The sequence below is a fragment of the Paramormyrops kingsleyae genome, chromosome 9 (genome assembly GCF_048594095.1).
Source record: "Paramormyrops kingsleyae isolate MSU_618 chromosome 9, PKINGS_0.4, whole genome shotgun sequence".
In the NCBI taxonomy this organism is placed as follows: domain Eukaryota; kingdom Metazoa; phylum Chordata; class Actinopteri; order Osteoglossiformes; family Mormyridae; genus Paramormyrops; species Paramormyrops kingsleyae.
Genome location: NC_132805.1, coordinates 11,244,794 through 11,388,167, shown reverse-complemented (window position 1 = coordinate 11,388,167; position 143,374 = coordinate 11,244,794). Strand labels below are relative to the sequence as shown.

At 48.3% G+C, this 143,374-nt stretch overlaps 4 protein-coding genes, 1 long non-coding RNA gene and 5 other non-coding genes across 17 annotated transcripts; 7 read left to right on the top strand and 3 right to left on the bottom strand.

The window, feature by feature from the left end:
- Window positions 1–1,703: 1,703 nt before the first annotated feature.
- Window positions 1,704–5,388, bottom strand: LOC111841691 (ras-related protein Rab-39B-like). Its single transcript, XM_023807634.2, has 2 exons — window positions 5,036–5,388; window positions 1,704–4,113 (listed from the first exon to the last, which is right to left on the bottom strand). The coding sequence occupies exons 1-2, from the start codon at window positions 5,248–5,250 to the stop codon at window positions 3,687–3,689; spliced, it is 642 nt and encodes a 213-aa protein (XP_023663402.2). The 5' UTR covers window positions 5,251–5,388; the 3' UTR covers window positions 1,704–3,686.
- Window positions 5,389–7,325: 1,937 nt separating this feature from the next.
- On the top strand, window positions 7,326–10,344 carry LOC111841692 (uncharacterized). Of its 2 annotated transcripts, none has more exons than XR_002837728.2 (8): window positions 7,326–7,393; window positions 8,074–8,134; window positions 8,360–8,440; window positions 8,559–8,790; window positions 9,049–9,111; window positions 9,444–9,483; window positions 9,748–9,783; window positions 9,971–10,344. It is a non-coding gene; the product is annotated as an uncharacterized lncRNA (long non-coding RNA). The 2 variants fall into 2 exon arrangements; XR_002837727.2 differs by having other exon boundaries at window positions 8,554–8,790.
- Window positions 7,790–7,924, top strand: LOC111841721 (small nucleolar RNA SNORA16B/SNORA16A family). Its single transcript, XR_002837738.1, has one exon. It is a non-coding gene; the product is annotated as a small nucleolar RNA SNORA16B/SNORA16A family (small nucleolar RNA).
- On the top strand, window positions 8,160–8,289 carry LOC111841722 (small nucleolar RNA SNORA16B/SNORA16A family). Its single transcript, XR_002837739.1, has one exon. It is a non-coding gene; the product is annotated as a small nucleolar RNA SNORA16B/SNORA16A family (small nucleolar RNA).
- On the top strand, window positions 8,903–8,984 carry LOC111841720 (small nucleolar RNA SNORD103/SNORD85). The gene has a single exon (XR_002837737.2). It is a non-coding gene; the product is annotated as a small nucleolar RNA SNORD103/SNORD85 (small nucleolar RNA).
- LOC111841724 (small nucleolar RNA SNORD99) lies at window positions 9,525–9,598 on the top strand. The gene has a single exon (XR_002837741.2). It is a non-coding gene; the product is annotated as a small nucleolar RNA SNORD99 (small nucleolar RNA).
- Window positions 9,820–9,893, top strand: LOC111841723 (small nucleolar RNA SNORD99). Its single transcript, XR_002837740.1, has one exon. It is a non-coding gene; the product is annotated as a small nucleolar RNA SNORD99 (small nucleolar RNA).
- Window positions 10,337–19,045, bottom strand: LOC111841690 (CTP synthase 1). 3 transcript variants are annotated; one of them, XM_023807632.2, is made up of 18 exons: window positions 18,975–19,045; window positions 17,662–17,855; window positions 16,745–16,915; window positions 15,999–16,099; window positions 15,623–15,739; window positions 15,195–15,278; window positions 15,011–15,091; window positions 14,689–14,840; window positions 14,267–14,399; window positions 13,852–13,940; window positions 13,295–13,389; window positions 13,086–13,148; window positions 12,881–12,924; window positions 12,694–12,790; window positions 12,542–12,597; window positions 11,411–11,507; window positions 11,140–11,284; window positions 10,337–10,927 (listed from the first exon to the last, which is right to left on the bottom strand). In XM_023807632.2, exons 1-18 carry the CDS (start codon window positions 18,977–18,979, stop codon window positions 10,843–10,845), a joined length of 1,809 nt encoding a protein of 602 aa, XP_023663400.2. In that variant the 5' UTR covers window positions 18,980–19,045; the 3' UTR covers window positions 10,337–10,842. The 3 variants fall into 3 exon arrangements, with proteins under 3 accessions (XP_023663400.2, XP_023663401.2, XP_023663399.2); XM_023807633.2 differs by having other exon boundaries at window positions 18,833–19,004; XM_023807631.2 differs by lacking the exon at window positions 18,975–19,045 and adding an exon at window positions 18,058–18,188.
- Window positions 19,046–70,600: 51,555 nt separating this feature from the next.
- Window positions 70,601–74,941, top strand: cited4b (Cbp/p300-interacting transactivator, with Glu/Asp-rich carboxy-terminal domain, 4b). The gene is made up of 2 exons (XM_023807657.2): window positions 70,601–70,795; window positions 72,050–74,941. The coding sequence occupies exon 2, from the start codon at window positions 72,068–72,070 to the stop codon at window positions 72,773–72,775; it is 708 nt and encodes a 235-aa protein (XP_023663425.1). The 5' UTR covers window positions 70,601–70,795; window positions 72,050–72,067; the 3' UTR covers window positions 72,776–74,941.
- Window positions 74,942–83,624: 8,683 nt separating this feature from the next.
- On the bottom strand, window positions 83,625–104,917 carry scmh1 (Scm polycomb group protein homolog 1). Of its 5 annotated transcripts, none has more exons than XM_023807636.2 (17): window positions 104,514–104,917; window positions 103,824–103,958; window positions 102,151–102,279; window positions 101,947–102,024; window positions 101,617–101,687; window positions 100,816–101,050; window positions 93,419–93,507; window positions 93,080–93,326; window positions 90,958–91,172; window positions 90,582–90,758; window positions 90,254–90,380; window positions 87,539–87,739; window positions 87,295–87,453; window positions 87,099–87,206; window positions 86,109–86,264; window positions 85,649–85,791; window positions 83,625–84,652 (listed from the first exon to the last, which is right to left on the bottom strand). In XM_023807636.2, exons 3-17 carry the CDS (start codon window positions 102,173–102,175, stop codon window positions 84,527–84,529), a joined length of 2,157 nt encoding a protein of 718 aa, XP_023663404.1. In that variant the 5' UTR covers window positions 102,176–102,279; window positions 103,824–103,958; window positions 104,514–104,917; the 3' UTR covers window positions 83,625–84,526. The 5 variants fall into 5 exon arrangements, with proteins under 5 accessions (XP_023663404.1, XP_072572428.1, XP_023663406.1 ...); XM_072716327.1 differs by having other exon boundaries at window positions 102,151–102,221; XM_023807638.2 differs by lacking the exon at window positions 103,824–103,958.
- Between the last annotated feature and the right edge of the window lie 38,457 nt (window positions 104,918–143,374).

Here is a 143,374-nt window from a genome sequence, read left to right as displayed (position 1 = left end):
CAGACTGCGGCTGCAGTTATCATTAGGTAGTTCAAGTTTTAAAATGCTGCTGCGCATTTTAAAGCCAGTGCTGCTCATTCAGAGCAGAGAGAGAGACATACTGCGACAATAGGTGCGTCCTTTTTAAAAATTAGTTTCGAATAAAAGCAGCAACCATTTTTTTTAATTATTATTTTTCGTAATTAATATTCGTTCTTTTTTACGCTGATAAATCAAGATAACTGTCCGGCTAATTGTTTAATTTTTCCCTTCTAAAAGTGAGTTTTTGCACTACATAGTTATGTTTCCAGAATATAATGTATTATTTACGTAGTCATGCCGCAGGCGAATGTAGGGCAGCTACCTGCAAACACAGTGACGTAGCAAACGTTCAAGGAACATTTCTCTAACGTTTCCTCCGGCACTTCAGCGTCCTTGCGGACGATCCGTTTAGTTGCCCTCCATTAATGTTTCAGTTGACCAGCATCAGTCCTTTTCTGGCATAAATAATTCAGTAATTGAAAGATTGTAGGTTCGAATCCCCAACCAGCAAAGTTCCCCGCCCCCATGCACTGTTCTCCGGGTGCTAAATTAGCTGCCCTCTGCTATGTCATATATGGTTTAAATGCAGAGGACACATTTCATCGTTGTTGTGTGCTGTGCTGTGTCAACAATGACCATTGATCACTCAATTCTAATCTAGAGTTCATCGAACAGATGTGTAACATGTAAGTATTATACACATATACAGAAGTTGAAACAAGATGTCAATGTATTGGTGGATTACCATTTAACTGCAAGATTAATAGATGAAAACATTGCTTTCATCATAACAAGCTGTATTCAATAACCCCCAAGAGCACGAAACATTAATATTTTTGTATGCTACATGTCGTTTATTAAAGTTATTGAGTTATAACAACCAGATAAATTGTATGCAACACCGCTATGAAGCTATGTCATATTAGTGCTAAATGACACAGTGTGGCTTCACACATCCAAGGTTTTAGGTTTGTTTACCAGCTGTGTGTGTGTGTGGTGCAGGTGTACCTTACCTTGTGGGGACCTATGACCAGTTTCCTGGTCCCCATAATGGAATTTTCTGTTACTGCAATTAAAAAACTAAAAATGCCAGAACTCTAGTATTTTGTGTGGTTACATATGTTGTGTTTAGGGCTGGGTGGGGGTTAAGGTTAGCATAGCGTTAGCATTTTGCCCATATAAATGAATGAGCCGTCCCCACAAAGATATGATTACAGGTCTGTGTGTGTGTGTGTGTTTCCTTGGTTGCAGGTAATAGTGTGATGGACCTCTGATGGACTGGCATCCATGGATAAGATCCAGGATCCCTCTGCTAATTAACAATGATGCAAGATGTACAGGAGGACGCTCTCTTTAATTAAACCAAGACGAAATTACATATTTGGATTTGTCAGCCCTCAGTCTTGTGTGGGAAGTAATTTGTATCAGCATCTGTCAGTCTCCCTTAAAAGGAGGCCAGATCTGTCATCTTCATCTGAAATCTCTGTCAGGTACTGCCAGTCTCTGTGAGAGAGGGAGTGCAAGAGTCTCACCTAATTACTGTCAGTGTGTAATAATGAGTCTCTTTCAGTTTCAGTCTTTGTCAGACACAGCCAGGTCTGGTGATGGACACTTTGGGTGCAGAATTTCATGGATACATCCACTGACAGTGAGGAAACAGGTTGTGGAAAATAGACACCAAATTAAATATTCATTTGTGTTCTATATTTTTCTTGATCAGCTTTACCCAAAATTCTGCTGAAGGAAACTAATCAGAGATTAGAGACACACTGTAAATGAAAGAGCTACCGAGATCAGAAGTCGAAATTCGATACAGAAGTTCAAGTTCATGTCTGTCCTATGACTTGACCACTGACGCTCTCTGCATCCCACGCCCTTGATATGTTTTTTCCTGTTGTAATGGCTGTGTTGGGGAGGGGGGGGGGGGGGTATGGGGGGGTTGCCATGGTAACCAGGTCACGAGTGATTGAGCCAGATTACTGCCGAACTTTGAAGCACTGGAGTGTAATTCAGACTCTAGACCCAAACATATGGTATAAACTGAGGCATTAGTACATAAAAGTTGAAATATCACATCATGCCTATCAATGATCTGATGGCTGATGAACATGTTCTGGAACATTCTGGTATCTTAGTCTTTTTTATTTTCTAACGGTACTGTGCCATTTCACTGGCAGTGTACCTTCCTGTATTTCACCATTTCTGAAGCTATACATGCTCATTGCTGCACTATGGAATACATCTTGCCATACCATCGCACAGGGCAGAAGGATTAAGCAAAGCAAACGGGCTTTAAATAGATGACCTCTCCATCCAGGGAGATGTCTGTGAATCTGCAGCATGCTTCTCGCTTAAAGAAATAAAGCTGTTTTTATTTAGCTGTGGTTTCATTATGTACTCTCGGTCTGGCGGGAAGGCAGCTGCACCCTCTGCAGGAAGTCAGAATGAAAGCAAAGCCCCCCCACTGGTACTCTCTACCCACTACAGCGCCCACACCAAGTGACTTCAGTGACGGGGGGTAGGACAGACCCTCGCTTGTGAATAATATCTCACTAATTATGGCGCTGTGATGCCAAGCTGGGCCAGTGATGACACAATGACACAATGTGTGGGGTAATGTGTCTCCATTTATGGTACCGAGGCCCCCCCCCCCCCTCCAAGGTCAGCCTGCATGATTCCCTTCTTGTGAACAGAAGATGACAGATGGCATAAATTCAAAATATACAAACCTACAACTTATTACTAATCCTTACAGAAGGTGGATATACAGATTACAGCATCCTTTTTTTTGGCTTGTCACATATTTGAGTCGAGATTTTGATGTGAAGAACAGAGCAGCTCTCGGTTAACGTTTACGAAATCGGCACCGCGATCCTTTCCAACACTCGACAGTAACCGACAGATGGCAGCCTTGCTAAGTACCTGCAGGGCAGAGGAACTGGGCCGGAACTGAAGCCACTCAGCCATGTTCTGATCATGCAAAGTCAGCACAACAGAACGAGCTTTCATTTGCCAAGGGCAAGGAAGGGCACCATGTTCAGCGTACAGTGTTATCTGCCCCCCCATCCCACACAGTGTTAGGGGGTTGAGGTTATATGTGTGTGAGTTGGAGGGGTATTCCCATTTCTGGAGGGAGAGTCAGTTGTTAATGCTGAGTCATTCAATCTGTTCCTTGCACATGTATGACACAACACAGTGATGGGTTACATTCTCATTGACATAGTAAACCTATCCTGTTCTCTATGACCATCCCGACTGCAGGTCTGATCCATGGTCCTCAAAGCACACCTCTCAATTCAAAAGATCTTCTCTGAGTATAACGGCTCTCTGGTGTCTCATCCCGACAGTCCTGACCCAGTTCTTGCCCAGTCCCCCTGAACCCTGGGATAGGAAATCCCATCCCTAATCGCCTTATTATTCCAGGGTCCTCCCCCACCTCTGTCATGTGCTTCTGTTTTCTGCCCCCAACTGGTGTGATTTTCACACAGCGCTAGTGCAAACAGAAGCCTTATTTGGTGCTACAGACAGGCTGCCGGCCCACAATGATGACATCACAGCAGGAGCTGGCTTGTGCATACTATAAAGAGTTTACAAACAGACAAACTCCTCTGCGATGGATTCAGGCAATGGCAGGGGGATTCGGTGCCACTTCATGTAGGCTTTTGTTAACATTGACACTTTTTGTCCTGCTCAGTGTCTTCCTGGGGCAGGTAGAGAGCTCGGGCACTGAAACCACACTTGACACCATCCCAGCCCTCGTAAGCAGAGATTTCTCCGCGCTTCATCATCTCGTAGATGTCGCAGGTGAGCATCTCGAAGGCCCGGTCTACGTTGGTGTTGCACTTGGCCGACGTCTCCACGTATCGAATGCCCAGTGCCGCCGCCAGACGCTCCCCTTCCTCCCGGGACACTTTGCGTTCCTTCACCAGGTCGCTCTTGTGGCCAACCAGGATGTAGAGCATTTGGTGCGGGGTCACATGCTCGCTGACCTCCTGCTGCCAGTCTCGAATGTGCTCAAACGTCTTCCTGCTGGTCAGGTCGAACACCAGCAGCCCGCCAACCGAATTCCGGTAGTACGAGCTTGTTATCGACCTGGTGAGCATGGAACAGAGTTTATGATTGCAGGAGCATTCTAATTAATTATAAATTGACTTGAAACAGGGAAACGTGGCTGCTTATTATTTATAATACCACAAACTTTTTAGATGCCCGAGACTGAGTTTACTGAGAGCCCTGTGACTGCAGATCCACCATTTCCAGGGCTGCTGCAGCAAACACATTTGGTAAAACCTCAACAAAAATGGTCAGCTGGTCATGCTGTCCGTTGCCTGGCAATCGTGGCAACAGGACCATGAGCAGATGGGGGAAATAGTGAAGCCCTCCTCCCCTGTTTCGGCAATGTTTCTCAAAGCTTCAACCAGACTTACTATTAAAAAAAAAACAAGAGGTCTCCATAGGTCGTCTGTTTATAATTGAACGTGTTTTCTGATAGGCGATGCATATTGAGAAGGATAGTTTCGGGTATCTTAAATATAATCAACATAAAATGTAAATTTCCTCTGCGTATCGCCTTCAAACGCCGAAAAGCAAATTCGTTAGCTGCACTAATTTGTAAAAGCGTGCATGTCACTATGGCGAAACATGCGAAATTTGTGGTTTCCTTTTGCTCATTTGCCCCTGTGGTGGAGGCGTTTTCCGCGGATAAAATAGCCTCCTCGTTTGCTGCTGAAAACTACGTTTAGCATGATTTTCAGTTAGAAAGATTTTTTTCCAGTGCTTTGCTGAAGCAACGCTCCATGACATTTTATTTTATTATTGATATTGAAGTGATGATAAAGCGTGGCAACGTATTTACATCCGAAACGAAAGTGGAATTACTTGCGCAACAAATCATTCGCAATTTAAGCAAAACGATATGTAATCGCATGTCATTCCACGTTTTTCATTTAAAGGCATCTTTTCATGAATGGAGATCTACATCGGACATAATGTGCTAAACAATAACAGTGATCACCTGAAGCGCTCTTGACCGGCCGTGTCCCAAAGCTGCAGTTTGATTTTCACCCCAGGCTCGATCTCCAGTGACCGAGCGTAGAAATCCACCCCCACGGTCGGGTCCGCCACATCGCTGTATACCCCGTCCGTGAAGCGCTTCAGCAAAGACGACTTGCCCACTGTGGAGTCCCCCAGTAGTATGATCCTAAACTGGTACTGCCATAACATATCCATAACATATCTGAAACGGCGCGGCTCCGGCTTCTGCGCAAATGAAGCGGGATCCCCGACTGACAGCCGGTCTGTAGGACGCGCGCTGGCTCCGTGGGTCGCGACTGGGGCTGTGCGCCAGTCATGTGATCGCGTCTTAACTAGAGGGCAGGCTCCTGTATTTTAGGGAATGGATTATATAAGAGGCATCGCTTACGTACATTCGGATCTTAGAATGAATTCAGTAAATTGCCAAAGTCATATCAATATTTAATATTTATGAACAATAATATGGCAATATAAGTTGTCCAGCCCAAATGGTATTTTAGGTGATAATCGAAGCTGAGGATTAGGAACCATTCTCTGCAGCCTGTCTTGCGTTTAATTTATTGCACGCTAACTCCCAGATGCTAATTTTTTAATACATTTGGCAAACCTGTTTTTTTTTTTTTTTGAGAACTCACGTGACCCTTTTTATAAATTATGCATCGTCTCATTTTGCGTCTGCCCGCTTTTATTTCTGTGCTGTGTAAATCTTTCGTGCACCTGATTCGTTTTATTGCTAAAGCACTTGCTGTCATACGATTTGTCGATATTTAACCACACGCCAGTATTGCAATCGTGCTATTTTTAAATGTTTAAGTCGGCCTGCATCTTAACTTTCGTAAAACGTCTGTCACTCTGACATTTGCAGAGGGGTTTCTTTCACTTTATGAACTTTATATAGGCTGTGAAGTTTTAACCTTACTTATAAGGATTAATTGATGCTATGTTCTGAAAGACCACAATAAATCTGGTTTCAAAAGGACCGTTATAAAACTCTAAAGTCATGCAAGGTGAAGGACCCTTGGTGACGACTATCCATGGTACTGAAAGTAATAACCAACTTATGTCGCTTAAAACTGCGTAATTATAGGATTTAGCTTTCAGTTGTCTGTCGATACATGGGTCAAGTCGTGTTTTATTGTTATGTGTTATTTACATAACTTACTCTAATTGCCTAAAACAATTGCGTGCTAGGACACAATAAAACTCATCAATTTCTTCAATTTTCTGCAAAAAATAAAATGAAAATGATAAAAATAAAGAATATTTTTCTAAGGAGCTCCCCTATAAGGAAGCTGAAAGTAACTTAAGCCTCGAAATAAGACGCTACGAATAAAAAGCTTAATGAATCGGAAGCTGCAGATAAGTAGCTAACTTAAGCCGCGTGTGACTGCCATTAGTTTCGGCGACACGGGCGACCATGGGCAAGAAACACAAGAAAGTAATCGGCAAAGGCACTGAGAAGCGCAGCAGTGATCAGTAGCTCCGCGCACCGCCCCGCTCCGATTAACACATATTTGCATGCAGTGAACTTGAAAAGGAAAAGCCAAACTAGGAAATGAAAAGTCAAATTGGAAAATGAGACGACAAAAAGGGTTTTTAATTTTATTTTTCAATTTTTCACATCTGACTCATACATGAGTGGAAAAATTAAATGCAAATGGTGCTATTTAATTTTAATTTTTGCAGGATTTTTGCGCACAGACTTTGGAAAGTAAATGGCAAAGTGGAGATTGTATTTTATTTTTATCATTTTCATTTTATTTTTTGCAGAAAATGCCTCCCATACAGTAAACAGTTCGACCGTTGGTATATACTGGTTGGTATATTGTAGTATTTTCATAGAATAAGCATGAATTCCCCCAGGCAGTCCATGTCATGAACACTTAACAATGTCATGTACACTTAACAATACACGTGGTACACACAACACTAAAACAAATTATTTATTTAACACACACGCTTATTTATTTTTCATATTTTCACATATCAACATACCTATACAAACACATCATACTGGAATGTCTTCTTGCTATTTTGCACGCTACTTTGTATATCTTTGTATATCTGTATATAACTCTTTTTATTACCTGTGTCTTGTCTTGTCACTGTCTTTCTGTCTTTCTGTTGCACTGTAGAGTTCTGTCACTACAACAAATTCCTCGTATGTGTCAACATACCTGGCAATAAAGCTTATTCTGATTCTGATTAAAAGAACTTTGTTTCCCAGCATGCCTTGTTTTCTCAGGCGGTAGTGAGCCAATCAGCGACACGGATATCCCGTACATAAAGGAAATCCAGCCCGCATCTCTTTCTTTGGCTTCCCTTGTAGTGCAGTATGGTATGTACTTCTTGCTCTGTTTTGCAATCCTTAGTCATCCTGCCGTGGCTGTTGGTTAAAAAGGATGTACGATTAAAATTAAACATGTTACGGGGCTTACAGTATTCTGGACTCGAAATCGCCGTGATATTTGCACGAATAATGATGAAAAAGTGTCGTTGGTATGTTACAGAAACGTCGTGGTACACAAGGCGTAGAAGTCAACGTACTGATACTTATCTGGCTTTATGTCAGAACTCCTTCAAGCATAGTTTTCCTGTAATTTAGCGTTTGCAACTCGTGTGCATTTCTTTAGATTTACTGTAACGCATTGTTAATTCATTAATGCATTTTGGTTTTAAGCTATTCAGTGACCAATTTGCCACAAAAGCTATGCTTTGAGGGACATTTTGTCAGATTGGCCCTTATCGAAGTCGTTTCAGTGAACACCGTGACTGAAACGGTCATCAAGGTGCCTAAAGTATAACTTTTACCGACGGTCGCTGCTTAGTTTTTAATAACTAAGGGGCAACATTATGGAAAAGGATATTGGAACTAGGAGGAATGCTTTACTTTGCCCTGCAGCGTGATTCTGGCGGGTGCCTTTCAGGGAGACACGTGTGCTGTCGAACTGCAAACTGAGCATGTATACTTTGAGTAGTCGATTTAATTTGACGCAACTTTGCATGCATGTTTGATAGATGACTACTGGCCTGAGAAGACTATGGGCCACGCCGGAATTGAGGCCACACACCAGAGAAGGTGAGATCTCTTCCATCAGTTTTAAACCGGCCCTCGTTGGAGCCGACCCTGTTACCTGTAGCAGGCGTGGTCAAAGAAGGGCCAAGAATGACACCTTCCTACGGTCGCTGTTCAGTTCTCTAGCTGCATCAGCAACATACAGGATAGGAACATTAAATACTGTTACTGATATCTGTTATTTCAATGTGTTAATGTGGATTTTAACTTATGGTTTTTATTCTGCAGCTGTGGTCCATGCATTTGGCTCCTGGGCCTGCTTTACTGTCCACATCCAGTCGGTATGAGCTTCTCGTGGTCTTAGTGATGGTGAGTTGTGACTTTGATTGTTGGTCAGTGTCATACAGCAAACTGCTGTTTAACTTTGCATTATATGGCATTAGTGCAACACAAATCTACAGTAGAGTCTTATTTTCCATCAGGGCAGTTTGGTCCTTGGTCAGGTCCAGACAGATTCCAGTGACCCAGAGACCCTGCCTGGAATGGGGGCTCGTAGCCAAGCCCCCAGTGGTTGGGCCAGCCTTTCGTGAGCTCAGCACCTGGTGAAGAGCCATGAGGGTCCAGTGCATCATGGATCGTGTGGCAGTGGAAGGCAGAGGCGTTGGGTTGACCCCAAGTTACTGAAGCTGGCTTTAGGGACATGGACCATAACCTCCTTGGTGGGTGGATTGATTTTATTGCAAGTTTTTTTTTTTTTTTTGTCACTTAAGGAACTTGAGTCTTCTAAAGGCATTTGCTTATGAAGCCTCAATGTTGCTGCCGTTGGTTTGGCCTGGTGTTGATGACACACTTGCCCTCACTGAGAGCTTCGCTCGCTTATGAGAACTTCTTGTACTCAAAACTCTGAACTGGGCCTAACACAGATGGTATTGTGGTGTTTAGATTTTTGGGTGGATTGTAACGAGCTGATCTTTCAGGTTGGGGATTGCGGCGCCGCTGCCTTTCGGAGTCACCCCACATCGCCACAGCTGTGTGAACAAGTAAGATGCATGGGTTTGGTTCTGGTTAACTTGATTTACGGTGACCCATCTGAATGGATCACGTCTAGTTAACGTCTGCAGCGGGTGCTGGGGGGTACGGAACTGTTAGTTGCCCTCCCCTCGCCGCATGCTTTCCAAGGAGCAGGGCCCTTCCTGTGGACCCTGTTCACGATCAGCATGCCAGAACATTATGGGGAAAAGGTCTGAGGCTGTAGGCAACAGTGCCACCAGCCTTCAATTCTCCAACAGTCTCGCTGCAAGCAAAACCACAAATAGATGGTGTTTAGCTGTTCAGGAGCCGTACCTTCATGTTTTTTCCCTTTTTCTCTCAGGATGGGACTGATCTGCTGGGGCTGTGCTGGATTACTGCAGGTATACATTCATATCCTAATATAGTAGTCTTGTTTCCAATGACTGGTCATTGATGTGAGAATTATTCTAACTGGACTGTTGGATGACAGTTGCGGATATGGGACTGAGACCAGCACCAGTTGATTTATAACCTTAAGGGCATTGAGCAGGGGTAATAGCCCTGGTAGTCAGTGTTGAGCAGGCTTTCCCATTCCTGTCCTCCTGTGGGTGTAGGGATGGGCCATGTGATATTGAGACTTAGACTCGCTGCCTTCTCTCTTCCAGGTTTTGTGGTTGGTTTGCTGTGATCCAGATTCCAAGGTGTGTATGTTCACCTTCTGCTTTTGTTCTATGGCTTCTGGTCTGTGATGACAGCGTAACTAATGGCAGACTGCTGGATGAAGCTTGCGGATATGGGACTGAGGCCAGCATTCTTACCCAGGATAGTGGGTGTGGCTCCAGAAGTCTACTGCGTGTATTGACGTTTGTCTTTTCCGTTACTTCTCAGGTGTGGTGCGGAGGGCTGAGCTGACACTGAAGTGAGACCACCAGCAGCTATGGTGTGCTGCTCCCCAACCTCAGCCCCTTCTGTTACTTTTATTTCCCTGCAAGTTATAGTCTGACTGTATGCCATGCATGTGACAACCCTTATCTGCTCTATTTGTGGAAGCAGTTTCATTGTATGCTTACAATGACAAATGTGTCAATCTGATTATTGCGCTGTCTATAATCTAAAGGACGTTTGACCAGAGATGTAGCTCTAAGTCTGTTATAAGAATTAGCTGGAATACTTGACAAAATACCATGAACTTTAATACCCGTCTATCATACATGAAACAAGGCAAATGATCAATAAAGAATCTGGATGAGCCACTGAAGAAAGGAGCTGGACTTTATTACACCAGTGTTTCCCAATGTGGTCCTTGGACCAGGAGCCAGTCCATTTCTGCCCAGGAGAAAACAAAACCACATGCTGCCTGCAGGTCCGTAAGGACTAGGCCCAGGGGGGGGGGAGGAGATAGGAGCTGCATTGCATAATGCAGTTCCTATGTACCAAAGCAAAGGTCCTCGGGTATTAAATTCCACCATGACTTGCATATAGTGAAGACACAGCCACCTGAGAAGTTGCTTGTATTAATACAGTGACTAGGCTTCAGCATGCGAAGGTGCAAGGTATGTTAAAGGAGCAGCTCATGACAGCGAAACAGCCTTAAAAAAAAGCACTTATGTACACACAAACTCATTCCATAGGTGGTTATAATTTAAAACCCATCAGCACTTTTTCTCAGCCCCAGCTTCCGTTCCTGTGCCATGTGGAACCATTAGCTCAGCCCTGGCCTGTGCGCAATCAAATCTTGATCTCGCCGGAGAACAGGGGCATCAGTTCTGGGCCTCCGAGGGGAACTTAAGCTCTGCGATCTCAGAGTCAGGAGAGCTGCCACCACTGCGGTCGCTGTACGTGTCTCTGCAGGGAGAGGAACGGGCTCCAGTCAACGGCCCAATCTACCCCCAGCACTCGTGCTCTGATAACGGCATTGGCTCTTTTTCATCGGACTTTGACCATTAACCAGCCAGACTCTTCAATAGGAGAGATTATAGCATGATGTCAATCACCAGCTGCACAAGACCGCTCTGCCCACATTTTTCTGTGTCTCCTTCTGAAGAGGCGCCGGTTACCTTGGCGACAGACGGCATCCCTTGAGCAGGTAGCTGTGCAGTTTTCCAGCAGCGGCCAACAGGAGGCCAAGGTAGGGAGGGGAGGGTTTGATGGGTCGGGAGGTAAACTCTGGGTGGTACTGTACCCCCACGAAGTAGGGATGATCTAAAAGACAAGGCACCTGGTCAGAACCTTAGCACCAGGAGCCTTGGTATTTAACACTGCCCACAACTGTAGCTGGGAGGCTTCTTGGCTGGAACTGGTGGGACCAGAGAGGTGCAGGGGACTCACCATCCAGCTCAATGACCTCCATCCTCTCGCCCTCCACATCCTGCCCGACAAAACTGAAACCTTTGTCCTCAAAGTGCTGTTTCAGGTCTGGGTTCACCTGGGGGGGGAACAGATATAAGCTTAGTGACAGAGAGCCCAGCGATGGAAGGAGACCCAAATATCACAAAGTGTACATACTTCATTCAAGTTTCCTTCCAGAAAATGGTGAATTTATATTGATGTAAAACTATCTTGGTTTGTGAATCTCTTTCTCAAATCCTATGAACTCTGTGTTATGTGCATCCAACACAGTAAATGTCATCAGCCTCTATAGCAGGGGTGGGCAATCATGCAGAACGGGCCGCTGTGTATGTGGGCTTTCGCTGCAACTCCCATCATTAATTAGAGGACTGATTGGCTGAAGAGTCCTCACACCTGGGTTTGAACAGCTGACCTACAGGTTATCCCTAAAACCTGCACACACACTGTCTCTGTGCAGATAAGATTGCCCACCCCTGCTCTTCAGTAAGAAACCAACGTACAGTCTGACACTAAACAAAGAGCTTTGCAGAGTGTCGTGCTCATTAAACCGTTGGATTAAAAACAATTTTAACCACCAGGGTCACATTAGACCCAATTCAGTGAAACAGACCAACCTATATCAACACATTTAAAACAGAACAGAAAGGAAGCAAGGCAGCACCCCCACTTGAATGTTTTTCTTTTTTTGATTGGGGGGGGGGGGTGTTCTGCAGCTTTGAGCATGCAGGTCTTCACAGATTCTGAGACATGGTTTACAGTAGCTTCAGCTTAGTCAGACTGCCCTCCTCTGGTGCTGCCAAACAGGTCATTGTCTTTGCTCTGTTGCCCTTACAAGCCATTGTACTTTTCATCAGGGCAAGGGTGACAGTGGCACTATATTATGCTCATTATGCACTATAGTGCTCCCTCAACTGGAGAAACTAAGAATAGCATGGCTTTTAAAGTTGTGATGCAGGATTTTTTTAAATCATTACATCCAAAATCTTGCATGCCAGATTAGAAATTTTAGCAATATTTTCCCAAGCTGACAGGCTGCAATCAGCCCACGGCCCTCCAGTCCAATAGCCGTGCAACACATTCAGGTAGAAGTGAACGGCGAGCCGGTCTCACCTCAAACCGGTGCCGGTGTCTCTCGTCAACATGGTCGGCATCTCCATACAGCCTTCCTGTGAAAGAACAGAGCAGCAGCCATGAGTGTGTATCCCCTGGTAGCAGACTGGTCACATGACCCCCTGATTTAAGATGGCCGCCCCAGTGCTTACTCAGAACACTGTTACCACTCTTGAAGATTGTGCGCCTCTTTCCCAGCCTCATCGTACCGCCCATCTGTCCAGGGTTGTGCTCCGGCATGTCAATCACCTGGGGGAAACAATCAGATATCAGAATTATGGCCACCTGGGGGGGGAAAAACTGCAGGTGGGGGGAAGAATGGCATCATGGGATACGTACTACAGGATGCTTGGACTCTGGGTCAAACTCCGTCGAGTTCGCATCTGTTGGGACAAAATGATACGAGCTCAAGGGCTTGCTTTATTGGGAAATCTGATAAAACACTTAAGATTCAATTTTTGTCAGAGTCAGATTGTGGCCCAGAGCCAGAAAACGACCAGCCACAACCAGTAAAGACAGGCGAGGCAAATGGACGGAGACTCACCTTGCCAGCCCAGAACATTCCGGGCAAACTCACACACGGCCAGCTGCATGCCAAGGCACACACCTGCAAGGATGCACAGACATATAGTGATTCTCTCATGAGCCCCTTATCACAGCCAAACTGACTGACCGGTGGGGACAATGCAGACCAGTGTTAAACTGTGTGGCACTTACTGTTACCCCATCTGTAACGAGTTATTCCTTGCTCACCTAAAAATGGTTTCTTCTGCTTTCTTGCCCAGCTAATGGCCTGAATCTTGCCCTCTGTGCCTCGAACTCCAAACCCGCCGGGGACCAGGACACCACTGTGGGCACAGAAGAGCAGCTCGCAATCCTGCCCCACTGAATCTGACCAATGCCCTCCCAGTCACGTGAAAACACAAAGCACCCCCCCCCCCCCCCCCAACCAGCGGTTCTGGAATTCAGTTAATCAGACATCCACGGTTCAGTGGTGGTTTTCAAGCACCATCTGAGGTAAGATCACATGCTGGTACATGACAGGATAACAAGACAGAGGTACAGAGACAGTCACTGCAGACAAGTAGAGGGAGAGGAACTTCGAAACCCCCCCAAAAACACAGGCCTATATTCGACCACAACTGAAATAATTTTACACTCGTATGTCAGACTCGTATCTTTATGGACACACACACACTCCTATACGATACAAACACAGGCTTCTGAGACAGACGGGAAGCAACACTGTGGTTCCGGAGTAGTATGGGCATGTACTGCATACGCCTCCCACCAGGGCGGCGATCACGTACCCAGCACTGCAAAGCTTCTGCCATGCCTCATGGTACTTCACAGGCTCCTGCTGCAGCGTGGCTGGCTCCAGATCCGCTGAATCGATGTACTGCGGAGGGAGGAACAGGTCCGTTATCAACCAGCCATTTGGACCATAGTGACAGAGGATGTGCCTGCATTTGTATTATTATTTGTTTTTTTTTTATATTCAAATTAAAGAAGATTTAACATTGATCTTTAAATGAATCCCACTCATTTCCTAAGATATTCCAGATTTATTCTGTCAGACAGCATAACCCATAGTCAAACACAGGGGTTAGCTAACTGACCACAGCAGAATGCATGGATGCTTAAAAACACCAACATCGGCCAAGCGCACAGTCCAGCCAAGGAGTCTGAGGACAGGGCAGGGAGGACGAGCGATGCACACGTCACCTTGACCTCCAGCTTGTAGTTGATAGCCAGCGCCGAATGCTCAAGGGCCTTGATGACCGAGGCGTACGAGTCAGAGAATTTGGTGTACTTCCCCACCAGAGCGATGGAGCAGTGTTCCAGGAGACGGTCAGACCTGCGGCAAGGCAGGGTCAACAGGTTTAGTATTATTATTATTCTATTGCTGTATGTCAGGGCACACTCATCACTTAGCTCTGAAACGCACGCTGATGTCCCAGTGCGCAAAGGCCATTTGGGCCTGACATGCAGACAGACATGCAGCATCCCAGGGCTCTACAAATAAGCAGGTCAGCTCTCATGTTTCACAGAAACTCTCAAAAACTACTGGTGTATGATCATTGTGTGCGATTCTCCTGAAGGGGCACAGCATCCACAGCCCTCTGCAGCTCCGGAGACAAGCCCACCTGTCAGACATCTCCTTCCACTTGGTGAGCATCTTCCGGGGCCTCGTCTCAATGGGCAGGTCCAGCCTACGGCAGAAGTAGTCCACCACGCCCTGGTCCTCCAGCAGCAGTGGCACGCGGTAAATCGATGTGACATCATGGACGCAGATCACCTGGACAGGCAGAGGGGGCGCCGTCTGGCTTGACTGACTGACTTACGGTGTCTGATCGCACAACACAAGCCCTTTGCGTTCCAAGCGAAGTGCGACTTTCGCAAAGCCAGACCATCAGGCACTGGCGAAGGTGTGCTTCAGTGACAGGTGCATTGTGGGACAAGACTAACCTGTTCGGGCTCTACATGACAAAACATAGATATCTTCTCCTTGACGGCAGTGTCCAGCGGCATAGCACACCGACACACGACCTAAAAATCCAAACACACGTGCTCAGATCACGCGTGAGGGAGCATTTCTGCCAATATCCTTTAAGTGCGGCGGTTTGGAAGGATAAGACGACAGATGACCTACCAAGTCTGGAGACAGCCCTAACCCCCGGAGCTCGCGGACGCTGTTCTGTGTTGGTTTTGTCTTCTGTTCCCCTGTGGCGCTCGGCTGAGGAGGTGGGGTACCAGAGACATTATATGATGAGCATTACGTCAAAGAGACACCTTAAAGCCTGCTGTGTTAAACCACACCAGACTATTCAGTGTAAAAGTCAGAGTTTAAGAATGCCACCCATGATTTCACTCCCTTTAGGGAATTACCGACTCAGTGACAGACACAGGCTAACGCGGCACAGCATCGGCCTCTGGCCTGTGCGGCACAGCATCGGCCTCTGGGGCCCAGCGTCGGCCTCTGGCCTGTGCGGCACAGCGTCGGCCTCTGGCCTGTGCGGCACAGCGTCGGCCTCTGGCCTGTGCGGCACAGCGTGCCGACAGTGGGGACGCGTCCCTTACCTGCGGCACCAGGCTCACGTGGATGTTGCAGAAGTTCTCCCTCTTGACCTTGAACTGGAATTGCCGGAAGGCCTCGATGAAGGGCATGCTCTCGATGTCACCTACGGTGCCGCCCAGCTGGGGATGCAAATGGGACACGGCCTGAGTCCCCTCCCCATCACCCTGCCACTCCCTTCTCAACAGAAAACCATCATGCTGCACACGGCACTATGGCCTGTGCTGTTCGCTACGCCGACTGCACACTGCTGCACGTGCTGTTCATACTGTACATGCCGAACTGTCATCTCACTGATTGCTGCAATTCATGATGTACATTCAGAGCACGTCCCCGCCCTTTGCTCAGCCGGGCCGCATGCCGAAGGGGGGGGGGACATACCTCAATCACGCAGACCTGGGGCTCCAAGCCATCGTCATCCACAGGGATCCGGGCCTGACGCATCACCCACTCCTGGATGGCGTCGGTGATGTGGGGCACCACTGTGGGGTGAGGGGGGGGGACATTATGAGAGACACACAAACCCCAAGTTTGTGCCGTCCACTGAGGCATAAAAGCACCCAGCATTAAATAAGTGGGCAGGTCACATCTGGCAAGGGGAGAAGAAAATAAAAAGCAAGCACTAGTGGGGAGGGAGGGGGGGGGGGGGGGGGTAAAGACAAATGTCTATGACTGGAGAATATGAAAATGAATTAATTTGAGTATGACCACACTGGAGTAGTGCATCAGCCAACGCGAACTCCAGTCATGGCCTGAGACATGTTTAAATGACGCGGGGGGAGATGTGATAGGCGGGAGGGGGGGGGGGGGGACTCAATACCATAAAGCACCAGAAAGCAAGTCCTATGCGAAGGGACGAGGTGAGCAGCGAGGCCGCGATCAAGTTCATTTCTGTTCAGAATTACACCTAAACCTGGGGCCAATCCGCCTGCCACGGGATTTGAACCAGCAACCAACCGATCACAGAGGCTTAAATCAGCACAGCAGCACATTACATGACTCCATCTGCCAATCAAAACGCCAGCCACTTCTGTAACACAAACTAAAGGCATTCCCTATGCTTTCTGAGGTCCATTCCGCAAGGCCCATAAACACACAGCAACAAAGTGGGGCCCCGAGCCCCTTACCTTGCACAGTCTTGCCCAGGTAGTCGCCCCGACGCTCCTTGTTGATGACAGACTGGTAGATCTTGCCCGTTGTCAGGTTGTTGTCCTTGGTGAGCCGAATGTCGAGGAAACGCTCGTAGTTCCCCAGGTCGAGGTCCACCTCACCGCCGTCATCTAGGACAAACACCTCTCCTGCAGAGGGAAGCCAGCACAGAGAAGCTGCTCAGTACAGATGGGGGTCCAGCATATCAGCTGCTTCTCGGGGACTCAGATCCCTATGAATTTCCAGCAGCCTTCTAGGTGATCTGTTTGACCCTGGTTCCGGACAAACACTATGTTCAATAACAGAGAAACACAGTGTTCCTGGCTGTCCGTGTACGTCAATCCTGACGGCAGACATCTACCATTTCATTGAACTAATCAGAGCTGTTATCCACAGCAGAAGTACAATCACTTCTTGTGAAAAAGCTGAATGACTTTTCTATTCATCCATACTGAAGAGCACCCAGAGTCATGAAAATAATGTGCACATTTGCATAAATCCCCATCTTATCATTCAGCTGGAATTCAGCACGTGTCAATGAAAATGGGTGCTATTTGCGAGCACTACTCAGAGCAAAGCCTGTTCAGTCAAGATTACGCCGGCTTGTACAGCATTAGCGTTCATCACCAGTTTATGGTAAAACATGCTCACCCATGCTCTCAGAAACAGTTCATTAAGATTCTGGAATGTAAAAAACAACCGGCCACCTAGCAGAAGCCTTGTTTGAAATGTAAACAGCACTTTGGACCACCAACATCTTCTGGTTTGCACAACTCCAGACTTCACCAGAATACGAAAAAAACAGCACACATCAGATGACAGCCTGAGAATTAAAATGTCAAGAGACGACAGCCCCCGCCTCCCAATAAGAGCTCCCATCTGATCCTACACTTACCATGTTCATAAGGTGAGAAGGTGCCAGCATCAATGTTGATGTAGGGGTCTATTTTGATGGCAGTGACATGCAGACCACAGGACTTAAGAATGGTGCCCACACTGCTAGCGATGATTCCCTTGCCAATGCCAGAGATGACCCCACCGGTTACCAGTATGTACTTCATCGTGTCGTACTGGTTGTCAGCTGAAATTCTTTAAGTTAGACAAAGAAGAACATGATACTTTGAGACAATTGTTTTCACCTCATGTTTGAAACCGGCAAAATACATATGAACGCTATCATTTTCTTATTATAAATAAATATTGCATAAAAATACGCAGTACAAATAACCAGAGTTTGGTTATCATCAATTTACTAATAAAAAAAAATTCTAAAAACGAGATCCAATGTTACCGCTGCATAGATCTAGCTGAAAAGTGTAGTATTTGCGGGAACCAACGTAAAACAATTTTCCTATTGTTAAGAACTATGAGCACGAGACGCGGAGCTGATGGAGCGTTAAGAACATGAGAGCACATTTTAGGGGTCTTACGCAATGGAAATGCGACTCAGGTATTTAGCATCTCATTGGGTGAATCGAGAATTGGGGCGGGGCTTATGCCACATGACCAATGACACGCTAAGCAGAGAGTTACCAGCATTTCAATTTTTAACGAGTTCCATACACTTTCGCGATTTATACAATCGACATATTCCGAAAATGCACATACTGGCATATCAATGAACATCAAATTATGTAATAATAAGCATTATCTAACTACATACGACTAAAGACAGCTCGCGAAACTGTAATGTTAATGGCGGGAACAGACTTCAACAATAGCGCCAAAACTCATAAACAATTTACATCGCGTTTATTACCACGCTGCCGTAATACACACCATTTAAATTTGTAGAACGGCATCGCGAAACGAAGAACTATGCAGCTTAGAATCTGCAAACGCAATACGTGAAACCTGGCTCGCTGGTTATCAATGCGTAGTCAATGCTTCTGACTATGACTGATCGGAGAATTATCTACCCACAGAGCTGCATCGCCAGACCCACAGAATATCTAAAGATTATCACGAAGTAAATAAATGCTTAAGCGTTACAATGACGCACGTTTTTTAAACAGCTAGCACTAATTAAATACGTACGCCAAAGATTGAGGGCTTATTTTACCTACCGCTTCAGCAACGGACGGTTTCCCGAACACCTGTCTCACAGGAAGGAATATAAATGACGATTTTTTAATTAGTATTTTAAAACCCGTGAACAAATATTGTACGGGCCGCACCGGCATACACTGCTACAGTCAATGTGCTCACCCCATGTGCAAGACAATCTGATGGCGCCGTGACGTATCCCTGCGTCACTACGCACTGTCCGTACGATACACCTATAATTAACCCGTGCTCTTGTGTACTGGCCTAGTTATAGTTTAACATCTTTAAAATGTCACAGAGATGGAGCCGGGCCGTATAAGCGTTTGAAACTGCAATTTATTGTATGCTGGATTAAATTGTAGGAGCTTGCCTGTTTGAGTTACTTTTGTCTATATTGTGATTGGGTCTTAAATGGAAGATTTTGCCATTGAAGAGATTCATCTATTGATACAGCGTGATAGACTGATGGATAGATAGATCTTTTGTCAGTTTCGCATAGACTGGCAAAATAAATACAACTGTAAAATACATATTGGAATTATCAAATATTATTACAGTAATCTAAATATAACTTTAAACCTCCCCAAATAGTTCTGAACATATTGAAATTATAATTTGCACAATAACAGAAGTCATCTCTGTGTCTGCGCATTATTTGCCATGTGCATCTCTTAAACGTATTTAAAATATAATAATAAAAATGCATAGCATTAAATGTAATAAAAGATTATCTGTGTATTAAGGCATGACAAGGTTTTTCAAGAGAGCTCCATTATTTATAGAATAAAGATTAACTGACATGAAACAAATATAACAGTAATATCAATCCATTTTCCAATTTTGCTAGTAATTTTTAATGAAAATAAAACTGATAAGATAATTATATACATTGTCATTATCATTGCAATTTAAATACGCATTTAAATACGTAAAAATTCTGGCATGTTTTCTTTTTTCTCTACCACAAGAGGGCATTTATATAATGTTCTGTCATATTTGAAGAGGATATGAATTTGTGTAACTGATGCGTCCGTCCACCAGGGGCCGCTAAAGGTCATCGCCTTAGAATTGAATCTGTCGCTTCTGACTTCTGCTTTCTGTTGGCATGAGTCAGTGGGTGCTTATTGCAGAATTTCTGGTAATTCCGACATGTGAGAGCATCACAAGATGGAACATTGTACCTTCCCTGGGATGCTCCAAATTGATCGTCTATCTGATATCCGTGATTAAAACATTGTTTAGAATGAAATGTCCAAACTGAATGACACCACAGAAAACAGGCTATCTGTATATACCCTGCAAGCATGGGTCAGGCACCTGAGTTGGCACGACTGGCATCTCCCTCCCTCCCTCCCTGCCGGCTCATTTCCAGTGTTGCTTATTTTTACTAGAGCCATTATCAGTGGCCTGGGACGAGGCCATCGGTGACGTGCGTGGTGTACGTGCAGAGTGTGAGGGGGAGACACACGCTTACACGCCCTGTAGGTGTAAACACTGCTGGCCAGAGCTGGGAGTGGGGGGGGCGGGGAGGAGGGCCTTGTTTTCCTTCCTCCCTAACGGCCGAAGAATGTTGCAACACACTGACTGGAAATCCTTTACCGTTATTTTGCTGCACGTTACACACCAACACGAGCCTGGCGTGTATTCCAGCTTACATGTACGTCTGCTGGGGAAGTGTCCCGCCACGTCTAACCCTGTGCATGTCCCCAGGGGCACAGACACGCTGGCAGGCCAGACTGGGGCACCGGACACCCGGTTTCAGCCTATCGGATTGAACTGGGATCAGGGAGTCAGGTGCACGGTCAGGGGTTGCGGTCCTAATGCCCACCCGGTTAGTCGGGAGGTGAATAGAACAGCTACGCTGATGCCTTGCATGTACACCATGCAGTGCGTGTGCTTCGGTGTCTCATGTCTTTTTCCATATTTCTAATTCCGTTTCTGAGTGTTCCTGCTTCTGTGACCCTGTCTCTTTTCACATGTTCCTTATTTTGTGCCTGTGTGTTTATGTTTGTATGTATGTGTAGGGGGGGGGCATGTACAGATTACTCTGTGTGGACTAAATGTCCCCACAATGTGATAAAACCTGTTATTTTGACCTTGTTGGGGCGTGTTTCTGGTCCCCACGAAATAAAACTCAATTTTATAAAAATCTGTGAATGCAGTCAAAAAACTAAAAAAAGATTTGTGTTTTGGTTGGTTACTTATAGATGAAGTTTAAAGCTGGGGAAGGGGTTGATTTGTTGTAACATCTAAATGAATGGACAGTCCCCGCAAAGATATGAATATGAACATGTGTGTGTGTTTGTGTGCGTCTTTCCCTGTCTGTATCTCCACACGTGTGCATGTGCCGTAAGGAAACACAGTAGGTTTCCGGGCCCTGCTATGCAGCATGGCCCCTGGGATCGCTTAACCCAGAACAGGAGCCATTAGCCATGCCTGGACGTAACAGCAGCAGGGTTTTTAATTCAGCTCTGCTCATGGTCTTGATCTAATTAAAATCCCCCGTCATCGAAAGGCTGCCGCCCTTTTTTACGAGCAATTTGCTCTAATTACGTGCAAAGACAGAGAAGGTCCAAGGAGTCAAGCCGCAGTGCACCGCTTTATTTCCGCTGCTCCTTCGTTCCCCCCTGCCCCCCCCCCCCCCCCTGGCATCTCCCACAGAAAAAACACACAAAGCAAAACAACAATTCGTCAGTAACGAGGTACTTGGAAAAGCAGAATTTCCTTACAGGAAGATATTAAAAAGACAAACTATTAAATTAGGACAGAGAGTTATTATATTATGTGAGTTATGTCTCTCTCACTCAGTTTTCCATCTAATGGCAGTTATGTCATCCAGAGCAAAGCCAGAAGCTAAGATTTTTAAATATTAGTCTTGTATCTTTTTTCTGTCTTACTGTGGCTTTGTGTGTGTATTAGTCTAGGTTAAGTGCTTTGTGTTACGACACAACAACAGAGCCAGGCAGCCCCTCTGATGAAATGACTAGATTTTAAGGAAGAAGCCCATGTACCACCACACTGAGATTTGGGGGGATCAATGGGGAAGGTCAAATGAATACACTTGTTCCTTGTTTTTGCTGTCTCTTGAACCAAGATCATCAACCACACACTCATTTCGTTTTGCGTACGGACCCGATCCTGGTGCCAGGCGGCGCAGGGCTGGGAACACGCTGGACAGGATGCTGTCCATCACAGGGCACATGCATGCCTGCAACCAAGACATCTGATTGGCTGGCCCCCCTCCTCTATCTGATTGGACCCACCTCCTCTACAATCTGATTGGTTATCTCTGTGAACCAATCATTTTTCTTTCTGCCCTCAGATCACATTTGTGTAAATGAAACTCCCACGAGCGCATAAACTTCACAGACACACGCAGACGTGTAGCCCTGGGATTAAACACTGCAAAAAATGGCCTTTCAAATTTAAGATAAACTGTTTCTGTTTTGAGATAGAATGGCTTAAAACCACCAAAATTATCTGCCAGTGCAGTGAGAAAATTGATTTCCTAAAATAAGACAATATGCCTAAATGCAAGCAAATTAATCTTATTCACAAGATGTGTTGTTAGTCAGTTTATGGATGATATTAATAGAATTTTGTCTAAATGTAAGAGATATGTGCCATCTCACTCAGAGCAGCTCCTAAAATAAGAACAAGCATGGTTTGCAGAGACCTATATATATATATATAATGCCAAACAGACAAGGCGCAAAGACACACATAGTGCAAACAAAATTAACACGGTGCAAACAGATTTAAAAGAAAAAAAAAAAGAAATAAACGAAATATTTTCAAAAAATAGAATGTGATAAATATTTAAAGATAATAGTAATTATGTGCAAATATATTATGCGCAGTTAAAATAGAGTTAGAACATAATTGTCTTGCCTGGAAAACTGAAACTTATTGAAATCAGTGATATCAACAAGCATTGCACAATGACGACATGAGTATCTGCCATTGTGGGGGAAAAAAATTGGGTCTTGCAAACAGAACATGTTTGCCTAGAGAACACACTTGCCATATGGAATCGGGAGACATCCATTAGAAAACGGGGCTTGAAGGAGGGGGGTTTAAAAGGTCCAAGAGGCACATCCTCAATCCGTCACATTGCCAGGGATTACCTGGGAACCAAGTTAATGTGGCCTTACAGGGGCTCGGGCAGGGGAGAGAGGATTAAGGTCAACTGGCAGGAGCTAAGGGCACACACACACACACACACACACACACACACAGACCTGTACTCAGATCTTTGTGGGGACCGCCCATTCATTTCTATGGGCAAAACCCTAATCCCAACAATGACAACCTTCACCCCTACCCAGCCCTAACCTTAACTATAAGTAACCAAACAAAATACAATACTTTTAGCTTTTTGGCTGCAGTCACAGATTTTTATAAAATTGAATTTCCCCTTGTGGGGACCAAAACAATGGTCCCCACAACGTCAAAATAACAGGCTTTTATCAGATTCTGGGGGCATTTGGTCCTGACAATGTAATGTATATCTGACCCACTCACGCACATACACATGCACACACACACACATGCAGACACATACACATACACACATTCAACACACACACACACACACATAGGATAATCACACGGTGCATCTGAGGGGGTTGGATACCTTGACAGTTTCTAGGGACGCAGCAGTTGAGAGGGACTCTTGAAAATATAAAATTTTACGTAAGGTGACATTTGGTCAGTGTGCCTAGAATTTCTAGGTAACCCTCTGCACTCACATAGACAGAGGCTAATAGCATTAATAAACATTACAGTACTTAACAGCCATGACCTCTGGGTTAAGACCTGTTGAGGGAGAGCAACATTGTCTTGGAACTGTCCAATCTGGGGATGGATCGGGTCAGGAAATGTTTGGGGAGGGACTTGGGGTGCCATGGGGCCAATGGGAATGGGCGGAAGAGGGCGGCCTCACCTGCCACATTGATGTGCTAACAGTGACACTCCTGTTTGAGCAGCCAGACCATGGGAAGCGGTGAGCAGGAATGCAGGGAAGGAGCCCAAATGGCCGACACCGCAAGGAGAACAGACCAGAACGCAGCGTGTCGCCGCGTGAAAACCCAGAAGGTGACTCTACGTCCCAAAAAACTCCCAACATTGATGTGTCATACCAGCACTGATTGTGTTCGGGGGAGCCCTGGGTCTCCCCGGCGGGGGTGGGGAGCCGGGGGTTGAGTAATGGTGCTGGGAGGGGGCTGCTTGGAAGAAAAGGAACAGAAACTAACCATCTACTGAAGTGCATCCGGTGTGCCCTTTGACCCGAAACGCAGGGTGAAATCATTTGTAGACCGATCAAAAATCCCTCAGTCCTCAGAGAAATCAGTCAAAATCAGAACACGGACAACATTGTCATTTACTTATATAAGATTTGATACAATAAAGCAGTGTATTAGGATCCTGAATTAAACAGAATTTGTCCAAACAGCAGTCTGGCGTGATAATATTGAGATTTTACATTTTTTGGTTATGCTCATATATTAAGTTTTGCAGTAATAGTTATGGCAATACGTTAGGGAAGACGGAAAAAGAGTAATGTACATTAAAATGTCCACAGGGTATTTGTATGGGTCAACTAAGTGATAGCAAATGACATGTTTTACATTTTTACGATGTTCTGCAGAAGAGCTGAAGATTAGTATGTCGTCAGGCAGAGTGTTGAGTCGAAGGCAAAACTGGAACTCAGCATGCACCGGTAAGCAAATACGAGTTTGTGCTTCTTCAGTTTTTTTTTTGAGTGAAATTTGATCCTAGGAGTTGGATGAAGGCCCTGCAGACCCCAGAGGGGAAGCTTTCAGAGGTCTTTATGGGGCTGGGGGGGGCATGGGGAGCCTCCACAGATGGAATGTAACAATGACCACAGTGCCCAAATCCTGAATGCTATTCAACCCGCGCATTTCGTTCAGACCAAAGCAATCGCTGGTGCAGTGCAGTGCAGTGCAGTGAACGGCTGTCACCATTACGCTTATTGTGTTGCTATGGTGCCTCATTTAATGTGACTCAGGCAGCTTGCAGTTACAGCCATTTATGCAGCTGTGTAGATAAACATCTCCAAGGGTACAACAGCAGCCTCCTCTTCCCTTCACACTGCACCCAAAACCCCTCAGTGACGTTCAGTGCGGTTACTTGACTGCGACACCCACCCTTATGGTACTGCCGGGTTCCAGGCCGGATGATAAATAGCACCCCCTGGCTGTGAATTTGCCCCTCTGGGTAGAATGGCTCACTGGTCAGACTTACCAAGTTACAGCACAGATATAATATGCTTTATTGCAATAGTACTGCACAAATGACATGTAAATGAGACAAGTGATTAAGCAGGATTGGTATTACCAGTGTTACTCGTCAGCTGGATGGGATTGGATATTCCACATGCTTGTGCTTATATTCCCCCCTCCCCACCATCCCCGGACTGACATTTCTCCAATTCGATTAAGAGAGCGTGGCTGACATTTGCGAGGGGGGGGGGGGCCTTCTCAGAGCTAGTTCACTGCCCCACCAGAGACGGCACCATCGAGGGCCCAGACTCACCCATCTCCATGGTGCTCCTGCCTTCCCCCGCCTCCTCCCACCGGCGAGCTGGAAGAGAGGCCTCTCCTTGTCCTCCTGTGGGGGGGGGAGGGGGGCATTTTCGCTGACAAAGGCACCACTTTATTTGGTATAGGGTAGAAAATTAAGGGGAGTCTCTAATTAAGAACACACGCTAAACCCTGAGTCTCACACCGTCCCACACGTGGGATCCCAGTCCAGCCCTTAATGGGTATGTATGCTGCTATAGATTAGCTCCTTTGTGGGGGGGCTGTGTGCACTGCTGATGAGGACAGACACACCCAGGTCATCTCTGCTCGTCCACAGGGATCACTGGGGTCACCAGGGCTGCTCAACCGATCTGAAACATCGCCCTCAAACATCTTTCTTTATGTTTCATTGAAAATTGCAAATTTACTTCAAATGTGTGCTGAAATATGTGTATTAAAAGTTAACTGTAATAACTATATTTTATTGGACTTTACAGGTAAAATAAAAATGCACAGATGGATCTTTTTAGGTTTAGTGCCCTGTAGCTTGGAGCAGCAGCTTATGAGTTTGTGGCTGTAACCACCAGGCTGCCGAAATATGAGCCATATTGGTCTTTGATACTGAGATACTATAGTGGGGACATAGACGGGGACCCTAACGCTCTAGTGGGGACACAGACGGGGACCCTAACGCTCTAGTGGGGACACAGACGGGGACCCTAACGCTCTAGTGGGGACACAGACAGGGACCCTGACGCTCTAGTGGGGACACAGACGGGGACCCTAACGCTCTAGTGGGGACACAGACGGGGACCCTAACGCTCTAGTGGGGACACAGACAGGGACCCTGACGCTCTAGTGGGGACACAGACGGGGACCTTAACGCTCTAGTGGGGACACAGACAGGGACTCTAAAGCTCTAGTGGGGACACAGACGGGGACCCTAACGCTCTAGTGGGGACACAGACAGGGGCCCTAACGCTCTAGTGGGGACACAAATGGAGAAACACCGGTGTTAAACACTGGTGTTAAACGTCACGTCTTCGCCGTGGCCTCGAGGCTCTCCTAACACCTCCTGTCACTCTGCAGAGTGTTTCCTGCGGCTCTGTAATGTTACGCAGCTTGAGGCAAAACTAGCATCTTCTTATCTGACACGGTTTCTATGGCTTCAGTCGCGAAGCTCTTAATTAGGTCACAACACACTTGTCTGTACCCAGAATTGGCTGGTTTTCTGACTCCTGGGTTACAGTGGGGTTTCGGGCGGTTGGTAGCTGAGTGTGTCGTTTGCCAGTGAGCTGAGAGCAGTGTGACCGAGCCCATGGCTCTGCCTCACCCTCGGGTGGGGGGGTGCTTTCTGGGGGCGTCTTCATCTGGGAGGAGGGGGGGGGAGTGGCCTCTAACTGCACATGGCTGGACACCAATCAGAGCATCACGTACAGTAAAGAGAGAGGGTGGAGGGATCAGACAACGCCAAGCATCATTAATTAGCATCACAGGGAAGATGAAGATCAGTCAGCATGACATCTCTGTTCCGCTTTCCTTTTCATCTGTCTTCTCGGTGCCTCTAGCTCTCCCTACCTGTCTCCCCCTCGTCACTCGTCCCTCTTTCTTTATCTCTCAGACCACCACCACTCCCCCAGGCCCCCCCGCTGCATGAAGTGTCCTTGTGAGGACATGCTTGCGGCCGGCCGGCCTGCTGCCCGTTGCGTAATTGTTCGTTACGTAACCCGGCACACGGTAGTAGGCAAAAAACGGGGCCACTGACGGCGGGCTCAGAACATAAATACAAGTGTCTTTGTGTGAAGGTGGGAGTGGGGTGAGGGGGGGTAGCAGCTAAGTTAGGTATGGATTCCTGTCAGGACCTTGCGGGGAGGGGGCAGATGAACAGAGCAGGGTTTGGGGGCTGGAAGGTGTTTGGCCTGAGGCCTGAGCCACCCACTTCCTCTGAAGGGCCATGTTCGGGAGCGGCCTGCATTTCTAGGAAGTGCCATGAAAACATTTTGGAAAAACAAACCCATGGGAGCTTAGTAGTGTGTGTGTGTGTGTGTGGATTAGGTTTATATTACTTTGTGGGGACCAAATATTTTTATAGATTTCAGGTCTGTGAATGCAATAAAAAAAACTAGAAATGCCAAAAGTCTCGTATTTAGTTTGGTTACTTATAGTTAAGGTTACGGCTGTGTAGCGGTTAAGGTCGTCATTGTCGGGATCAGGGTTTTGCCCTTAGAAATGAATGGAAAGTCCCCACAAAGATACTGATACCTAATCTGTGTGGATGATGAAACCTGGGTTTTGGTGAGGATGATGTGCCCGTTTGTGTGTGTTTACGTCTCCTTCTTCGGGGGGGGGGGGGGGGTCCCCTTCTCTATCACGCTGATGACATGCTTTGTCCCCCTGCTTCCCAGCCACCGCAGTGTCACATGCTGACCTTCACCCTCTGGCTGCTGCTCTGCTGACACAGCTTCTTATTGAGCTGCTTCTCTGACGGCCTGCCCCCCCCCCCCCCACATGTCGCCATGAGAGTTCCCCATCTGATAGGTAAAACTGCAAGCCCCACCCCCTGCTCCCCTTCATCCTCAGATCGATCCCTTGACCCATATTCCTACAGTTGGGCTGAAAATATTTTTTCAAAGTGCAATAGCCAATGTATTCTCCCTTTCCTGTTAATAAAATGTAGCAGTTACTTGAAATTCCAGTAAACAAAAGCACCATATTCCAGATACCTGAGAAAAACCCCCAGCAAGTAAAGTGTCCTGTTTGCTATATTTAAACTGCCCAGCCAGCATGTTTATCTTTCAGGTAGCTCCTCCATTAGCTTTAACATTTTATCTCACTGTGACACCTCAGCTCAACGGGAAAAAGCGAGGAGACAAGAGCTGTGACGACAGTGAAGGGGAGCATTGGTGACCCCCCCCATCATGCAGCGGAGCGGCCCACTGGGCTGCAAGTCCTCATGGGTGGGTGGGGGGGGGGGTTGTTTTGGGAGGGTGCCCAACTACACGAGTGGGAAAAGCCTTAAACAACAGTAATACAAGCAGGGCGTAGCTCAGCAAATAAGCAGGGTAATGAGGAGGCACAAGTGGGCCCCCTCCTGCGAAACACGGCCAGATGGCGCCCCTGTTTGGGTACAGTGACGGCAGACTGCACCTCCTTTTGGAAGTGGAGCAAAAATGCTTGCTGGGATCCTGAGCTAAGGTGCCATGTAATGCAATTATGTGCCAGTAATCAGGCAGACACCTCTGTGACTGCAGTATGAGACCGAGGCTCACCGGGTGCTAGAGCCCCGGTCTGTGTCTGTGTCCCTGTCTGTGTTTGTGTCCGTACTGGGGTGCTAAGGCCCCTGTCTGTGTCCCCACTAGAGCGTTAGGGTCTCTTTCTATGTCCGCACTGGGCCGTTATGTCCGTTATGGCCCCTGTCTGACTCAATCCCGGGACAATAGGGCCCCCGTCTGTGTCCCCACTAGAGTGTTAGGGCCCCCGTCTGTGTCCCCACTAGAGTGTTAGGGCCCCTGTCTGTGTCCCCACTAGAGCATTAGGATCCCTGTCTGTGTCCCCACTAGAGCGTTAGGGTCCCTGTCTGTGTCCCCACTAGAGCGTTAAGGTCCCCGTCTGTGTCCCCACTAGAGTGTCAGGGTCCCTGTCTGTGTCCCCACTAGAGCGTCAGGGTCCCTGTCTGTGTCCCCACTAGAGCGTTAGGGTCCCTGTCTGTGTCCGCACTAGAGTGTTAGGGTCCCTGTCTGTGTCCCCACTAGAGTGTCAGGGTCCCTGTCTGTGTCCCCACTAGAGCGTCAGGGTCCCTGTCTGTGTCCCCACTAGAGCCTTAAGGTCCCCGTCTGTATCCCCACTAGAGCGTCAGGGTCCCTGTCTGTGTCCCCACTAGAGTGTTAGGGCCCCCGTCTGTGTCCCCACTAGAGCGTTAGGGTCCCTGTCTGTGTCCCCACTAGAGCGTTAGGGTCCCTGTCTGTGTCCGCACTAGAGCGTTAGGGTCCCTGTGTGTGTCCCCACTAGAACCTTAGGGTCCCCATCTGTGTCCCCACTAGAGCCTTAAGGTCCCCGTCTGTGTCCCCACTAGAGCGTCAGGGTCCCTGTCTGTGTCCCCACTAGAGCGTCAGGGTCCCTGTCTGTGTCCCCACTAGAGCGTCAGGGTCCCTGTCTGTGTCTGCACTGGGGCATAAGGGCCTTCACAACACATACACATGACATACGGTATTGGCAGTGTTGCCGATAATTTGGGTCATACTCGGCCCTGCATTTTTGGGCCTTGTTGTTGTTATGTTGTTTAAAAAAAGAAACAGGCCAAACTCCGCCTGCTCATGGTGGTGGGGGGGCGAGTGTCTCTATGCGACCCAGAGCCTGGGTGGGACAAGGGGAACAAACCGAAGTCGCCTCAGATGCTTAGGCAAGAAGAGGAAGCTGGGAGTCAGAAAGATAGGGGGTGGAGAGCAGGGACTGAGGGGGTGGGGGGGAGGTGTGGCCTTAATGCTAAAAACACACAGCCGGTTTAACATTGGGGGGGGGGGGGGTGCAAAAGGCCAGATAAGACAGCGCAGCCTCTTCCTGTAAGTAAACAAGAGGCTAAACATCAGCTTCTCCAGGCTCAGTATAGCCCCCCCACCTTCTGCACTCTCCTGTAATGGTAATGCCCCCCCAAGTTTTGGCAAATGAGCAGCACTGCAGTCTGGCATGCTTATGTAAGCTGTGACCTGAATCCTGTCACTGTCCCCATTCCCCGCCATCGCCTTTCAGACGGTGACGAGCAGGCCCACGTCACATCTCCCCCCCCCCCCCCCCGTGGTGTGGGACCTATCTCACAGGGCCGTCAGCATGCCGCTGTCCGGGAAAGGGGGGTCGGCGGTTTGTTATCTAAGCGCATGGCTCTAGATTAACTATCTGCCATGTGGAGCTCCGCCTTGCTGCAGTGCAGCGTGGGTACCTGGGGGGGGGGAGGGTGCCGGCCATCTGTCCACGTGTGATGGAGTGACAGTGGCACTCCACGACAAACATTAATCCCTCATCCACCTGGAGCCAGATGTCACTGGGACAAACAAGTGACAGATTGCACTGGGGGCTCCTGCCCAGTTCTAGGTGTCTTGGCCCCTCCCCCACCCCAGTTACCAAGTTGCTATTCGCCAGTGACCGACCAGCTGGCCCACCTGGCACGGCCAACCGAACAAGTCGGACGAGAGGCTTTCAGTGAACCTCAAATCCAATCAAGCACTAAGACGTTAGTACATTCATGCACAAGGATTCGCTCGTATGCAAATACCCAGAAAACAGCAGTTCAGGGAAACAATATAAGTAATATAAGATAATATCCTGAACTTAGTTGCGTTTCCGTACGTTTAAGGATGTGAGATTAAAAACAAGGAGTTTCAGGCAGGTGCTGAAAGAAAAAAAACAACAAATAACAGCGAGAGAAGAGAGTGACACTGTGTAAAGGAGAAAGCTGTGTTTACTGTGGGGAAATCAGCCAGTGTAAAGCCTAAGAAAAATGAACAATGCATGGAGATTCATTTTATCACTGTATAAGTCTTCTGAATGAACTCCGAAAGGGGAAAAATCAAATTATTCATGAATCATTGGGCACATGCTTCAAGAACACCATGCCAGTGAGGCAATTGCAACACAGTTAACAAGAGCGTTCGAGAATCAATTTCTCTTTAATTGGTTCGTTTTCACATGCATGCAAACGCATATAAACAAAGGTCACAGACACAGTATGTGATGAAAAACATTATTTGTCAGCTGTCCTTCAGGATCACCGTCCGCTTCAGGGTATCGGGGAGGTGTGACATTTTGCTCAGCTTTTTCAAGCCCCATTACTGAAAACAGCCAGAAGTTATTGTTCTAAACCAAATGTGCTTGGTTGGGCTGAGTTTTGAGCAACGTGGAGATAATATGGTCAAACCAAAACACCAGAATATTTTATAGCTCCACATATATTCCTGAAATAAGATGCCATACGATGATTTAATATTAAAGTACATAGTCTTCCAACAAACAATCCTAAACATAAATTAGCTAATACAGAAAAATTATCTTTGTATATAATATATATAAAACCTTTCAGATGATACTCATTCATGCCTCGCAACGCCACCGAAACATCCAGGGCAGTGTTACCATGGCCAGAGTGCTTGACTGTGTGCCTGCCGGCCTGCCTGTGCCGGCCTGCCTGTGCCGGCCTGCCTGTGCCGGCCTGCCTGTGCCGGCCTGCCTGTGCCGGCCTGCCTGTGCCGCTGCCTGTGCCGGCCTGCCTGTGCCGTTTTTTGCCATTGGCCGGGCGGATGGCGACTGCAGACGGCACACTGACTGATAATCAGCATTGCTGTCAGCCACTGTCCTGGTCGTCTGATAATCCCAGAATAATAAAGTGGCGCGTGGGTCTCCTTTGCGCGTGGCTCAAGGGCGGGGCGGGGCGGGGCAGGGCGGGGCGTCTGCCTGGCCAAGCCTCCCAGCATGCACCACCTTTCCAATAAAGTAAACAAAGATAAATGTAAACATGTCATTTGACATCAGTAAACAGGGCATTCGTTACACTCCTCTTTAATTTCTGTTCTTTTAATTGCTGTGCTTCTCAGAACGGGCTTTTGAAGTGCTCGCCACAAACTCTGGGGTGTACACTGAGGCCCTGAAGACAGCCAAAGTGGCCGCAGTCTGTGTTTCTCAGGCATTTTCCATAGTCTGTTTGATTTAGACTGTTTAGACAAAGATATCTATCACTTTTCTGTGATAGATAGCTCCATTGTTGGCTAATCTGTGTAGCGATCATCTCTACTAGAAACACGGGGGACTGGCAACGGACCCAGCACTCCTACCTGACAAAGTAAACATGCAGAGGTGATTTTGGGTTGAGGCACAATGGCAGGCTGCTCCACAGCTGTGGGTTAAAATCCCACTTCCACTCTGTGTGTCGCTTGCATGTGTACACAGTCCTAAAACGTGCAGTTTGGCCAAATGGTGTCTCTGGCTTACCTGTCTGTCTGTGTGTGTGTGTGTGTGTGTGTGTGTGTGACCTGTGAATGCAGTCAAAAAAGTAAAAATGCCAATTTTTGTTTGGTTACTTATGGTTAAGGTTATGGCTGGGTAGGGGTTAAGGTTGTCATGTCGGGATTAGGGTTTTCCCCATAGAAATAAATGGAGAGTCCCCACAAAGATATAATTACAAAGCTGTGCATGTGTGTGTGGCGTCATGTGACCCTGACCGGGAATAGTGGTCAGAAGCTGCCTGGCCTTTGTCTGCATGTATGATGTACAAAGCAGAGACACGCTGATGTCACAGCAACCTTTGACGCCTTTCAGCATCTCCCTCATTAGCTGCATTGTGAACATCTAGTGTTAACATTTCCAGTTCAGCAGCAGCCTTTGACATTGCACTTCATGCTGTCATACAAAAGAAGCGCAAGGAGTAACTTTTCTTACAGTCAAAGAGTTTTTCTAAACCGTCATGGATCAATGGATCAAAGGTGAGGAGATGAAGTTCTGGGGCTGTTGGCGCCTCGGTGGGGATTCCCCAGCTTCAGGCCCCTGCAGCCTGTCGCTGGCATGATAGATGGGCTTGGAGGCTGTGAATGGCTATGGGGTGTGGTGGGGGGGGGGGATGTCGTGGTGACAATAGCTGCCAGATTTACTGTCAAAATGGAGGAGGCCCATTTCATTAATCCAGAGGCTGCGTGGCACACTTCAGTCAGTCGTTCAAACCCCCTCCCCCGTCTGGCTCCCACCCCCACCAGGTTCAAGAGACTGAGACTCTGGGGAGATGTAAGTAAGGGAGCTTGGGGGGGAGGGGTCACAATTGAAACGTGAAGAGCAGTGCTTTCTGGGTAAAGGGGCCAGTGGCCATTGGAATGACAAAACCGTTGCTGCTCCCCTCTGTACCCCAGGCTACAAAAGGACGTTGTTTAACTGTTCATGGTCCTGCGAGCCAGCTGCCCCAGGGAGGGGCCCGCATCACAATGCGGCAGCGTGCCCCGCCCCCGGCCCTCTCCCCGGGTCCGCTGGCCCCTATACAGCTGCAGAGGGACACACACCAAAGCCTCTTCAGTTTGGCAGCTGCCATGGCAGCAAGGCATTGTGGATCTGAATTGGTTTTGCTCTCCATAATGAGGACAGTCATCCAGCTGCATCAGTCACACAACAGGGACGTCAGACACATTGCCATGGTATTGCCTGGCTGGTTTTTGTGTAAAGCATTTCTTATAAAACATTTTAGCGAAATATTATCAGTATGATAAAAACATGTAAAGAATAGAGAATAAAATAAAGTGCAATGGACACAGGAAATGCAGTAGGATGCAGTTCAAGGGCTGCACCCTGCATCTCCTTCTGGGATCTGCAGTTAGCGAGCAGCTTTCTCTTGGCTTCCCTGTGGGTCACATGACCTAGCAGAGAGCCAGCAGACGGCCTCAGATGCCAAGTCCAGGACTCAGAGCAGCAGGCAGTTGGTGTGTCCTGGGGCTCATGTGCAGAGGACAGAAACGGAGAGAAACAGGACATGAGATTGGGTACAGGTGGTATGTTCAGGTGTAGGTGGTGTACTTGGGCACAGGGGGTGCTCTCCAGTACAGCTGGTGTTCTCAGGTGCAGATGGCACACTCGGGTATGAATGGCGTGCTCAGGTACAGGTGGTGCTCTCAGGTGCGGGTGGCATGCTTGGGTACGGGTGGTGTGTGTTGAGCCTCTATCAGTGAGACAGTGGAGAGGGAGGGGCAGAGCCAGAGAGGTTTAAATAGCTATAACCCCCCCACCACTGACTGCCACCACGTCCCATTTCACCATCACATTCCATTCTACTCCTCTGCTACAAGGTTCTCGGAATACCAAAAAGGGGGGGGGGGGGGAGTTGCGGGTCAGATAAAGGCAAGATGAGAGACAGAAACAGGAAAGCAGAAGAGAAAAGGTGAAAGATCCCACTGGTGCATATCTTAGGCCCAGTGGGGGGGGGGGGGGATAATGGCAACTGTCAACATGCAGATTAAACCGTGGTCTCCCACCCACAAGAAAGGGCTGTGACTCTGGGTGTGAGGGGAAAACAGAATTAAATTATATAAAAAGGGTAAATGTAAACTTTATAAAAATGATATAACATGATCAGGCAAGGAAATATGTACTTTAATTCTAAACATGTGGCTTGGTGACTCTGGGGATGGATACCCTGCAGCACCCGGGGTATAGAGCTGTTCTGTGTCTCGGTGCTGCCAGCCTGCCATCTCCACACAGACACAGTCGGGGTAAAGAGCAGGCCTGCCATCTCCACACAGACACAGTCGGGGTAAAGAGCAGGCCTGCCATCTCCCCACAGACACAACCAGCATAAAGAGCAGGCCTGCCATCTCCCCACAGACACAACCAGCATAAAGAGCAGGCCTGCCATCTCCCCACAGACACAACCAGCATAAAGAGCAGGCCTGCCATCTCCACACAGAGACAGTCGGGGTAAAGAGCAAGCCTGCCATCTCCCCACAGATGCAACCAGGGTAAAGAGCAGGCATGCCATCTCCCCACAGACACAACCAGCATAAAGAGCAGGCCTGCCATCTCCCCACAGACACAACCAGCATAAAGAGCAGGCCTGCCATCTCCACACAGAGACAGTCGGGGTAAAGAGCAAGCCTGCCATCTCCCCACAGATGCAACCAGGGTAAAGAGCAGACCAGCCATCTCCACACAGACACAGCTGGGGTAAAAAGCAGGCCTGCCATCTCCCCATAGGCACAGCCGGGGTAAAGAGCAGGTCTGCCATTTCCACACAGACACAACTAGCATAAAGAACAGGCCTGCCATCTCCCCACAGACACAGCCGGGGTAAAGAGCAGGCATGCCATCTCCCCACAGACACAACCAGCATAAAGAGCAGGACTGCCATCTCCACACAGAGACAGTCGAGGTAAAGAGCAAGCCTGCCATCTCCCCACAGATGCAACCAGGGTAAAGAGCAGACCTGCCATCTCCACACAGACACAGCTGGTGTAAAGAGCAGGCCTGCCATCTCCCCATAGGCAAAGCCGGGGTAAAGAGCAGGTCTGCCATTTCCACACAGACACAACTAGCATAAAGAACAGGCCTGCCATCTCCCCACAGACACAGCCGGGGTAAAGAGCAGGCCTGCCAACTCCGCACAGACTCAGCTGGGGTAAAAAGCAAGGCTGCCATCTCCACATTGACACAGCCACATCTGATGAGCAAGGAGATGGCTGGACAATGGCTTTGATGGGGGTATGAAGGAATGGCGAAGTGCTCGGAAAATTCTCCGCAGGCAGCAGGGACAAACGTCCCACACTTGGGTGTGCAACAATTAACAGAAATCGGAGATGGAAGGATGGGGGGGTACCGTTTATGCATCATTCAGTGTTACATGGATCAGCAAATATCAGAGGTGGACATTTCAGGTCCTGAAAATAAAAATCCAGACCAAGATTTTGTTTGAACCAACCAGTTTTGTATAAAGAGTCACAGTCACAGAGTAATCAACTGGTTGGTTCAAACAAAATCTTTTCCTGGATTTTTACTTACTGGACCTGAAATGTCCATCTCTGGTAAACTTGGAAACCACTGGGATAATAATAAAAATATGCAATACCAGTACTCACATATTCCATTGGAGTAATACATTGGACATCCACAGACTAAGAACAGCTCCAAAGGAAAACACATACACTACTAACAAAATATAAATATCAGCACCCAAAATCTGCCGCTGAGAGCCTCACCCTCCCACTGGCAGAAGATGGAAAGGGCCTCACAGACACACTAAGCCTCCACAATACACAGATACACATACTGAGAAGCTTCTTCCACAGGAAACAGATCACATCAGCACTACACGGTGCTATAGTCCATGCAGACACCAACTACACACCACTTAACTTACACAGAACATATTACAACGCCACACATCAAAAACCTAGAATGGACGCAGAAGGAACTCCATGGCAGAGACTCCTATGAACTCAGCCAGCATCATGTCGATGAACATGCGTCAAACAGCTGGTTTACCTACAGGGATCTGTTCAGTGAAACTGAAGGATTCATGGGCAGAGATGGAGAGAAACAGGGCACGAGGTATTCAACACCAAGTCATTAACACCAGAAACTACAGAAAATACATACTGAAGGACAGAAGCATCAGAGACACCACCTGTAGCTACTGTCATAATTCACAAGAGACGACACAGCACATCACCTCTGGGTGCAAACTACTGGCACAGACAGACTATACACACAGACAGAGGCAGGTTACCATCACACACCAAGAACTAGCACTACAACATAAACTAATAGGCACACACATCGTATTATAAATACACACCTAACAGTGCTGGAGAACACATAACATAAACTGTACTACTAGGGAAGAATTGTAACAGAGAGAACCATCTACCACAACAGACCTGACATCACATACATTACAGACTACAGTATAGCAGACACACACAACATACATAAGAGACAAACAGATAAAATACACAAATACACATGAAATAATTGCCTCTGGCAAACAGATACAGTGGTCATTGTCTCCATTGTTCTTTCCTGCACAAGTGTCATCCCACATGTACTACAAAAAACAACATTAATACACACTGTAGCACATAGTCAGGAAATTCCTTTCACATCTATTAACCTGTCCTGATGTCTGTGCCTTTGCCACAGGGATATCCCACAATTATTATTATTATTATTCTCATTATTATTATTATTATTATTATTATTATTATACAGGAAGCATCATGAAGACACAGCATGAGGCAGTGTGAGATTCTCCCAGGTCAGGAGGGACATGCGAACATAAAGAGTCCTTATGCTGACTGCACTGGATGGTGTGCGGTTGCCTGCCCAGTGTTTTGGGTGGGGGGTTGGGGACTAGCGACTCTCAGGGGTATCACGGAAACCTAATCCCCAGGCATCAGGTGCCATTTGTCCCACATGCCCAACCCCCCCCCCCCCCCAGTGCCCCCGCCGTGCCGGCTGCAAAAGGGGAGCCCCAGCTGTCCATCACAATAGATGCCCCCCCACCGAACACACCCTCTACCCTCCACCCCAACTGACTTGGAACCTCTGAAAAGGGCCATTCAGCGAGCCCCTCCAGTGGGCCTTTGCAGGAAACTGCCGCATATCTGACGCCCCCCCTCCCCACCCCCCCACCAATCAGGGATGTGTCTGAGTGTGATGGCGAGCTCGTCGGCGATAACCAGGCTAGCCTGCTGTGCCAATTACAGAAATGCAGTCCTCCCCCAACAATGCCATTTCTTCTGTTTGCCTGTTTGCTTGTTTGGGGGGGTGGGGGCTGTGAACGGGAGCCATGGAGTGTGTTGCTCAAACCGCCTGGTAATTACACCCCAGTCGGCCGGTGGTATTTGTGGGGGGTACTCTGAGAACAGCTGTGGTTGCTCTCCGGCTGGGTGCCGTCGCCCGTCCAGAGCTCAGCTCCGCCTCCTCCCCTCCTCCTTTTCTCCTTTTCTTCTATCCTCCTCTCCTCCCCTCCTCCACTCCTCCTTGCTCCCTCCATCCCTCCTCCTGGTCTCCCTGCTGTGTCCCCGTGCCTCTCCACACTCTCCCAAGCACAGCAGTGTGAGGTATGTGTGTGTGTGTGTGTGTGTGTGTGTGTGTTTTTCTGTGTCTGTTTGTGTGCAGTTGCTGTCTTTCTCTGTGGAGGTACTGGATGAGCAGGCTTCTGGGAGACCTTGCCGTCCTCTGTGGGCCCGAAGTGTGGCAGCTGTACCCCCCACCCCCTTCCTCTCACATGCTGCTCCTCACAATGACTTCTCTCTGTCTATCCATCAAGGGCCTGCAACTGATCACATTATATCTCAATTACACCACCCCCACCCCCACCCACCGAAGGGAACAATGTTTTCCCTTCCTTTCCGCTTCCCTCCCTCTGAGACAGCAAGTTAGTGCTGCATTTAGGAGCTGCATCTCTGTGCTGCATCTCAGCACTGTGTCTCAACACTGCATCTAGCAGGTGCGTCTTGGCACTGTGTCTTGGCACTGCATCTAGCAGCTGTGTCTAGGCACTGCATTTAATGGCTGGATCTGGGCACTGTGTCTCGGCACTGCATCTAGTTGCTGCATCTCGGCGCTGTGTCTCAGTGCGGCATCTAGCGGCTGTGTCTCAGTGTTGTCTCGGCACTGCAGCTAGTGGGTGTTTCTCGGTGCTGTGTCTTGACACTGTGTCTTGGCACTGTGTTTCAGCACTGCATCTAACAGCCGCATCTCGGCGCTGTGTCTTAGTGCTGCATCTTGGCACTGCATCTCGGCTGTGTCTCAGTGCTGTGTCTTGGCACTGCATCTAGCAGCTGTGTCTAGGCAATGCATGTAATAGCTGCATTTCAGCGCTGTGGAAAATGGAAGATCGATCTGCTAGCCAGACTGAATAATGAATTATAAACATGTCATGGGTTGTACGAATAAAATATTTAAAAAATGCTGTGTCTACTTTTGAATGCAGAATGCTATTTGTCCTGTACTTTTTGGACTGTTAGATTGATCCCAGTAACAGCTACCAAATAAATAACAAAACAAGTTTTTCATTCTGATGTCACAGAAACCCTTGACATCCTTCAGTATCTCCCTGTGAAATTACATGTTAAGTTTAACCTACAAACGTTTGCATCTCCCATGATTATTTAGCACAAAGGTCCCAGTTCCTGTTGTGTAGTGTGACAGCGACACACAAAAGTGGTGAGAAGCTATAAAAGTGCTCAGTCGAGATGGCCCAGGAACCAGGAACTAGGTTCCTGAAATTTGGTTGGACAGCATTAATAAACCCCACCCAGCAGTTCCTATAGTTAACTGAAAAGTATTTTCTTACAAGAGTAAGAAAACTAAGGAACTACAACTGAGTTCCAGTGGTGGGAATGCAACAAAAGTTCCTGGTTCCTGAAAAAGGTCCCTGTGGTGGGAAATCACCATTTAAAGATCTGAGGCATGAAGTGTTGATTTTTCTGAAAGTTCAGGGTTACGATTTAGCAGTTTTGTGAGTGGAGTGTATGTTTGTTCAATTACGTCACCCATTTCTTAGCCCTAATGGCTGGTTACTTTCAGCTAACCTAGGAATGAATTACACCCCATGAAATGTATAAATTCACAGTGGGGGGTAGTTTTGTAAATGGATATGGTGAGTAAATATCTTCATAAATATCCACATTCTCATAAATATTCACATATATTCCATACCCGGAAGTGAACGTGCAAGATCTGACTCGACACAAAGATTTCCTTCATGATTCTTGTCAGTTCTTCTTCAGTCACTTCTAATTCTCTTATTATTTAAGCACAGTACAATTAAGAGGGAAAACACTGTACAGTAATGTCAGAAACACTGCGAGTGTATATGTAGTATGCAGTGTGCGGTGTGCCATCACTGTGCAGTGTATCACCAGGGAGAGGTTTGCCTTTGACCTTGGTCAGCTGGCTGGAGTGAGATTTTCAGTTCGAGACAAGTCAGTCTACACACACATTTACACGTATGTAACAGTTTTATTGCCTTGTAAATAGTCTGTAGAGTTTGCAAACTACCCCAGCGCTTTTGATGTAGCTAATTTTAGGTTCATAATACAATAATATAGATTTGCCATAAGATTTCATAGCATAAGAGTCTGAAAACGTGAGTATCACGCCAGATGCGTGAGAGTTGGCAACCCTGCAGTGTGCAGTGTGCCACCAGTGCGCAGTGTGCCACCAGTGCGCAGTGTGCCACCAGTGCGCAGTGTGCCACCAGTGCGCAGTGTGCCACCAGTGCGCAGTGTTCCACCAGTGAGCACCAATGTGTTGTGAGCAGTGTGCCACCACTGAACACCAGCTGTAGGATGAGGGCAAAGTGTGAAATGGAAGTCAGGTCACTTTGGGTGAAAGGCTACGGCAGATGCAGTGCTAAGAGCTGCAGTGAGAATGTAGGCGGGGCTGTGGGCTGGGCCCAGGTTCCGCCATGCAGCTCTTCCTTACAGGTCTCATGCCAGTCAAAGATGAACAAGGACCATGCCACATGGCCCCGCAACCGCCCCCCCCCCCCCCCGACCCCCACCAAAGCCAATTGAGTCTTTCGATGGTTTATGTGACTACACCCACCCAGTCACCCCCCCCCCCCCTCCACCCCGAGCAGCCCTGGTGCACCCCCTCACGGCTCCTCACAATCTGCCCAACAGCTGCTTCTATTACCCTTGCTGGGGCTTTTCTGTCCCCTAATCACAGACTTGGGGGGGGTTGTTCCCTCCCTGCTCATCCCCCCCTTCCTGTCTGTCGGCTGACGGCTTCACTCAGCTTGCCCACCCGCCTCCCTGTCTCTATCCCCCAACAGCACAGACTAAACGGGCCCTTTGTTTGGCCAGTGAGGGTGGGGGCACAATAAAAAAGGCAGACTTTGTCCCACACACACAAAACAGCCCCCCCCCTCTTCCTTTTAACTAGCAGATGGTTAATGATTAATGAAGAGAGCAGGTACTTGGAGAGTATGTTTGGGAGTGTGGCAGCGGCCTCTGTGGACGTGTCAGACCGGTGTGTGACGGCGTGTGACGGCGTGTGACAGCGTGTGACATGCCTGATAGCCATGGCGCGTTAAACCCGGAACAGCTCCCCAAAGGCCGCAGCGGCTGCTGTCGTCAGGGTGGAACAGTTTGCATCGTCATGGCAGCAATAGTGAAACGAAAAACCTCTCTGTGAGCTGACATGTAGGATAGGATAGGATAGGACTTTATTACGGGATAATGCATTACGATGCAGAATGAAACCGTACGTGCAGCAGTACACGGCAGTGCAAAGGTGTGTCGGGCTAAGCAATGTGAGAGGATGAATAATCACCACAGCACAGTGTTGGTGGTGGGACAGGCTGAGGATGTGCGTAGATTCAGGCTGGAGCGGCCAATAGGGAGACTCCGAATGCCCAGTGGGCTGCTTAGCTGCTGTGCCGGTCAACAGAATAATTTGACACATTTAAAATGTCGAGCAGGTGGGAAACAAAAATTAATCTCCGACTTAAAAACTCTATGATAACTGGCAGGTTTAAGACCATGAACAGAAAAACAGGCAGACATGCGGCAAGTGCGTCCGTGTGATCGCTTGTCATTTACAGCTGAGCAAGTGCAGTACGCAGTTGCGGAGGGGCCACAGCTAATCGCTCGTTGTCACTAATCACTGGAAGTTTCTCAAACGATGGATGTTGGAAAGGGACCAGGCAGGGCTGAAAAAGTCAGCCGGAACAGTTGAATATGCTATTAATGATTTATTTCCTTCTTGAAATGTCAGTAATAAATGTATTGGGATAAAAAGACTTGAACTGTGGTTCCATTTATCAAAGTTTCCCCATAATGAAGAGACGAAGGGCTGGTCTTGGGCGTTAAACTCCCGGCCTGAAAATAAATCCCACTCCGTGCCTGGATACAGGGATGCATGAATTTAGCATAGAGCAGCTGGACAGGACTTCCTGTTCCGATCTGAACTCTCATCACAGTCAGACAGGGGTTGATCTGTCAGGCCGAGGATTTAATTCAGTTTAATTAAATTTTTTTTCATACTGTATTAATTTATATGAGGCACTTTTACGGATAAAGTCAAACGTGAAATGAATGTGCTGGATTTTGTGTGAGGATATATGTATTGTACATATGGTGCGTGTGTGTATGTGTGTGTGTGTGTGTGTGTGTGTGTGGGGGGGGGGGGGCACTATCTTTTCTTTGTTTTTTCACTCCCCTCCCCCAGCCCTCCTTTTCTTTCATTATTTCTGTATGTTGCTGGATCAAATCCCTTCTCCCACCCTAACCTCCTCCCTTGATGCCCTCTCCTGAACTAGTATTCAACCATTAACCTGGTAGCACGGTTAAACCACCCTGAATACACTCAAAGCAGCCCCCCCCCGTCCCATCTCCATTCCCGAACCCAGCACCCAGGTACCCCCAAACAAAGCAGACAGTTCCCTACATTCCTCCTCTGCTTATCTTTTCTCCAACCTTCACTTTCTCCCTCCATTGCTCACTGCTCTAGCCACCACGTGCCAGCTGCACGTGGACCCGGCAGAGCCACGCAGATCCGGCATCAGCATTGCTACATGGATCTAGCAGAGCCACACGGACCTGGCTTCGCTACACGGATTTGGCAGAACCACATGGAGCCGGCAGAGCCACACAGATCCAGCATTACTACGTATATTTGGCAGAGCCACACGGATCCAGCAGAACCACATGGACCTGATCGAGAGCCACATGGACCTGGCACAGCCACACAGATCTGGCATTGCTATGCGGATCCGGTAGAGCCACGCAGACCCGGTGGCTAAGGCCCGCAAAGGTGGCTCATCCCAAGCGAAATAAACAAGCAGTGCCGGAAATGGCCCCCGTTCTGGTTCTGGTTCGCTTCCTGTAGCAGACAATGGGAGGAAGAGATTAAGGGGCCCACAGCTGCGGTGCTCTGAGACAGCGGTTTGGGAGAATAACAGCAAGCTGGCCAGGCGGGGGGGTGGGGGAGGCTGGCTGAGGCTAACCACGACCCCCCACACGTGTCCTCCGTGCCGGAAGCTTCATTCCAGGAAAGGCCCGGAAGAGACACCACACTCTGGAGCAAGAGGGAGAGGGAGGTGGACGGCGCCCGGCCACCGCTGCCCGTCCGCTAGGAAAAGGTCACATGACCACCCTTCCCATGCAGACCAAGGAGGAGCCCCAAATATCAAGTGTGCCTCCAGCAGCAATAAAATCCCACCAGTAGTTTAATGCGGCTCCTGGTTCTGCCCACAGCAGGGCCGGTGCTGTTGTATCTTTGAGCAGGTATCTAAAGTCATTCAGCGAAGCAGAGAGCAGGTCGGTCGCGATGCTCTGAGTGTGTGTGTGTTTGTGTGTGTGTGTGTGTGTGTGTGTATGGATTTGTATATATTATATTTTGGAGACCAAATGTCCCCACGAGGTGGTATTTTGATGTAGTGGGGACCATTTTTTCAGTCCCCTCAAGGGGAAACTCAATTTTATAAAAGCCTGTGACTGCAATCAAAAAACGAAAGATGCCAAAGGTCTTGTATTTGTATTGTTCTTGGTTACTTACGGTTAAGGTTAGGGCTGGGTGGGGCTTAAGGTTGTCATTGTTGGGATTAGGGTTTTGCCCATAGAAATAAATGGACGGTCCCCACAAAGATGTATAGGTCTGTCTGTGTGTGTGTGTGGGTTGTGTGCCAAACAGTGATGCGTGTGTTACTGAGTTCCTCGGCTGCTCTCCCCGGCTGCGCTCCTTGGTTGCTCTCCCCGGCTGCGCTCCTTGGCTGCTCTCCCCGGCTGCGCTCCTTGGTTGCTCTCCCCGGCTGCGCTCCTTGGCTGCTCTCCCCGGCTGCGCTCCTTGGTTGCTCTCCCCGGCTGCGCTCCTTGCCTGCAATCCCCGGCTGCTCTCCTTGCCTGCTCTCCTTGGCTGCGCTCCTTGCCTGCTCTCCCCGGCTGTGCTCCTTGCCTGCTCTCCTTGGCTGCGCTCCTTGCCTGCTCTCCCCTGCTGTGCTCCTTGGCTGCTCTCCCCGGCTGCGCTCCTTGCCTGCAATCCCCGGCTGCGCTCCTTGCCTGCTCTCCCCTGCTGTGCTCCTTGGTTGCTCTCCCCGGCTGCGCTCCTTGGCTGCTCTCCCCGGCTGCACTCCTTGTCTGCTCTCCCCTGCTGTGCTCCTTGGCTGCTCTCCCCGGCTGCGCTCCTTGCCTGCAATCCCCGGCTGCTCTCCTTGCCTGCTCTCCTTGGCTGCGCTCCTTGCCTGTCTCCCCGGCTGCGCTCCTTGCCTGCTCTCCTTGCCTGCTCTCCTTGCCTGCTCTCCCCGGCTGCGCTCCTTGCCTGCTCTCCTTGGCTGCGCTCCCCAGCAGCGCTCCTTGCCTGCTCTCCTTGGCTGCGCTCCTCTGCCGCCTCGTGTCTACCAGACCCACACAGCCTTCCCAGCTTGGCCAGATGGCATCCCTGTGTGCCGATCTAATCACGAAACAACGGAGCGGGATTGCAGGCCTGGCCTGCTCGCGACCCACGGGCGAGGACACAAACAGCCAATCAGATGACACACATGGCTGAAAGCACAACATCCTGTCATTATGGGTTCAAATCCCAGTATATGTCCCTTTGGACTTAATCCAAGTACCTTGGACGACATCCTTATCTTTCCTTAACTTAAAGTGCTGTGGTGAAATACTCAACAGTGTAAATAGGGGAAAGAAAATCACATTAGTAGAAAACATCAACTAAAAATTTAGATATGATATATGTGGCTTATATTCTGCCTGACATCTGACTCAGTGTCTCCAGCTAAAATAGCTCCCTCAAGGTGACGTGTAAAAGTGACAGTCTAGGCAGAGACAACACTGTGGACAAATGCTTCAGCTAAGTGCCTAAATTTAAAGTTGTTATCCACCCAGTTTGACCTAAGCCCCACTTAACTATGTTCATAAAGATCCCAAAACGAGACCTACTGTGTTACCTTTAAGAACGGGTCATGGTCCAAACTTCCTTAACAAATATTCGGATAGTTAAACTGTAAGTGGAGTTACATAACGGTGATATATGATCAGCAACTTTTGGTAAGTTAGAGAGAGTTTCCCAGAAGTGAGATGTAATTAACTAGCCCATAACCTGATCTTCTTAAAGCATGTATGGAAACAGACAGCTAGCAGAGACAGAGATGTATGTAGGACAGGGGGTGGGGGCGGGTGTAGCCACACGGGTGTTAATTTAATGAAGGAATGGAGTCAGGTGAAATACAGAAAGAATTCACGTTTACCCACAATGCACTGCCAATGCTGCCCTGCTTTATTCTGGGTGGAATTTGAGCTTTGCAAATTCTCCACTGATAATCAGATAAGGGTGAGATGGTTGAAGCCAGGTCAAAAGAAATGATACATCCCTATCAAGTAACTCGCCTTCAGTCAAGTCATAACTGGCCAGTCTGCCACTGCACCGATCTTACCATCCCAGAAATGGTGGGCCAACCACTTTGGGAGGGGGGAGAAACCACTAGGCTAAAGTGATAGCTGTGCTCTTTGCTGCAGGAACAAAGGGGTATGGCAGGAACACAGCGGAGAAATAACAAGGAAACGGCAAGGAAATGGTGGGAAAACGATGAGGAAACGGCGGCGAAACGGCGGGGAAACAGTGGGTAAACGACAAGGAAACATTGGGGAAACAGCGAGGAAATTGTAGGGAAATGGCGAGGAAACGGCGGGGAAACAAAAGGAAAAGGCAGGGAAATGATGAGGAAATGGCAGGGAAACGATAGGGAATGGCGGGGAAACGATAGGGAATGGCGGGGAAACGGCAAGGAAACAGCAAGGAAACAGTGGGTAAACGATGAGGAAACGGTGGGGAAACGACGAGGAAATGGTGGGGAAATGGAAAGGGAACGGTGGGGAAACGGCAGGGAAATGATGAGGAAATGGCAGGGAAATGATGAGGAAATGGTAGGGAAACGATAGGGAATGGCGGGGAAACGGCAAGGAAACAGTGGGTAAACGATGAGGAAACGGTGGGGAAACGACGAGGAAATGGTGGGGAAATGGAAAGGGAACGGTGGGGAAACGGAAGGAAACAGTGGGGAAACGGCAGGGAAATGATGGGGAAATGATCCAACATTCATGACAGGACAGAAATTATAGTGCTAAAGACAATTTACATGCAAAGGGAGACTGCTGTACTAGTATCAGTAACTGCTAGTACTAGTATCAGTACCAGACTGCTACCTACATTTTCTACCTACCTCAACAGAACTTAGTGAACATAGTTGTTTCTCATTTAGCTAATCAGCTACTGAAGGCTTATAGTTTTGTACGTTTTAGACAGTTGCCTGCCTTTGTTAGGAACAATTTTGGTCCCTTTTCAAAAATTCTCTAGCCAACAACCTACAGGCTAGTGGCTTCAGCTTGTGGAGCACTGTTCCCAGACACATCAGAGGAGTCCCTCCTGGGACTGCTACATTACCAAGAATTCCTCAGAGTACGCTCAGGACAGGAAGCCTCACTGAGTCGGCATCAGGTTGAACCCCATCTTTTATTTACCCACAGTTTACCCATCAGTGAACATTATGTGATCACAGAAAGACATATCCGTACTACAGGAGATGCTTTGGGGACTCGACCCCACAACCTGTTGTCTCACTTTCTTACCGGTCTGCACCTGTCTCCATGCATTCTCTGGTTGTTTTAGTGAGCTATATGCTCAGGTCATATGCCAGCACATTTAAGCCCCTGGATCTTGAGGGTGTGAACTTGCCCATGCCGGGCACGGGCCCTGAGCATCGCCGCTCTGACGGGAAGGGTGTGCCTTCACTACCATCTTCTGCCTCACATCTGGAGAATGTTTCTTAGCCGAGGCCAGAGAATTGTTTTTGAGGGCCAATTAGTGCCAGAGTCCTTCAGCATTGATCTCTGTTTTCCTGAAAGAGGGTGGTGGGGCGGGGGGGGGGGGTCTGAGTATGTCTGGTTAGGCTTAGAAATCAATACCCAGCCACAGACACACATACTGCCTTAATCTGCTGCAACTCTGCCCTTCAGGATGATGGTGGAGACCTCTTATCCTCCAGAGTGATTAAAGTAAAAAAAATTAAAGCATCGATGATTTTATTACTCAAGTGGCTCATGACACTTTTTCCACATCAGGACCGTTGACCAAACCGATCCCAGCCAGTCACCTTTATCGAAGTTCTCATAGCAGGTTTCTTCCTGAAATTCTGAGGCCAAGTTGTTTAACCCCAAAGTCACCTGAGGGGCATCCGGTTGTGGACCTCCTCCTCAATGACGTGATGGAGAACTTGAGACCCCTGTGTGGACCCATGACTCGTTGTGCGTCTTCCCTCAGAGCAGCACCCAGAGACAGGCAGGGCCCAACCCCAGCCCACACACGCAAGCCAGGAATATGCGCACACACACACAAACAGGCACGCACACACAGGAAGTGGGCCTGGTCAATCATCCCACTCTGGCTATATTTAGAGGTTGGGAGGGATGTAAGTACTCTCAAAGCCTGAGAGGGAGGCTAGTTCAGAGCCGGGAGGGCGGGGGGTGGCGGGGGGGGGGGGGGGGGGGGCATAAAACAACAGTGACTTTCCCCAAATTCTCTAAAACCCTGTCATTCAGGAACTGAAAATATATTTTCAACGTATATCCACTTAGCAGTGTGAAACTGTAGAAGAAAATCATACAGAATAACAAGATATTCTCTGAATGTAACTCTGTCATGTGCTGCGTTACAGGTCTGTGTGCGAAGGCTCACCGTGCAGCTCCTGTCATTGACATAAGGTCAGAGTGGAGATGCAAAGATCTCATCTTATTCTATGAACCTTCATCCCACATTCCCCCTGGGCACAGCTGAGTGGGCGGGAAAAAAAAAAAGAACAGCAACGGCAAACACTCTGCTGTAGGAAAACTGAAGGACAGAAGGGAAGTGTTTAGAGAGGCGGGAGGGCGCCCCGCCCCCACCCTGTTTCTCCGCAGCGGGGTGAAAAGGGGGAGGGGTCCTTTTGGAGTAGCAAGAGTAAACAGGAAATGTGTGACATTCATGCCGGAACAGGGCTGACTGAAGAATTTAGATATTCCTCCCTCCTTAGTGGAATCCATAAACAGCGCCCGTGACTCTTGGCAAAAGCAAAAGCGGCCTGTCATTTCGACGTGCCAAAAATGTAAGATGCCCCCCCCCCCCTTCGTCTGTAGCACAACACATGCGTACATCCGCCGCCCGACTCTGTCAGGGAAAGCAGGCAAACACTTGCCCCAATGAGAGAGATGAGGCAAGAAAATCATTATCGGCGAAGCATCGCAGGTACAGAGCTTACAGTACGAGCGAAGCCTGCGTCAGCCGTTCAGAGGCGGGTCACTGGAAGGGCTCGGCTGGGATTCTGAGGACTGTCTGTGACTGAGGCTAAACAGAAGCTTCTCAGCCCAACAGGTCATTGATTTGCGGCTCTTTTGGTACTTTTTTGATAAAGTATATATATATATATACTTACTCGACAGTCTTCATCTGACTGAATATTGTACATGTTACGCCCTCTTGTGTTTCTGAAGGTGGGCACACTGGGCAGCACTGAGGCTGGACCCTCTAACCCTGCCCGCAGATCTCCCTTGCTATATTTTGCCAATTGGGGAGTGGGGTTCAAGCTAATTTCAGGGGAGTTCAAACCCATCATTTTACTAGAATAGAAGGTCTTAATTGTCATTGTAAACAATACGACGAAACTGTGCCTGATGGTCTGCGTGCCTGGACTGGAGGTCTTGACCAGCACTCATAGCTGAAGGTTCAGGTCCCTGAAGCAATGTGGTGGTCAGAATCCTGATACTGTTGCCAAGGCGATGATGGGGGCGTAGCTTGACCGTCTTGATCTTTGAAGAGAAACTCACCGCAGTCACTTCCAGGGCCTCGGGTTACAAGCGCACGCAAGGTGAGTTACGTCTCAATCTGCGTCAGCTGCATCGTCTGCGCTTGCGGCTTGGGAAGGCAGATCGCAGCCACCGGCACCTGGTGAGCTCCACCCCCTCCCACCAATCCGGCCCATTCAGCCGATTGTGCTGCCGCTTGGAAAGAAGAGCTTTGAATCAGGGCGTCCCCACGACAACGGCACCGAGAATGAGGATAGTGAAAAGGGGGAGGGGGACAGCTGCGAGCTGGTCATCCAGGTGAGATAGATAGATAGATAGATAGATAGACAGACAGACAGACAGACAGATAGACAGACAGACAGATAGATAGATAGATAGATAGATAGACAGACAGACAGACAGACAGACAGACAGACAGACAGACAGATAGATAGATAGATAGATAGATAGATAGATAGATAGATAGATAGATAGATAGACTGGCTCATTAATTAAACATATTCCAAAAAAATGACCAAAAAAAAAAACTGACAAGAACTGCAGCCATTGTCCAAAAAATGGTTCTAAGGAGTAGGAGAGATTTCCGATGGATAGGTTTGGATAGGTTTGGATAGGTTTAACCGTCATGAATAATTTGGCCTTTCTTACAGAGAGCAGATGTCTTTTTCCTGCTATCAAACACCCTCTTAAGAATGACAAATGAGTGAACCCCCCCTACCCCCCCCCCCCAAGTCTGAAAAGAGTAAAAGAGTGGGGGTCATTTTTGCTCTAAGTGGCAGTGAATTTGGTGGGGGTTGGGGGGGGGGGGTGGTGGAGGCAGCTGAAGCAGCCATCCCCCCCCCCCCCCGCTGCCCCGCCCCTTCCCAGCAGACACCCCCCAGCAGACACACAAACAGAGCGGCCCTCTCGAGGTGCAGGAGCTCCGCGGCTCTGCTTTCTGTGCCACCACGCTATTGTGTCTCTACACTTTCATAAATGATTCAGCACCACTCAAATATTGATATGGAAATCACGAGGGGGGAGAAGCGACGGCGTGCGCACAGACCAATCGCCACCGTCCCGCTCCCTCTGTCATTAGCATTCATTCCCCCTCTCTCTCTCTCTCTTTCTTCCCCGTTTCTGTCTTTAGGCTTTATTCCAGTCTTTCTCCACCTTTCCCATCCACACCCGCATCCTGCTGAGGCTCACAGGGAGCCACGCCGGCAGCTTTCAGAGGCGCCATTTTATTCATTATGTCCCCACTGTTCCCAACCAAAACACCGCTGTCATTTATTTGTTCTTCACAGACACACCTAGGAGAAGAGGAAGTTCGGCAGGGCCCGGAAACCTTGGAGACTAACGGCGCAAACCAATGCGACTACATCGAGCAGAGCAGCGTAAATTAATAAACGGGAGAGAGGTCACCCGCACGCGGGAATCAGGCGTAAAGGGAACCTTCTGGAAAGCTGTGGTGTACTGTTACCTGTTTGTAAATGACTAGTAATTGTGCAGGATAAGGACAACCCCCCCCCCTCACCCCACACATATATGTGGAGCCCTGATTCTCCACAATGGTCCCAAGCCACTTCAGGGAAAGAGGTCCAAATGGAACGTGACAGTCAATATCAACCCCCCCCCCCCTGCTGAGAATGCTGTAGAAGGGGTGCAGTTGCTGGCAGGTTCTCTATCCGGGAAGCACCATTGTCGCTTGGCATCCCTTATACGGATTACAGAATGTAAAAAGCAGGCCGATCTGCTCGGATGACATTCAGCACTCTTCTCTGGTGATGCCTCTGGTAACCTTTCACAGGGTCTGCGACTTTGTGCTGTGACAGACGAGTCAAAACCCCCAGTGGCCGATGTACAGTTTAGCACTGCAGAGAATGAAAATTCTCAGACTGAAGCTGCTCTGTATGCGAGTTTCCCCACAGCTGCTTTACATACCTTTCCGCCTCTGGATTTGCCAGTCCTTGCTGATTTTATGCTCAATAATCATAATATTGGAGTCAGTACAGCAATTCCTGGGATTGTTGTAATGGTGGATATAATTCCACCAACATGACTTAGCAATTAGCGCCGTAGCCTCACAGCTACACAGGGGCTGGTTTGAATAGTGTCCCTTGCTCAGTGTTTGTGGAGTTTCTGCGTTTTCTGCAGGCTTCCTTCAGGTACTCCACTCTCTTCCTGTACCACACCGTTCATGTGGTTTGGTGAGCCGGTGCCTGCCGATGGACTGGCATCTTTCACATTCGCCTCGGTGTCCGTGCTGCCTGAGACGGCCCAGCGTCTCACACTCAACCTGAACTGCATAAGGGGTAATGGAAGATGGATAAAGATATTATTCACTTATATTGGGCTGAGAGCAGCTGAAGTAGCCATAACAAGGAAAACAATACTGTACAATGTGTCATTTCATCCTCAGAACAACAGGCGCCCGTTGCAATAAACAGAGATTGACTTTAATTATTATTGTCGCAAGTTATGTGTGACGTTAAATATCTCTGAGTTATCCCTTACAAAACATGGAGCTGAGAGGGAGGGCGGAGTGGTTAGCGTCGGCCCAACGGCAGAAGGTGTGGTGACAGGAGCAGCTGTGGCACGCCATACATGCCCCCCCGCCCCCCCCTAGTCACACACAGGCACAGCTACATTAGATGGCAATTGTAGAGGATGGGGGGGGGGGAGCAGCTCCAGCTGACACACGAGGCTGTACCAGTCACATGCTGCCTAGAACTGATGCCCGATGTCTCCCCGGCTGCTCCAATGGAAACAAAACGTAAACAATGACCCACCTCAAGTGAATCGGCTTAAGGGGTCGTGGTGGGTGGGGTGGGGTGGGGTGGGGGGTGAGACAGAAGGCCGCTAATCACTCCTCTCTCCTCTTCCTGACTTGAATTGTTGTACTTCAGTAGAGCTTCCTGAAATGTCTGAGTGGGTGGTGAGACAATGGGAAGAGGCAAAGGGCTCTTGCTTTTATTGATCTGAAAGCCAGCGCTCTGACCCAGCCCTCTGGCCATGCTTCTCAGGACTCGACACCCGGAAATGTGCCGATCCAGACATGGGGGAACATGCTGTCATACCCACGAGGAAAGGATTCATCCAAACGTTTTTGCAGATATATCCAGGTTGGACAGAAACGTAGAAAAAGAAGCATAAGCATCTATAGCTAAACGGAAAAGTGATATTAAAAATAAAAAATGATCAGTATTCCCAATGTGTACTATTCCAATTTATAGAAAAATCTAGGGGAATAAAGACTGAATGAGGGCAAATGTCATACAAGTTAATGGTAACAGAGTGGGTTTTTTTTGTTTTAAATCAATTCTCATGTTCTCTCCTGTGAACACTTTGTAGAACTTTGACCTCGGCGTGCTCTGCAAAGAATGCAAGCTAAATGATTTTCGTAATAGATCCATTCTATCAAGCGAGAACGTCCAGTTTGTTCCCTTTGTTCCTGAAACATGTTCTCTTCTTCCCCCAGTGCCTGGTTAGCTGTTCTGCTGTATTGTCCTCTGTGGGCTTGGCTGACTGCCTGAATCAAATGCTTGTGGAGATACGAAGATCTGTTCTCCTTCCTTTCTGCGACTAAATCAAGTTAGACGTCATTTTAAAGGCTCCTTTTTACTTCATAGGAAGCTTTTGTCATCTGTGTAATGTGCTGCCGGGATCTTAAAATAACCTCAGTGACAAAGTACAGAACTCTACAACTATGACAGCATTTTTTTCTGACATCCACCCTAAGCCGTTTAGACCTGAGCTTATCTTACCCTTTCTTTTAAATAATCCTATTGTCAAAGCCAGAGTGGTACCACCCTAGCAAATAGCACTTCCCGTGCCTCCAAAATATGGTGGTAAATGTCTTATCATTAACCGTGTTAATAGCTATCTTTTGCTTTCATCTGCCTTCCAGAAATTGTATGGAATCGGTTTAAATCATCAGCTTTCCATAGGTTTCCCTCTGTCATAAAATATCAACACAGTTGATGTTCTGATGTTTTTACTAACAAATGTAATACCCGGTGTTCTGCATGGCTCAGTTCCACGGCTAATGCTCTTTTCTTTCTATAGCCCGTTGCTTAAAATTAGCATCCGCAGTACAGAGTACACCTTTAGAAACATGTGGCTGATAGGAAACTTTGTCTGGTTATTAAATCAAGATTAAACCTTCTGCAGCTCTAACTGTCCTTTAACTTCAGTTAAACCACTGAACCACACTGACCAGAATCTCTTCCAAGCATCATATTGTCCTGAGTGTTCTGTATCTCTTGGAATCATTTGAAAGACCTTCACTTTCCACATTGGCTGCCCTTTTCTGGAAAAGCACCTAATTGCTGCCATACTGTCTATTCAGAAAGTTTTCTGGCATCCTGCACAGTATTTTAAAATGTGCTGTGTGTTGAATCCCGATGCAGAGGAAGATCTCCTGGGATCCCGATGGAGGAGCCCCTGTTTGAGTATTTTGCAGCGCTGCTGGTAAAGACCCCCAGTGCACAAGCATTCAACACGAAAGTCGACCACGGGGATTGGAGGGCAGGTCGTCCTCAGCATAAACTCAGACGCAGTGGCACCAGAAACGCTCCAGGACATCAGCAGAGATGCTGCTGAGGGCCTTGATCCCGGGTGATAATGTGGTCTTTGTACCCGGTTCCATTTCCCTATGAAGGTGTCAGAATTTAAATCAGCCGTGATCCACGTTAGTCGTTGTCAAACGGTCACCGCAAGTTGGATAGTGATGTCTCTGTCATGTCGCTTCCACTTCTACCCCCTCCATCTCTGGACATCCTCCTTACTCTGTCCACATTGTCTCTTTTCCTTTCTCCTCTCTTCCTCTTCCCCCTTTCCCCAACCCCTCTCAAAGCTCATGGAGTACAAAACTCTTCGGCCTGTAGTGCTGCACTAGACAACAGTTTCAGTTTAGCTTAATCGCAGATGCTTCCGTCCAACAGGACTTACGTAACTCACAGCAAAATACAGAATTTTACCCGAAAGTGCCGGTAACTGGCTCAAGGGAACAAGAGTGAGTTTTACTTGTGGATCTTCAAGCAGCAACATTCTAACCTGAAGCAGCGCAGCACAGAGTGCAGGCTGCCTGTTCGCCATCCCACACCTACGGACGCACAGTCACAGCAACACTCTTCCACACAGACGCTGCTCGTTCCATAACCAAGACGTAACGATCGCCCGGCTCGGCTACGCCTCGTCACGCTCACAGCCCCCCCTCTCTGCCTAGTGTATTGTCATTGCTCACTCACAGGACACTTACACCCTGTCCCTCAGGCAACAATGGGCAAATTAATCAATTTTTCAGTTCCAGGAATAAATCTCAGGCAATTTAAACTTTGCTTCTTGTACCCATTTTTTATATTAACGTAAGGACCATGAAATAGTTAGATCTGTCACGTAGCACAGTTTCTTCAATATATGAATGTTTCACATATGTCCAATTCATTATTGCTGTTTTTTTAGATATTTTAAATGTGTTTTTTAGCTAAGGAAGGCAATTTAACTCCTGTTTTGATGGGTAGCTGTGAGAATTGCGATTGTGTGTCACCTCTCTTTCACTCCTGATCAAGTGCTTTTCCATGACAAAAGTCTCATCACAGGCTTCCTTTAAATGCCCCCTGTAGAGCAGGTAAGGCCCCACAGCAGTGGTGGCAGTGGCACGCCGGCCCATGCCTCCCAATGCGGCACATGCTTCCGCTTCCTCAATCCCAGCAGCCCGTTCTCCCCTCAGCCACGCCTCCTGTTTTGAGGTAAGCCCCCCCACTGTTTGGGCGAGGCGACACCAGCCTGCTGGGCCCAGGTGACTCGTCAGACACGCCCGCGTCTGCAGGCTGCTTTGCGCGGGTTCAGGGCGTGACGGGGATGGAATGCAGCCCTAGCCGCACCCCTTGGCCCAGACGCCCCGCTGTGTCTGTCTGCAGACTGGATGCCTTTTCCTGGGGCCTCGTGTTGTTTCTTCTCCTGGAGAGGGGGAGGGGCATGGGGGGGGAGGGACGGGTCTGCCTCTTTAAAAGAGAAAAGTGAAAACATCCCATTAGATGTTTTATTTTTGATCTATAATTACTTCAGTGCTTACATTTCCTCCTCAAACTAATGTCCACCTGGATTTGCCGCCATATATTTTACTCGTAATATACACAGATGGTGGGCGTATTTACCGTTCCTTCTTTAGCCGCGTAGATTCTTCAGCTGCTTATCTAGCACACGGTCGTAGTGAGCCAAGAGCCCGTCCCAGGAATCTCAGGGACAGGGAACACCCTGGACAGGATGCCACACCATTGCAGGGCGCACACTCTTGCATCACGGAAAATTTAGAAACACAAATTGACATAACTGCCTGTTTTTGAGCTGCGAGAGGAGAGCAGGTCTCCGGAAGAGAGGAGCCCACACATAGCATGTGCCCCCCCCCCCTACATGCAAAGGCACAGGGACCTGCGACGCAGCGCATGTGGCCCCCCCACACACAGGCGCAGGACCTGCGTCACAGGGCATGCGACTCCCAAACACACTGATGCAGGACCTGCATCACAGGGCATGCAGCCCCCACAGGCACAGGACCTGCACTGCAGGGCATGCGGCCCCCAAACACACTGATGCAGGACCTGCATCACAGGGCATGCGGCCCCCACATGCACAGGTACAGAAGCTGCACCACAGGGCGGGGCCCAGCCTGGCTATTGCACTCATGACTCTGTGCTGTACCAAGCCAACACAAAGCCTTAGCTATACATATCTGTAACATATCTGTGCACATTATTGAAAAATATGAGGACAGATGATTTCAGGTAATTTTCTCATTGACTATTTTCTATGACACGGGCGTGCAGATGTCCCGAGGGGGGTGGGGGGTGGGGGGTGGGCGATGAGTCACTGGTGCCTAATTACCAGCGATATGAAGGGGGCTCCTGCTTATCCTCCTGAGACCTTTCACACTCAGCAGCCTGACACCCACTTTGATTTCCTCTGTGTTCCCTTTGTACCGAGGAGAAAATGACTGCCTTTAATTTCCGCTCCTCTCCCGTTTTGTTAATCCCACCTACACTCCCGTGTCCAAATAATTTCCCCATTCCCTCCCCCAGCCCCCACCCCGTGTATCTCTGCTCACCATCCTGACCTGAGCATCTGTGACAGGTATGATCCTGGAATATCCCAGTTTATTGCTGCATTGGAAGGTTCCACGCAAACCTGCGGCAGGAAGGGTTAAGGCTCGTGATGGCACCGGGCCTCGACTGAAAAACATCAAGTAACAAACTTGACACACACACACACAAATGAACGAGGCCAAATTTGCGGGGACTTTCTATCAAGCCTGGCTTTACTGCAATAACTGACCCCTAACCCCAAACCACCAAAACTCAGAAAACGGGTGAAAATCGGTAACGTTTCTTTGACCATATTTGCCAACGAAAAAGGAAATGTCGTTTGGGAATGTCCCCACAATATTCACTGGAGAACGTGCACTTTCACATAGGCACCCACAGATACACAGGCACAAACACACACACACACACACACACAGAAACGCACAGGTTTGTAATTATATCTTTGTGGGGACTCTCCATTCATTTCTATGGGGAAAACTCTAATCCCAACATGACGACCTTAAGCCCTGCCCAGCCCTAACCTTAATCATAAATAACCGAACTAAATAAAAGACTTTTGGCATTTTTTAATTTTATCTTTGTGGTGACTTGAAAAAGTGTCCCCACATTGTTAAAATAACAGGTTTTTATTACATTGTATTACACACAATGTAATACAAACATAATCCACACACACACACACACACACTCAGGGTAAAGGCCAATCCTCCATCTACTTTGCATACTGCATTGGGTGGAATCATGCTGAGCTACAGATAAGACAAAGGGCCCTCCGCCCAAACTGCGATCCCCCCCACCCAGAACAGCATGCCCCTTGCTATCAGAGCGCTCAGGCTATCTGGCTGACTTGGGGGGGGGGGGGGGGGGAGGCATTTCTCCCATATTTGAGAGCCTAGACGCCCGTCCCTCCTCCCCGGACGCCAATCACATCCTACGTCTCCCACAGCTTCCTGGGGACAATGACACCGGCATGTGGGTGACAGGAAAAACAGGACGCAGGGAGTGCAGCTGCCCACCACCAGGGCCGCACTCCTCCGGGGGTGGGGGGTGCAGCCATCATCATGACTCGGCTGTCCCTGTACATCCCGTGTGCATATGGGGGTGGGTGGTCACATGAGCGAAAACATGCGGAGATGGACTCAGGCAGACTTTGCCGTGATTTATTTGACGTGATTTCCCCCGAGCCCCCCTCCAATGTGTCTCTTACGTCGGCATTCATTGCCAGGAAACATCAGCGTGACTGGTAATCTTTCATACGTAACACTGCTAGAATCATCGAATTGTTAGAAGCAGCAATAAACAGAAAAAATGATTAATATTCCTTGACAGATGAAAGGGAATGAGGCAATATCTTTGCAAAGCCGATCTGAGATATATTTACATTTTAAATGTGTTGATTGAGATTCAGGGGGACAATGGTGGAGTCGGCCTTCATCTCATGGCACACCTGCCTTTGTTCCGATCCCATCCTGCTCCTCAACCTGGACAAAGAGCACAGGAGACACATTTGCATGGTCAAGCCAACATGCGCCTACACGTGTCCCTGTAAGATGATACAAGGCTTAGTTCAGCAAACAAGGGAGGGAGCTTCGGCCAAGGTGCACGCAGGACACGACAGCACGCCGGGTGGAAGCCCAGGACACCAGAGCGCCTTCCTGAGCACCAGCAAAACAAGAGCAAACGCTGCCACATTAAATCCCTCTAAGGCCACAAATCCCGCCGTTAGCCTAGCGCCGCTAACACACCCCCTTGGTCTGAAGTCCGTTCGCACCCAGCGCTGCATTTCTTTTGAGCCTTACGTTTGAGCGATGACCCCTCCCCCGAGGCTGCGATCGCAGAGATATCTCGAGCGAAGGTTATCTTTCTGCGCAGCTGCCCCTATGTACAGGTAGTGCGACCGTGACTAATTCACCGGCATTAAATAAGGCCTGTCGCGTCACACGGCTGAGCGGAGGAGCCGTGTGTGCGTGTGAGTGGGCCGAGGGACACCCCGGGGTACGAGGCTTAGGGACCATGTGACCGCCACCTGGATGGACTTGCCGGAGAGGCCATCAGCCACGCTGCGGCGCGTGTATCAGAAGCTGCCAGCCAGCTGAAGCACACGGACCCCCACAGAACCATCTGATTCATTTTGCCCCACCTCGTGCTGAGATGCTCGGTAATCAAGCCAGGCACTGCCCACGGCTGCCCCATACCACCATGCCCCACATTTTCCACCCATCCCCCCCCCCCTCCACATAAATGTGCGACAGAGTTGCTGCTAATTATTCAAGTGCTGCCACCTCACTGGGCTGGCAGGCAATAAATGATTCATGGGCCGTCCTTAATGTCAGCACTCTTGCGGCCCACCTCGCGGGGGCTGCCTCACACCCCCCCTTTCCCCCCCAGCGCACATACCCGTCTTCATCCGCTCCGGATGCCTGACTTCCAGGTCACGCTGGCAGACAGACAGGAGGTAAACGCTGGCAAGTGCGAGTCTCTAGCCCTCAGAGCAGGCCCTGTGCGGGTACTCCTCACCCTGAAAGGACCTCTGGCTTTGGGGATGGCAGTGGAAGTTAATAGCTTTATGAACATTAAGATGCCATGACATGGACAGCATAGCGCTTATTGTCTTTATCCAGCTTCCAATATCTTCATGCAGTACAGGGTGACAGGGGGGGGGGGTCTGGAACCTGCGCCAGGCGGGATAGAGCACAAGGGAGGATGGGATGCCAGCGCACCAAGTGGCACAGACAGACAGACAGACACGCACACACACACACCACGGGCAATTCAGACGTGCCAGTTCACCTGAAGCCATGTCTTTGGACGGCAGGAGGACACTGGAGAACCCTCATGCACAACATGATGAAAACATGCACAGTCCACAGAACAGGTGGGGATTCAAACCAACAACCCAGTGAGCCACCACGCCGCCCCCTCATATGTTCTTATATGTTTAGAGTGTCTGTCCAACACAACTTGCAGTCTTCATGGTCTACACCCGCTATCCTTCTCCCCTACCTGCACATTGATGCAGTACCTAAAATATCACAACTGAGATAGCGGAAGCAGGAACAGGGAGATGAGGGATCAGAAACGTGGGGTTTATTTGGGGAAAAAGCAACAAAGTGAGGTACATAGACAGATGGCAGACTTCAGTAACGTTTGACTTCAATGACAAGACTGGGGAAACGTACACTGACCTGGACTTAAATACACAGGACTTAATGGAAATAGCAAGAAACGGCTGGTAACATCGGAATTTCACACGAGGTTAACGAGGGGGCATGGCACACAGGAGGATTGGAAGAGCCAGGCGTGACACAATGCCCCCCTGTGTCTCCAGTAGAGCCCCGTTTGATTCAAGAAATCACCGACTATGGTTTTACTTAGGGCTAAAGTTCATTCATATTTGTAATAGTGAACTCTCACTCATTACTTCTATGAAACTCGGAACTTCCACGAGGGTGTTTCCACAGTAATGCAGAAGTCTGATGAGACTCCATTCAAGAATCAAGAAACCTTAAACTGTCTGAGATGTTTTTATAAAGTAAGACACCACCTCACAGAGGTTTTGGTATGTTTAGGCATAACAAGAGAGTAATAATTATCATATGAATTTCAGTCAAAATTCCTTTGTATCATCACCAGGTCCATAGACTTCATGTAAGAAATATTTTGTTTGAGCAGTTAGGTCTAGCTATCTGTAACACCTGTAAATGTCAGCTCTTTAGGCGTGATTGAGTGCGGCTTTAGTCCATTAGAGAATGATAGGGAAGTCGAAGCAGGAAATAAGTGGAGAAACCTTTGAAGGTCAAAGACCTTTGCAGAAAACCGTCTATACATCGACACAGATCGCTATGACAACAAAGTGTTGACCTGGCTGAACGGTGCTTCCTTTAATCGCTGTGCAGTTTACAGCTTATGGGACTGACTGCTGCAGGTGCTCCCAAGGGAGCAGGGCGAAAAATACTATCGCAATAACGACAGCGACGCTTCTTCACACATTTAGCAGCCATTTGGCAGGGACAAAGTGAAGAGATCACAGCTGTTTACTGTGTTTCAGCATTAAGCATGTTAACAAGTGTAGAGGCGAACCCCAAACCAATGCCATTTATAGTCTTAGGGCCATTATAAACCTGACCTTTCCTCTAGCTATGATCCAAAGTTGCCCTCACTGCCTGCTTTGCCTCGCCTCGCCTCACAGCCGTAGCCCCGCCCCCCGGTCGCCGTGGGGACCCATGACAAGGTCTCAGAGCCGGGCCTTTGGGGTAAGAGTCCAGGGAGGCAGCGTGACACAGCAGTAGGGCTCAGGTGGCACAGAAAGCACAGCTGTCTTCTGCCTGCAGGGTGACATTTCTTGTTAACAATTCACGGCATCAGAAACTCGCTGTGATGCATTAGGGCTAGCTAACCGCTTGACTGCCACAGACCACAGTGAAACTTCAACATAAAGAAGGGCCCCACTTTCACATACAGACTCTATGGACTTACCCTAGAAAGATTTCCGAGTTAATAAAGGGATTATATTATTAAATTGCCATCTATCCATCTTCTAATCACTTAGGCAGTACAGGGCGATGGCCCAGCAAACATGGAACATCAAGTAACATTAGCCTAGGGTTCTCCTGTGGTTAGTTAACTAAGAATGTTAGTTGTAACGTTCCAGTAACCAAACATTGTTAGCTGGGACTTCCGGACTAGAGGCTCTCCCAGGCAGCATGGAGCAAAAACTGGGGTACTGCCTGGACAGGATGGCAGTCCAGCTCAGGACACATTACAGGACACATCACAGAACACATCACAGGACACATCACAGGACACATCACAGGACACATCACAGGACACATTATGGACATTTTAGAGAAGAGGGTTTGCCTCACTGCGTGTTTTTGGAAAACAGAGAAACTGAACATGCTCTACACACACACACACACGCACACACAGACACACACACACACACACAGCAGATGTGGGACAGTAACCGTCATTTCAGAGGGGTGTGGTCACAATACTGTGCTGCCCATTAAATGCACATTTTCCACATTAATATGTATTTTTCACACTTACAAACACGGTCGATACAGGAACAAAACCGACTAAATTTATAGATTGTTGGACTTTTCAAAATGCGCAAGTCAACCAAAAATTTTCACTTGAGGATTTCCGATCTCAGCTGCACACACACACAGTGAAGGCAGGAGACAGGTCATGCAGGGCGGGAGCCTCAAAAAGCAAATCGAACAGAGAGGGAATCCGCAGTCATATTAAAAACCAAAGACAGAAACAAAAGCCGGCCTTATTTATGAGTGAGCGTGATTTCCTGGGTAATTTCACTACGGGGACAGGACTTATTCAAACAGCCCCCAAGTGGGAGGGGCTTCCCTGGTGATGTGCACCCTCCCCTTTTTCACCAGGACCGGAGGAATTTACCATCACAATACCATGGTGCCGTATCGATCACTGGGTTCAAGCTGAGCAGCCATGTTGGGGGGAAGGGGGCTGTTTTTGCCTGATTGATTGCCCTGTCTCCCAAGTCTGTAAACACATAGGACCTCATCCTTTTATTCTTTTATATCTGCCCTGGCAAGGTAAAGGTCCTTCTCAATATTTAGCTCTGAGCTCAGATAACCCACAACAACACACACCATCAAAACGTCAAAAAAGTAAAAACGCAACTATAGCTTTCGATGTAAAATCTGGTGAAAGTCCAGGGCTGTTTCTAAAGGAAATTCGTGGGGAACCCCGCCCTCAGTATACTGCACAGAAATGGTCATCTAAAACTCTGCAGATACTTCACCCATGGCGATCCCCCTGGGACAGAAAGTGGGTGGCAGGCTGCCCGAAGGCAGATCGGCTGCCCAGCTCCTCCTCGTAACGCTCGCCGTGAAATTAGGCACCAGGTGACGCTTTCGTTAGCGGTTCGGAGAGTAACTGTTTATTGGAAACCCAACGTCAACCAAACACACGTTGCTACTAAAGGTGATGGCCTGCTAGCCTCCCGGAATAGATTGTTTACCAGCTGCAACCACACAGTGCAACCATCCCCCCACCCCCCGGCCCAAACCGTGAACCCAAGAGAACAGAACCTCAGAAATGTTTGAGATTTCTCCTCTGATTGGGTGAACAAGGGCCGGAAGGAAGCTGCGAAAGTATTTATAGTCCGATCTCATCGCCAGAGCAACAGTGTTACCCCCCCCCCCATACACACACACACACTAAGCTGAGTTTCCACTCAACGTGAAGCAAAAGTGAGAATCTGTGCTCGGGGTCCCAGAGGAACACCTGCCCTGTTTCTTCTACAACGGCAGAAGATTATTGTAGGTCTGCAAACTGTCAGTCCTGCTCTGTTACTCTCCCGTTTCTTGTTGCTTTAAGGACACTTTCATGCAGACCAGAAGCAGAAAAGCAAGGTTAACCGCTGTTGCAGTAGAAAGGAGGGCAGGAGAAATCCTGACTGAAGGTTCCGGATGTTTCACATATTCTTAGGCATGGCTGAGGTCAGCATTTTGGTCCTTGTTTACTCCTATTAGCTGCTTTATATGCATAAAAAAGCCTCACATTAAGGAGAATCTCTTGAACTTGAGATTATTTGAGTCATATTTACGGGGAGGGTAGGGTGGCTCCCCGATTGGCACCTCCACAGCTGTCAGGTTCATTCCTGTCTTCCTGTCTGTTTTCTTCACATGTGTGTGTTTCCTCTGCTTTTCAGGGCAAAAAGACATCAGATTTGGGTGGATAGGGGCTTCTATATTGCCCGCAGTATGTCATTGTGAGTATATGTCTGAGTCTGTGTAAGTGTAAGGCCGCTTTTCATCCGGCATACAGGAACCAGGCCATATCCAAACCCTAACTCAAAGAGACACTAGTTATGGAGTGGTTCCTGCTTGCTTCGACTTTCCACTGTAGAAGGGTCGGCTTGGTAAAGGTTTGGAGAATGATAGTGGGATAAAACGAAAGAGACACATTTACTATGCTATGCTACACGGCATACATTATGATTTGCTACGTGCTAAATTCTGCTGGCAAGTTTATAAGAATCTCTTTCTTATGTTAGCATCAAATGCTAGCAGAATCAGCATTAGCTGGCGTAAATTTGCATTACGAATCCATTCCATTAAGCCATTCTATAGCACTTTTTCAATTAGGAGGTTGGAGTCCTGAGTTATCAGGAATGCATCGATAGGCCACGATTTGCAGTTCTACTAATAACCAATCAGATGGTGGTGACACAACCAGCTTAGATTTGGTCACGCTTTTGGCCGTGCCAGTAAGCATGACTATATCAGCGCAGGTACGGCTTGGCTACGGCTCGTATAATTTACAACGGAAGACCGTCTCTTCGCGGTTTGGCTCGGGTACGGCTTAGGCCTTGGTGCCAATGAAAATGCACCATAAATGTATAAATGTGCATTTGCCGATGTTCCAGCTTGCAGGTTGATCACAGCCCCGCACTGCATAATCAGTCAAGGAAAATGGATAATTATACCATGAGAAACTCATAAAATGGATTGAATTTGCTCTATTTATCTTCCTATTTGTTATTGTGTGTCATGGTACAGGAAATTTAAAACCTTTTTGAGTCATTTTTTTCACATGCTCAGTTAATATCTTAGTGGACATTTTATAAATGCTGCTCTATCTGGTGCCTAAATCAATACACAGCTTTGGATGCATTCGCTTCATAAAAATAAATCAGTCCAATCATATTCTCTCCTGGTGTAAGAGGATTTTTTTATTATTTTGAATAACACACACAGTTCTGTTGAATGTGAAACGATCGTGCTAATTACTGAAATCACTTCGGAGGCGTAATGCGTGAAACATCCTGGGCCGATGGTCAATGGACACGCCTGTCTTTTTCCCACAGAAAGACAAATGAAAAAATGTTCAGAGCCTTTCATAGGAATATTAGGAATAATAGCAAGTTGATGATTCATATTTGCAAGCCATTTCCATGAGAATGATTTATGCAACTGAGTTGATTTATACAAAACCTGGTAATAGTAACAGACTAAGAAAGAACACTGAAATATATAATATTGCACTGCACGAAAATACAGTGAAAACATGAATGTAGCACATGAATATATATACTTTAACTGTACATAACATTTCTGAACATATACATTAGTATGGTGCTAGTATGGTGGTCAAGGGACTGCATTGGAGAGCACCAGGTTCGAGGGAGGGGTCCTGCGGGGTCCTGGGGCACAGCCATGCAGATGGGATCCCACATGATGTCCTATAGCTCGTAGCTGGGCTGGATTTCACACCTGCAGGAAACACTTCACCTGGCCTTGTTCTGCAGTCAAATCCAGGCTTAGGAGATGGGACACCTGACACCCATGGGCCGCAAGCCAAGCGGAGATGGCTCGTCGCTAAGCAACAGAATGGAGGCACTGCAACCGCAAGGGGGAAGGCGGGTGTGGAGACTGCAGGCCACCGTCGCCAGACCTTTTGCTGACCCCAGAGGCCACTCCCCCTCTCCGCCAGGTGATTGGCTGACTGTGCTGCAAGTAATCCCTGAGCCTCGGCTATCTGTGTCCAGGCCAAGTATAGGATTCTCTCAGGTGGGGGGTGGGGGGCCGGGCTTGTCCACTGAGGTGCTACCACTCTGACAATCGCTCTCAGGTCGGTAAGAAAAGTAGAAGGGAAGGAAAAGAAGAGATAACATTTCTGACCCAGAAATGGGTTGAAGTTACAAAGAGCCCCCTCCCCCCCCCCAAAAAAGTGTTTGATACAGAACTGCAGGTGCCCAAATACCAGAATGGAGCAAACATACAAAGAGCCAACAGCTGCAGGCGAAATGTCAACCTGCACCAGACTGGAGAAGTCAACAGCGGAGACCTCCACGGCCCTGCACGCACTCCCACCGCATTGAGGATATGCACACTTGCAAAGCATTGTGGGTACATCCGCATATCTCCTAAATCACAAGGTGAACTTGGCTTATTTGTCAAAGCGCTGTACATCTGTTTGTTTTGCTTTTCTTTCTTGTTTTTCGCAGAGCCCGTTACTGCAATAATGAGCCAGCTAACAGCCGCTGGTGGCCAAGGGCATCCCAGGACTGAGGGGGGGAGATTGGAGTGGGGTAGGTCAGGTGGTGGGGTGGGCGGGGAGGGGCACTGCGGTTGCAGCTCTTGCACTGCGCACCCTCTGTCCCTGCAGTAAAAAGGAACTGGAGGAACAGCAAACTGTGCATGAAATAACGACTTTTGCACCACAGTTTGGCACTGCCGGGGCAAGCATGGGGGGGTGGGGGGGGGCAAGGGGGGTGTGGCCTTGTGGTGGAAGAACAGCACTGTGACACAGCAGGTGTGCTGTGCATATTAGTGACACGCATCAGGGAGCTGCTCTCATGATCCTGGCCGGACCTGTATTACAACAATGATTTGTTGAGAAAGTTTCCTGTGCTCATAAACAACATTTAACTAAGAGAGGAACTCTTATATGTATGGAGAGGAACGCCAATATATGTAAAATATTTGTTCATCGCTGCTACATATTTTAAGGACCTTTGATTGCTTTTTTAAGGATCACTTTGATTGGTCGGTTATATATTTGCATTCGTTGCAAATATATTTCTGTGCACTCACTTAGGGGTTCTTGGCTGACGTCGTGTAAACTTTTCACCCATGAATAAAGCTGAATGTCTTATTGGAGAGTCAGGTACTCGGTTCTAGAGTACAAGAGCTTAGACCCTCCGGAGACCTGGAACCAGCCCCCTGTTGCTGACGACTACACCACTCCTGACTTTATTTGTGATGCATGCCTGGTGACTTGGAAATCTGAAAAGCATGATGGGAAGATGTCTACCTGGGGGGTGGGGGGCAACTAGTATGGTCACAGATGCCACCATTGCTCAGGGATGCGGCTGCAACGTCCAGCGCTGACATGTGGTGCTAGCATGTAGTGCGAGGGAATAGTGCTAGCATGTGATATTAGCATGTCATACTAGTGTGTAGTGCGAGGGAATAGTGCTAGCATGTGACATTAGCATGTCATACTAACGTGTAGTGTGAAGGTATAGTGCTAGCATGTGACATTAGCATGTCATACTAGTGTGTAGTACAAGGGAATAGTGCTATCATGTGACATTAGCATGTCATACTAACATGTAGTGTGAAGGTATAGTGCTAGCATGTGACATTAGCATGTCATACTAGTGTGTAGTGCGAGGGAATAGTGCTAGCATGTGACATTAGCATGTCATAATAGCATGTAGTGTGAGCGTGTGGCATTAGCAGAACCCGCGCTTGGCACATTCCTGTGTTCTGAGGCCAGCAGAGAAAGAAAACACAGCAAATTCCAGCCAATGCCTTTAAGCGAGATGAAACAGAGCCAGAAGGATGGCATTCCAAAGTGCCACGGCAGAGCTGGCCGGCTTAAAACAACATGGCGGACCTGGACTTCTGGACCAGTGGCTTTTTTTTAAAGCAGCAGTAGACAAACATTGGGGTCACAGGATACCCAAGCTTTTGGACTGATTCCTCGACACAGGTTGTCGTGAGTCTCATGTGGATGTAGCAACAGGCAGCCTAGAGGCACCCAGTTGGCTGAGTTTGCACCCATCCTGTGCTGGAGAACCCCCCAAGGCTAAGCTGTGCATTAGCCTTAGCATCTGGCACTGAAATAGCACCTGTCTCCTTTAGTGCACAAATACTAGTGTGGTTCCCATGGAGGTCTCAGGGAGGACTGCACACGGTAACACAACACGCTCCTGCTCACTCGACCTTCCTTTCTTTCTGCTTGCTTCTGACAGCCCTCGGAGGCTGCGTGTTGCCAGGCATCACTGGAGCAGCGGGGGGAGGTAGGGGTGCTGGGGGGATAGGCCGTCTGCTCTCCTGGCCCAGACCTGTTTGAGCAGTTAAAATGCAAATCGGGAAGTAAAGTGAGTGTAGAGCAAGCTAGGCCAGAATGGGGTTAACTCTGCCTAGCACTGCCCCTACCCCACCGCACCCCGGCCGCCTTACCAAACACATGCACATTTGTACATCCGCTCTGTTGCCACTAACATGTATGAAGCCCAGCTCATTGCTGGCTCTCCACCTATCAGAAAACATGCACATGTCAGGAGTGGGCGGGGCTTCTGGACATGCACTCGAGGGCTTGGCAGCGGCAGGAGAACAAAGGCGCAAACAGGCGCCTCACCCTAAAAACGTGAATCGCAGGCTGTGCACTACACCTGCTGACTAACGAAGCGGCTAGGCAAACTCAGCGGACAGTGCCGAGGGGAGCTGGGGGGGACGGGGGGGGGGGGACTGTCAAATCCAGACAGGTGTGGGTGTTAGAGGAGCTCTGTATGTAACCAAACCGAACACAGCCATCTCAGATGCTTCTGCAGGTATGACACGACCAGAGATGTAGAGTTTAAAAACCAACGCTATCACAGAAACAGCAGAAAATCCTCCAGCGGATGGATGATCTCCTGCTTGTGTGGTACCATGACGGCCCCAAATATTCGTAACTGCCTGTGCAGATGTTGGGTGGGGGAGGCTGATATAAATATTTATGGTGGCATTAAAGTGTTGGTGTGACAATCAGTAGGGGGGTGGGAAGGCTGTCTGATAGGGCGGATGGAGGGATGGGCGAAAGAGGACAGCAGGCGGGCGGAGGAGGAGTGCAGTGACGGCACTGATGTGGAAGACGGTGCCGGGGGGGGGGGGGGGGGGGGGACAGCGAGCCGCCAGGGCCACTGCTTGTTTGAGCCACCAACATTCCAGGTGCCCATCCATGGGACCCTACCCCCCCCTCGTCTCCCCGGTGACAGCACACAGGCACATTCCACCGGCGAACACAAATGCTAACGCTCACACAGCAGTGGGGGGGGGGGGGGGGGGGGGGGGGGGTGCGAGGGGATTGTGAATCCAAGCAGGGGGGCTCGCACGCTACTGCGAAGCAGGCCCCCACGGGGGTGCAGTGCCAATACCCAGTCATATCAATACTCAGAAAAACACACGGTACAGAAGTTTGTTTACAACTGAATAACTGTTAGTAATAGGCGTGCCATGTTACAAAACAAGTATTGCAACACAAGCAGAGCTAATAAGCAAGTACATACGTGCGAGGTGGAGCTCCCTGTGGAAATTTATATTAATTAATTAATATTATATTAATATTAAAGTGTGGTCAGGATTGGTGGATACTGCAGCGGGACTTACTGGTCCGGTATTGATTGGTTGATGCATGAGCTTCAGTGTTCTCGATTGGTTGGTACTGACACACGCTCATGCACATTGCATTTGTTGCCGCAGCTCCAAATATGTCCAGTTAACAGGTTTGTCCACCGGAAAACTGGGCATCTAATAAGAATATGGTTTCAAAAAGCCAGAGTGTCACTGGCTTTCTCACGGCACTTCATTTTACGTGGAAAAAAGGCGAACAATTAGCTTCCTTCCACTTGCTCCCGCTATAAACTATGCCCTCTAACCTTTTCACAGCTGCGCTTGCATGATAATAGCAATCTTCAGCCGGCAGCACACTTACAGTGACAAAGCAATTTGGAAACAAGAGCAGGAGAGCAAACTGTGAGGAGATGCTATCACCACAGCAAGTTTAAATGCCTGAACCTGGTGGGGGGGAGGGGGTCTTCATGGGATGGAGGGCTTTGACTTTCTGACAATAAGCACAGTGACCACAACACTCTGACATGTAAAAAAAAACCAAATGGCCCCCACAATGTAATAAAAACCTATTATTCTGACGTTGTGGGGACCATTTTTCAGGTCCCCAAAAAGATTTGTGAATGCAATCAAAAAACTAAAAAAGCCAAGAATCTCTTATTTTGTTTGGTTACTGGCTGGGTAGGGGTTAAGGTCCTCAAATTGCATTTAGAGTTTTCCCCATAGAAATGAATGGAGAGTCCCCGCAAAGATATAATTACAAACCTGTGCGTGTGTGGGTGTGTGTGGCCTTTCTACGTCTCCTCTGTGTTGCACAGTTTTCCGCCAGTGTCCTACTGCTGTCCAATTGTATGCAGTTTGGTGATTTGGTGTTTTGTAAGTTGGCCGTGTGCTTTTGCCAAAGCCCCCTGTGACCCGGCACCTGATAAGCGGCTGGCAGATGGATGGATTTCTTCCCATTTGCACTGAAAGGTCAGTTATATGTTCAGATGTGACTAAGCTTAGAAAAGTGTCATGGGCGAGTCGGCAGATCCCCTGAGGAATTGGTGCGTCACCCAAGGTGGAAAAGGTGCATTGTGGACACAGATCTTGAGTCATCTCACATCCATCTATAAGCAAAAGCCCAGTCAAGGCTTACTGACAAAACCGGCTGTGAACGAGGACACTGGTGGCCTTGACAGGGAGGAAGAAACACGTGGAACATAAATAGGATTCAGTGGCCCAGTAGATAAGGCCCTTGAGTGTGAGAACAGGATTTGTAGGACAGGAGAGGCGGCCATCAAACATGCGGCGTTTATTTAGTCGGCCTTCAGCAATGACCTTGGTGACGTTTCTTTACTGATTCCATAGCATGATGTCCCCAAAGATTCACCTGGCTCACAGGTACCCCCAGCTCACACCAGGGGCCCAACAGCGAGAAAAGGCGGGGGGTGCTTGCCCAAGGCCAGCGAGTCACAACAGGCCGAAGGTGCCATTATGTGCACAAGTACAAAGCTGCTGATCTGCTGCTGACGTGCAGAAAAGCAAGCAGGCACAAAATTTGCATGGGACCTTCCAGACTATTTCAGATGCACATCAAGTTACAGACAGCTGTAAGACATTGTTTTCTGTGCAGGTGGAGTACATCAAGCAGATAATGTACAAAATATACTAAACCCAGTATACCCCATCTCATAAAACTATGCAGTTCATTACTGAATGCAGAAGGAAATAAAACAGGTCACACTTTCAGGTGCATTAATACTTTAATACTGTGCATGTTAACTTTCCTGGTCACTGTCAAGGACAGGATACCTGTTTTGATCAGGAGTGCGCTGGTCTTCTAAATAAGATATAACCGGTGAAACCGGTAGCTAAGGAGTAAAAGGAGGAGCCTACAGGATGAGGCGAGCAACCGGTCCGCCGCCGGTGACCCAGAACAACCGTGAGGACACCCACCCCCCCGCAGTCCACGTCACTCAGCTTTAACACCGAGTCAGCAGGCATTTTGCCTGGGACCAGCTGGGTTAAGTACTGCTTGTAGGTCTGCCCCCCTCCCCCATTCGGCTGATTTTCTATATATAGTCTATTTATCTCTATCACCAGTGAATTTGGTTGGAAAACTGAACAATAATCGCATGTTCTCATTTGACACGCTGCCCCAAGAACAGCATGAGAGCAGAAGTACAGACAGAGAAACAGCTTTCAAACACAAACAGGAAAGGCTGTCAGGCTCAGGCGATTGGTGCACGTTAAACCCCATATAAAAATGCGTGCCGTATAAAGTTCTGCATGAAAAGTTATGATGATTTAAAGCGAAACTGCACCAGGTCTCGGTTCATATGCTTTTAATACCTAAATTTTAATATAACACAAATTATATTATTATTTTATTTTTTTTAAAGAAACGGTTTAAAACGTCTGTCAAGAGGCACTACAAAACACCAAACAATGGTGAGTGCATGGACATTATAAAAATATACGTAATTAAGCAATGGACATGTTTGTGCAAATTGCTTTTTTTTTTCTCATAATGCGAAGCAAAAAAATAGAACAACAACTGTCAAATAAATCGACGTTGGCAAGTTGTGTGTTTTTGCGGTGGGGGCTAAAAAAAGGAGGAAACTTGTGGTAATATGTTTTTACAGAATCCCACACGTTTTCATCTGAACAATTATTAAAGTGGGGCCAATCGCGACAAAGGCTGCGAGGGGAAGGCTGGCTCCACCTCCCCTGTGCGCCTGCCTCCGAGCTTTTAGTGTATATAATCCCTGAGTTGACCCAGAAAACAGGCAGTCGTTTGAAGAGTCGATGCCTGCTTTCTGTGCTCCGATCCCGCTCGAGTATGAAGCTTAACCCCATGGAATATACGTGCTAATCCAGCGGACCCTCGCAGTGCAGTTTTTAAAGCAACAAATATAATTGAAATTACAAAGTCAGTGAACTTTGTAACAAGAACGTATACCGGTATGTATATTTTATGAACGGGAATACACGGCCGAGGTTGTGTTCGTTTGCTTTAGGTGGAGGATCCATTGTTCGTTTCTCCGTTTTTTTCCCTGTCTTCCGAATCACTTTTAACGTGGCGCTCTGTAAAACGGCATGTTTTAAAGCGAAAATAATTCGTCAACGTTATTGCAAAATGCGTGATTAATCACTTCGGGCAAGTCTGTCCATAACAATTGTGTTTCATGCTTAAATGGGCTTTAAATATCGCTATACCTGTTTGCAGCGCCTATGTGGTCCTGTCATGCGCGTGACATTATCTGCTTACTTATTTGTTGCATTTATACGGTATTATTTCTTAAATCAGAGCCTGCCATAAAAAAATACTAGCTGTGCATGACAGGTAGAGGAGAAGCTTGACTTTTAAGGGTTTGTCCAAAAGATCGTGCCCGTTAGCTGAACGTTTCGCGTCCTTTAAACGTGCAGCGACGCACCGTCGCTGGATTTTAGCCCCGTTCGTTCAGGCACAAAGAACCGCATACCCTACGGAGGAGCTTGCCTGCTTTGCACATAATATTTGTAAAGAAGGGAGATATTGGAAAGAAACTGCTGATCTCGGTTTTTTTTTCTTCAAGAAAGCGCCCCGCGGGAAAGAACCACACTGAGTCAGATTATCTACTCCGTGTCGCTTGCGACTTTAAATACTGTAGTGAAAAAAAAAAAAACTGTAAGAAAGGGGCTGGACAACGGCGACGTGACAATAACGTGGATGACGGAGACATTCTCACCCTCCCTGCTCATTCAAGCAGCTAGTGCACATGTGTCTGTATTTTGTTCCTGATCAGTTAAGCACGTTTGGTTTTGTCCGGTATCCATTGCTGTGGATGGCCGTAGGGACCTTTTGTCGCACTGTGACACCGCTTTTGCTGACAAGTAACATCGTTGTCGAAGCCGCAATGTTTAGCCAAATGTAGTGCTTCCCCGGGTTTACTTACTTAATACCTTTTATGTGTCCGTGCATTTTGGCCTATTATGCAGCTAATTCCCACGTTAATTACTCTTCTTAGACTCCTAGCAGAAATAGTATGGTGGATATTTAAAATTTCCCTCTGCTGACCCACACAGCTATCAGATAAGTCAGTAAAAATGAACACAACATGGACAATAATTTTCATCAGGGTAACTGGGTAGGATTGTCCTAGGGTCTGTGTTGCATTAGTGCCTCCACCTTTTGCAGATTCTTAAATGGTAAAGTTGTTTTTTCTCTCTGATCAGTGATTGGAGGAAGACGCCATGGCTGATCACATGATGATGTCCATGAACCATGGGTTCCGGATGGGGATGAGCGGTGGCCTGCAGACGGGGCCCCAGCAGCATGGACCCCAGGCTGCCATGCGTGGCATGCCCGCTGGACAGATGATGCACTATGGTGGTGGATCCCAGGGTGGCATGGACGGCGGCATGCGCCCGCGGATGGGCATGGTGGCGAACGTGAACGGGCCTGTGAACGGAGCTCAGATGGGGCACCACCACCAGATGTCCGGCGGCATGATGTACGGCCAGCAGCACCACCCGCAGCAGCAACCACAACAACAGCAGCAGCAGCAGCAGCAGCATCACCTGGTCCAGGGCCCCCAGCAGCAGTATATGGGTGGGGGCCTCACCTCTCAGCAGCTCATGGCCAGCATGCACTTGCAGAAACTCAACACGCCGTACCATGGACACCACCTCATGCCCATGAACGGGAACCACATGGGCGGCGGACCACAGTACCGGGTGGGAGCCGCCCAGCTGGCTGGCATGCCTCACATGGGCGGCCCGGCACTGGGCCTCAATGTCATGGACACGGACCTGATTGACGAGGAGGTGCTGACCTCTCTGGTTGTGGAGCTGGGTTTGGACCGTGTTCAGGAACTCCCAGAGCTCTTCCTCGGCCAGAACGAGTTTGACTTCATCTCAGACTTTGTGAGCAAACAGCAGCCCAGCACCGTCAGCTGTTGAGAGTCTGGGGTTTAGGTGCCGTGTTTGGATCACCCTGGGCCAAGGCTGGTTGGAGGTCGGGAGCAAGCGGAGTCCAGCCTGGAGTCCTGCGTGCTTGTGTGTTTCTGTGGGTGTGTGTGTACTGGCATACACACACGTTCCTGTTTTGTGTAAACAGTTAAAACACTGAAAAGGGAGAAGATGTCTTCAACCACATGTCCTGGAGGACGTCTCGGTACTTCGTGGTGGTGCTCCTCAGCCTCGTCTGCCTTCCTCCCCCTGAACATATGGGATGAATGTAACCTCTTCTTGCAGGATTCAGAAGCCACTTGGAACAATATATATATATATATATATACACACACACACACGCACACACTGTGTTGCCTCAGTTGAAACAATCAGACTCTACTGCAGTTTATGAAATTATATTCATTCAATCTCCCACACCAAGTGATTAACATGCAACTAAATAGAAGGGTTGGGGGGTGTGTTTAGGAAGGGTGAGGGCGATTCAGAATTTTGGGATGGGGTTGGTATATATTTTTTTTTTAATTTTTTTTTTTTTTGGGCATGCATGTAGAAGTGGAGGCCTTGTGCGTCAAACCCAATTCTTGTACAACCCATGTACACCTGCTGATGCATTCCATAAATACCGCCTCTACACTTTAGCTTGCACTGATATTCACGCTCAGCTGTTTTTTTTTGTGCAGGTGTCACAGCCAAATCTAGCACAGGAATAACTTCCTAAATTCACGCTTAGGTTAGCAAATGCCTTATATTTATTGCTTTGGTTTTTGTGGTTAGGGCCTAAGGAATCCAGTGATTTTTAAATTTTTTATTTAGAATACAAATGATGTGGTCATAATGATGGCCTACTTGATCAATGTGGCTTGGTTGAAAACTGATTTTGTATGGTCATTACTGAAAGGTAGAAAAATCCACCAGGGATTTTTGGGTTTTGTACAATTTCTACTGATGTGATTAACCATAACACTGAAAAATATTCTTAACACCCCACTGATTACTGAGACAAGGAAATTTGTCTAGGTGTCCAGCACAGAGCTGTCCTTTTGGTATTTTTAGCCAAGCACAAGCCCGGCTTCAGAATGGGGCGTGAATGATGTTTGGCTTGCGGAGTTTGCCTGTCAACTTTGGCAGAGCAAAGAGGAACTTAAGATATCGTCTCGTCTCATGTTGCAACTAGTCCCTTTATTTTCTTCTGGTACGCTGCCAATTTCCTATGTGTGGTTCATGATGGTGAACGTTGTATGCAATGCCTCTGTTCTCAACCAGCCCAGCTAACAAAGGTTGGAGGCACCACTGTCAGCAGGTTAGTTAGACCAGATGCCTGAGGACATCTATGCTGAAGACAGTGTAGATTCCAGGACTTGAACTATCAGTTTCCCCTGGAGAACTTCAAGAAGCTGGTTTGCCATGTAAAATTGAGTTGCTTGGCCACGTGTTTCTGTACACTAGTCACTGATCCTGTATACTGAACACTGTTGCTATTTCTAGTTCATAGGCATGAATTCCCAATTATCCCACTACCATCTCAGTGGCTATACTGTTTTATAGCTGCGTCTTGCAAGTATTTTCATAAAGAGTAAGAACAACGGTCTTCCTCAGCCATGATTTACTGGAAAATAAAACAAGAAAGTACAAGAAGCAGAGGTGTGTGCTTGCGTGACTGGATGGTGTAAAGTGCTGATGACCATGACAAAGGTTAGTCCTAGAATTGCTTAAGCAGGTTTGACATTTTATGTGCTGCCAAAACCACGTATGCTCTCGGCCCAAGTATGCCAGAGTTTTAATCCTGGGTTCTGCAGGAACTGAATGATAAGACCCACCTATGTCATTTCTGGTCTGTGTCCTCAGCATAGATCAGGAGGGAACAGGAAGCCACCTCAGTATGGGAATCTGCAGGGTGGGGGCTGAGTAATTGGGGGCTATTGCCCACATGTGAGAACATGGCAGGTCTCATTATAGGTCGTTGTCTCTTTCTTTGGACTTCCCAGGTTCTCTGAAGTTCTACAAAGATCACTTGCATTTTTGACCCTTCCCGCAACCCTTTTCTCAATCTCTGTTTCGCTTTGTTTAGTGTTCCCTTTCATGTTACTGATTCTATTTGGGAAAAAAATGTATTTATTTTCAGCAATAATAATAAAATATTTATTTAATGAATAAGCCAGATCATTGCTTCATCTTCTTACCTTCTGTCAACCCACACATCAGGTGTCTGTTAGTCAAGAGTTGGATTGGGATGATCATCCTTATTGTTATTCATCACTTATTTGAATTATGCATCTTTCATTAAATCCACTAATATAGATGACCATCCATCCATATTCCAACTGCTCATTGTGGTCAGGGTCGCAGTGATCAACCTCTCCAAGGCACTTTTAGAGAACAAGGGAGGGGTACACTGCGGGTGAGATCCAAACACGGACTTTGGCCGGTATGGAGATGCCAAATAGCCTAACTGCGTGTCTTTGAATTGCGGGAGGAAACCGGAGTTACTGCAGGAACCCTGCACCACACAAAGAATGTGTTCGAGCCACCGACTCAAGAGGTGTAAGGAGGTGCTGAGTCAGTGTACCACAACAATGTCTATTTTGCAGTGATAGGTGACTATTTTGCCAAAGGAGTTCATGACCTGACCATTCCTCAAGAGTACAAGATTAGGACTCGTTCCTCTTGGGAACTGACCTACAGCCTTTTGGTCGCAAGCCTTTTCCACAATGACACCTACTGCCACAGCAAATAGCCTTAAATCGTAGGGACTATTGTTTTATGTTCAGCGGTTGGGATGATACCACTTTCCTACATGTGGTTAAACTTGATTGTGTAGATTGAACAAATTCCTGCATGAAAATATCACTTATTGTATTCCTCTTTCCATGCAAGAAGCTCTTGTGATGTTTCACTGACCACAATGCATTGTAGACATTATCGGAAACCCTTCTCAGCTGCTCATTACCAAGCCACATCTGTCTAAATCTGGATGCTCAGAGGAAATCGTTTGACCAGGCCTGTCCTAATCACGCACTGAGCAAAAGGACAGTAAAAAAAAGCACAGTAGATTAAGGACTTCAGCTTCATTCTGTTGGAGAATGTAGTTGGACGCTGGGCTTGATAGGTCTGGCCTTGCTGCCTGGGCTTTGGCCACACGGGAAGGAGACTTTCCTCGAGACTGCCAGTTGCAGCTTGGGTACACAAGCTTGCCAGTGGCTTGGGCAATGGGTGTACTGGGCAGCACCCAACACCGAGACTCGGCAAGGGAGTGCTAAGCATGGGCGTGGGGACAGATATGACTAATAGCAAGCACTCTTGTCTTTGTTTACCATATGCTTCACTGCAGTGTGTTCAACACAACAAAAATCACTTACTCAAATGCAGGTTCGGTTGAAGGCTGCCTGTGTTTTTCTGCATGCTTCTCTTGTTTTGTGTCAGCGCCGAGCTTCCCCCCACACACAGACCAGACGAGGCGTACACAAAAGAGGGTGTGTTCAGCCGTAATCCACACTTGTTTGTTTCTGTTCTTTGTTTTGCTCTTGGCAAACGGAGGGGTTGCTCAACGTCCTCCACCAATCCTGACATTCGCTCGAATCTTGAGCACTCGAAGCAGCACTGACGGGAAGGGATAAAAACTAGGGATTCCCAAACTGAAAGGTCAGCAATGATCAAGCTATGCTGAAATTCCACTTGCTGACTTGAGTCAACACTGCAGCTGGATTTCCATTGTACATGGCACACTGGGCAAGCTGTCCCTATTGGAGCCTCTGTAGTGTCAAAAAATGTTATTCTGCGCTCATCTGTTTTGATCCTGCATACAGCAAACAGGGCAGGACACCAGACTTTCAGCAAACTCTTCATGTCCTATGGCAGCTATGGTAAACCATAGCTGGAGTTAACACAAAAGTCAAAAATTAACTTAGAAATGCTGGGGAGTTGATACCAGCAAAATTGATAATAAAAAACCTGGCTGAGAACAAGAGACTTCAAGTCCTGGCTTGCCAGTGGTACGCAGCTTACTGGGTTTTAGTAACAGTTTGTCTGCAAGCGTTTTGGGATTTGTGCTGCAATCTAACAGCTTCAACAGCTCCGATGGAGCAGTAACCAAGGTGACCCACCAAAGAAGAGACATCAGCAGCAGAGTGGCACCCAGACCTGACATGCCTGTCCTGAAGGACTTCCTCATTACCCTGCTACCATGTTTACAGTGTACCGTCTGTCACGCATGCTGCTTAATACGACCTTCACCCCATGACCAATCCTTGATTCCTCAAAGACCACAGTGTAAGCTGTTTTGAGATCTTTGATATTGCCTCCCCTGCCATTACTGTTTTACCTCGTACACATGTCACCTACACGGCCTCCCATCAGGAAATAGCCGCAATGGATGTGTATGCAAGATGCTGATGCCATTTGAAGACTCTCTGTGCTGCTCCCTACCAGAGATGTTCAAGCATCAACAACTCATCCTCCTTTGTGATAATTCACCCCCCCCCCCCCCAGGAAAGACATGTTTCAGACATGCCCTGTTGGGGTAACACCCCCTTGCCTCTTGCCCTTGGGCTTTCTTCTAGGGCTTCGTCCGGCTTCTCAGGGCAGGCAGCAGTAACCAGGAAACCAAGTCAATAATGTGATCACCCCCCATCCCCCACCCCCTTCGGCATTCATTCCGTTCTGCTGGCCTGGCCATTCTTCCCACCATTGATAGGACCAGCTCATCCTTGAAGGCCTAAGCAGACTATGCATCCCCAGTTCGGGGAATAGACCTAACTGCTGCTTACAGGTGGCCTGGCCAGGCGAGCTAGTTGTTAAGGATTATGACTTCAGTAGATATCTTCTTCTCTCAAATCTAGAAGTGTGTGGGGGCTGCAGTGTTGGTATAGCCACTCATGGTCTGAAGCAAAGGCATTCCAGCTGCAGCACCCCCCCCCCCCCCCCCAACTGACTTCAGCGTGAACAAAGGCTGCCCCCCCCCCCCCCCCTCTGTGTCTCTCGAGTCTTTGCTAGGTCCTCCATGGAGAGCGCTCACTGAGCTCACCCCCACGCCTCCCTGGGAGTACTGGTACTAGCTAAGCCCACATGTCAAGAATGCCAGTGACTTAGACCTATCAGCCGACTGAAAAGGCACGCTAGAAATTCGGGGATAGGTGTGCAGATCAGCACGCGTAAGCACAAACAGCATTCCTCTGATAAACTGCCACGCTCTGTCTCTGTCCACAAGGTCCCTTCGAGGCTCCCTCCCCCACACCGTGTCCCCCACCCCCAGCCCCATGTGCGTCAGCACCCGCACCCCCAGCAGCCTCCCAGTCCCCCTTGTATGGGTCCTTCTCTTTGGGATCCCAAGTTCTTTGGTTTGTCTAAAAATAATACTTTTATTTCTTTCATTTCCTTTTCTGCCTCCTCTGTGTTCTACTTAGATCTGACTGTAACAGACTCAGTGACATCTAAGCACCATATGAGAATGCATGGGCATTTCTTTGGGTTTAAAGCAGCCAGACAGTTCATCTTTTACAGAATATTTTCTGCCCTGTGGGGACATCTGGGGAAGCGGACCATCAGAGCAGAGGCCCATTTCCCATCCTGCTACACTAAACAGCAAACATGGTTAAACATATTGATGTAAAATGTAACCTACATAAATATTTTCCCTTCATGTCGCCAATGATGAACTCCAAACAGACCCCCCCAAACACAAGATAGCCAGCCATGGGTAGCAGGGAGGGACAATAAGGCTTAATTCTGAATAATTAATTTTTAAATGCTGCTGCCTGTTATTCCAAGTTGACATAAATTTTCTCCCTCTGCAAGAAACAAAGCAAAATGCTGATTAAGACCAGTAACGCTTCCTTAACTCCTGAGAGAAGGGCACAGTCAGAACCTAGTCCCCGCCCCCAATGACCTCACAAGGGGTGTTGTGTTACAAAGAAATTAATTGATTGGCTGTACAACAGCTCCTTCTCCTGCAGGTCTTTAGGAATAACAGTTGGGTTACTCCATTCTCCCCTCTCCTTCCTCAGGGAGATACAACACACAACTGACAGATGTACAGTCACAGATCTATGAGATCTTACCAGGGCAGCATCTTATTGGCAAATGGGTTACCATTAGCAACAAGCATCTACTTCACAAGAGGTTCCATTGCAACTAAATTCATTAATTTCCTGCCCCAGTCAAAACAACAATAACAAAGTGATGATGTCAGCCCATCGCCTTTGATGGAAGCGGGTCAGATCTGCTCAAGGTTTGTTGAGACATTGCAGAAATGCCATGGCCCAGAACGGGGGGAGGACAACCCCTCCCCCGCCAAAAGCAGTAGGCGAGACTCCCACAGGGATGTGGGAGAGTGTGGGTCCTTGGAAACAGTCTTATGAGTCACAGAGCAGCACAGCATGCTAACAGGGCCAGTCACTGTGACTCGGACACGTGTGCTCACTGTTGGGGGGAGGGGGGGCATTTAGATAAGTGAGAGTTAATCCATAGAGTAAATAACTACCTGGAAGGCACTGGGGTAAACACCTTTAAAGGATGATTCGATACTTTGTTTTCACCACAGAGGCTACGATGAAGCTCTATGTCTTTCAAGTTGGACGTCTTACTTGTGGGTTTTTTGTGGGCGCTTTGGTTTCTCTGTATATCTATGCATACATGCATTTTTCTGACTGTGTTTTGCCCCAAAAACACATACCTGTATGGATGCATAGAGGATGCACTCAGACATGTGTATGCATGAACAGACGTGCAACACTGATACACAGGCAGCCTCCATATCTACTACGTCGGTGGTTTTGGTCAGTCAACAGAGGCTCTGAGGAGCTGCTTCCTGTTTTCGCTGTTAGGATGTGGTTAGATTTACAGTACATCATGCCTTCTTCGCCTGGAGTGCAGCCTCTTCACAGCCAACCACATGAACCCGCGCACTGATGTGAAATTCTCCGTCATCGCCTGCGCAGAGGAGAGCGATGGAGACAAAAAAAAAACACAACGATTTTTTGCATTTCTCACAATGAAACATGCCACCCGTGCTGGCCCATGTCCCGTAACTGAGTCACTCAGGCCACAGGAAATGGAGGAAATACTGGCCAGTCCTCATCTCTGAAAGATCTATCTGTGTGTGCAGTCACATGGGCAAGCACACACAAATCATAATGTCAGCATTACAGTAGTAAGTCAAATAGCAGAGTGGATGAAAGCCATAAGAGAATAAAACCTACAAGTTATAGTGGGCTAGGTAATATTTATAATCCAATGGAGACTATGGCAGACAGTTTGAGTTAAATGCTTGTTCCAGTTGTTCTAGATAAGAACCCTCAAAAGGCAGGGAGACGAAATGAAGGACCATGTTAATCAGATCAGTGCAATCTCCTGGGAGGTCTGAAACCAAGCACAGTGAGGGGGCGCTCAAACCACATCTGCCCTTCTTCATGGAGTGACAGGAGAGCCACTGGGCCGTCAGTCACACACCTGGCAATGTGCGGGGCCCCGAGAGGTGATGTAACAGTCCAGACTGCATCATCCCAACCACATTCACCTACGAGATTGTGAGAGATTTACTTATGTTGAGTCTAGCACCCTTTTCAGAGCCCTGCTGATGGATGCATTATGGCGCCATCTGGTGTCCAAAGCAAATTTGGGCTCATCAGTAGTATGGCCTATTTCAGCATTAATCTGATGATAATGGATAAACATCTGTGAGGCAGCTGACTCTGAGAGGACCCTGGGTACTTGTGGCATGTGACTGCTACAGTGGTCTCAGTCTTCAAACACTGTGTTATCTATTATAAAGACACCATCAGGCAGATCTTGCCTTGCTGGTAAGCTCTTGCACAGAACCTTATTTCCCTGGTGCCCGTTTTCCCGACTAGCCATCTGACTTTATAATTGATAGCTGACATCTCCATGTCCACTGCAATGTCCCTTGGGAATCGTTTGGTTACACATGATCTTTGATCAGGTTATTTCTCTATTCAAAGGGATTCTTTCACTTGGTCACTTACTTAAAGGAGGTGCACAGAATGGTTGGGGAGTCACTCTGTAGCCTGAAACACACAGTTGTGCGTTTTAAAATCTGTAATCATATCCCCCCCAGACTTACTCCACTCTTAATCGGTACGCATTATTCTGACCCTCAGTATCATTTTGCATGTTGGTTATGTTACATATATCGTCAAGGAGCTGAGATAGACAGATCCCTGTTTCGCTTTGACTTATAAATGATGTGGTATACTTCTACACAGCAAATAAATTGTTTTGGTTACTTCTCACTTTTCTAAAATGAGTGTCTGTAGCAGTTTCCTAGGTAGCTATGCGATTCCTGGCCAGGATTAGTACACTCGAGAAACTGGGGGGAGAGTCTGGCACATTACGATCTAGTGAATCTAGTTTTCTGACTAATCACTTGGGTCTGTTAAACTGATGGCGAGTGCTTACATAATAGGGACTTTGCAGCCTCTCAGTTGAGTCAATCAGACACACTGAGTTCTGTCAGTCCCTGAGATGATCTGATGGAACATGCTGACATGAATCTACTAGACGTGCTGGGGGGGGGGGGGGTGGTGGATGTCAGAGCCTGAGCTAACCTGACCAATCATGGCAACATCGTGGCAATATGAGCTTCCCAGCAGCCCCTGGAGCGAGATCACGCTGCCTTTGGCCATATTGTGTCTGTGGATATTGCGTAATTGGCCATAAGCGCATCCAGTGTGACACAGTATGGAATTAATGAGTTGAGTAAAATTTAGAGAAATACAGAGTTAATCATAGTGATCCTAAACTACAATGATTAGTTAAATGTTAAATGCGGGTTTATTTGAACATGCTCACTGGGCCCAATGCATTGTGTTACATCTCTCCCTGCAGAAACAGAAGTGACCAGTTGCTAGGGCAACAGGCATGCTTGCTTGCACTCCCAGCATGCCTACAACAGGCTTCTGCCCAGTTGCTAATGGGAAAGAAGCTGTACGCGGCCACCTGGACGGCATATGTGCAGCGCCTGCCCTTCGAAAGGCTGCTGCCAGGAAGGGGCATCCCTCCGAAACCAGGTGCAGGCCAAGACAGGGAGCCCCGACATCACTCAAGATACACTTCTAATTAACTAAAGATTTAATTCAATCATTCCACTGAGTGGTCATAAAATACAGATGGGGCATTGATTAAAAAAAGTTACATCTTGCTTCTGTTTTTTTCTCTGCACCCGTAAAGCATTCATTACTGGAACCGATTCTGATCGTTAACAGTTAACACACATTACTGCTTACCTGGTCAAGGTGCAAGGAACAGCGGGATCTAATGAGCAAGTGGGTTATCCAAACAGCTCAGCAAATACGGCGGGCCTGAGCAGATGGATGCTGCAAAAAAGATTACACCATTCTCAACTCCTGGCATGTTGAATATCTCGGGCAGAAGTTGCTTTGAGACATGGCCATTAAACAAAAACACTTGCGTTACTGAAGTTCATCCCTTTTCCATAACTGCTGATCCAGTGCGGGGTCACGGTGTGCTTGGATCATATCCCAGAATGCTCTGGCAGGGGACACTCTGGATGGGATGGCCGTCCATAGCAGGGCACACACACTCATGCGCCATCAGTCACTGACGGCAATTTAGACACCGTTTCTTAAAGCTGTCTTTGGACGGCGAAACTGGCGTACCTGAAGAAAATCCCCGTAGAACATGCAAACCATGCCACAACGAGCACAGAGTGCTTTTGATTCTGTAGATCATTTGCATCGTGAACTTCCCCTACAGTAGGTACACACCCCATGAGCTGAAAGACTAGAATATTGCTGCTAGATGCCACCTCGCTGGCATGGCCAGAACAGAGTCTTAGCGCCCCACTGCACCGCCACCTGGCCCAATGACATCACCCAACCAGCAACAGATTTGGGACTTCAGGTGGGTCCAGTGAGATTTCTCGTGATCAGGGTTCCACTGTTGCCATGGCGGTTTGTGCAAATGAAACAGAAAATGATATGTGCGATCATAACTGACCCAGAACCAAAGATTACACAACAGTCCTCTGTTCAGTGACACATCCCCAGCTTCTCTCAGGAGCACATGGCAAACCGTGCTGAATTTACGTCTGCAGTAAACTTTGCAATCCTTTGATCGTCCACCTTAATCGAACTCTGCCTCCTACGCAGAACCCAAATTTTCATTTCAAGCCACATGTTAAACAGCCATTCTGTTGAAGAGGCTTCCTTACCACCCGCTTTGCAGAAAAACACAGCAAACGCTGTTTATGATGGTTGACGCCTACGTCAAATCAAAATGTCCCAGTGATTTCTAAGTGTTCACTTAAAAACACGCTACTGTGCACTCCTGAAGCATATTAGCAAAAGTATCAGGGGAGCAGCCAAAAAAATAATTCAGTAACCCTTGAGTCTTGCATTTTAACTCCAGGGACCTATATTAACAATACAGATGTGAAACAGAAACAAGTATTTCCTCATTCCTCAGAGACATGCCAGTTTTCAGGCTGGCAGTCTGAGGTTGAAGCAAGAGCTCAGGTGACCCACCCCGCAGCCAGAAATGTTGTGTATCATAGCGTGCAGGTCTTCACAGTTGGCTCTGTAGAGCACCAATAACGCACATTCAGAAAAAAACCTGCCACTTCAGCAACCTTTTGCATTGCCATAATTATTTTTTGTGTAATTTTGTGCATTTTAACCCCATATGTGAAGCATTTTGAGCTGCATTTCATGAATAAACAGTGCTATTTAAATAAAGATTATTATTTTTCTTGTTTTCACTTACAGAAAAGATCGGATAGATCAAAAATGAAAAAGAAAAGTATCTCGCCACTACAATGAGTGCAATAATGATTGCAGCAGAGAAATTCCACGGGGGAACTGAAGGATAGACTCAGCTTCAAATTAATTTTATTGAACCGTATTAAGTAAGAATGCTCTCAACGTATACCTTCTAATATAGTATAAAAAATAAAAAAGTACAAACGACAGGAAACAGACAGAGCAATCGCATTTAACACCGATGAGGATATATAGACTGTCCTTTCCATGACAGCACATTCAGTAACTCTTTATTCCAGTACATCTCAAAGCTGTATAAAGTATGATGTGAAAAAAAAAAATAAAATCGCCTCAGTAGAGGTCAGTACAGAATCAATCCCAAAAGGTTGGGGTCAGAGCTAGTGTTTATCTGGGAATTTACATGGGGTGGGGAGATAACAGTCCTTTATATAAAAAAAAAGAGCCATCTTTTCCAGAGTTAAAGGGAATTTGTAATATATATATTTATATATATACACACACAAGATAAAAATTCATAAAAACACAGGCCAAAAAGGCCAAAACAGTCTTTATAAAGTGAGCTTGGCCAAGAGGTCAAAATTAAGAACCGAGGTCTAGCAGTATGGTACCAGGACACAAAGACCATGGGTAAGTTTGTAGTTTTCAGTGACGCCCTTGGGGCCGGCTGTACGTGCTACATGAGAGAAAACCAAGGGTTCGAAACACAGGTGCGCCAATCTCTACTCGGCTGGTGCCAAAACATTCAAAGAACCATCACGTCCCTCGAGGGAGGGGGGCCAGAAAGGGCAGCAGAGGCTCACAGGTAACACTTCAGGGCCCTAAAGACTGGCCATGGCCGATTCGTGTGAGTGCCAGCAGCTTGACTTTTGACCCCAAAGGCTGGTTTGTGATTGCTACAACGATGGTCAGCAAGTGCCTTCTCTGTGCGCATCATATACCGTGTGGAGCCGGTTCCAGTTTGGGGGGGGGGGGGATCTTCCCTGGACGCTCAGGGCTTCCCCTGTTTGAGTCTGTCAATGTGGAAGGTCAGTTTGAGGGCGGGGCCAAGCTTCAGCCCCATGTACTTCATCATCATGTCGCTGCGCAGCAGTAGGAGGGCTTTCCCATCAATCTCCTGAAACGTAAGCCAAAAGAGATGGAGGGGTTGGTGACGCCCAGGGACCGGCTCGCCAGCTCCCACACGCAGTACCACACGACACGTTAATGCTTGACAAAGGTGCTAACAAAATGAAAATGCACGTGCATAAGCGTGAGAAACGCTCATCGAAAGCTGCAGTGATTAGGGGGGGTATCTGTGGTTACCGCCCTGCCTTTAAGTGCCAGGCATCACAGCAGTACTGTTTGCCAACAGCTAACATGCTTAATGCTCCCTATATACAAATGAACGATGGTTTTATTTTTTGATTTTATTTACCTAATTTTGAAATGGTTTAGATGCGATTATGCTGACACACTTAACAGTGCAACTGGGCAACAAATAACTTGTAAATTATAGTTACTGAAAGGTCTGGAGATTTCACATCAAATGCGAACTGCTGTTGCAATAAAACAACTCACTTGATTTACGGACCGTAAAAGCACAAGGGTGATGATTTTAAATGAGAGGGAGGCCACCTTCATAGTGCTTATCAGTGTGATTGTGGCTGGGTGGCTGAAATGCAGCTACCTCTCAACCCTGCTGAAACTGGCCCATATCTCCGCCTAGAGAAGATTCAAATCAAAACGATGTTCTCCATCCTGGGAGGGGTCTGGCTCCTAGGGAACCTAACGCCGCGTCACAGGAAGCCTCGATACAATCAGCCGGCACTCTTCAACATTGGCTATAACGTTCGTGACGTTCCGTCATAGCTGAGTGTATGTGGTAGGAGAGTAAGCCTGTCCCACGCTGATGGCTTTGGGTGAGCATCACCCTCATCTTCATCAGCGGCAGTTAGCTGTTTAAATGCTTGTCAGCTTCCATATCATGGGATATTTGCTCAGGAGCCCCGCGACCAGGTTACCTCCCCGAAAGGCAGATGCATTGTGAGTTAGACCCGACCCAAAAAGAGGGCGGTCAGGGTACCAAATCCACAACCTTCATGCCACACCCCACCAAAGGCCGGTAGCCTACGTGTTTCCGGAAGAGGTCGGCGTGCGGGCCAAGCTGGGGGTCGACATCCCGGATGAATTGCATCACGTCCTCCACTGTCCACAGGCTGGGGTCCTGCCCACTGGGCCAGGGGCTCTCTCGGGTGCCCAGGAAGCGGTCCGAACCTGGGGGAGGGTGATGCAAAGGAGACTGTTTTTGGCTCCGTGTGTAAATTTAGCCATTTCTGCTAATCTTGAGCATGTTCTCCGCAGGACACTGCCAGCAGCGGTATCCTGGCTGGACCCCACAACCTTCTGGTTGCATGTTAAGAGGCCAGTCGTAGGTACATTTTACATGGCAGAAGCAGTGAAAGTCACTAGCAGGCAGTGGTTCAGTTTCACAGAAGCTCCTCTGGTGCAGGTGTGTGAAGGCACTCCAGGCTGATAGGAGCCTTCTAATGTGCAAGAGGGGCATCAGCCCGGGTGCCTGTTTGGACACTGACCTGCGGAGCTCAGGCGAAGAAGCTTGCTGGGGGGGCTGCCCTGCTGGGAGAGCGAGCGCAGGGCCAGGGGGCGGCCTGGCATGCCGGTCGTAAGTGGCGAGGGCTCCAGGTGCTCTGGCCCACCCCCAACTCCGTTCTCCAGGACTAAGGGCTCGGCTGGAAGGGTGGGGCAGGGTCATGTGCAAAATATATAACACAGAACCGGCCCCTTGGCTAAAATCGATCTTTTCTAACTCATTGAAAAGGATAAATACTGTTCTCCTGTATCGTATGTGGTCAATTGGTTCCACAACCAACCACAATACTCCAAAATCCGCGTTCGTTCAAGAGCCTTATATAAAAGTGCCTATATACTTTGCATATGCACCTATTCCCAACCTGTAAAATACTTTAAACCATGCTTAGATTTGGACCCTTATCTAACACAAAAGGGTATCACAAAAACAGAATTAGCAAATGCAAAAAACTGCACAATTAGCGACTGCTAAAAACACAGCACAAATAGCGAGTGCAAATCTGACCCCAAACAGTGCTAAACAACAACCAAGCAATGAAACGTTAGGATGCTGGCCAGCGGATGTCAGAACAGACAGTGTGTTGACATACACCACACTTACGCACTTTGCGTATTATTGTATATTAAGTTTAAATTCGGTTTAAATTTATTTCGGTCACATTACATACACATACTTACATAGACATACATGCATATTGGCCATGAAAGGTGTAGGTTAATGCTTTAGCTTTATACCTCCCCTTTTTACATAATATTTTCTAATTGGTAACCCTTTCACTATTATTTTCCACAAAACACAACCAAAAAGTCAAAAACTTCAGTTTCTCACACAATGATGATTAGTTTTACGATAGTTTACCTCCTTATTTTTAAACATTTCCCAACATAATTTACTATCAATTATTAATTTTCATATACTCTTTCCATTTCAATAACATCAGTTATAATTTTAACTTTAATGGGGGGGAGGGTACCTTCAGAAGAGTGACGGAGACTTTTCGCCAGCTTGTGGGTGGCCTGGCTACTGAAGGAGTCGTGCAGGAATCGCTTGGTACTCCGGCCCTCAGCAAAGCTCTTCCTGTCTGGGATAGGCAGAGACAAATGCCTGTCACACACAAGCACCAATCAGACGCGAGTATCCCCCTGGAAGGCAGACAGGCGGAGCCTCACCGCTGTAGGGATAGTGGGGGCCCCCCAGGGACACGGGCTGGCTGCCGAAGAGGTTGTCGCTGTGCAGGTTGTGGCAGAGCTTCTCGAGGAAACGCAGCACGTAGGTGACGCTGTTCACGGCCGGCAGGGTGAGCGTGTGGTGCTGCTGCTCAAAGTAGGCTGGTGGGGGGGCAGGGCCTGATTAACAAACACTGAGAAAAGCAATAAGCCCCGCCCCCCGTGATGAGAAGGCTGCCAGCATCACCTGATATGACCTCCCCGCCGTGGCCTGGCTTCAGGCAGGCAAAGACGGAGGTCTGGTTGTGGGCACAGTCGATGCAGGCCTGCACACACTGCTGCAGCACCGAGGAGGCCCGCCCCGGCCCAAAGTGGTCCGGCAGGTTCTGTACACGCCACGGGTCCAGGTGGGGCCCCGTCTTGCCGTACTTGTTCAGGTACACACACACTGTAGCGGGCAAAAAGGCACACATGACAATGTCCCTCAGTGACCACAAGGTGGTGTCACAGCTCCACCCAGCAGGGCCAGGCTGCAGCCTGGAGACCTAAATCTTCAAATACACAACAGTGTTTGTGAACATTTGCTTAAACTGTCATTGAACATGGTTAGCAACTATGCTTTTTGAAAACGCACCCCAGGATAGGTAACCAGGCACACGGTAATCCTTCATTACCTATACAACCGACATATACTAATCAGTCATTACCTATATAACTGACAGCCAGGTAAGGTAACTATACATATACTAATCAGTCATTGCCTATATAACTGACAGCCAGGTAAGGTAACTATACATATACTAATCAGTCATTACCTATATAACTGACAGCCAGGTAAGGTAACTATACATATACTAATCAGTCATTGCCTATATAACTGACAGCCAGGTAAGGTAACTATACATATACTAATCAGTCATTGCCTATATAACTGACAGCCAGGTAAGGTAACTATACATATACTAATCAGTCATTACCTACATAACTGACAGCCAGGTAAGGTAACTATACATATACTAATCAGTCATTACCTACATAACTGACAGCCAGGTAAGGTAACTATACATATACTAATCAGTCATTACCTATATAACTGACAGCCAGGTTAGGTAACTATACATATACTAATCAGTCATTGCCTATATAACTGACAGCCAAGTAAGGTAACTATACATATACTAATCAGTCATTACCTACATAACTGACAGCCAGGTTAGGTAACTATACATATACTAATCAGTCATTACCTATATAACTGACAGCCAGGTAAGGTAACTATACATATACTAATCAGTCATTACCTATATAACTGACAGCCAGGTTAGGTAACTATACATATACTAATCAGTCATTACCTATATAACTGACAGCCAGGTTAGGTAACTATACATATACTAATCAGTCATTACCTATATAACTGACAGCCAGGTAAGGTAACTGCAGGCCCATGGCACCACTTTTAATTATGTATTCGTACTCAAGTTACCCACCTGCACTGCCCCTGTGCTCAGACACTCTGCTGCAGTCCCAGAATTTCCTCATAGTATCAACAAAGTACATCTGACACAGACAGTACAATATATACAGTACAATAGTAGTTATACATTCACACAGGGATACACCACTTGAAAATACTATAAAGCGTGAAAGATTTCTGTACAGAATATCTTAAAACTCAAACATGTGTATGCATGCACGTGTACACAAACATGTGCATACACACACACACACACACATTCCTCACAAGCATCGCCTACAGAAACTAACTGACCTCTTTCCACGCTGCAACCCCCCCCCCCCATAAAGATTCTGCACCACCGCACACACCCTCCCTTTGCTGCCACATCTGCCCTGTTCCTGGATAGCGCCTCCATGCTCTGGTAAGCCAGCAGAAAGCAGCCCCCAGCTACCACCCGAAGACCGTCCACCATTAAACATGCTGACTTTCATTCAACATCCAGATCATTCCCTTTGACAAATGCCCGTAAAATAAGGGAGCCTGCCATGACATGTCCAAGTCCATTATTACTATTTTAATCCTTGAAAAAAACAATTGCCTAACATTATTATATAAAATCACTTTTGTGTGAATATATTTTCAATCCATTTCAAATACAAATGACATTTTTGTCATGAGCAGAATAAGAAAACTATTAAAGTAGGCATTTAAGTAACTCAATAAACCATTTAATTAAGTATAATTCTGATTGAAACTAACTTTAAACTTGTAAAAATCGTCAAAACACTGCGGTTTTAAAGCCATTTCGATTATTTAAAATACACTTGTACGGAAATTTACTTTAACTCAAATGTCAGGCGGCACAACCAGGAAAACAGGCTTTTTGTTTAAAAGTCATTTCAGAAAAAGTGCACTGGATGTTACATTATAAAGAGGACACCAAGCAATCTTTATGGTGCAGTGAAAACGTAAGTGGATCTAACTCAAATATTGATTAATAATTAACATTTTCAGCTCATGGTTAGACCAGCACAGTTTAAAAGTGGTACAACCCATGGGAAACCAGGAAAATACGGTAATATGATAAAACCCCTTATTTGTTCTTAAAATTGTATGCATAAACTTGATATCATGGACAAAAGTTTGTGCAGGTGTGCAAGCAGATATTTGTTTAATCTGAAACGAGCTTCAAAAGGCAGGTGGTGCAAATGGTTACTTTATCAGGGATTTCATTTAGAACAAAATAATGGTAAAACAATTGTTTTTGGTTGCACCACCTGACATTTTTCATTTTGTGAAACCTTAGTTGTCATTCACCCCTTAATGTAATGAACAGAGAAGTAAAAGCAAACAAAAACTTTCATTTAACCTGTTTGATTACTTGACCTACATGCGGTTTTAACAGAATATACTGTGACACCTTAAGAAAAACTTAACAGTGGGTAACAAACACAAAAGAGTAAAGGACATTTACCCCCATATAGTACACAGGCTCGCAGTTACCTGTGGGTGCCTGAAGGGCGGCGCTAGGGATGGTGGCATTGTCCAAGGGCACACTGCTAGTGTCAGGCTCTGGGGTGCTGCTGGTGGGGGATGTGGGGATGGGATTGGACACCACGCGGGGCTTCCTCTGTCCAAATGCATGGAAAGAGCAGGACACAATTACTTCACATGGGAAATGACCTCAGGCTGCCATGGAGATGGGAGAAACACACACTGGGAGTCATATGACACCCCTAATTACAAGCCGTAACACAAAAATAAACTAAGGTCAGAAGGCAGGTCAGATGAAGTAAGTAGAGAGAGTGTGGGGGTGGGGGCACAGACATACCTTGCTGCCCGGTTTGGGGCCCCTCTTCTTGGGGATCTTGAGGGGCTCCCCCTGGGCGGCCTGAAGGGCTGCCCTCTGTGTCCAGCTGGCTGGGAGTCGGCCCCTGGGCCGGGAAAGGGGACGGCCAGGCCCTGAAATCTGCCCCTCCAGCCAGGCTGTCCGCTTTGCCCATCCCAGCTGGGGCGGTGGGGGGGGGGAGGGAGGGTACAAAAATAAACAGCAATGCCTGTCAGACTCAGCCCACCAAAGGCTACACTGAGAAATGAGAGACAGCTGCAAATGATGGCTCCATGTCTGCCTAAAGCTGACAGAATGCAAACGTCACTCCTTAATGGGTCCAGGCCCCCCCCGCATTACTCCCCCCTCACAGACACACCTTGCTGCCAGGCTTTGGGCCTCTCTTCTTGGGGATCTTGACGGGCTCCAGTCCCTTGCCGTCAGCCCCCTTGGCGCCCCAGGCTCCGGCCAGCTTGCCTTTCCGGCGCCCCGGCTTGCGGCGGCTCTGCCCAGGGGGCTTGCCCGGCAAGGGGTGCACGGCGGAGCCCTCCACACTGCCCTCCGGTGGCGGGCCCAAGCTCTTCGGCAGCACAGCTGGGGCCAAGGGGGTGGGAGGGAAGAGGTGAGTCTGGGATCACAGACGGGTTCGGCCGCCAGCTAGCGTCAAACAAGGGGGCGGCTGAAGGGATTATCTAAAAAAGAGCTGCTCAGGGGGGCAGCAGACAGGGGGCAGACAGGCAACACAAAAGGGACACAAAGGGTGGGGCCAAAGACAGACAAATAAGGTTGGGGGGGGGGAGCTTCACCTCACTTCTTTCACTTCCTGTCAGAAAGTCGGAGGTGGGGTGAGATTACACCCTGGATCAGATCAAACCTCCAAACCGCGAGTCACCCCCTTCCCCCACCTTTCACCAACAGGAGGACAGGAGTGCTTGAGGTAACACAGCCAGAAGAGACCCCCCCCCAGATGAAACCGCACAGTGCTGGTGGCAGGAGAGCATGGAACCCAGAGTGTGTGGCTCGGCGGAATGAATCTGAAGGCAGCCGTCGCGCCCCTGCGAAGGTGACGGGAAACCCCTACTCCCAGAACACGCACACCCGCACAAAGCAGGGCTGACGGCAGTACAGCGCAGCTGCCCATCGCCGTGGAGACGAGCTTGGCGCTCCGGGCTGACGGCAAGGTCAGGCACAAGACTGAAACTGGCATACAAATGGCACGCTGATGTAACGGAAACACACACGCAAAATCTCATGAGCACTGCAGCCAAGCAGACGGGACTTACAGTACTCTCTGACCTGGGGCTCCATGTGGGCCGGGCCGGGACAGAACCGGGGGGGTCCTGCTGCAACCGTGCTAACGCTGTGTGGGGGTCTGAGCCACTGCGCACAGACAACTCACTTCCTTCCTGTACTTTCGATATGATTCTGCGAACATATGCCTCCACATCCGATAGTCCCCCCTCCCCAATGCGCACACACACAGTCACACACACACACACACACACACACACACACACACACACACACACGTGCGCACCCCCGGCTTTCCCCCAGCGTCTGCAAGGCTCTCGTCCTGACGGATCTCCTACCTCAAGTCGTAACCTGCAAGCTCCTACTCCCAGCACCCACAGGCAGACAAAAAGTCCCCTCCGCCAGTTGGCCCCCCCGAGCAGACCACCAAGGACGTCTCACGCCCACAAAGGCGGCACTGACCACGGGACGGACCCAGAGTGCAGTCCCAGGCAGGTTGGAGCGGGACACGGGCAGAGAACTCGACAACACTCCTGCTCACACGCACAGGCCTAACCCGGTGAGGGGTCCCTTCTGGGGAGGGGGGGGGGGGCTCCTTATCCTCCTGCAGCTGGCCACCAGAACTCTGCCTCCTCCTCTGAAGCTCTTCTCCCTGCCTGTCCTCCTCCTTCTGCTCTTATAAACAGCCAGGAGGTTACAGTAAACTACTTTGTTAGTTTCTCTCTCTCTCTCTCTCTCTCTCTCTCCCTCCCTCCCCATCTCAGGGTGCCAACATGGGGCCTCTGCTGGGGCACTCGTGCGCTTCGTTGGCCCGGTGCCAGCTGGGAGGTGGCAAAACCCTCATAAACAACCCCCCCGGCTACAATACAGCCACTCCCTCTGCACCTCCCCTTTCTCTGTCACCTCTCCTTCCTCTCTTCCCCATATCATTCAGGAAGCCCTTTGTTAGGCTCTCCTGGCTTCCCTTCCGGACCCCCTCCGGGCACGACTGCCACCACCACATGCGGTCGCACACGGAAATGTGGCCACACGCACGCACAGGCTTCAAAGCAGCTGCATTCCAGACACAGGGCCACACCCCCGACACCGTGACGCATCACCTGAGACAACCGGCCGCTTATCTGTTGAGGCGGCACCTATCAGACATAAAAACAGCAGCAGGGAGACGGGCAGCGGTACAGAACGGAGGGGGGCAAAGGAGAGTGGGGCAGAAGGGAGGGTGAGATGGGTAGGACAAAAACAGGCAGTACCTTTGGTTCCAGGTGGCTGCAGGTTGTCTCCGGTGAGGGCACACCAGCCCACGGGAAAGATGTCCCGCGAATCATAGCGGCAGTAGTAATCGAAGGCACCACGCCAGCCGTCGAAGGTAACCAGCACTTCGGACCCGCGCAGCGCCCCCACAGTAGCCGGGCAGATAAAATGTGGGTTCTTGCGGTCTACGGCCTCCAGCTTCATCCCCACCTGGAAGAAGTTCTTCTCCGGTGCAGGGGGCTCCTGCTGTTCTCAAAGAGGTGGAAAACCAGTATGAACCTGCAACCTTCAGGGTCCAAGTTCACCTCCCGAAGGGGGTAATGGGAGGTAGGCGGTACCTTGTGGAAGATGCGGGCCGGCGCCATTTCCGCCCCGTTGAGGGTCTTGAGCAGGAACATGGGCCAAGAGGAAGCGTTCAGCCGGAAGCCTGTGGGGGAGTTGGGGGGGTTAGGCCATACACAGAATCCACATCAGCAGCAGCACATTTATGACGTCACTGTAGTACCCTGATGGGTCTTCTGGGAGAGAAAGAGGAGGACCCCCCCAGATAACTCAGAATGGGTTAGAATGGGAGGTGAGCACAGCTCACAGGGAGACGCATAACGGTCCAGCTCAATCTGCACTGATGTCTGAGTGTCCCTGGAAGTCCCACAATGCCGTGACCAGCAAGGCATTCCTTCAGTCAGCATGTGGGCCCATGGCAGCGTGCCGATGCTGCCCTGGCTGGACCCTGCACCTCAGAAACACACAAGTGCTGAGAGGCTCTGTCATGCTGGGCCGCCACGCTTGGCGGGAGAATAGCAGCAGTAATGGAACATTTGCTTTACGTAATTAGCAAATCCCCGAAATGGGGCCAAAACAGCACAAACTCTTCAGGACATGAATGCCGATTAACCCTCCAAGCAGCACGCAGCTGTGTGACACCAACAAGGCAACAGAGACCAGCCTGAAGCTCACAGCGGCTTTCGGAACAGTGCTGCCTCAGTCACTGCTCAACAGCAGCACCTAATGGACAGTGTATATACTACAACAGGACTATTCAAATCACAATTCTCAACGGCCAAACACTGCCGATTTTCCAGCTTTCCTTTACCTGTGAGCCAGGTGTGAAGCCTCTGGCCAATCTGAATCAGTAATTATTAAACTAACTACCTGGGAGAACTGAAAGCAAGGCCTGGATTTGGGATCAAGGGCCAGATCTGAATAGGGGGGTACTACACCATCCCAGACAGAGCAGAACAGGAGTTAAGATGCGGTTACCCTTTCAGCATGAACCGAGGCGTCTTTGTAGTGCTGAGTTACTCCAGTGAGAGTGAAAGATATGTAGAGCGAAAGGTACGGTTATAAATGTTAAAAACATTTCACTAAACTGAAATAAAATATGAAAATAAAATAGGGGTGGGGAAAAAAATTATTGATTCAATGATTAATCGCGACCCTGGTTTTGACGTTTCAATATCGATTCACAAAATCCCAACTAGTTAATTTATGCCTTTTCCCTATGACTTTGAAAATAATTTTGTTAAATTTTACTTGTATCACGAGTACCGTACGAGTGGAGCTACTTTGTCACCTATAAGAGGATGGCAATATGATGTAGGGTTGGGTATCGTTTGGGGTTTTTTCGATACCGGTGCCAAATCGATACTTTTAAAACGGTACCGGTGCCAAAACGGTGCCTGAACCGATACTTTACAAAAGCCACAAAATGATGGTGGATGACTCAAGAATACATTTTTATTGAACAAAAAATTGAATGCTTAAAATTGAACAATATATTAAAAGTTTTAAGTATATATGAATATATATGTAAATACAAAAAACAACAACAAAACATAAGCCACCTATGTAATGTTAATTTAGCATTACATTAGCCTATTACTAACCTGCGGAAAGGTTGCTGTCCTCATCATAATCGCTGGACTCCTTTTTGCTACGGTTGGTATGACTGGGGCTGGGGTTATCCACACCGATCGTGCCAGCTGCTGTCCGCAAGCTGTCAAGCACGGTGCATCCCTCTGCTTTTAAGTTTATTCCGTGTACCCTCAAATGTTTCATTAGATTTGACGTGTTTCCCCCTTTACACGCAACTGCTGTAAAACATTTGCTGCACGCCGCGGTGTTGGAATCCTTTCTTGTGAAATATAGCCACACTTTCGCCTGTTTAGTTTTAGGCATTTTAACAAAAGTTGTTTAATTTAGCAAGCTAAGATAGCGGTAGACCACCTGCTGCCGTCAGAGCAAGTGTAACGTTAGTTGCTGCATTCACGCGCATCTCGGATGGTCTCATTTCCTGATGATGTCACGTGTGTGTTGATGAATCTTATGCTTATTACAACTGTGTCATCATAACCCCAGAGAACAAATATTTCAATCGACAGTTCAGGCATCTAAGTGGCACCGAAATTCGCGTTTTGTTTCGGTCCGGTACATACCGGTTATATAGGTACCGGTGCCGTATTGGCACCGGTTTTTGGTACCCAACCCTAATATGATGCGCAACTGCTTTGTGCCGCCATCTTGGTGCATTGTCAGACATGGTAATGGACAGGGGCGGATTAACGCACAGGCTAGATATGGCTTAAGCCTAGGGGCCCCACGTGTGTCAGCCTGCAAGGGGGCCCCCATTGGCGCAGAGGGGGGTGGGGTTGGGGGGCCCACAGACTACTGTAGCCTAGGGGCCTCTGTGCACCTTAATCCGCCCCTGGTAATGGAGTACTCCAAGCAGGTGAATGCAAGCAAATCAAGTCAAGTAGGGCTTTATTCTCACACCAATAATTTTGTTACGATGATGAGAAATAACATTATATAAAAACAAAAAGTTAAACTTCAGGAACATGGTATGTGAGTTTTGGACTGGCCTATTTTCATTTTCAGCTATTCTTTTCAGTCAGAAGTCATTTTTTGTGCTTTGAAAGATTGGTTTTGTTAAGGAACTATACCCATATGCTACTCAAACAAAAATACAAACCATTTGTCTCTCTTTAGTGGTTTTCACAATCTGATTTAGAGCTTTTTTGAAAATCTTTCCAAATATGGAAAGCTGTACTATAGTATTTCATATTTCATTCCACTCAATGATATCAAATCAGAATAAAATTGTTAGCATGTGAATTGGAATAATAAAGGGGTATCTGTACCAATAGCCAGCCACAGAAATTTAAATATTGGTCCCGAAACCAAATGAAAGAGAAAAACGAATGTTAAAGAAGTCCCCAGTTTTTAAATACTATTTAGCTAAAGTAATAGTTTACGTTTGGAACTCATGTGCAATGCTGTTGAACCACAGAAACAGCTGACAGGACCACATCGCAACAGTTTGTAGCAACTAGAAGATTCCGCATCTTTCTATCTATCCATAATTACTGAAACCTAAGTAAGATTACAAAGATAGAATTACATCCTTAAAATAAATACTAATAAAACCATACCTAAAACTAAATCAATTTCAAATTAAAATAAAAAAAAATATATAAAAGCTAAATTTAAAAAATCAAAACGATAACAACAGAAACATACACGGATACTTGACATTGCAGTACAAACGTATTTTTATTCTAGTCTGTAGCCATCTGGGACTCCTTATAATCCTATAGCGAGAAATCATGTTTCATGTAGTCAACAATTCTTCAAACCCACTAGCCATTTTTATCAGTCTGATCACTTTAGATACAAGCAATACTTGTTGTTACTTTTATCTAACTTACAGCCAATATATTATTACTTTGCAACCATTGCAAAATAGTACATTGCCTATTAAGACACTCTACACCCCTGTGCCAAATGTTAAATATTCAGTGAAGTTTTTGGTAACAGAGCCGGAAGTCTATTTTATCTATTTTTAGGTTGTGTGGTTTTATTTGTGTTTTATTTACTAAGGATATTTACATTACTTGACATTCCAATTATAAATGTCTGAATATTCTTAGGAATTCATTGCATTGCTCTTTGAAAGGTATTAGCTGCATAATTGTGCTATATTATATCAATGGCATGAAATGGTCTTAAAATCACAATAATACTGTTTACCGCAATTATTGCTGGGATAATACAGTGGTACCTTGGTTAGCGAGCATAATTCGCTCCGGAAACATGCTTGTAATCCAAAGCACTCGTATATCAAAGCACATTTTCCCATTAGAAATAATGGAAACTCAGATGATTTGTTCCACAACCCAAAAATATTCACATAAAAATGATTAATACAAAATATAAAGTAAAAATACATAAAACAAATTAACTTGCACTTTACCTTTGAAAAGAATCATGGATGGTGTGAGGGAGACGAGAGAGAGGAGAAGAGGAGGGTTGTTTTGTAGGTCAACTTTCACTATAACTAACGGAATCACTGCTATCTGTTGGCTCACTGGAATTTTTTTCTTTTTGTGCGACTTTAACAAGGAACATATCCAATGACAGCTGCTTTTGCCTCCTTTTCAATTTTGCGGAAATGTGGACATTGCATTGTTGTTAAACAGATTCATCGCTCGCACTGCTACGCCCTTATTTGGGTGGTACTTTTCTACTAAATTTTGACCATACGAGTGAGGCACACCGACTGAAACCAAGCATGGGAAACGATTACCCACAATCCTGCAGCAAGGGAGAGAAGAACCATCGGCTCAGTTATTACGTGACACTAGGCAGACAAAATGTATATGTAATACTTGTATTGCAAGACCTCGCTCGTTTATCAAGTTAAAATTTATTTAAAATTTTTGCTCCTCTTTCAAAACACTCGCAGACCAAGTTACTCGAAATCCAAGTTTTTACTGTATATCATTCCAACACTGTGACAGGCCTAATGTCACCACTGTGCCCTGAAGCAAGGCCCTTAACCCCAGTTGCTCCAAGGACTGGCTGATACTGCTCTCTTACTTGTATGTTGGTTTGGTCTGATAAAAAAACAATTAGGCCATGCTGCTTTTCAACCACACAAGCGTCAAACAACGAATACTAAACCCACACAGTAATGGTGATTTTTTTTTCTTTCTCCTTCCCATTATGGTAGTGAACACAGCACAAAAACACAATGGAGAAATGACCTCTTATCTGGCAGACAAACTCTTGAAATGTCTGTCAGTTTGAAGAGGAAGGGACACACTGAGCCAAACATCACAGCACCCATTCACCGGTAGTAACCAAAACAGCCCGAAAGATGCAGCAGAGACCACGAGGAAGAACAAGCCTGTACATTGCTGACAAGTGAGCATGTGGAAGTCAGAGAGCATGCTCATTTGCAACAGTCTGCCTTAAACACAAAAGTGCCGTAACACTCTGCAGCATGCTGGGCCACCTATGCAAGCCAGCGCATTGATTTTAACAACAAAGTTTTGCTAAATCCTTACAGGAACAACATCAGAGTCCCCAAGAAAGTCACCTTTAAACCTTTAATTCGGATCTCAGAGGATAGTTTAGATTAGTAACCACTAAAATAACCACTAATTTTCTGTGATTTTTGTTCTTGCGTTTAAAATAATCTCATCCGAGAAATACCCCTCTCTCTTGAACACACACGTCCACAACGTCGTTTACACTGAGCAAGGCATAAGCAGGAGTTTCCTAAAGCACAGACACATTCAGGGCATTAGAAAATAATCATTCTGCCCCATTAATAAAAATGGGGACTGACTTAGGGGTGACAGCAGTTACCCTGAGAGGCACCCTGGGGCCTGGTGACATGTCCCTGAGAGTAATGCACTTCCTGAGTGGAAAGCTGGTTTCCTTCATAGAGATGCAGTTATTAAATGTCCCTGGGGAAAAGGGTCAAACACGCAGGTACTTGGCAAGCGAGGGTGGCAAAGAGAGTCTGAAGACGTGCGCCGGGAGAACCCTAGGTGAACCAAGGACAATAGCGAGGAACACCACGGCAATGACACTACTCACAAGAACCGCTGGGGAACTGGATAAAATGGCAGAGTCTCGCAGCGACAGATTTAAAGTTAAGGATGAGGTGGAAAACCAAGCCAGGCCGCACCGCAGTCAAAGCACAGCACAGACAGACAGCCTGACGGGCAGCACTGCAGTATATTTGGTCAGGACACCCAAACCAAGCCTTCGTTATTTGTTACCAATAAACTGACAAACACTTGCAGTGGCTGGTCATGTCTTCAAGAATGGTGACTTATCTCGGCAAGGACCAGGTATTTACTTTGAAAATGTCACGTCATCTGAAACACCTGGGGGGTGTTCCACAAGGCAGGATTAAGAGAAAGTTTGTCTTGTCTTATTTCGACAAGTATGGCTCATTTAAGTGGAAGTTTCGTTCCATCAATGTGTCTTAAATGAATCCCCGCTGAGCTACCATGGTAACTTAGGCAAGAGAACAAGTCTGCTCAGGACCAAGTTAACTGTATCGCGTTGTTTCATAGAACCTCCAATGTGTGGGAACTAGGGATGGCGAAAACTAAAAAATTTCTTGACCGACCACCGAGCCTCAGTAGCCGGTTGAAACCGGTTAACCGATTAGTTTAAAATATGGTACGCTATTTGAAATAACAGCCATTTCGAGCCGCGCCTGCAATTTCGCAACTCTGTCGCATCTCTCTGCCGCTCTGCCTCCCGCACACACACACACACACACACACACTGCCACTCACGTCACTTTTTTAAAATCCCCTACAGCGCGAAACATGAGTCCCGCAAACGCGGCACCGAAGAGCTTGTTGTATGTAATCGTAGGACAAATGGCTCCTTAGTTTCAAATGGTTTGGGTACAAGGTGATCGCTTTGAAAATAAAGGCGTTTGTCTAGGTTAGAAGCTCATTTGAAACATTGCCACGGCTCATTTAAGAAAATGACAGCTCCGAAGAGACGCCGCTTTAGTTGAGGTAGTGCTAACCATAATAAAGAAAGATGATTCCCTTTACTTTTCGCAAACCTTGTGAGCGCGCGAACCCAAACGCTGTGACCTCGCGCCAAATGTTTTTATTGGTTTATTAAGTACAAACAGGCGAGTTATGAAAAATTGAGTGTGAGGGATAATTTGTTCACTTAACACAAAAAGATGAGGAATGAGATGGCTAACTGTAGTAGCGTATAGTCCACTGTCTATAATAGCCTAATTTAGATATCACTTTTTTTTTTTTAACCGACTACCGACAACTTTGACCGGTTAACGTTGATACGGTCAACCACCGGTCAAACGGTCATCGGTTAACATCCCTAGTGGGAACAGATTCCCAACAGATTGTTCCGGATAAAATTCCACGCTCTCACTACTCATGTCATGTAATCAATATAATACAACCTATAAAAATCAGGTCTCAGCATTCCAATTAATTCCAAAATAATTAAAATAAAAGCATACCCATATTACAAAGGTCAGGCATGAAGTGCAATGACTGAAATTGGAAAAAAAAAAACAAAATAATATGAACAGGAGGATATTTTTATATTTTGTTTAGTCACAGTCTACTTTGAAAGTTTTCGGGAAAGTCTGGCTTTCTTTAGCTACTTTCATGGAGTACCTCTCTGGATTTCCAACAAAGGCGCAACAAGAGTGTTTTGATATGAAGACAAGTGGAGAGAAGAAGACCACCACACATGTAAGGAGTTTGTCCACTCAACAAAGTGAGGAGCTTTCCTAACATCACAGGTGGCTGCTGAGTCTGTCATATGACAGGTCAGATCATACTGCCAAGCCCACACTGGCCACACCTGCACAGACACTCCACCCATGATCCCGCTCCTTACTGAAAACCAAACCGCACCCCCACAGCACTGCCGTACATACCCAGCGGTGGCTGCAGCATGCCCCCATTCTTCTCACAGTTGCCGATGGGCTGGATCTCGGAGGAGTCCACCAGGCGCCAGAAGTCATTCTTGTTGTCGCTGCCATCGAGACGTAGGCGCAGCCGCGAGCCGGTCAGGCCCACCACTGTGGCGATGCACGTGGACGTGGTGTTGCGTGGATCCTGGGCCTCCAGCTTCATTCCCGCCTTGAACTCATTCACCGGAGGCGTTGCACTCTGGAAAAGGGTGGGGGGGGGGGGGGGGGGTCAGGAGGTGAGTCCTGGAACCACTGTTCCCAGTCAATATCACAAAACTGGGTAATAGATGTCTTCATTTATCATATACACATATACACACACATACGACAGGAACAAGAGGATAAATAAATCAGAGTCAGACTCAGCAGCATGATACACATGGCTCTTCACCCTTTGGATCCAACGAGGCACGACCTGTTAGCTCAAAGCCGAGGGAACGCCATTCAGCAGCAGACCGGTACCTGTATTCATTTGCTCAGCAAACATTGCTCATGCAGCGCTGATCATATTCTATACCATTTCCCACCTGACAGGCAGCTACTTTGGCAAGAAGGCAGCCTTTCCCAAAAATCAAAGACATGAACAATCACTCAATCCCTTCATAAATTAATTAATAATGACCTTGGTTTCTTTCTTTTCTGCTGTCATGCGAGACGACACCAGAAACACCACAGAAAACCAGAAGAGGGTTTCAGTAAGATCCTTATTTTATCCTTAAATGGTTTCTGTCATCTGTCACATCGACTGGGCCACTGCTCGCTCACCTGTCGGAAACAGTAGGCGGGGGCCGCTGTGGCACCTGTCTCCTTCAGGTACTTCTCCCAGCTGAATTGTCCTGTGTAACGAGGCAGAAAAACCAAAGTGAAAGGCATCAGTGACCTTTGACCTCATGACACACGGGGGCAGAGGGAGCTGCTGTCAAATTAGAGGTCAACTGAAATTTTAAATTGCCACCAATCTGCAGCCTCCCCCTCCCCCCCAACATGACAGAAGAGTCAAAGCCTTTCTCCGACTACGTTATCCCAGTCCATCATCCCTTCAGAAAGTCAGGTACCAACTCCCCCCTCCCCCCAAATCTGACAGCAGCTCGTTACCCTGGTACTGGGTGGGGATCCGTGACGGCCGGCCGCTGCGGGCATGTTTGATCCGTCGTCCATCCTTCCACTCAAGCACTACAGGACAGAGAAATGGGGGGGGGGGGGGGGGTGAGTATGCAGCTGAAGGGACTGAACCCAAACATGGGCACATAGCCTTGCAGTCAGGCAGTATGCATTTCGTCAGGGGGACGGTGGTGTTACCTTTCTGAGGCCCTGGCTTCCCCATGCTCCAATAATACTGAGCAAACTGTCCAAACGGGGTCCACCGCTCTCTGCACCAGGGGCATCAAGGTTTGGGAGCGTAAACAAGACAGAATACGTATGTAAAGCCTGCAACACAAAAGTCAGCATTTTTCCCAGCCCTGCATGTAAACATGTCATTATCCAAAAATCACCATTTCTTCCATGGCTGGACACTTCAATGAAGTAATTCAAATTAATTATCTCAACATCGCTCAAAATTACTACAGCAGTACAGGCTCGTGAACCAGATATGTTTGGGTTGATGTCCTTAAACACCATGCTACCCGAATCCTGTTCTTCCACATCCGACATTGTGAAAATCCGAGTATCGTTTCTTCATCCATAAAAGCTCTGGTTCATATAAATTCCAGTTTTTAAATCCATCAAATGCCCTTTGAAGCTGAAAGGTGCTATATGAGTATTAAGATATTTCTTAACAATAATAACAAGTGGACAGATGGCAACTGTAAATGAGTGAATGGATTATTATTGCAAGGCAGCCCGGCTGTCAGTTCCCACCCTATTACACCATACTGATCATGGACCAAAAACACAGAACAGGAGCTTTGCTAAAACATTCGGGGATTAAGCCCTGTAAGCCCAACCCCTTGCGCCTCCCACGATGCTGACAGTTTGTTCAAGCAGCACAGAGTCATCTACAAGAGCAGGAGAGCTACTGCAGGAGCTGCTACACAGTGGTGGGAACACGACGCACGGACACCCAGTCTACACGGGAGAGGGGAACGCTCGGCAGGGGCAGAGAGGCAGGGAAGGCTGAATACAAAAGGCAGGATTCAGATGATGATGATGATGATAAAGGCATCAACCCAGGCTAAAGGGAGCTAAACTGAGCTGGGGCATCAGGTTGAGATGGGGGGTTGAACCAAAGACCCAAGGGGTAAACCGCCCAGCCAAGCTGGACTTTGAGGTCACGGGGTCAGACAGATAACAAGGCCCCACAGGCCAGGGCACTCATGGGTTGGTGGAAGGAAATTACACATGCGATTAGAACAAAGCACAGCATTTAATTAATAAGCGGGACTCATCCATCACAGACTCGATACATTATTTATAACACAACTGTCCACTCCTTATTTACTTCCAACATAGTTGCACAATTCGACTAAATAATTAACTGCATATATGTCAAAAAATAAATTAAAAAGTTGCAAAGGCAGTTAAAAACAAATTAATATTTTGCGATTTTATATTGCATCAGTCGTTTTAGCTGATTCCAGGCCCCACGTAGGGTTTATTGTTTTCCAAACACGTTAAGTACAATGCACACATACGTAGACTAGTTACGACACCGTTAAGTATTAGCAGGAAAAATAAAAGTTAGGGGCACTTTCGCATCTTACTCCTGAAACTGACAGCATGACCTACGCGTCGCCGGTAGAAGTTAACCAAACCTGCTCATTATACGGACCTCCATAATCCGCATCACGTTAAAATGATAAAAAGAAAATACATAATGGAAATTCCCAGAGTGCACGAAAAGTTTACTCGTGGTTAGCGGGCTAGCAACATGTTAGCGCACACGGTATCTATTTCAACAATCACTTCGTGCGCGTTCGCCACTGTTTTAGGGGAATTAATAAATTACAACGTAAATATTTAGAGAGAAATACCTTAATTGTACATAACAGCCTGGAAATGTGTCTCCCCCAGCTGTAATGTTCAGTGAAAAGAAGTGCGCCTTTTTCTTGCGCCAGGAGGATGGCGTCCAAATGAAGGCGACTCGGCTCCCTCCTATCCACCCCCCGCTCGGAAAAGAAAAAAATAAAATAAAATATAAATGACAGCAACGTTTATTTCTGGAGCTCCTTCCACTGACAGGCAGGGATATTATCGCCGGCTTGGAAGTCGCGCTCTGGTCCGCCTGAAACGTATATAAATATTAATGTAAATGCACGTTTCTGAAAGCGCCCGTCCCGTAACGCCGGGGTTAAAGCGATGTGCCAAAAAAAAAGGTACGCGCCCGGCTCCATTCAAAAAAAGAAAAGGGAAAAAAAGCACAAAGCCGACACACATGGAGGGGGGGCGGCCGGACTGACTGAGTACCCCGGGGGTGCCGCGGCGCGGCGGTTCGTCAGGGCCCGGAGATCCCGCTCGTCCGGCGGACGGCACGCGCGCGAGTCTATGCTTGGAAATTCCGGAAAATGCCGAACATAAAAATAATATTTTAAAAAAGTTGTTAAATAGAGATAAAAGAGAGCATGCTCGGCGACGGCGCGCGCGTCCGCCCGCTAGGCTGGCGCTGAGAAGCAGCGGCGTCCGCGCGCGGCCGAGTAGTGGCGGCGGAGAGCGGCTCGCTTTACCTTCGGCGCTCCTGGATGTTTATCTCTTATGCTTTTGTTTCATGTATTTTTTTCTGGTGTGGACTCAGTGAGTATCCGCCATGTTTTCTATTGCGCAGCACTGTTGACTAAGGGGAGGGGGGCTGCTGGCGGCTGGATGCGTATGGAGGGGTGAAGGAGACGAAGGGCTGAGAAAGAGACGACCCCTGGCGATGGAAACGCAGACAGGAGGCCGACTGGCGCGGCCATAACCTGAGGGCTCGGCGTTTATTTTCGTTTAACGGCGTTGCTTTCTCTAGTCCTTCGTGTGAGATGCGACACACACACAGAGATAAAGAGTAACTCAAAAACACACGGAGTCGTACAGATGGGCACAGACATACACCGCATTTTATGATTTATCTTCCATGCTACGAGGTAGCATTTCCTAGCAGCAACATCCTTCTCCTTTGTGGTGTGTGTAAGGGTCACCCTCAGATGAATGGGTGGCAAGATTACTACGTGCTTGGGGAATACGGGTAATCGAAATATTATAACGATTTTTGGTGATTATGGATTTTATTTTTTATTTTTAGCTAAATGTTATATATTCATAGATGGGTCTGTGGACATTTTCTCGGAATCTGTTTAAGGACTCAGAAAACAGGCGGTTTACACCTAGGACGAGTTCTCTGCATGTCCCTCACGTATAATAAGAACAGTTTAATGTCACAAGTCCAAATTTTAATGTCACAAAGGAATCTAACCCCAAAAGGACCGACCCACCCCCCCACCCCCCCCCCCCCCACACACACACACACACACACACACACACAGATGTAGGCTCGTATGATACTCCGTGAATCATTAATTGAAAGCTTACACATAATAAATATATTATGTTTAGATTTACAAATAGGTATAAACATACAATGCATAAGAATTATGTCTCTGGCACATGTGCTTGCCATTTAATTTAGTATGTACTAGATATGTAACAATGGCTGGAAATTGCTGGAAATCTGATAATTTTCTATACTTTAATAACAATATTTAGAAAATAATGACATTGTAACTGTAAACCTATTTTTGAGCCATTAATAGCTGACCTACACAGACACAACAGCTGGGTGAAATTAGTAGAACTGGTGTCTGTTTCTCTGATGTAAGTCATTGTCATTAAATCCTTTTTTTATTTTCTTATTACTCACACAACACATTGGCTCTAGTCATCACCTGAACATTATTGCTTGTTACAGTGATTGAAGATGAAATAGGCTTTTATTTTAGTCTTATTTTTGACCAGTTTCCCACAGATGATTCTTATCTTAAGACTGCTGCCTAATGACAAAATGCTTTTGTGTAGCAGTTGTTTCCAATGGGCCCCAAACCCAGCTGCAATTATATCTTAAATGAGTTGTTGACATTATGTCCTCATCAGCATCCTAAACCACTTATTGACAAGTGACAATAAAGGCTACTCACCAGTGACGACTACAGTAGCTAAAATGTAAATAATTAATTCAGTTATGTGAGTTTGTGATAGAATTTTTAATATCCTGGACTGGGCCAGTACTGGGTGTTGTGGTGCCCTAGGTGAGATTCTGCTGAGCACGTCCCCCAGAGCAGTAGTAATTTTGTCAATGAATTTATATTTAAAACATTTAAGTAGCATAGGGTATCTGGCTGCTAACTAGCTAGCTTGCATCTGTTTCACAAGTAGTGAGGTACTAACACTACTGTAAATAACTGTAATATCACAGAATGCAATCAGAGGTTTTCTCATTTTTCCACTCGATCTTTTGCACCCCCTCCTCGCATGCCGCCTTAGGCGATTGCCCGTGGTGCCTATAGGGCGGGCCGACCCTGATCCTGAAATTGCTTGTTGATAGCACCTGTGGTTTTAGTTAGCTGAAGTGTAGAAATCTGCTCCACTGTTACTGCTGCAAAGTAACATACCAGCAGGTAATGTAATGCATAAGGTTATGGGTTTATACCATGAATGTAGCCAGACTGTCCTCGGAGCGTCTCAACTGTAGTGCCCTTGTATAACCTGAAGTACTTCAGTAAAAAAAAAAAAAAATAATATATATATATATATATATATATATATATATATATATATATATATCCCTTTATACGCCTACAATACCAAGTTGCTTTGGACAAAAAGAGTGAGCTATGTCGTATATGTATATACAAGGGACCTAAAGATTTCCTTCACAATCCAAGGCCTGAGTATTTTTATCACATCTCTACAAAACATTCAGTGTCAGTCAGTCAGTGACTGACTCACACTTAACACTCCCCCTGGGTGCTGTACCGTGACGGCAGAGAAATACAGCAGGCATGGGGCCGATCAGTCACCGGGTGAGTTATGCTGGATGCTTCGGCAGAGTATGGGTGGGCTGAGGTGAATCTCAAGGTGGGGCGCCGATTGCGCCCAACACGTTTCTTCTTGTTCCCCATGCATGCCAGAAGATGCCGTCCAGCACTGATATCTGGCCCGCTGTACCCACCCACCCCAAAAACACCCTGACAGGCATCAAATGTCTGTAACTGACTGGTACATGTAGGAGGTGCTTAAGGACCTGAGGTTGTCACCAAAAACATTCAGCAGTACAAAAGTGAAACAAGTATATACATTTATTTGCTTACTTGAAACTATTATCCAAAAGAACATACCATTTCTTTGCCTATTTGTATAGATGAACGTTTTAAGTGATGAAATACTGCAGCACAGCTCCACCCACACAGACTTAGGTTTACTAGGTCACATACTGTGCTTTTGGTGTCGTGATTAATTTTCTTTGTAATAAGGAAGAATATAAAGGGCTAACAAATTGTTCTAATAGGACATTCCTGTTAGAGAAAGCAGCCCCGTAACGCGAGAGTATTTATGCAGCTTGTTTTAGCGGTGTCAAATTTACAGCTTTGTTTTATATGACTATATATTTTTAAACTTTATATGACCAAAAGTAAAACTATTTTAATGCAGTTCTATAATAAAGACAAACCGTTCTGTTTTCCTATATTAAAAATACCCTCTGCCTTTTGGAGTGCACCTTTTAAAGTCAGTACTCCACACACATTTTTTATGTGATCCTGAACGTTTAATTATATAATCAGGCTGATGAAGTCTGATCATCCCTGGGGAGTCTGAGGAATTTGGCCAGGGTAATCATCAACTGTCCTAAAGCCAAGAACTAGCGGGTACAAGATGAGAATCTTAAATTAATTTTCTTCATTCGCAGTGTTTTAGTAGTCTGTCAAATCCAGAATTTGAACCTGTTACTAATCTGAGTCTAGCACTAAACCCTCTAAATGAGGCCCAGTGGGATTATTCATACATACACTGACAGCGACGTGTCGAGTCAATAGATGACCTATTTAAGATGTTATAAGATTAGGCTTCCCCAAATAAATCGAGTGGCAATTTTTACTCTGTACAGTTAATGATCCTTCGTGCCGAAGACTGGCACAATAGGAGACCATGCAATTGTTTGAAATCTTTCACATACCAGTCGGTTTTAAATGCTCACCGAAATTTACAGCTGGTCATTTTTTTCCACGAGCTCGCCTCGCGAACCGCACTCAATTATGTTTCAATTCGCGCTGTGAAAGGGGTTAATTGCTGCATCCCACTCGCCGATTTCCACCGCTTCACGGCTGTCGCGCCTCATTGCATCAAAAAAAGGCTCGCCAGAACTGCTCGGTGTCATTAACTTCGCGGATCGGCGGGCGGAGTCATTATAAAGGCCGTGTAAGGACGAAAAACAGGCTGTCGCCACGTACGTTTTGGCACGGTGCAAACCCATTTCTCTGTGCTCCAAATACTGCAGCGGAAACGCAACCTGCCAAGATGTGTCAAATGCTAGCCATGTAACTTTTACTGTAGCGTCGCGCCGTGAATGTAAAATACGCAGACAAAGGAAAGAGGGAGTGAATGAACCATATTTCGACTGTTTCCTGATGAAATACTCAGACAATAAATGTTCAACGTTCCCAAGTCGTACGCTAGAGGTCAGTGTTGATCCGCATTGGTCTTCGCTTAGCGGAGCACAAGGGGGGGTTTTAATCAGAGGTCATCGCACTTCAGCCAAGCGTGTGACTCCGTATTACAGTAATAACTCTGCCTGTCTGTCGAAGTAACGGTTCAAATTTAACAACAGATCGGCGCATCCTACTTTGCAAACCCCCGAGAAGTAGTTGATTTATAGAGAATATTTGTTAATGTATCTGCTTTCTTTCAAAGGGAGGACTTCTAATTTATTAAACCAAGGCTCATACATACTCGAAAAATAAAGCAATAATATCGACAACAATATCCATAGCGAACTCTTGAAAAATATAATGAGAATTTAATAACTAATATATACATCTAACTTATTCGATACAATCGTTCCCAGTCGCGTATAAGCAGGTTACTTTCGAATGACTAAAATTGCTGTCTCTGTAGAGCAGACTAGGTAATGTCTCTTGGACTCATTTGTAGGGAACGTCTATTGATGATCTATTTATTGACTGCTAAAAGACTCCTCGAGTGAGCTGAGAGCGCTGTCCATCGATCAGAGTCCGTAGCAATTGCTTGCTTTTTGGCAGCAAGCCCGAGATTTCAACCGTAGACGGAGCAGTGATTTCTTATTCGGTTCCGAATCTAATGTGTTTTACCTCTTAAATACCCTTGATTTCAGTCGCCAGCGTGTTGTCTAAGGGCCACCTGTTTGATCCTGGTGTTCACCATCTCGGTCTATTTTAATTATCAAACAGTAATTCGTAATGCCACAATTCGTTCAATTTAAAACTGCATTTATCCTAGTGAAGATCGTTAAATCTTTGTGGACCCAATAAAATACTGCAGGGCAGACAGCATGATCATATTTATACCCAGTGTGTTTCGTATATTGTTTAATTTGATTGCTGGATCGGACCCAGGTCTGACCAAACCTGTAAAACTGACATCATGAAACTGGCTCAAGTAGGACTATACGCAATCTGAACTTCGGGGGTTTAAAATAAGTTATAATTAGCGCCCGATTTAAGACCTATTTTCACCCGTTTGGGTAAGTCGTTATCGAAATAAAAACTTCAATATAGTAAATAATCCATGATCCTAAGCACAGTAAAGAGCGTCATGCGACCCTTGGGAACAAGGGTCGGGTATCTGTGCTAGACATTGCCACCTAGAGGCCGAATTGGGTCAAATTTGAGCGGCACTCATCGGGCCTGCTACGGGCAGTGATTTCGATCGTCGACCGCTGTAGTTCGATGTTTTGCCCGGCGAGTTAATCGTATTAGTTGCTTGGAGGTTATATGGGTCATGCATTAGACAGACAGAGAGTGCAAGACAGTTGCCAGAAAACGGGGTGTCTGCAAAGTGAATATGCGCAAAAAAACGTACTGTCTCCTATTATAATTCCTATGCTTCCTTCTGCCGCCACAGTTTTTTGCCCAGGCCCGCGGTACAGAAAGTGACTGTGTGTGTGTTTCGGGTTTGGAGCAGATATGCCTCTGAGGACACAAAAGTTTTTGAACAAACAGGCAAGCTTCTACTGGTGGGTGCTGGAGGGGGGGATCGGGGAGCATATGTTGAGTATCTGTGTGTGTGTGTGTGTGGGGGGGGGGGGGTCTCTTACAAGCAGCAATGCCACAGCACAGAAAGAGGCATTTTCAACCAATTTATTAATCCTTTTAGGCAATGTTCCCTATTCAGAAATGCAAATTGAATCAATCTGAGGCTGACTTTTAAGACTTTTCAAGTGGGATTTAATTAGAAGACGAGGCCCGCAGTTTTAATGAGAGAGGGGGTGGAGAGAGGGGGGCGGGGGGTGGTTTGTGAGGAGAGGGAGATGCGGTTTTGATGTAGAGTTCTATCAGAAAGGGGAGAAGGAGGAAGGCATGCAGACATGCCCATGTGGGACAGGGGTCGGGCGGGCAGAGCGCCCCCTGGCAGCGGTGGTCTCTCCCACACCTTGTCCTAGACGGCACTCAGTTGGCCATTCTCCAAAATGAACAGACACAAGGTGTTGGTGTCTGCAGACACACAGTAAGACACTCTGCCTGGTCCGCCTTACTCTCTGCTGTCATTAGCCTGCGATTACTGGGGCTGAGACAACTATCTCTGGATCCAGACTCTCCAAACCGTCCTTCTTAATTTTCTTATGGTGCTAAATGTCAGCAGTGTAGCTGAAAACGCTTTTAAAAATACTAACAGAAGGTGGGCGCAGCTAAGACTGAGGGCTTGGTTTCACCGGCTAGGTGGACATCTCCCATTACCTGGCCCAGAATGTGCCGAAGTACCCCTGGTGTGGTGCTGGGAGAAGTAGGTGGATGTGTGACACGGTGGCCTGCAGCGTGCGCGTGGCTCAGCCTGCTGGCACTAACAGTGACCTAGGCAGGCTCGGCGGGGCAGCGGAGCTCTGCTTCCAATAAATAAACACACCCGGGACAGGCCCAGGTTCCGGAAAATTCCGGAGGAGGGGCTTATCCCTTGTCACTCAGCTTCTCTCTTCACCCCCAGGTTACAAAGTCTGTTTAAAAATAAAAAGGTTGTGTGTATGTGTCTGTGTCTGTGTGTGAAGGGGGGGTTGGCAGTGCCGGGTAGCGGCGGGGGCCGCTGACGCAGACGCTCACAATAGCGGCCGCCTCTGCCATCAGCAAGGGGGCCGCGGCTGAGGGCACTCCCTCACTGCAAGTCCCTCCATTTTCTGTTCTTGTTGTTTACAGTCCAGCCACACCCTCCCCCCCCCTCCCCCACATACGAGTAAAGGGAGGAAGGAAGAAAACACTCTCACGCTTATTGTCAAAGCTGAGTTTATTGTGTGTCTGTGGAAAAAGTGGACAGACTGATGTCTGTGCGCTTCAGTGTATGTGTGCGTGTACTGTCTGCATTTGCTTATTTGCGTGTTTGTGTGTGTGCATTCTCTCAGAATCAAGCAAAAGGTGGCGGCCGGACTCTGAGATAGAATGCGGTTTTTGAGCCCAAATCGCAGAGCACTGAACGTGGTGCCTAGGTTACTTGGACACAGTGGCAATACTGTGGGTAATGTTTGTCAGACGAGAAGGAGCAGTCCCCTGCAGGTTAAGGCAGGGCTCATACAGAAGTTTGAGGGACTCAGTAGGCCCAGGAAGCAGACAGACAGGTCGGTATGGCCAGTCCTGGCAGAGACACGATTGTCCTCAGATCAGTGTCCCTGCACTCCATGACTGCTGTTAGTTAGCTGCTTTGAATCCATCCATCATTGTTAATCTCCTTATTAACAGATATGAATTGTATGCGTAAGTATGTGTTTGTCTGCATGGGGGGGGGGGGGGGGGGGGGGTGCAGGCTGTGGTGGATAAGAGAGGCAGAGACTGGGAGAACAGAATGGAGGGATAAAAACATCCAGGCTGAGAGAATGCAGGGAAGAGAGAAAACCAAGTGGGGGGGGGGTGGCATGCCTTTAATGAATTAATGACTATTCTCACGATGAGAGGCAGTCACTCTCTCTCTGTCTCTCCCTCCCTTTCTCTCTCTCCCTCTCAAATGAATACAGAAAAAAGGCAAGTTATGCAGATGAAATAATAAATAAACACATAAATAAGTAAATAAATAAATGAATATATGAGACACTGCTGCAGAAGGGAGGTTTGTGAGCAGGGTTTTGGGGTGGGGGGAGTTGTCTCTGGTGAGCCTCCTTAACATCAAACAGCTGGAAGTAATAAAATATTTAGGATGCGCTGGGAGTATGTGAATATTAATATCCCTTTTTCTCCTTTCTGTCTCCCCTATGCTCTATCTCACCGTCTTTCTCCATCTTTCCATTTCTATCCTTTCTGTCTGTCTCTCTCCCCCTTTATTGTCTCTTTCATTCCTCTATCTCCCTTCTGCTCTCTGCATGTCTGTCTCCCCCCCACTTGCTTTCTCCCTTTTTCTTCTCTGGTGCACTTTGATGACCTTCAGTCCCTGTTGACCTTGTTTACCATGCGTCAGCTTGCATGCTAATGAGGGGTCTGGTAGCCCCGCAGCCGTCGTTTGGTGACGCGGGCAAGGTCGGGGTTGGTTGGTCGGGGAAAAGGCGTGTGGGGGGGGGGAGGTTAACAGATCGCTGGGGAGTGACTGGTAGGAAAATCATAGCATTTTCTTGTGGGGCATCCAGTGGCATAAGCCTGGCACCCAAACCTATAATATGCATCAAGTGCTGCTGCAGGGATACAGATATGGCTGAAAACTGCAGTACCAGGTGGCTGAGGGAGACCGCTTCTGCCAGTGGTCCAACAGCCGACTGCAAATCAGTTTTGCATGCTTTTGTGGTCTGCCTTCCCCGGGAGGGCAGGGTCCAACAGTGCGTGATTCCACGGCGCTCCAGCTTTCTCGAGGGGGAGTTGAAGGGCGAGTCGTGACGGAGTCGTACAAACGCTCACACAGAGGGGAGCCGCTGGCCTTCTTTCACACGGACTCTTAACGTTAGCGTCCCTGCGGGCTAGGCGTGAGGCGTGCCACAGCGTGCAGCCAAGTCGTGTACAGCTTGAGAGAGACTCCCCTCCCCCACCCAGCTCCGTCACAAGTGACAGCAGCCTTAAGGAGGAAGTGGTTTAAATGATTTATTAACGTGAGGAAGATCCATAAGATATGTAAAAAAAAAAAAAAAAAAACGGCAACCTCGAAGTGCTTTGGCTCTGTGTCAGTTTTAGTGGGAATGAGAATGTGGGGGGAGACACATAGCATTGTACAGCATAATGAGTTCTAGGGGGACAACCTGTGATCTTTGTCTGCAGGGGGGGAGCGCAAGGGAAGGGGGTGGGACCAGCAGCTGCAGGAAGTGACTGCATACAGGTGCAACAGGAGCAAATGTAAGGCACAGCCGAATGAGGAGCAACCCCCCCCCCCCCCCCACATCAAGTTTGTTGTGCCTGAGCAGCGTCGGGTGGAGCCAAAGTCCACAGTCCCCTCTGGGCCCTAGGCTGTGAGGCATCCTGGTGGGGGTGGGGGATGGGGGGTGGGTGGCGTCGTGGCTCCGCCTGGCGGGCCGGAGGCGATCGGCGCAGTGCCGCGGCAGGATTTACGAGCGGGGCCGGCGGGTTGCTCAACAGAGTCTCACTGCGGTCCCTGCCACTATAATCTCAGTTCGCCATCCGGCTCCGACATGTCTGACGAGGCTCGCGACACCACCTCACCCCCCCCAAAGAATCCACTGCCTGAGCAATTACCCCACTCTCATGACATTGTGCAACACACTCTGTGTCCACCCCCCAGCCCGTCTCCCTCGCTCAGTATCTCTTTGTCTTCCTCTCTTTCTCTCTCTCTGAAGTTCAAGTTCAAATTGCTTCATTGGCATGAGACATTCCAGAGTGGGAAAATGAAAGGGGAGAACAACAATGTAAAGGCAGAACAATGGAAAACAATCACACACTAAAAACACTGAGCTCAAAATAAAGTCTAATCATCTCCAATAAAGATATATATATATATATATATATATATATATATATATATATATATATATATATATATATAAAACGGGCAGGTACAGAGAGGCAGCATAAGGTACAGCATGTATATTTAATTTATTAATCAATAAAACAATGGGCTGGTTGATTGGTGACGGCACATGGAGAAGCCAAGGCTGCAATGCTAAACCTCCCCATATTTGTAACATGTTTCCCCCCTTCAGAGGGGCCCTATGGGAAAGCAGTGTGAAGTTTGACCTCCCCTACCACCCATCCCCTGCAGAGCTGGTTTGCGAAGATGAGGTGCAGAATAGCAAACCCTACAGCGAGATCCCTGTGTTGTGAATGATGATGGAATGCCATCTACTGATATCTGCTGAGGACAGGGATTTCCCCAAATGGCGGAATTCCCTGGTGCCAGTTAGGGTGACCTTTATCAGGCCGGGTGAGCTCAGGCTGTTTTGGACAGGAGGGCATGTTCCTACGGAAGTCATAGTGCTCGGGAGTAGAGGTGAGAGCGAGAAAATGAGTCTCACCCTTATTTGCAGACTCACTGTGCGTATGTGTGAGGAAGAGGAGGAAGAGGCAGAGGGGCCTGGCTGCCTGCATGAGAGCTCGTTCAATGAGTACGACCTCCCGTGGCCCTACCTCACTCACCCCAAACGCCCACCTGTGCAGAAAACTTCAGAAGTTCATGGAGAGGAGAGGATGCTGCACAGGAAAGAGAGACGGGGGGAGGGGGGCAGGCTCCAGCACGTTTCTCGATTCCCACCACGCACAGACAGCGTTCTGAGCAAGTGGGAGGCTGGCTCTCCGCCCAGTCGGCTGGGGGTAGGGGTGAGGGGGTGTGGGATCCCTCTCAAAGAGAGTCGCGGCACTTCAATGGAGGCCTGGGGAGAGAGGCCGCGGTACCCGGGTGGACGGGGGCCCCTACGAGGGCCTGATTTTGTCCCCCAAAGCGAAGCCAGGCGGAGCTCCATCTCTGCTGAAACTTTGAGGTTTCGCTCGCAATGCTGAGAATAGTAAATGTTTTAAATGAGGTCTGTCTGTCTCTCTCTCACTCTCTCTCTATCACTTTCTCCCTTTTGCTGTTTGAGAGAGGAACCCACAGTGTCGTTTTAATGGCTTACACGTGTCCCCATTAAGAATCTGGCACATGCCACGGGTTTATTTTAATTTCTTCGGTGTCGGCTGTTGTTGCACTTTTCTTTTCGAGGGGGATATTTTCCTGCTGTTCGGCTGCCAGGGAATGACAGAGATGTTACTTTGTGAGTGTGGCAGCCACGCCATACCTGGGGTTCTGCCCCCATATGCGCGGCAGGCACCCACCATCACATGTGCACACTAGGAGGGTGTGGTCCAGGCTACGCAACCTGGCTGAAGTGGGAAATTTCCCTTCCATTTCTGCAGATATTTCCATGATTATGGATCTGCTCTTGTGAACAATCTAGCTGTTGTTTATGTTGTATTGATGAGCAGTTAAAATATCAATCACACACTTTCAAGCTATTACAGAGAGACAGGAAATGCTGAGCTCCGGAGGCTTTGTTTGCAACTCTCCCATATTGCACCAGGGGTCCCACACTTTTTCCCACAATGCACCATGGCCTGTGCAGTTAGACACCGGTGACTGGGCACTGGGCTCACATGGGGTAAATGCATCGGCGGGTGCTGTTTTGGGTAGTCTGCATGCCCCTCAGCATCCCATCCACTGAGAGCCCGTACACTGCCTCTCTGCTTAGCTGGGGTGTCACCAATTTTTTTTTTTTTAAAAGCCCTAAAACAACAGTGAAAAAAGAACAATAAAAAGCCCAAACGACCCTGCGGTTTGATAAAAGCTGAGGCATAAAATGATCCCAGGCCTGTAAAAGTGTGCCCACTGAGCCATGTGCTGGGATAATGAGGGGGGGGAGTTTATCAGCCACCCCTCCCCCCTCTTGCCGCCAACCCTACCGGCCGTCTGCCCCAGCGCAGCCACTGCCCGGCGCCCACCAGGCGTGCGGCTTGGCGAGCACCATGCCTGGGCACACCCGCATTCGCTGGTGCGTCACGTAGGGGCGGGGAGAGCAGTAAGAATGGCCACTGTGTTCGTCTTATCAGGGACAACAAGCGCCGGTAAATATCACTCTCCCAACCCCCCGGGCTCCACCGGGAACGACTGCACTCTAATGGTGGGGTTGTTTTTTAAGCTTTGTCGGCAGCCCCTCCCCCCACTCACCACCCAAAGCCCAGGGGTCTCTCCGCTTGACAGCGGCTGCGCAGACGATCCCCTGGGATCCAGCGCTGGAGCCCAGCTGTGTGCCAACTGTGCCCCCAGGTCTAGACGTTGGCTGGCAGCCCGTCTCCATGCCAGTCCCCATGAGTGACGGTGAGGCAGGAAGAGGACGTGTGCGTGCATGCACACACACACACGCGCCTGCATTCCTATATTTAATACTGCAATTTAAATGCAATTAATGATTCCTAACCTCATTCCCCAAAGCACATGCACACATACTTACATCCATAAAAATATGCAGACACACTGACACAAAATCATACATACCAACACACATCATCATACAGGCCCGTTCACAGACAGACTCACACACTGTCATGGCCTCACTCAAACATCTGAAGGCTGCACTTCATGATGGGGGGCAGGGCTGTCATCATGTGAAGTACACCCACCCTCACTCCCCCTCCAGCCCGACTCAACACGCCGGCTTCGTGCCTCGCCGCAGCGGGCAGCGCGCTGTGCACGGCGACGCCGGCCCTCACGGCTCCCCTGCGGCGCCCTGCTAGTCCCACCATCTGGCAGATCCCCCCGCTGGGCGCGGTCCCCGGCAGCCTGCCCCCCTCCCCCCCTGCTGAGGCCCCCTAGGGCATCAGGTCCGTTTACTGCAAAGGGCCGGTCCTCTGGGAAATGTGATGTCCCAGAATTCCTGCTTGGGATACAGTCTGCATGTGAAAACCTGCGCATATAGGGTTGTGTATGGCGTTATGGTGTCATGCCAATAACCCTGGTGGCTGGACAGAGCAGAAACAAAATAGAATAAAGCAGGAGACACCATCGATTTTCACCCTACCTTAAGCTGGCGACGATTAAGGAAATTGGATCGTTGGTGTACTGTGCTGGTCCAGAGGGAACCCACATCACTGGCAGCAGGGTGGGCCCACAAGTTGCCCACCTTGGGCTGGGCTGTTGGAGACTCCCATAATCAGCACCGGCGCTGGACGTGCCACAATCTGCCCGGAGGTGAGGAACTGTCTGCCCGGAGGTTAGGGGCTGTCTGCCCGGAGGTTAGGGGCTGTCTACCCGGAGGTGAGGGGCTGTCTGCCCGGAGGTGAGGGGCTGTCTGCCCGGAAGTGAGGGACTGTCTGCCCGGAGGTGAGGGGCTGTCTGCCCGGAGGTTAGGGGCTGTCTGCCCGGAGGTTAGGGGCTGTCTACCCGGAGGTGAGGGACTGTCTGCCCGGAAGTGAGGGACTGTCTGCCCGGTGGTGAGGGGCTGTCTGCCCGGAGGTGAGGGGCTGTCTGCCCGGAGGTTAGGGGCTGTCTGCCCGGAGGTGAGGGGCTGTCTGCCCGGAGGTTAGGGGCTGTCTTGCCCGGAGGTGAGGAACTGTCTGCCCGGAGGTGAGGGGCTGTCTGCACGGAGGTGAGGAACTGTCTGCCCGGAGGTGAGGGGCTGTCTGCCCGGAGGTTAGGGGCTGTCTGCCCGGAGATGAGGGGCTGTCTGCCCGGAGGTGAGGGGCTGTCTGCCCGGAGGTTAGGGGCTATCTGCCCGGATGTGAGGAACTGTCTGCCCGGAGGTTAGGGGCTGTCTGCCCGGAGGTTAGGGGCTGTCTGCCCGGAGGTGAGGCGCTGTCTGCCCGGAGGTTAGGGGCTGTCTGCCCGGAGGTGAGGGACTGTCTGCCCGGAAGTGAGGGACTGTCTGCCCGGAGGTGAGGGGCTGTCTGCCCGGAGGTTAGGGGCTGTCTGCCCGGAGGTGAGGGGCTGTCTGCCCGGAGGTTAGGGGCTGTCTTGCCCGGAGGTGAGGAACTGTCTGCCCGGAGGTGAGGGGCTGTCTGCACGGAGGTGAGGAACTGTCTGCCCGGAGGTAAGGGGCTGTCTGCCCGGAGATGAGGGGCTGTCTGCCCGGAGGTGAGGGGCTGTCTGCCCGGAGGTTAGGGGCTGTCTGGCCGGAAGTGAGGGACTGTCTGCCCGGAGGTGAGGAACTGTCTGCCCGGAGGTGAGGGGCTGTCTGCCCGGAAGTGAGGGACTGTCTGTCCGGAGGTGAGGGGCCTGCTACAGCACAGCAAGAGAAGCACCCACATTCGCAGGACAGTCAGGGAGTCCTAGAGGCAGAATTCCAAACGAGGCCTCCTTCAGATTGCAAGAAGTGATATGGATACATGCAGCAAGGCGCACTGAAGGCAGCCAACCGGGGCTGTGGTGTCTCTAAATTTCAAATGTGCATCCAGCAAAACTTGAAAAAAGATCAATACTTCAAAAAGATTTAAAATTACACACTTCAAAAAAAAAAACATGTAAAGACACCAGACTAAAAACAAGCTATCTTAAGTGAAATAAGTCATCTGAAATCTGAAAATGAAATTCTGGAATAAATCCTTTTTTAAATGAAGCCACTTCAAACAAACCATTTAAAAGAGCACTCAGAGAATGAACTTTTTTTTTCTTTGCAAATTCTGAAATAAAAGGCTTTGAAGAAAGTCAGGGCACATTCCCCATCCAGAATATGGTGTCTTGATATGCGTGTCCTGGTCATGTCTCAGCCCCAGTTTCAGGCCCTGACCCCTCATCATGGTGAGAATTATGTCCAGATGTAAAAGCAACAATTTTTGTGAAATAGAGGAGTTATTGGTCTGCTCACAGAATAAAGAGTCTGAACCAAAGGATATTTAAAGAGAGACATCTGTGAGGGGCAGGTGCATGATGGGATTGCAGTGCTGGCTGTACTTGAATGGCAACCTCATATCCTCTCTACCCAACCAATCAGCTCCAGAAGTGTCTGAGTGTGTGCGGGGGGCATTTTCTCGCCCCTCACCTCTACACGCGGAGAAGTTCTTGAGCACCTGTGAGGAGCTGGTCCGCTCCAGCATCCTGGTGCCTCCCTGTCATGAGAGGGGAACGTGACCTATGTGGACCAACCAGACGGAGCAAGGCACCATGTCTTTAACCGTAATCGCACAGTGTAACCCGTGAGCTCTGCCTGTGGATTACTGGGTGGCGTCCTTTCGAGTTGATGAAGCGAGTCGTTAAAACCGCAGGCCACCGTCTGAGCGCCACGCTGTGCCGGCGTGTCCCTCCCTGACCTTGCTCGCCACTCCCCCATCTGTCTCCCACCAGCCTCCTTCTACTCCACATGCCCTCCATGTGCCGTAAGAACCAAAAACTCACGATCCCACTTGAGATTTCTCCAGTGGTGTCCTAGGCATTTCGGATTTCGCCCCAAAACCTGTCAGCATCCTTCCCTTGCTGACATCCCTCTCCTGTTGACGTCATTTCCTGTGTGACCCCTGCGCCCCCCCGCCCCCCAACCCCACGATAGTGGCAGCTACAGTCGCTCCTCAACCCTTGTCAGATATTCAGCCCTTGGGAGGAAGTGAGCATAGACTGCTTTGTAATTACGCACGACAGGGGCCAGTGCTCTTCTGACGGAGTGGCACTTTGCACGAGAGGGAGCTGCACGGTACGGCCTGCAAACCACCTCGCGTGACCAGCCAGGGTCTCTGGGGGGAAGTCTACTCGGCTGCCATATTACCAACACAGTATGGTAATCCCCACTGAGTGCCCCCCCAACCCCCCCGTCCTCATCCCTGCAGCGTCTGCATGCCAGTGTTGCAGCTTGGGGCAGCTGTGTCTTTAAGACTGTGGGAACGAGCGGCTAAGACGGCAGCTCCGAAACGGCCCCTTCTTCACACATTCCAGGAAGAAAGCACACCAAGCTGATTAACAGCGCTAAGCACAATGGCTCTTTGTACAGTTTCCCGAGCTGGGCACTTGCCAAATTGCCTTGGGTGTCTGTGTGTGTGTGTGTCGGGGGGGGGGGGGGGGTACTCTGTGTGTGAGTTCACATGCTTGCGTGAGGATGCGTGAGAGCGAGTATATCTACGCAAGGTGGGGGGGGGGGACTGTCCATCAGCACATGTCTTTGCACGTTGTGTGTTACTGCGGAGCAAGGTATGCTCGTGCACATTTGCGTTGAATTGTACTGGAGCAGTGGGGGTAGGTGGACCCACCCCCCCTTGATGGCCAGCCTCTGTTCTGTCCTTTCGGCAATACCTGGGTGGGGGGAGGGAAGCGGCAACAGCTAGCATCAGCGACAGACATGTTAGGGGATCATGAGTTTAGCAATGGTAGGCTACTCAAGCTGCGGACTCTGCTACATTACGTGTTTAAGGGAGGCTGGCCTCGCTGTTCTCCAGCCCAGAATGCTGGGGCAAAGTTAAGGCAATGCGGCATTATAACCACTGCATTTTACAACTGGAATTTTGTAGAAGGTGGTTGGGGAAAGAAACAGACCGTACCCTGTGCCGTCGCCGTCCATACCGCGCGTGGTTGGAGCCCCCCCCCCCCCCCCCCCCCACCGCATGTCTCGTTAACAGCTTGTTTCCCTCCACTGGGGGAAAAGGTTACAAAGGGTTACCTTTCATCTTTAGAGCGTCAATCGTTCTGCATAATTCATGGGCATGTTACTGTAATCAAAAATTCCTATTTATTTGGGGAGGTGACACAGTAAAGTTACTCTCACTCTCCAGATAAACACGCCTCCAGAGTATGTGCCTTTCTCCATGTGGGATGAGACCCCCCCCACCCCAGTCGGCCGCTGCCGCATGTGAAAGCACATGCACGCGCAGACATGCAGACACACACTACAGTGTATAAACGGCAGCATGCCCCCCAATGCCCCACTTAGGCTGCAGATCACAGCAGCCCCCCCCCCCCTCCCTCACTGAGAGCTGCAGCTCCTGTATGTCTCTTTTCTGGCCTGTTTTGTCAGTGTCTTCCAGCTGTGCTACTGGCCCAGGTGACCTGGATTGAGTGCTTACCTCCACAGGCAGGTCGTCATTTGGGCTGCGAACATGGGCATGTATGTGCCAGAGATTCTGTACTACATGTGCGAGTGAGTGTGTGAGGGCACGTCTGTGTTTGTGTGAATGGAAGTGGCTATGTGTCAGCATGACTGCGTGTGTGTGTCTGAGAAAGAGAGGCAGGCCTGTGATGGTCACCAGCCCTGTGGTCTGGCCTGCGGCGGCTGTCCCACAACGCAGGGACAGCTGAGCCAGCCATGAGCTCACGGGCGCCGCGCCCCAGAGGAATCTCGAGGCCAGACCGGCAGCCGCAGCCCTGCCGACGTGCCACCCTCACGGGGGGGCTTCCATGACTGCTGCCGCCTTCCCAGCAATACTCTAATTCCCGTGGGAGCCAGACGACACCCCCCCCCTTCTGTATTTTCCCAAAATAGGGGACTTATCTCTGTGATGCACCCTTGTCGTCATTTGCTGAGGCCCAGGACAGTTTGGGATTCTGCAGCCCCATTTGGAGATGGCCCTCAGTATGGCTACAGCCTCCGCACAGAGCTAGAGAGTGAAGCCAAGGACTCCGATGAGTCCTGCCGAGTCAGACTCACACCAAGACAAGACTTTCTGCAACAAAATATCATGTAGCCCCCCCCCCCCCCCCCCCCCCCACATTGTTACCAACCACCCATCTCTTTAACAAACGCAATCTGCCGTGCACATTCTGAATCTCTCCTACCCTCTCTCATCTTTGCAGACGCCGCTGTTTGCATGCAAATCGGCCATTAAAGAGTGGAGGGGGAGATGCAACAGCATGGTGTAATCAAGGACAAAAAGAAGGGAACAGCAGAGAGAGAGAGAGAGAGAGAGAGAGGGGGGCCAGGGATAGATAAATCATAGGTAAAGGAGGCAGATGCACATGGACAAGAGATGAAGGAAAAGGCAGAGAGAGAAGGAGGAACAAAGTACATGGGGGTAACTTGGTTGGGCTCTGCCAGGCCAGAGTCATTTCAGTTTTTCAAATTAGCAGCACAGTCCACAACCAGGGTCTGCTAACTGGCCAAGCCATGACTACCCAAAGACGCCAGTCTCTCTCCTCAGGCTGTGCCAGGCCACATGGGCAGCCCAGCGGTCTGCAGGGGCACCGGGTGCTGAGCCGGGGAGCCTGCAAGGTGTTTATTGCGCCTATCTGTCCTGTGGTCTGTCATTATGGAGCCACCATGCGTGATTAGCGTATGCCAGGAAGAGAGTAGCTAATGTACAGCCTCCCACCCACTGTCCTGAGGGGCCAGAGGGGTCTCTGGTGCTCTACAGTCCTATGTAGCAGCGGCTGAGACACCTCAGCATGTTTCCGCCAGCCCACCTCACTGCCGGAGAACTTCCACGTTTGAAACTGCGGCTCATTTCATCTACCACCCTCCCAGCCCCCCTCTATCCATGTGGGCCTTTTGAAGATGTCAAGCAGCCTAAGAGACTCTCTTCCACTCCGTCGATATTTAGAGAGTTTTAGACTGGGGTTGGTGGGGGGGATTCCAGCGCTGTGGTACGGATTTGATTGCGTGCCGTTTGAAGTCCTAAACGTGCCTCGCTGCGATTCGGTCTCGGTGCTAAGACTGCATGTGTTTGAAGCCACAGACGCGGCAACACAGGTTTCTGTATACATTACGCTTCTTAAAAATGGCCAATTATCTCCCCCCCGCTTCTTTCATGCATCCGTTTGACGGTGCAGCTCATCGCTCAGAATGATGACATCTTTACTCTGCCGCTACGAACACCAACTTAATTACGCTCCATTTGGGGGTCTGCAGAAACCTGGGCGAAAAAAACCTTACCTTCACAGGTGTGGTACAAAGCAGCAAGGTTTAAGCTAACCATGGTACTCCCCTGCGCTTTCATTTGGTATGTCTGCTCCCCCTTGAAAAAAAAAAACATTAACGTGGTTCATCCCAGAGCACAACAGGCCCCAGGCTCCAGGACAGAGGAAATGGGCCAAGCCACGCAGATACGGCAACGGGCGACGGCTGTGGTTTCGGGACTTGCTGAAAGGGACCCGCCCCGCGCCTGGCGCCCCGTGGGGATACGGAATGGGGGAAATTGGGGGGGGCATGTGGGATGTTGCGTCAGTGCAGACAGTACTGTGTGTACTTTAATGGGTTGGGGCTTTTCTCTGTCCCATCCCAGAAAGAGAGACAAAGAAACATGCAGACAGAAGGACACTCTTTCTCACACACACAGTGATGGTCACATTTCTGTCTCTGCTGCAACTCATTTTAATGCAATGAGTGATTCCTAAACCCATTCCAGGAAAAAAATTAAATTAATAAACAAAAAGCTTTATTATAAAAAATGGGACATCCCCATTACATCTGCTTCTCGGCTATGAGGACATTTTCTTAAATTTGAAAACAAAGCAAAACCTTACACACGCATACATATTACACAGAACCAAGACTCAGCCACCAATACACATAGTCACGCAACGAGAGAACACACACAGTCTCAGATAGAGTGCATATAAGGTTCACACAGGTGGACTGGTGTTACTCACTCAGAGAAGGAGACAAATGCCAGGGAGCTGGCAGGAACAAGCTTCACTGGCACACGTGGATAGCACAGACTCACACACAAAACCAAATTGCAAATGGCTGCAAAGCTACTTACCTATCTACACATACACACACAGACACACAGCCTTGTGTTCTCTGTGCCGACTAGCTAACTAAATTTCAACAAAATGAAAAAAGTATAAAAATAATTAGAGTGTAACCTTTTTGAAATAAAAGGTAGATTAAGATGAAAAAGGATTCTGCTTCATGGGGATGCCCTTGCAAGGATCATTCTGGGGGCAGTTCTCTTAGAATTTCTCCCCAGCTCCATGTTCCCGAAAGCACATGCACACAACCAGAAGCAGCTGCACTGCCTTTTCTGTTGTCAATGGGTCACCTAGGGATCCTATTCCTACCTTGAGAAGTCCCACTTGGTTCACTCCTGTTATGCGCCTGAACGACACACTTACCGTGAATCCTTACAGCACAAGATCCAGATGAATAAACTGGTAAAATCTGTAAACCCTAAGCAAATAAATGCAAAGGAAATGTGGTGCAGCAGGCCTGGCCGAATGAACCGACTGGATCAATACCGCCGTTTGTTGACCCTCTGTTGCAAGGCACCATGGGATAACACTTGATGTACCCGTAGGTGTTTGTGTGTGTGTGCGTGTGTGTGTGTGAGAGAGAGGATGGTGGCTCAATGCTCTCCTCTGTGAAAATCCCTCCTCTGCATGTCACTCACACAGCACATAATGGAAATAGGTGTTACCATTTGTTTTTATCTCTGGTTGCACCCTGTCCCGCCCATTTTCATGTAAATGAACAGGCAGGAGGAATGCGCCATGCAGATTAGCTGTTCAATTGGCTCGGAGTGGAGCAGCCATCCCCTGATAGACGAACGGGACTCATGTCAAAACAATTCTGTTACAATTAAAAGAACGTTGATGTGGAGTTTATTTCCCCGCATTTTTCTCTTCACCCGTTTTTGTCAAGCTCAACAATTGTTTTGGGTAAACAAGCATTCCAGAAAATGTGCATTAAACATGAATATGCGCTGACAGGAGCAGAGCGTGAAAACATTCATCGATAAGAGCATTGAGGTGCCTTCCCTTTCTCAGAGGGAAGCAAACAGTTATTTCACCTCAAAGCATCCTGGGAAATCAACGTAAGAACATTGGTTCACCCCTCAGTTCCTCAAGTCATTGGTAAATGCCAATTCATAATTACATAATTGGATTTATTGCTCGGCTTAATTGACCAAGTGACTCCACAGTAACGGTGGTGGGGGGTGTTTTGTGGCTGATTATTCAGAGGAAACGATGGCTCTGGTCCTAGAATGACAAGATCTATGGCTGTTGAAGAGGTCATGCAAAACCTATGGGACTGGAACCATAGAGACATTACAACACGACCACAGCCAATGTAGCATTTTTTTGCAACATATCACGCTTTCTCAGCATAATAAGAGGCCGAACTAAACATTTACTGCGCATCAGTATGATTTAGATTAACCCAAAAAACAGAATGCAGCTTTCACATATCAGCATGAAAATAGGCATATATTGCCCGTCATAATATCCCATAAAATTCTAGCTGAATGATGGCAGCAGTATGAATGTAAATGGAAAGTGATAAAGGTTCCAGCATTAAAAAAAAGGAATGTGGGAACACACAGAGGACGCGTGCTTTTACACACCTATATGCAAGGAGCTGGCTGTGCGCCACCTTCAGGCTGTGAGCTAGTATTTACAGCGGAGACTGAGCCTTGGGGATTGACCCCACCCGCTCGCCTGCATGTTACACCCAAGTGTTTCAGACATGTGGGAATCACACCACAAACTGACGGGTCAGATCATATGGAAAAAGCACAGGATTCACGTCCAGCTTGGAGCTGTGTGGGCAATGCAGAAGGACAGACATACATGGACACACACACGCATGGACGGACACGCAGACACACACACACACACACATGCACGCATGATGTTTCAGGGATTTTTGGCACTTGGCCTTAGCCCAGTGTTGCACTCTGTTTTTTTTACAGCCCAGATTTATGGTTTATTTAAAAAGTAACAGTCCCTTTATAGATCATTAAACATGAAATAAAACCCTCCAGACAGCCCTGCAGTTGATTTGGGGGGGAGACTGGGAGAGGGAGTCGGGGAGGAGTGTAGCAGAAGTAAGTCGGATGGGACAGTGTGGCTTCGGGGGGGGGGGGGGGCAGCAGCCTGGGGGTCCTAACCACCTGGGGGCCGTGACCACCGGGGGGCTCCATCTCATTGGGACACAGCTGGAGGGACCGACCAGCAAGCAGAATAAATTCACAAAATGCATAATGCACATCCAGTATAATATAGTAATACACAGTTATACACACTACAAGACAGACACATGTCGTACCCTGCCCAACAGCACACACCTTCATATAGGGATGCAATGGAGTACATGTTCACTGCAATGGAGTACATGTTCACTGCAATGGAGTACATGTTCACTGATACATATCCACACCACAGCATACACACAGTACATAATATAACGTACATATACATTGACAGATGACCGACAACTTCATCTGCTTTTTTAAAAATAAAACATGCCAAAAAAATGCCAGGTTATTAGCTTTTACTGGTTAGGGAATGCTAATTACAGTAAAATGAGTGTCAGTGATATGTTCCTACAAGAACAGCTTCCATTTACCGTGTATGTGCATGCATGGGTTCTAAATTTGTGGGGATATTTTTGAGCAAAACGTCGTCCACAGTGATACTAGAAAAATACACCTTTTGAAGACATCCCAACAAGGCAGAATGCCTGTTGCTTTAAATAAACATTTTTGTTTGCCATTAGGTTGCAAGTGTTTTTCAGTTTTTAATTGGAATTGAATTAGAAGGTATATATGGTATTGTGAGAATCAAGGCAAAGTGTCCACAATGATAGGCAAGAAGATAGCGTGTGTGTATGATAAAACGACAGCATATGTTTCTGCAGTACTCCTGGTTGTGTTTCCACAGTGGAGATTGTTTGCCTGTTTTATCTGAGTGGGCGGCAGGGGCGGTGACTAACTAACCCCCCCACCCCCCCACACGCACAGCCTGGCAGAGGACGGGGAGCCAGAGCACGACTCCTCGCTATCTTATTAGCGCTAATGAGAGGCTGCGGCTTGGCCAATTTACATCAGTAATCTGATATTAGCTCGCGCCATCAGGACCGAGAAGGAGCTCTCCCCCTGGGCTCAATCACCAAGGCCGCGGCGCTAGCTGGTGCCAGAGAGCCCCGGCAGCAAGTCCCGAGCCTGGGGAGCGTGGGGGCCTGGAGGGGAGCCTGTCGGACGCCCCTTGTAGCACCTCCCCCCACCCCCCTATCGGGACACTGCCACGTCAGGCCAGAGCTCTGGGCTGAGCCAGGTAGCTGGGGGGTCAGTGGGTTATGGCCCGACGGCTGGCCCTTCATCTCAGTTACGCTGGCACAGAATATAAAACACGGCTCTGGAAGCAGGGAGCAGCCTGCGTGAGACATAACTGCTGTTTCTCACGTCGCGGTGTCTACTAAAGACATAAATAATGTAATACACACAGCAGAGAGGTCGTGAAAAAAGAATCGTTCAGAAAAAGCTTGTAAAACAGTGAAACCCGTATAGTTATGCCTTTAAAGCCTTATTATTTTACCCCATAAAATATAGAACCTTCATTAATCCCCCCCATGTTTTTGATTTTTGCTTGATACATCAGGCTGAACCAAATGCAGATCATGGTAAAATATTTAATGTGATAGCAGCGTCCCCTGATCCCTGATCAGTGAGGATCTAGGGCAAATGCCCCCCAACGACACAGGGGAAGGTATGATAAAGCTAAATAGGTTGGGATTTGAATAATTTAAAAAGTTTGATTTGCAAGCCCTCGAGCTAAAGTAAGTGAAAATACAGCTTTCGGTCGCTGAGGAGAATGCAAGACCATCCGTCTAGTCTGCTCCCCCCCCCCCCCACCCCACCCCACTACCCCAGAGCAGATTAGTGAAAGAGAGATAACGTGGGGGGAGTGAGTGCATCTTTTCTAGAGTTGATCCAGAGAAGCATGTGAAGAGAAGGAGTGGGGAGGTGGATACAGAGGATGCCCACACGCCTCATAAGCAGGGCCCGACAAAGCGAAAATGAGGCCCTCCATCTAAATGGCACAGGTGTCGACAGAGAGATTTAAAATCTGTCAGCTGTGCAAGCCAGCGCGCGCGCATGTGCTTGTGTGTGTGTGTGTGAGAAACACCTCACATGCTATCCTACAGGACAGGTCTACAAGCAGCAGTCCACCAGGCATGACAGGAGTGCGTGATGCACGGTGCCTGCACCTTCCCGACACCCTCAACTGCACAGCTGTGCTCCACAGGTAAGACAGGACCCCTGTGCTTCTGCGGGGCTTGTCTCTTGGGTGGGTTTGGGGGTGAAGAGGTTGAGCGTGTGAAGGAGCAGTGGTCCAAAGGCAACATGTCCCAATAAGCTTACTGCTTAGCTATGAAGCCTCCAAATATTTCATATTCAGCTAGGCTTCTCACTGTACCAAACAGCAAATAAATAAACGTAAATGTAAATGAGCTCACAAACCCTCACTTACGGGAGCAACAGCTAACGACCACCTGCAACCTTACCAAAGCTAATGACCACCACGCTAAATACCACATAAACACACATTATAACTGTATAGTACTTGAAATAGATATGTTATCCGCTATATACAGGCACTGAGGCTATGGCAAAAATCAGCTTTTAAGTCCGTCTGTAATGTGTGGTTTTATTTAGCACAGCTTAGAGACAGCTTACGGTGGGGTACCTGTGATGATGGCTCTGCACGGCGAAGTGGCGCTACGATCTCGGCGACGAATTAGTGCTGATTCCTGACAGCGAATAACGTGACTTCTTATCGGAGAATTAGCGCACGGCAGAGAGTGTGAATAGAGAGGGACCCGAAAATGTCGCCTCCAAAGGCAGGGCGGCCGGAGACGCTCTCGGAAGCGGTAAATTGGCGGGCCGCGCGCGCCACACCCCTCGAGAGCGGCGCGCGACACGCACCCCGAGAGCGGCGCACGACCACCGAGGACAGCAGCCCCCGAAAATGACGAGAGCGCCTGCAATAAAAGTGAAAACGTGACATACATAAGTAAAACGATCTGTGTTTAAATTCTTCATTTCGATTTATTTATGCATTTATGTATGTATTTGTTTGCTTTGGTTCTCTGATTTTTAAGCACGCAACATATTAAATAATGTAATCCCAACATAAATTTATACGTGAGAGATTAAAATGTTTGTTTGTCAAGATTATTTAAAAAGATTCATTATATTCCTTCTCTACATAAATGAAGGCTTTTAATTCATAAATTCAAAAATGTAAAAAAAAAAAAGTTTGTGGTTTTCAATGATATATTTATGCAATTGAAAACAAACTTTGAGGTCTTTTTTTCCAACTCAAAGATTTCTTTTTGAACAGACAATGACGTTTTAGCAGTAGTAAAAAAATAATCTAGCATTTGGCTACATTCGATAGGATTAAGTAATAGCAAATTCCCCTGGGAAATATTACTCATACCAGCCTGTCTTTTTATCCAGACGGTTAGACATCTTGTGTGGATTTCCACCCAGGACATAATTCTGCTCAATCCAATAACGAAAAATCAGCTAATAATAATAATAATAATAATAATAATAATAAATAATAATAATACGTTTTCTAACAGCTTATCCTGGTCAGGGTTATGCAGGCTTGGAGGTGCCTTGGGTGGGGAGGAGAGGGCTTACAGCAATTCTAAAGGGCCCTGAGTGACAGGGATTCCAAAACTGTATTGGTCCGGGGGGGGGATGATTTGCTTTCATGCGTTCAAAAATCTAAAGCCGGACCCCTAACCATAGGACAGAAGGCAGGGGACATCCAGGATAGGATGCAAGGCACAATAATAATAATGACACCATTGCAGGTGGCAATAGGGTCACCCTGTCACACTTGGCATGGCAAATGATATATCTGTAAATTACTGCACCTCCCCACTGGCTATTCTGAGATCCCCCAGCACCGGAAAATGACTGTATGTTTGTTACCATGGTTATCGCAGAACAAATTAGATGTTTACCATCATTGTCCTCCAGTTTGAGGGAGCAATGTAGCTCCCTGATGTCACTAGATACGAGACGAAGGAGGCAGACGTTTGGGCAAACTTAAAAGGGGTTTATTTAACTGAATAGGAGCAGGGAAAACGAAGGAGACCATGAGGGGTCAAAACAAGGAGGTGATCACAGGGCTGGACATGGACAGACAGGAGGAGCGACGTCAATGACTGGACAGGAGATGACGAGAAAAACTGGTACTTACATACAAAGACTAACAAGGGGTAACAAGTAGCAGTTGTGGCTGTTCAGGGCCACATTAGGGAAGATATGGGAGGGTCAGGTGGACATGACTGGCAGGATGTAACGGTACCATCATGCCCCCCAAAAGTGTGCCAGACTGGGAGGATGAAGAGGGGAGGGGACCAAGGGGACCAAAGACAAGGGCCAGCAACAGACAGGACACCAGATGGGACAGCGCATGGTAGGACAAACACCTGGTCAAGCAAGGTGCAGCCGAGACATCAGGAGTGACCAGTGAGGTTCTCTGTGGGATGCTATGGCTGCTGTGAGACCTGGCACAGACGATGTGGCCCCCCTCGGGCTGGGAGCGAGTGGTCTTCTCTCGGGGCTGGGTGCAGCAGAGGGGAGGTCAGGCTCTGAGGATGCAGCAGAGGCGAGGATGGGATGAGTGGGCCCCTGTGGGATGGACTTAGGAGGATCAGGCAGAGTGGTGACCCTTCCTGGGCTGGGATCTGGAGGCTCAAAAGAAGCTGCGGCCGCTCCTGGGCTGGGCCCAGGTGGTTCTGGAGACACGGCAGTGGCCCCTCCTGGACAGGGCTCTAACTACACCAGGTCAGGCAAGATGTAGGATGTGGGATTCTTCTTCCATTGGCTTAAATTGGGAGCTGCGACACGCTGCGGAGAGGCAGCAGACTGAGTGGCCTCACACTGCGGGGAGGCTCACACTCAACTATCCTCTGCACATCGGCCAGCAGGAGCTGAACCTTCTCCGCCTCCTGGGGATCCGCGTCTGGGGTGAGTCTCGCTGGCACCTTCCCTGCTTCCCGGAAAAGAGCGTCAGCCTCAGGGATCCTCCAGGCCGTGGGATAAACTCCTCCAATCCTGATGGGCACCCAGGAGGGAGTAGAATTCCTCTGCTTGAAGGCGGGGTGGCTCCGGCAGCACTGGTAATCCCTTTGGTCCTCGGGTTCCAAGGCACTTGGGGGTATATGGTCTGCCGGATGCAGGGAGGCGTGGAAGCTGGAACAGAGGGGCAGACTGCTGTAGCTCCTTAGGAGTTTGGTCATTCAGTCACGAGACGAGATGAAGGACTCAGAAGCAGGCATTTGGGCAAACTTAAAAGGGGTTTATTGAACTGAATAGGAGCAGGGAAATGAATAAGACCACAAGAGGTCAAAAGAAGAAGGCGGATTCGGGGACAGACATGGGCAGACAGGAGAAGCAACGTCAGTGACCGGACTGGGGCTGACAAGAGAAACAGGTACACTTAAATACGAAGACTAACGAGGGGCAATAAGCAACAGGCTTGGCTCATCAGGGTCACGTTAGGGAGGAGACAGGAGGATCATGTGCACATGATGGGCAGGACATAGCACCCGTATTTCAGCCGCACTGGGAGTGATATGCACCAACCCACCACAGGGGGCATGATGTGATGTATTCCACAGTGCTGTGAGTCTGGTAAGACACTTATGTACTCCTGTGCTGTCACTTCAAGAATGAGTTCATAAGCCACAAACATGTGCACTCATGTTTTGATCATGTAAATGTGCTTCATGATCTCATTATTGTGCACATTCTTTTACTGTAATTTATAGGAGTTAATGACCCTCCAAAATCAAAGCTCGTAGCTCCCTCAGTCTTGCCACTACAATTATGAACATTTAACTCAAAAACAATTAAAAGGTAAATTTTTCACAGGCATTTAAAAAAAAATTTCCAGCACGTGAAAATCAACATGGACAAAAGGAGGATCAGAGACATGTTTTTATGTCACATACAATTCTGCCTCCCTCCGTCGCTGCTGCAAGTTTATTAATTGGTGCCCATGTTCATTTCGTCCACGTAGAGTGTTACTTCGTTTCTGGCTGGTGACGGAGACCCAAGGCCCGGCTTCCTCCCCCCACCCACCCCCCGGCGGGCGGCAACGTTTCTCTCCAGGTCGATGTGCTTCCTAATTAAAACTCTGGAGGATGGCTAATTGCAGCTGCGTGCTTCACTGGCAGATCGAAGGAGCGTCCTCCTTGCCGCTACCCCGAGCCAGGGCTCCCGCTCCGGGAATTAAGGGCTTACGTAAGCCCCGCGGTGGAACCGCGTATCTGCCGTCAGCTTCCATATGGGGGGGGTGGCCACTTGATCGAATGTACCTCATTAAAAACACTTTTTAAAGCTTTTAACTCTCAGGGTCTGTTCTGTTTTTTTTTTTTTTTTTTTTTTGCCTAGTGAACTACCGTCCAGTTAGGATTTATCTGCCTTGAGATATGTGGTGTTTTGTGATCTGTCAGCGATGTCATGCTTGCAGCACACAGTTATAGTCACGCTGGCAGCTCTGCCTTCGTGGGTCCTTACCTCTGAAAATGACTTTAAAATGCATCTAAGGGCTCCTAACACCTAATAAAAATCAAAAGCTTATATAACTTCATAACCAATGCAAGTTTTAAATTACCTGTACATACACACTCAAAATACTTAAACTGCAAATGATCTAAGTTTTATGCTCGAATCCAAACCACAGCCCGTACCCCCTTTTTTCTGAAGGCGGGTGATTTATATGAGAGAACCGCTAAATTGACTGAGACGGCATGATGTCCTGATAAACGTTTCCTTAAGGCGATGAAGGAACAGCCACACTTCCTTATGACAAGGTCACAGCTGTGACCCTTTCAATGAGCCCGATGGCTAAATTACATTTATGCTACCACTAAACCACAGATTCTGAGACTCCAACTGCATGCATCCTAGGAGCCCTCAGAAAATCCCACCGATTCAATGTTCATGTCACATTATGTTTTTTGACATAAAGATAAATTACGCATTTAATGGATTTCTCTACACATATACTCCTTATGCTTCTTGTTGTTATGTGTGAAATTCTAATTCAGACCGGCCATCAGCCCTCCCTGGGGGTGAACTACGGTATATATAACTCATTTCTAACACATTTTTCAGAAGGACTGTCACTCAACAAGCTGATGCAATGTTCTTGGTTCCAGAGAACACACTCTCAAAATTGTAGCAGACGACTCAAGGTTGTGACCTGAACTTGATTCTTCCTGCACTGCAGCCCAACCCGGATTACATTCAGGCACCAGGGTCACCTTGACTTCACAGTGGCTTCAAGTTCCAGCCCTATTCTCCAGGTTCCTGGGCTTCCCCCGACATGCCCACCTCTGACGTGCGTTGGGAAGGTGACGAATGGCCTCAAAATAAAACCATTGCCAGCCTAGTGAACCTCAGGTCTGGTTTTTATTGACAGCTGCAGATATTTCCATTGGATCTATGAAAATCATTGCTTTGTGTGATGGATGGAACCTCAGGCTAAGCGCCACCTTAAGGCGGGAGGTGGTAATGCTCCAAAAAACACCTGGGGCAACCCTACACTGTCTGCCAGAGTCTTCTCATCCTTCCTCTCTGTCAATCTGCCTCCTTGTATGTGTCTCCATCTCATCAACTCGTACTATTTCACACCTTTCGCCTTTTCCTCTTCTTTTCCCCTCCCTCAGAATTTCATGCATAACAAATGGATTCCTTCATGAATATGATAATCTGACAATATGCATAGGAAGGTGAGAGGACTTTCCCCATTCTATTCTAGTATCTGTATGATGTGGGAGAGAGACAGGCAAGAGAGAGTGAAGAGGGGTGGAAAGAAAATGCAGAGAAAGGGTAGGCAGATATGATGGGGGCTTAGAAGGGGTGTAGACAGGGGATTGACAGAGGGAGGCTCTGGGGAGAAAGACTGTGTGGGAGATGGAGAAAGAGGGCCTGGTGTTTTTCTTGTCGCAATGGAGACGAAATAAAACCCCACTGTGCTCACTGTGGAAAACCACAGCCTGTGACATAAGAGCCCTTGGTTGGATATGAGCACATAAGTGGAGAGACGGACAAAGAGGGAGGGGGTGAGCGAGAAGGGGGGGGGGGGGGGTGAACGGGGAAAGGCACGCAGCCCATAGCTGTGCCAGACCTCGGAGTTGACATAAAAACCTGCAAAAAACAATTAAGACAACAGCACAGGGAAGGATCATTACTGCAGTGGGCGATCTGGCTGCTCTGCCCTTGAAACATCCCCTAACTTCAAACATGACACTCGCGATTCTGCAGAAAACATGGAGGAAAATCGAAAGGAACGAGGTGGGGGGCAGGGAATTAATCTAACTCATGCTAACTAAAGAACTTCAAACGCTGCATCTTCAAAGTTGCATAAAGAAAAAAAAAAAAAAAAAAAAACAGAAAAATGTGCTTCCTCGCCTCCTTCTGGGCTTCAGACTGTGTATGGGGGGCACTGAGGTCACAATCTGCTTCTTCCTCACGGCCCCCCTGAGATGGGCATCTCCACCCCCCCCCCCCCATCCAATGCCCAGGTGTGCCCCCTCATGGACGCTTGTGGGAGGAGAGCTGCCTCTTCATAGGTAGACTGGGTAGGGAGATAGTTTGGTGGGGGGGGGGGGGGGGTTGGCAATGATTCAGCATCTGTTTCCTTGGTTACATAATGGCCAAGCAGCAGGCGAGGGTCTCGAGAGGTGCACTCTAACCAGGGAGGGGCTCCACTCCAGACCAACGCCCCCCCCCCCCCCCCCCAAACACTGACCACCGCATCTGCGGGGTCGTCTTTTGCCAGGGAGGTTGCAGGGGCAGCTAATAAACCTGCATCCACACCTTAACAGAGACATACACGTTAACACGTTACTCAGAAATATACATACTCACACAAAACTACATATGCACACGTAGTCAGACATACACACACATATATATAAGGGCTGAGCTATACATGTTTACATACACAAACACGCTATTGAAGCTATTGAAGCTATTGAAGCTGGTCATAGCAGGAACTCGGGGGATCTTAGGGGGCGTGACGCAAAAATCGTGGCCAAAGGGCCTGCCTGAATTACACTGAGGTGAGAAGGGTTGCCCTTTTGTGACATCACTTCCTGTCCTCTCAGCTCTGCTTTTGATTTAGACAGAGAAGAGAGAGGGGAACGGGGGGCACGGGGCGTGGGGGGGACGACGGAGCGAGACAGAGGCAAGAGAAAAACACTGTCACTCTCCGATGGTTCCTGAGCTAAGTGGGATTTGCATACATTTTTAATCAAAGCAAATTAGATTATAAGCAAATTAAATCGCACTTCCTGTCCCCCGTTTCACTGCGCCTGCACAGCCCCCACTATTAAAGAAAAGACATAAATAGACAGATGAATAAATAAATGGGAAAATAAATATAGATGAAAGCGGAGCGGGCTCCGCGGATGAGCCGGATCGATGCAATCAGCTGAAAGGTTTTCATTATCACGTCGCCAAAAATGGCGCCAACGCCCTCCTCAATGTGGCCCAGGGGGGATGGGGTGGGGGGGAGGCACCATGAGGTCACTGGGTGACAGGCAGCCAGCCGGCAGCCACGAGTCAAACTGGCCCCACACGACCTCTGTGTCCTTTAGAGGGGGCAGTAGTATTATGGAATGGTTGCACTGACTCTGGAAGACGTCACCCTGCCCACATAATAATAGACACACTTTTCCCGTGCCCCCCCATCCCATAGTACAGTTACTTATCCTAACGGCTAAATGGTAATGCACCACACAGCCAATCACTCAGAAGCACATTACCGTCTCTCAGCTCTGTGTATGTGCCTCTCTCTCTCTCTCTCTCTCTCTCTCTCCTTCTCTCACATACACACAGACACACACGCACAGTTCATATATCGTCTATCTCTGTGGGGACTCTCCATTCATTTCTATGGGCATAACCCTAATCCTAACATGACAACCTGAACCCCAACCCAGCCCTAACCTTAACCATAAGTAACCAAACAAAATACGAGACTTTTTTTTTACGAATTTTTAGAAAATTGAAATTAATATCGTGGGGACCAGAAAAATGTCCCCACAAGCTAAAAAGTTACAGGTTTTACTACATTGGGGGGGGGGGCATTTTAGTCTCCCCCAGTGTCGTAAAAACAAACCTGCATACGCACACGCAGTGACACACACGCAGGATTGAACCGCATTAAAAGTCACATCGTGAATAAATCACCAGGTGTAACGCTCACCTCCGCAACGTGACGAAGAAGCAGGAAATGGGGTGGGGGTTTCATGGGGCGGCAGGGGGGGGGGGGGGCACTCACGTCTGATATCATCAGACATCATCATCTTCATTGGGGCCCAATTACTGTGTCTATTCACCTTCATCATGGCTTATTACTACGGTAGATGCAGAGAAGGTCATAATACAATAGCTAATATTAATACTAATACTAATAATAATAATAATAATAATAATAATAATAGTGATAGCAGCAGTAGTAATTATGTGTAATATTACAATATGCATAATAATATGTGTAGGTGTTATAATCTGTAGCTGTACATGTGAAAATGTGTCATATGGATGAACTGTATCGCGTGCTCATGCACACCCCCTACCCCTTATTGGGGGGGGGGGGCGGGCACATGACACACCTCCACCCCCTTCACCCAGGCCTCCCCATCCGGGAGGAAACCCAACAATCCCACAACACAACCCCTTCACACCGGCAGGGCAGGCCAAGCTTGTACGAGGGTCGTTCCGCATCATTGTCGGTGGGGGCTGCTGGCAGTTTGGAGGGTGCGGTGGGCAGGCCGATGCGCCTGCAGGTTAAACCTGCCCGTGGGCACCGCGTCAAACTTCCAGATTTGTGTATCAATAATGCAGCCGCAGCGCTGCCGTCACAACTTATCACACCGCTGTGACAGATGACAAGGAGAGAGGGTGAGACTTGGAAGGGGGAGGGGGGCGACACTCTTAAAATGCAAAGGGTGTAATTACCGTCACTCAGTCATGCACTGGCAGGCTGAAAATGCACCAGGGGCTGTCTCGGACACGAGCACACACGCATGCATGCCAAAGGATATACATACACACATGCATGCACCCCTGTGTCTACACACACACACACACACACACACACACCCTGACATTCACATGATCCAAACACACTCAAAGCCACTCAAAACCGTAGCTGCTTCTCCACACATTCCATGTGATTTTATCAAGAAAATCCGTTTAGCACAGTCCGTACCTCTCCTGCATTGGTGCCCGCACACGCGATTTTACACATTTCTGTAACGTTGAGCCCGCCGAGGTCATCCGCCCACAGCTGGCAGTGCCCAGTGAGCACGTTTGACCCCTGAAGAAATGATCTCGGCTCTCAGTGCTGCGTAATACTGCCCCCCCCTTCTGGGCCTCATGGGTCAGAGTCCTGCTTAGAGTAAGGAGTTCAGAGAAAGTATCAGATTATAACAGTTACGGACACAGAGAATCTAGTTAACATAAGATTTTGGTTAATCCAGAGAAGCCAGTGAAGGCGATTAGCTGTATAATGGGTTAACCCATCTGTAATCATTTCTACATGATAAAAGGCGAATACTAAGGTAGTCAGGTTCGACCAGTTACATTTTATGGGTTTATGTTGTAATTCCTGCTGCCTAAATTTCAAAATGGGGCAATGGAAAATGCAGAATGTGGATACGGATGTGACAAACCTGGCTAGACAAAGGACACTGTCATCATCTTTTCAGATTTTTTGCTAAAGGTTGATAAATACAGCTGGAAAGACTCAGCTTTGTGAAGTGCAAAACAAAAATTATAACAATACTAATAATACGTTTTTGGAATACGCAAACAAAGACGTCACTGTGCTATTAACTGACTTTTGTACCTGATTCCCTTTAAGATCCAGAGCAGCACCACAGGAAGTCCACCATCTTAATCCCTGATTTGTGTGTGTGTGTGTGTGTGTGTGTGTGTTTGTGTGTGTGTGTGTGTGTGTGCAGAGGGGATCCCCGAAAGTCACATGACCACATGCCCAAATCAGAAGCAGACCTCTCTGAAGTGTTGAACGTGAGAAACACCCCCCGACCCCGGTAACTTTAAGCCCCGCCCCCCCACCTCCACCTGGGCGCCTTGGCCCATGTGCGTGACATGGCTTCGGCTGAGATGGCCAGGGGCTGGGGGCTGGGGGCTGGGGGCTGGGGGAGGGGGAGCACAGGCCCAGCCAGTGAGTGCAGCTCCGGCACTGGTGTTCATTTATATTTAAATAGTGCTTTCAATCAGCATCCGGGCCACTGAGGAGGCCTGCCCACCTCCCCCCCCACCCCCCCCCAGCATTCCGCATGCCACCCTCCCAGCCAGCTGGGGGGAGTCCCATTAAGGTCCAGGCTGCCATAGTGTCCGAGCCGTGAGGGTTAAGGAAGGTCACGAGTACATCAGTGAGACCCCGACCTCTTGCAGCGTTTTCTCCCGTAGGGAGCATGAGTAAGGGCTGAGCTGCCTACCTCATACCATCCCCCCACCCCATCCCACCCCCCCACCCCATCCCACCCCCCCACCACGGTGCACTCTGGACAAGTGGGATGGGTCGGCGCTCCGCCCATAATGTGGCATCACTTCCAAAATAGCTCTCTGGGCACTTTGGATCAGCTGGGGAGTAGAATTACTCATAGGCCTGAGCTGGAAGACAGTGTGGAGGTAGATGGAATGTGTGTGTGTGTGTGTGTCGGGGGGGGGGGGGGGGGGGGTCTAAGACTCTGATACGGAGAGTAATCTGGGCCTGTTTGCATTGAGGATCGGGGCTCAGGTCTGACTCTTTTCTGATGCTTGTGGGGGGGTATAAGCATCAGTGCCCCTCCCCAAGCATTGAGACAAAACCTGGGATGGATCGCATGGTTGGCGTGTGCTGGTGGGGGTGGGGGGCAGGGGGGGGGACACACGCGTGGGAGCCATGAGCGAGAAATTAATTAGCGCTGAGAACGGCGACGGCCTGCGGGAGCCAGTGCACCTTCTTCTGCTGTTAGCAGCAGCACCACCGCCGTGCTCGCTCTGTCTCCCTTCCTCACCCCCTGTCTCCCCCTCCCTCTTTCCCTCCCTCTCTCTCTCTCTCTCTCTCTCTCCGTTCGGGAGCCTAATGAGACGTCTATCGCCTCCGTTTGGGCTCCAGTGTGGCGGCAGCAGTAGCAATGAGACGCCACAGACACCTGGGAAATGGCAGGAAGCCTGGGATGGCGAGGCAGCCGCGAGTGCGTGTGCCCGCGCGTCCTCATCTGCGTGAGCGCGCGTGCCTGCGTGTTCCCATCTGCGGGCGCGCGTGCCTGCGCGTCCTCATCTGCGCGCGCGCGCGCCTGCGCGTTCCCATCTGCGGGCGCGCGCGCCTGCGCGTTCCCATCTGCGCGCGCGCGCGCCTGCGCGTTCCCATCTGCGGGCGCGCGCGCCTGCGCGTCCTCATCTGCGCGCGCATATGCCTTTATCTGCTTGTGTGTGTGTGCCCGTTTGCGCCTTCCCTGTGTGTGTGTGCCCGTTTGCGCCTTCCCTGTGTGTGTGTGCCCGTTTGCGCCTTCCCTGTGTGTGTGTGCCCGTTTGCGCCTTCCCTGTGTGTGTGTGCCCGTTTGCGCCTTCCCTGTGTGCGTGTGCCCGTGTGCATGTGCGCGTGCCAGTGTGTAGATGTGCCTTTGAGCTGACCCCATAACCCTAACTTCAGAATCACCACGCTCCCTCACTTTACGCCCCCCCCCCCCCCTCAGATCCCCAGCCATCCCACCCCCCAAAACACTCACTACCCAGCTACCCCTGTGGGGACAAGAGCACACAGCACTCCCCCACCCCCCACCTCCCCACCAGCAATGTCACCAGTTGGACTGTCTCTATCTCCCAGGACTGTCCAGACAAAAACCCCCCCAGACTCCCACTCCAAACTGCCTGACAGTGGGAAGGGGGGAGCGGGGAGGGGCCCCGGGGGTCCGCAGGCTCGGCGGCGCATTTATGCGCCTGCATTTCACCCTGTTACATCACAATGGATCCTCACTGCTGCTCTGACTCACTCGCATCCCCGACTCTCAGAGGCACTTCAGAACATGCAGATGCACAGGAAAGGGCTGCTTCCCGTAAAGCAGGCAGCGCATCTCGCCGGCTCCCATCATACGGAGCGGTTTTACGCCGTGTGCGTTTTAAACTGCAACACAGCTGCATATGACAATGGGCTATAATCAAACATAACATAGCATAATGTAATATCTGTCTGTTTTACATACAATTTCTGTGCTATGGGGTCGCACGCACACGCTCATTGTATGGGCAATTTAAAGGGACCAATTTTCTTAAAGCATGTTTTTAGACTGAAACAGGAAAACGGAATAAACAGGGAAAACCTGCACGAAACTCAAACTGCACACACACACACAGCCGGAGACTGCAATCAAACCTGCAGCCCTTTGGGTGTGAGGTCACTGTGCTGCTGGGCACACAACACAAGTAAAAAAACGAAACAAGCGATAACAGTGGAAGAACCAGGTTTATATGGTTGCAGACTGACTAAGGATCGCCGGTGAAACCGCACCTCTCGCCCTGTCGTCCACGGAGGCCCACAGCAGAGCAGCATCGTGGGCCGGCTTTCAGTTAGCAGGGCCGCTCAGCTGCGCTGATGCATCAGACAGGTGGCCTGCTGTCCTCTGAGAAGCTCTACCTGTCCCACACGACGGCCTGCCCTGTTTAGAGGATCGATTGAGGCTGACGGAGAGAGCTCACTGATGAGGTATCCTGGGGGATACCAGGACTCATTTAAAGACTAAATCGAATATACCAAGAAACACATGAGAAGGCTTCACGATGTATTTGTTCCTTTATGATGAGTAAAATCCACGTTCTGCACGTTATACATTGACATGTGTGAAAATACGCAACCCTGAGATACTTTGCTGAGGCCAGTGTGCAGGGGACATGGCCAACTCTCTGCTCTCTGTCTGAGCCAGACGTCCCATCGATGGGGGGTGGGGGGCTAGCAGGAGAAGATCCCCGGTGGCCGGGGGGACCGTGCCTGGCGTATCGACCGGGTGCATCGCATCACTCCTCTGAGCTGGGCCGTCTTCCACTTCCCCCAGACTTCGAGGTAATCAATCAAAAAAAAACGGAGGGAATGAGTAAATGCTGATAGAAAAGGGGCTTGACCCAACCCCAGGGAAATAACAAACAAAACACACAGAAAATACTGTTTTTTGGGTAAAATTAGCAAAATAGTAAGGAGTACTTTCATTTGTGCTGGATAATTCGCAGGTAAGAGGACGGATATCTTGGGCACCCAAGAGAAAACAAGCATTCGCTATTTATTAGCGACATCAGCTGAAGTTAATGTGGGTGAGAGGGCAGATCCACCTTCAGCCCTCCCAGCAGCTGCATTTTGCCACACATTCCTCATTTTCCAAAGAGGCTGCTTGTCCTCCTCCTCGGCCCAATCAGCCATGTTTCTCAGCCGGTCCTCGTGCACCAATCAGGTGGCTCCACGCACAGCTTCTTGCGCGTGACTGGACCGTCAGGCACCTCTTCTCCCGTGTGTTTCTGTGGGTTCTGTGAGGCCTTCGGCTTCCAGGATGTTGGTCCAAACGGTCGGCCTGCCTGACCCTTGGAGATGATGACAAGCAGTGTCTCCCAGCTGCCAGCCAGTCTGTGACACTGGATTTGTCCATTACTATCACTTGACATGTCTGCACTGCGTGTACTCAGATACAACCACAATAACAATAATGATAGCATTATTATTTTAATTATGACTTTGTTACTAATCTGTTCCTTAAGATAGGAGTACGGCCCTCTGGTCTCATCAGGTCTTGGGCCACGCTCTCCTCATCATTTGACCGCTGTTGTTCCTGACACCCCCATTCTATTGCATGCGTCACAGAGCGTATCAAAGTCCATGGACACCCAGGCCAGAAATTCTTTAATGTGAGTGACGCTATATCGAGCTCTTTGTCTCTCCATGCTTCTTCTAGATTGAGACCTCCTCAACTTCACTGGGTCTGCGGCCCCTGGGGAATCTCACCGCTACATAGTTATCTGCTGTGATCAACTCTGACATGTTCAAGCTTCCCCCATTAGTCACGCACACTAATTACTCTTTAGTATTAAAAGTAATTACGACCACCAATCATGTTGTTTTTGCATTGCTCTTTGCGCCATGGAAAAAAATACTTAGTCAGTGGTGACATGAGGGTTTAGGGAGTGGGGTGTGTGTTGGGGGTGGGGGGTAGCTGTGGTGGCAGGGGGTTGGTAAGGGGGGTCCTTTGGAATGAAACTTAATTTGGGTGTCTTAACAAACGGCATTAATTACGTTCTCTCGTCGGCGGCTCTGATAAATGGCGGTCTGCAGGGAGCCGTCTATCCACTCTCCTTTCATCTCCCACAATCAGAGGCTGGAGGATGGCTAAGAAGGCACCCCCCCCCCCACCTCGTCAGTCTCCTTGGAAGAGAGCAGGACTCCTCCCCGGAGGCAAGGAATTGTGGGTAAACGGTGTACCGGTGCTTCCCCCCCACACATGCAGAAGCACCACAGATTAGCATGTCTTCACATCACCGTAAAGCGATGATTTCTCTGTTTTTTGGCAGGATTTTTCCCTTTCAGGATGAGCCGCTGCTACAAACTGGGAAATGAGTGTTTTTCTGAGAGGAGAAGGAGGAACAGAATGGAGAAGCCGTGTGAAATGGACAGAGATCCCGTCTGAAGCGTGCCGGCATTCTGCAAGCCCAGCCTATGCAGTTTTTCAACAAACTCAATTTTGTTTTGTGTTGAGTTGCGGGTCAGCTAACTCCTGCCCTACAGGGGTTCCCTCGTGAGGCTGGTGTTTCTGCATGAATCCAAGAGCTTTGCAGCCATTACCTGACGTTCTGAGTGAAATAAAAACACAAAAAATTCATGGTCAGGCTACTTGAATGTCTCTGAAAGCAATGGTGGCAGGTTGAGTTGCAGTTACGAATTTCCCAGAAAAAAACACCACTGTAGTAGATTTAATCTGATTTAATCTAATCCATAAAAGGCTTAATCCTGTGAAATGTTTTATATAAGCAAAATAACATATAATAGAGCCTCCTTGTATGTAAACATCAATCCATCCTGAAGTATAGCCAGCATTTTTAAGAAAGCTGTTTTAGAGATTTCTTACATATATGTGTCATTTGATTAGTATGCTAAGCTCCTCCTCCCTCCAGTTTGATGGAGCCTCTGCTCACTGTTACCTTGTGCAGGCTGAGCATATTTCTGACTGCCTGGTCCCTAAACTCCACAGCGATCGGCACAGGCGTCGGCCGTCCGTGACGTTAAATGAATAAGTATCTGTAAACGACAGCTCCAGTATCTGTCTCCCAGCTCCAGGCCACGCTGGTCACCGAGGGGCACCTGTAACTGTGCCATCTGCTCCCAGGCGACGGGGGAGTCGGGCACACGACCCTCGGGCGGCGCACCTGGACTCCGACGCCGGCTCTGCCGCACCTCGGCAAGCCCCGATGCATGCTGGGAGGCAGGGAAGGCAGCCATCTCATCCTCCCCGGTGCGTTGATGCCGCGGGGCTTCACGCTCGCGCTCTCTCTCTCCAAAAAGGCACTGGCAGAGTGGAGTCAATTAGAAAGCGTGGCATCTTTGGGGAGGAGGGGGGGGTGCGTGGGGGGGGGGGGGCGCAGGCTGCTCCCTAGGGGACCTCGCAGTATGGCGCCTTCAAGATGCACGCTCCCTCTGCGAGAAATGCCTCCGATGGGACCGCAGCAGCTGCGACCATCCTGCAGCTTCACAGCCGATAACAAGC

What these genes read in the sequence shown, in the direction of transcription:
- LOC111841691 (XM_023807634.2), bottom strand. Translation starts at nt 5,250, where the DNA reads ATGGATATGTTATGGCAGTACCAGTTTAGGATCATACTACTGGGGGAC. An exon ending in GCCGGTCAAGAGCGCTTCAG is followed by an intron (nt 4,114 to 5,035) that starts GTGATCACTGTT and finishes CATGCTCACCAG; the next exon opens with GTCGATAACAAGCTCGTACT.
- LOC111841690 (XM_023807631.2), bottom strand. Translation starts at nt 18,182, where the DNA reads ATGTGCTCTCATGTTCTTAACGCTCCATCAGCTCCGCGTCTCGTGCTC. An exon ending in GCAGAAGAAACCATTTTTAG is followed by an intron (nt 13,149 to 13,294) that starts GTGAGCAAGGAA and finishes GCATCCTTGCAG; the next exon opens with GTGTGTGCCTTGGCATGCAG. An exon ending in GGAGGTCATTGAGCTGGATG is followed by an intron (nt 11,285 to 11,410) that starts GTGAGTCCCCTG and finishes CTTGTCTTTTAG; the next exon opens with ATCATCCCTACTTCGTGGGG.
- cited4b (XM_023807657.2), top strand. Translation starts at nt 72,068, where the DNA reads ATGGCTGATCACATGATGATGTCCATGAACCATGGGTTCCGGATGGGG.
- scmh1 (XM_023807636.2), bottom strand. Translation starts at nt 102,175, where the DNA reads ATGGGGAAGCCAGGGCCTCAGAAAG. An exon ending in CATGCTGCAGCCACCGCTGG is followed by an intron (nt 93,508 to 100,815) that starts GTATGTACGGCA and finishes ACTCCCCCACAG; the next exon opens with GCTTCCGGCTGAACGCTTCC. An exon ending in TCTTCGCCTGAGCTCCGCAG is followed by an intron (nt 85,792 to 86,108) that starts GTCAGTGTCCAA and finishes ACCCTCCCCCAG; the next exon opens with GTTCGGACCGCTTCCTGGGC.